The sequence below is a fragment of the Meles meles genome, chromosome 21, assembly GCF_922984935.1.
Source record: "Meles meles chromosome 21, mMelMel3.1 paternal haplotype, whole genome shotgun sequence".
Lineage (NCBI taxonomy): Eukaryota > Metazoa > Chordata > Mammalia > Carnivora > Mustelidae > Meles > Meles meles.
The window spans coordinates 24,271,351-24,395,926 of record NC_060086.1 but is presented as its reverse complement, the minus strand read 5'-3'; the positions used below and the strand labels follow the sequence as shown (position 1 = coordinate 24,395,926).

The 124,576-nt window shown below is 46.1% G+C and overlaps 1 protein-coding gene and 1 long non-coding RNA gene across 8 annotated transcripts; one reads left to right on the top strand and one right to left on the bottom strand.

Annotated features, from left to right (window-relative positions):
• Positions 1-23,447: 23,447 nt before the first annotated feature.
• LOC123933390 lies at positions 23,448-25,803 on the top strand. 2 transcript variants are annotated; one of them, XR_006816588.1, is made up of 4 exons: positions 23,448-23,505; positions 23,605-23,788; positions 25,328-25,469; positions 25,676-25,803. It is a non-coding gene; the product is annotated as an uncharacterized LOC123933390 (long non-coding RNA). The 2 variants fall into 2 exon arrangements; XR_006816587.1 differs by lacking the exons at positions 25,328-25,469; positions 25,676-25,803 and adding an exon at positions 24,984-25,231.
• A 14,925-nt stretch (positions 25,804-40,728) lies between these two features.
• On the bottom strand, positions 40,729-120,555 carry LOC123933382 (mitochondrial-processing peptidase subunit alpha-like). 6 transcript variants are annotated; one of them, XM_045992476.1, is made up of 10 exons: positions 120,490-120,555; positions 86,190-86,290; positions 75,378-75,498; positions 71,498-71,603; positions 68,748-68,896; positions 68,446-68,510; positions 66,477-66,533; positions 65,911-66,035; positions 45,061-45,208; positions 40,729-41,281 (listed from the first exon to the last, which is right to left on the bottom strand). In XM_045992476.1, the coding sequence occupies exons 2-10, from the start codon at positions 86,198-86,200 to the stop codon at positions 41,257-41,259; spliced, it is 807 nt and encodes a 268-aa protein (XP_045848432.1). In that variant the 5' UTR covers positions 86,201-86,290; positions 120,490-120,555; the 3' UTR covers positions 40,729-41,256. The 6 variants fall into 6 exon arrangements, with proteins under 6 accessions (XP_045848432.1, XP_045848431.1, XP_045848435.1 ...); XM_045992475.1 differs by lacking the exon at positions 120,490-120,555 and adding an exon at positions 90,790-90,934; XM_045992479.1 differs by lacking the exons at positions 75,378-75,498; positions 120,490-120,555.
• Positions 120,556-124,576: the final 4,021 nt, after the last annotated feature.

The window sequence follows — 124,576 nt, the reverse complement described above, 5'->3', positions numbered from 1 at the left end:
ATGACACAGTCCCTTTGCCCCAGACTCCGCCTCAATCCGGCCCCCGAGCCCCGGCACCTGTGGCTCCCCGCAAGTCTGTAGAGGAGATTGGGCCCTGTAGAGAAGAGTCTCCGTATCTGTTTGCCTTTCTGAAGAGACCTGGACTTCGAAGCCGGGCATGACTGCTTCTTGCGTGCTGAAGTCCTCACTAGATCATTAGCCTAATGAGGGTAGAGACCTTGACCAATGAACTCGCTGCTCTGACTCCCGGCACCCGCGGGAGACACACATGGATGAATCCTGAAGTCCCGGTAGTCCTCCCCGCTAAGGTCTCTGCTCTCGTGAAATGCATATTCTAGGCTGGGGCTACGTAGGAGACAAAAACCTAACTATAATTGTCATATGAGAAAAAAGGTTTTGAAGAGTAGGGGGTGTGTGCGGGGGTAACTTCTGAGCTGAAACCTGCCTATGGGGAGTCATGTCACTATCTGGAGGAGGAAAGTTCATTTTTTCCATGAGTATTAACTGTGAATTCGCCTTGTGTCAGACACAAGATTAAGGCGTGGTCTTTGTCCTTCAGGAACTTACAGTCTCCGCTACTGCAGCAAGGTTGGGAAACCAACAGCATCAATACCATTTGGAGTCAGAAATGCAGAATCTCCATACTGAGTTGAAATCTGCATTGTACAAGATTCATGGGCACATTAAAATTTCCGGAGCGCTGGTGATGCTGCAGACATTTACAAGGCATAGACAAACTTATGTCTAGCTCCTTGGCCTTTGGCTGATTTACTTCACTCCTACAACTGTCTAACAGGATTTCGGGTGACATCTAAGATCCGACCTGGCCATTGAGAATCTGTGCAAATCCAATTTCTGTGCCTTCAGGGGGCACCCGTCTCAGTCCATACCACACAGGAGAGTGACCCAAAGTGTGGCAGACTTAACACGAATGGTGCATAAGAAGCTTTTAAGTTGTTCATAAATGAACACTATTCCATTTCAATAGTTGTACACTGATTTTGAATAGTATGGCAAGCAATGCTGGTAATGAGTTTCCTCTTTAAGTACACTGGCAAAAAGAGTAAAAGTAGGTTTAAACAACATTGAGTAAACGATAGGTGATAGATATGGCACAAATCATGAAGGTGTTATACCAATGAGAGAGGCTGGGGAAACACTGCTCTGATCAAGTCGCCCACCTGCTTAAAATTTTTCAATGATTCTCCGTGTTTTTCAGGATAAAGTTCAAATTGATTAACATGGGACATAAACCTCTGTTTCCAGTACTTTTTAAGCATTACCCCCAAATTAGTTGTACCCCGTGAGTCCAGTCATTGGAACTACATCCAACAGTTCAGCGTAGATGGGATACACAAACACACACCCCTATTTAGAAGGTTCCCTAATTCTTCAATTATACCACCACTCACACCTCAAAACATAACTGTGACCCAAACGAAAAATTCTGTTCAAATGTGTCAGGAATTGAAATATAATTCACAACATCAGCTAGGTAAATAAAATTCTAAGTTTAAATGTATTTTGCACCACTGCAACATTTCCTATTAAGCTGTACACGCCAACGTAGGACTGCATCTTGTGGACAGACCTGACACTTTTTATCAGTGTCCTACCTACCATGGTGACTGCTGCTTAAATGAGGAGGAAGCTGTGTGTGTAGTTGAGAAGGGATGCCATTCTTTCTTTTTTTTCTCCAAATAGAGATCACAAGTAGGCAGAGAGGCAGGCAGAGAAAGGAGGAAGCAGGCTCCCTGCTGAGCAGAGAGCCCGATGCGGGGCTTGATCCCAGGACCCTGGGATCATGACCCGAGCCAAAGGCAGAGGCTTCAACCCACTGAGCCACCCAGGCGCCCCGGGGATGCCATTCTTAACATGTGTGGCATTGGTAGGTGTTGTACCTTTCCACGTTGTGCTTTTCTTCAGCTCCCAACCAGTCTTACAGCTAATTACATAATTATGGTGATAGAGGAGGCTGGATCCATGAGCTCCGATTCTCATCTTGTGTTGTCACTCCCTTTACCTTTTGAATAATTAATGCTTGGAGTAATAAGACCCCATAATGGAGGGAAGTAGTAAAAGAGCTGAGAATGGAAGACATGGAAGGAGAAAATGGGTGACCAAGAGGATACAAAACAAAGGAGAAAAGAGGACGGGAAGAAGAACATTCTCTAGATGAGGCTCCAAATTGCTTATATCTTCTTACTCATTACTGTTGCTTATTAAGTATATTTTAAAAAAACTCTTCCTCCTTTAGAATACCCATGACCCAGACTAGCATAAAACAAGAGGGTAGGTGACAGAAAACCTTGAAGTTTCTCTAGGCTGCCTTACCAGCTCATGGCATATTTCTGCCACAATGCTAGATGAGGTCCTTCAAACTGTTTCTGCACAGTAGACATTGCAAGCCCTGGGAGAGAAAATGAACAGTCAGGAAGACACTAGACACAGAAGACTAGAGGAATACATTGCTGGAAAGCTGTGTATTTTCATACTGTAGAGTCAAATCTGTCTCCATGGAGCCCAACTTCTTGCCTTGAGCTGCAGTTGGGTGGGTGTGGGGTTGTGAAGGTGGGTGGGGAGGAAAGTCAGAAGGAAGGAGACTTTAGTGGGGGCAAAACAGACTCCAGGAAAGTTTTTTTTTTTTTAATTGTATTCATTTATTTGAGAGAGAGAGAGCACAGGCAGGGTGAGTGGCAGGCAGAAGGAGAGGGAGATGCGGACTCCCCACTGAGCAAGGAGCTTGGGATCATGAACTAAGCCGAAGGCAGACACTTAACGACTGAACCACCAAGGTGCCCCAAGAATGTGGTTTGAACTTGGGAACATCACCTTGCCATGTTGGTGCCAGAGGCATTAATCCTGGCTCCTCCTAATCCATTGTTCCCATAGTCAGCATTTCCTTCCTTGTTCCTCTCAGAATCCATTTCAGGAAAATACCACTATTGTCTAGAGTTTTTTTCTCCCTTCTTGGAACTTGACTGTCTTTTACTGATAATTAATTTTTTAAGTCATGTTTTAGCTTCCTTAACATCCTTAACTAGATAAAAGAAAAAGCATTATTGGCATTTTCAGACAAACAGAAATTAAAGGTATAATATAATGGACTCCCATTTACCCAATGCCCAGTTTCAACCAGAATCAATATTTTACCTTTCTTTGATTTTAAGCTCCTTAGTGGAGAGAGGTATGATTTATAAATGTTTAAGATGGCTAGAATCATAATCGGGGGTGGCATGGTTATTTAAAATTTTTTTAAAATAAACACTTTACATTTCAAATCACTAATTTTTGAATTAGTGCACTAAATTGTGCACAGCCAGGCGCATGATTATTTTTGATACCTGACTTAAATGGTCAAAAATCTATAGTCAAAGCTGCTCTAGTTAATGTTTACTCTCCCATTATCTCTTGGATCTGTGCATTTTATTTTATTTTTTAAAGATTATTTATTTGTCAGAGAGAGACCACATGAACATAAATGGGGGGAGTAGCAGACAGAGGGAGAAGCAGGCTCCCTCCTGAGGAAGGAGCCTGATGTGGGACCCTGGGATCATGACCTGAGCCAAAGGCAGGCGCTTAACCAACTGAGCCCCTAGGTATCCCATGGATTTGTGCATTTTGTTAAACAGAAACACACATCCTTTTTGTCTTAAAAACTGCGTTTCACTTTTCTTTGAGGTGTGTGAGATCTGAGTTTGCTATGCACCTTTTTTGGTTGATATCAGATGAAAAGAGGGAGAACCCAAGGGACATCAGTTGGGTCATAGGATTGCAAAGACAAGAAAGGAAGAGACCTCGGGGATTAACACCTTCCTGAGAAAGTCTAGATGCCAGTGCTCTACGTCTGAGGACGTTCAGTTTAGACCTCATGATATCAATAAAAATCTGAAATTGTAGAAGCAAGTTAGGCTGATGTAGCTTCCTTTAAATTATTTTATGACACAAGTAGCCAAGAGAGTAAAAATGACTTCTTAGGTGTTAAAATTGCCTTAATTTGAGAACCCCCTGGAAGGCCTAGGCCATTTTTTGTTTCAAAGCCAAACGCATCAGAATCATGGGGAGTACTTGTTAGTGCAGATTCCTGGGTTCAACACTGCTCTGACTGAATCAGAATCTACTGGGTCTGGACTCCAGGAATCTTCATTTTAAAAACATGTCCCCCAGGTGAATCTAGTGCATAGTCATAAAGTCTGGGAACACCAGCCTAGCCTCTCCCCTATGTAATAATTAGGGTATAGCAGGAGTATATACCTTTACCTTTTTGTTGCTCAAACATAAAGCACAAAGGACAAAAAACTTATATTCATTTTTATACACAGAGGGCTGGTGGAGAGGTGTCAGATGCTAGTTGGAAACACCGTTCAATTAGACTTATAATTTGGGAGTTTTTTGTTTGTTTCTTTCTGTTTGGGCAGGGCCAGGAATTCTTGCTCCAGTGTGATCTAATGAAATAAAATATTTTTAAAGATTTTGTTTGGGGTGCCTGGGTGGCTCAGTCATTAAGCATCTGCCTTCAGCTCAGGTCCTGATCCCAGGGTCCTGGGATGGAGCCCTGCATCAGGCTCCCTGCTCCATGGGAAGCCTGCTTCTCCCTCTCCCACTCCCCCTGCTTGTATTCCTGCTCTCGCTCTCTCTCTCTCTGTCAAAGAAATAAATAAAATCTTTAAAAAAAAAGATTTTCTATGAAAGAGAGAGAGAGAATACAAATGGGGAGGAGCCGAGGGAGAGAGAGCAGACTCCCCACTGAGCAGGGAGCCTGACATGGGGCTGGATCCCAGGACTTCAGGATCATGACGCCAGCCAAAAGCAGACACTCAACCGACTGAGCCACCCAGCCGCCCCATGAAATAACTTTCTAATCCATATTCATCTTTGATTGACTTCTTATACCAAATACCTTCAAGGCAGCAGAAAAAATCACTGTTATTAAAGGCCCTCAGAGGGATAGGTGAGGGAAAATGATGGGTTGATTAGAAGGGGGAAATGGCTCTGTTCACTCCCACCTTTCATGGACCTGGAGACTCCCTAGAAAGCTAATGAATCCCAGTTAGGAAAAGTTTTGCCCTTCTACTTTTATTAATGCCAGCTTTCCAAGATACTGTGAATTTATAAACCTCACACCTGCTGAAACAGAACTCATCTATGCCCTCGAATTACCAGTAACTCCTAAGAAGGCAAAATAATTTAGGCTTAAGCCATGTTCTAGAAAACTACTATGGTATGAGCTGGAAAGAAACTATATTTGCTTTACACAGTACCCAAGAAAGGGAAAAATAGAAATGGTCTCTGACGGCCAGGTTTGTCTGAAATCTCTCAGATGCCTGAATTTCAATGCTTTATATTATCTACCAACTCTAAGGTCAAACGCTTCCTGTGGTTTTGGGAGGGCCTGGTACCACACTCACCTTTCTCTAGGTAACGTCCTTGCTAGGCATGTGGTAATGGACTGTCCCTTGGTGCTCATGCTCTAGGGAGCTGATAAAAGGGAAAGAGGCACTTTCTGTGAGGGATAACTTGAAACAACAGCCATTTCTGGGCACGTGTTTTTTTTGTTTGTTTGGTTTTTTTTGTTTGTTTTTTTAAACCAAAGCAAAGGCTAGACTCAATTCGAAGGAGGGAATAAATCAAAGCTCCTAATTAAAAAGAAACAGACATGCTGTTTGCAGATTTATTTTTCTAGTCACATGTGATGTTGCTGACTACATCCCCCTGTCCCTGTTCTATAAAAATGCACAGAAGTGGGAATAGGAAAACTGTAGCTGTACAGGTCAGTTTTGTGTCCCTGAATTTGCACCAGGGAGAAGTTTCAAGGCAAAAAGATGCTTCTCTCACTTTATTCTTCACTGTATTTTTTTTTCCCCTGCAATTAAAGATCTGCCCTTTAGGGATGCCTGGGTGGCTCAGTTGGTTGAGCTGCTGCCTTAAGCTCGGGTCGTGACCCCAGGGTCTTGGGAGCCTGCTTCTTTCTTCTGCTCTGCCTGATTGTGCCCTCCCCACACTCTGACAAATAAATAAAGAAAGAAATAAAATCTTTTTAAAAATTTTCCCTTATAGGGTGCCTGGGTGGCTCAGTGGGTTAAAGCCTCTGCCTTCGGCTCAGATCATGATCCCGGACTCTGGGATCGAGCCCCGCATCCCGCTCTCTGCTCAGCGGGGAGCCTGCTTCCTCCTCTCTCTGCCTGCTTCTCTGTGATCTCTGCCTGTCAAATAAATGGATGGACTCTTCTAAAAAATTTTTTTTCCCTTATATATTACGTATGGAGGAAATAATCCTCTCAGCAAGGAGTTAGAGTACTAGGGTCCTGACAATTCCATCACAATTAAAATAAAAACTTTTTGCTAAGATGCCCTTCAACGGACGAATGCATAAAGAAGATATGGTCCATATACACAATGGAATATTATGCCTCCATCAGAAAGGATGAACACCCAACATTTGTATCATCATGGATGGGACTGGAGGAGATTATGCTGAGTGAAATAAGTCAAGCAGAGAGAGTCAATTATCATATGGTTTCACTTACTTGTGGAGCATAAGGAATAACACGCAGGACATTGGGAGATGGAGAGAAGTGAGTTGGGGGAAATTGGAGGGGGAGAAAAACCACGGGAGACTGTGGACTCTGAGAAACAAACTGAGGGTTTTGGAGGGGAGAGGGTGGGGGGCTGGGTGAGCCTGATGGTGGGTATTATGGAGGGCACGTATTGCATGGAGCACTGGGTGTGGTGCATAAACGATGAAGTCTGGAACATGGAAAAGAAATAAAATAAAATTTTAAAAAAGAGATACAATTTTTAGAAGTATAAAAAATAAAAAATTTTTGGAGGGCAGAGGATTTTTTTCGTTATTGTTCATCTTGAAATCTCTGAATTTCATCTCAGGAAAGCCAGATAGGAGCCAGACACCTGAACTTTCTTTTTTTTTTTTATCCCCTCCGTGACCTAATTTGATTGGCCAAACCCTAACATACTTCCATACTGGGTCAGGTTCCAGTTTTCTTTCTACTCCAGGATATGGTCCTTGCCATAATGAAATTTGTAAGTGAGGAAGACAGCCAATTAGACCACTTACATAGAGTAAGGTAAAAAAAAAAAAAACTATGGTAAAACAAGTATGGGAACAGATAACCAAAACATATCACTAGTCTAAACTCTGAAGTTGAATTGGTCTTTCTTTCTTTTCTTTTTTTTTTTTTAAGATTTTATTTATTCACAAGTTCTTCTTTTATTGGGGAACAGACACAGGGTTTCTTTCTTTTTAAAAAAAATATTTTTTTTATTTATTTGACAGAGATCACAAGTAGGCAGAGAGGCAGGCAGAGAGAGGAGGAAGCAGGCTCCCCGTGGAGCAGAGAGCCCGATGTGGGGCTCGATCCCAGGACCCTGGAGGACCCTGGGATCATGACCTGAGCCAAAGGCAGAGGCCTTAACCCACTGAGCCACCCAGGCGCCCCTGAATTAATGCAAATCTTATGCAAATGCATAATCTTAATGCATTTGCATTAAGAAATGCCCCTTTCTTAATGCAAATCTGATTATGTCACCCTCTTGGCTTTCAGCAGAAGTTTACTGAATGCCTACTGTGTGCTTGGCACTGTGCAAAGTATGGGGATATGATTAACCACAGAGAGAAGACACAGGCATGGGGACATACAGGCTGGTTATCTCTGACTAACAGTGGCCTGTCATTTACATGGAGAGGACATCTGCACTGTGCACACGTTTGTTTGTTGGTTATGGATATAGTTACATCCCTCACACAAACCAATTCTACCTGAAAAATGAGAAGAGTGCTGTTAGTTAGCATTTTTTTAAAAGGTTTTATTTATTTATTTAACAGAGATCACAAGTAGGCAGAGGGGCAGGCAGAGAGGGGCGGGGGAAGCAGGCTCCCTGCCATGCAGAGAGCCCGATCCGGAGCTCGATCCCAGGACCCTGAGATTGTGACCTGAGCTGAAGGCAGAGGCTTAAGCCACTGAGTCACCCAGGAGCCACAGCATTTCTTTTTTAAACATTGTTAAAAACACATGTTTTGCTATAGTCTATGATAAATAAGTCAGCTGAGGGTCCATTCTGCCACAGATTGGTCTGAGAAGAGCCCCGTGCATTCAACTGATGAACATCTGCACGATGTCCCTTCTCTATCCCAGCCAGAGCACACGCCTTCCATGTTGTTCCTGTCCATTGATTGCTTCCAAATCCAGACAACCCTTATTTCCAATGTTAGCTCAAAACAGTTGGTTCAGGCGTTCCAGGATCTGCAACCCTGCCCTTGAATCCCAGGTCAGTCACGAGAGGCATAAAGTCCCAGCAGATGGCAGACTGGCTGCCCTCAAGGAGCTGCAGCTTCTGCTTGGCCTCATGTTGTGCCCTACTTGGTGTTTCTTGAACGTGCCTTGACTAAGGTATCCAGGAGAAATCTTAAATATTGGAATGGATAATTAGTACATAAGTTAATTACTTCGTAGCTAGGAAGAAGAATCTTGTAGAATGTCTTTAGAATCCCAGGGAGAAGAAAGCACTGTAATGGCATAATGACATAGAGGGGCCGAGGGCCTTACTAATGTCTACATCAATGGGATAAAAAGTTTGGAAACACCAGGGCTCAACAGAAGCTTCATTGAGAGGGTCATGCCTAAGGTTTAGTATCTGCAAAGTTGTTTCAATGAATATCTTCAGCTTTTGCACCTCTTTTACCGGCTTAGTTGTCTTGATTTTAGCCTGTAGAATACATGCACTTTCCATGCTTACTCTTCGGATCCTTGTCTGGATTGCCGAGGGTTCCCTTTCTCTGCATCCTCACCGAAATCTGTCATTTCCTGACTTGTTAATGTTAGCCACTCTGACTGGTGTGAGGTGGTGAGATCTTTTTTTGTGTACATCAGAATGATTGGCATACACAATCAATCTGAATCCTTCTAGTCCTTTTCTGATTTGAGTGGGACAAAATCTTCTCTGATGGTAAAATGTAATGAGGTGAGTCTAGGCAAGCTTGTCTACTAAAGGTTCTAAAGATGTGTGAAGATCATATCAAGGGCATGGTGGGTTTAAATGGCTTCCTAAAACAAGTCTGTGCACTTAAAAAGAGAATTCCCCCATTCTGCAAACATTTGTTAAATGTCTACAATGTGTCAGATACAATGCTTGGTCCTAGAGGTATAAAGACAATTAGATCTCTCAGACAGATGCTTTATTCTCTATTTAACACTTAATATATTTTGTTCCGAACCATTTAAACTTTATGTCCCCAAACAAAAAAATTATGTCCTTTGTCAAAACTGTTGGTTTTCAAAAACCGTTTAAAAAAAAAAAAAACCTAGAAAAAAACTAAAGGCTGCCAGATTCCTTAAAATCTTAAAGCATTTTAAAACTTCATTTTAGGTCGCCAGGTTGGCTCAGTCATTAAGCGTCTGCCTTCTGCCCAGTGTCCTGGAATCCAGTCCCCGCATGGGCTTCCTGCTGGGGCGGGGGTTGCCTGCTTCTCCCTTTCCCACTCCCCCTGCTCCTGTTCCCTCTCTTGCTCTCTCTCCTTCAAATAAATAATAAAAATCATTTTAAAAAATCCGTTTTAAATACAAGTTTTTGAAAATACGCTTACTTATTTTGTAGTTATTGCACGCACACACTATATTTTAACACTGAACATACACAGGACAATTTCAAGTAGAAATCAAATTAGATGACACTGAGTGACTTCAGTCCTGTACCCGGTAAAGGGGGGAAAAAGTCATTTCCAATTTTCCTCAGCATTTCAGGAATCCACCTAAATTTTCCAGAATTTTTACAAAGCTAGGGGACACTTTTGCATACCACTCTGGATCTCGGGGTTTCAGCAAGGTGGGGTGTGCCCCAAGGAGAAAAGGACGGGGTGGACAGGTGGGAAGGAGCTACAGGCAGGGAGCCTGCGGGCACTCACCTAACAGCTCCGGGTCTCCCGGCGGCGACCACCAGGGCTGCCTCACTCCAAGAACTGCAGGAGGCGCTCGCTCCTCTCTTGGTCCCACACCCGTCACCACCCCCACCTCCGAGCGGTGTGCTACGCTCCCCGCCGGCAGAGCCCCAGCCCACGGCAAACCCCACCCAAGACAGCACGCTCCCTCGGCTCCCGCGGCTCTCAAAACTCTCTGCGCCGCTTCTTTCCCCAAAAGGCGGGAGGGAACCAGACGCCCCTGCGCGTGCCCCGCGCGCTCTCACCCCCAGACCCCGCATCCCATTCACCCGCCTCTCTGCGCGTGCACCCCGCTCGCCCCAAGGGAGCGCCCCCTGCCTCGCCGCCGCGAGTGCGCCCGGCTCCTTCAGCCCCAGCGCGGGCATCCCGCTCCTCCGCCCCTCTGCGGTGCATTCCACCTTCTGAACCCCAGGCGCTCGCGCCCGCCTCTTCATGTCGGAGTGCTGGCGTCCGATCCTCTTCAGCTTCCCGCAGTGCTCCCAGTCCCCCTCAAACCCTGCCGATGCGCCTGGACCATTCGGCCTTTAGCCTATATACCCCCACCTCCTTCCGCTTTTCTGTAGCAAGTTCTATCCCTGTCCGTGCGCCCTACACCCTTGGTCTCCCGCCGTTTTAGTCTGCCTTTCTACTGACTTGTTCTCTATTTCCTACAACAGGTCCTCTTCTTGGGAGGCCCTCCTGCGCCATGCCCTCTTTATCCATTTACACGGGTTAGCACTACCCATCCTTGATTAATGTATGCCCTTAAGGTTATTACCTACCTATGCTTCAGAGATTGAATGCATTTCTGTGTCCCTGTCTGTATTTTTTTCTTTAGTTTAAACTTTGAGTCTTTGGATTCTGGAAGACCTGGTGTTTCTCTTCCCTAAAATGAATGGAATGAAAATAAACCTCTAATGAAAGAAAAAAAGGCAAGGGTCATGAGTGGATTAAGGATATCAAAGATCTGAAGAGGGAAACACAACGGTAGTGTGTTTTCAAAAAAAAGAAACTGGATACACTAGATCTGGGTACAGATTTTCTCAGTGGAGTCCTGGAGAGGCCCAGTGTTTGGAGATGGCATGTGATTTGGAGATCTTAAAAATATGGGGGAGGAGAATATAGAGAGAGTACCTATACATTACATTATATTACATTTATATATGTGCAATATACAATATGTATACACTATATATATGACATCATGTATGTATATGCTGATATATATGTATGACACCAGCATAAATATATACAATATTTACATTATATGTAAATTACCTATACTAGGGAAGGCAGGGAAGGCTCAGGTGCAGTCCCCCCCAGGGCGATGCGGGGCGGGGCCAGGACAGAGGGCGGCGGGAACCCACGCAGGGGGCGTCCCCGAGGGCCGACCCACCAAGGGGCTCCTCTGGGACTCAGGCGGCGCCCCGGAGCTGGGCTCCAGTCTGTGGCGTGGCGCAGTGCGGGGCCAGGACCCCCTGTGCCTGGTGCGTGGTGGCGGCAGGGGACGGGAGCACGCCCCCAAGAGAGCAGCCAGCCCTCCTGTTCCGACCCCGGACCGCACCCCGCGCAATCGCAGCGGCGGGAATGGGCACATTTCCCTGCCAGGGTCTGGTTGGTTAGCTGAGGCTTCAGCATGACGACGGCGGCGGGCAGCGGGGCTCCGGCGGGGCCGCTGCGGGAGCGGTTCCTAACCATCACCAGTGGACTAGCGCCAGGCCGGGACCCCGCGGGGCGGACTCGGGCCTCTGCCGCCCCACACCTGGGCCACTCTGTGCAGAGCGGAGGACCCCCGGACCAGGCACCTCCACCGTCCTGCGCAACCGCCTGCCTGGTCTAGGCGCACAACCTCGGGAAGCGACAGAGGCGCGGGGCAGGCAGCGGCCAGTGAGCCGCCAAACCAAGGTGCGGGCCAAGTTGTCCCTGCAGGACTGACGGGGCAAGGAGGGACAGGATACTCTGGAGTCTCTGGAGGCTGGAAATACCCAGTCTCCGTGAGGTCCGTTCTCTGCGCTGGTGTAGACATCTGTGAAATGCACAGACGATCCTCTCTCCTAGCTGGATGGTTGCCTGTGACTGTACTTTTCACCTCAATGAAAAAGACACTATTGCATGGGAAGCGCACCGCCAAGGGACTTTGTGTACTGGGATCCCACTTAGGTGGAAGTGGAGGGCCAGGTGCATTTTCTGGCGGCAGGCACCAGGGGGCAGTCAGGCAGGAGCATGCACTAGGGGCCCCCCAGGACAGCCAGCAAAGCAGGGGAAGGAGGGTAAGGGCACAGGCCTGGCGCGGGAAGTTGCAGGGAGGAGTGGTTGGGACCCAGACCAGTGGCCAGAGGACCTTAGCTGTTTGGAACTACCTGAGCAGCAGTGGCGTGTGGGAGCGCGGGAGCGCGGGAGCGCGGGAGCGCGCGCGAGGAGGGGTAAGGGAGGGGCACGCAGGCGCTGCCTGGAAACGCCAGTTGGCTTTGGATTCTTAGCCTCGCGCAGGCAGGGGTTCTGTGACACTTGGCGGGGTAGTCCGACTGGACTGGACGCTTTCCCACGGCGGACCAGGGCAGTTGTATGACCGTCAGATGTTCTCCTGGGCTGGTCGCCTGGGCTGTGTCCTAGGCCGTTCCCTAGGGGCCGTGGACAGCAGCCAGACCTCTTTGACCAGGGACATCTCTGATATTAACAGACATGTGCTGGGGAAAGGGACTTTCCCTGGGGACGCCATGGATTTGCCTGATGTCATCTCATCCCAGACCCAGATCAATAGACGCCTCCGTGAGATCGAAACACTGGAGGCTGAAGTGACTCATTGGATGACGTTGTGGCCGTGTTCCACCCAGGGACCCAATACCATGGACCCAGAAACGGTGTGGAAACTGAAGAGCCACATCAGAGACCTAGAGCAGCGGCTGATGCGGGAGATGGACGAACATCAGCTGGAAGTGGCGGTGTTGCAAAACGTCCACCAGCAGAAGCTAGCAGACCTCACTGACCGGCACCGCCAACAACTAACGGACTATCAACGACAGCTGGAAGACCTGCAGAACCGAGACGCTGCCAGGAACGTGAACGAGGACCTTCTTCAGAAAAGGGAAGTGGAGCTCAGAAGGTTAAAGCAACAACTTACACAAATGCAGCGAATGAACGACAGTTCGAACAACCTTGCTTCGGATCTCGGAGCAGAAAAGCAAAAGTTGGTTCTCGAGCTCCAAGATGCAAGACATCAGCTGGAGGAATCCGTTCTGCGCAACAACGAGGATTCTCTGAAGAACAACATTGCCGTGAGGGCTTTAGAAATAGAGAAAGAACAGTTAGTGGCAAAATTGTGTCGGGCCGAAAAGAAGCTGTTTGAAGAGAAGTCTGAGCGAAGTCTCAAAGACTGCTTACCAGTAGATAATTCACATTTCTCTCAACTCGGTCAAGAGAAAGACCTGGAGATACTACATCTCCGAAAGAGGATCGAGCAGATGGACGCTGACCATCAGGAAACGAAGGAACTGCTGTCCTTTGCTTTGGAGGAGCAGAAGCAGTTGACAGAATGCATCAGAGAACAAGACGAGTACATCAAAGAACTTAGAGAAAGGCCAGAACTTCAGGAGGAATTCGGTAAGTCGAACGAAACCTTGAGAAACCATGCCATTTTACCCCCATCCATGGAGGACAAAGACATGCGTCTCCCATCCATGACAGACCAACATCCTCATGTGGACCAAGACCTGGAGCGCCTAACACAACAGAGTCACGCTGTCCCTCTGGTTGACCCTAAAATCCTAGAGGAGATGGTAGAACTAGAAGGTGAGGTCTTCCAGCTCAACAGGTTAAAAGATGGTCTCGAGGAGGAAATAAAAGAACAACAGAAGATCATTCACAACCAGCAGCAGGGGAAGAGAGCACTGCTTCAGTCCTTACAGGAGCAGAAGGAGAAAGTGGACCGTCTCCAACACCGGCAGGAGGAGATGAACACTGAACACGCTCAGCTCCTTGCAGCGAAAGACGGGGTGATTCAGAATCTGCAAGTCACACTGGAAGAGCTGAAAGCCCAGTTGCCCGACAAAAGCCCACAAATTCCAAGAGAACCCTGTGAGGATGAGGAAGTGCGAGCGAGCCAGCCTCTCCCCAGAGAAAACGGAAGTGAAGAGCGTGATCCATCTAAAGCCGAAATTCAAAGATTAGTCCAAGGAATCAAAGAACAGGAACTGGAGATGAAGCTTCTCACTGAGCAGAACATCCGACTGACCGAGCAGGTGGATCGGCTCTCCAAAGAAGAGATCGGGAACCTCACTCGGATTATCCAGCAAAAGGATGTGGAGATTCAGGGTCTTTCCAGCAGCCTCTCTGCGGCTTCTCACAGCCAGAACAGGCACGTGGAACAACTTCAGCGGCAGTTGCAAGAGTGTGCTTTGAAAAGCGAACAGGTCTTGGCCATCCTAAATGAGAAGACAAGGGAGAAGAGCGATCTGAAAAGGGACTATCAGGAAATGACCCATCGACTTGCTGCCAAAGAAGCAGACCTCCAGAGGATGCAGGAAAAGGCAGCTGTGTGTCAACGGGAGAGAGATGAGGTGGTGTTGGCCCTGACACAGAAAGAAACGGAAACCTGTGCCCTCCAGAAGGAGGTTCACCAGTTACGTGAGCGAGAATTGCTCCTAAGCCAGGAGCTGGAGAGAGCGCGGCACCTCGCTGCAGAAGCTGAAGATTCTCGTCTCCGGGAAGCCTTGGCCTCAGAAGACCAAGTGGCTCAGCTAAGAGAGGAAGTGACGGTCTTGCAGGGAAAACTCCTTTTGTCTTCTGCTGCCATGGAAGAGGCCAGCCACAGAGCCAGTCTGCAGGCAGAGTCGCTGCGGGAGCAGTTGCACGTGGTCACCCAGCAGAAGGAGGAAGCTGAGCTGCGGCTTGCTGCCTCCCAGGAAGAGGGAAGGCGCTATGAGCGAAGACTAGCGAACCTGAAGCTGGAACTGGCCAAATGGATGGAAAAGGCAGACGCCCTCGAAGGAAAACTGAAGTCCTTACAGGGACGATTGCATCAAACAAATGCCGACTTGGAGGTGAAGGAAGACCAACTCCAAGAGTTCAAGAAACAGAATGAGGTCCAGCAGGAAATACTGGAGGACACACAGAAGAAACTGATGACCTTAGTAAGTCAGTCCGAAGGAATGGTGGACAAAACCCTCCTAAGGAGACTCTTCGTGGGATCGTTCCAGGCAGCTGATGCGGAACGGCAGGAAGCGTTGAGGTTGATGGCAAGCACGCTGGGGATCCGAGAAGACCAGCTGCGGCAGCTGCGCAGCCAGGAGCCCGTGGCTGTGCCCAGTAGGGTGACTGGGGGGCCTGGATCCCAAAGCGCCCCCAACACACCTGCGAAACCAAATCACCAAGCTGTGGCCAAACATTCCTTTTCAGAACTTTTTGTCCAGTTTCTAGAAGCAGAATCTCATTCAGCTTTTCCACCACCAAAATCCTCTGGTTGTGACGTGAAGCCCCCAGATTCAGGAGGAAGGGGAAAACTGGCTAAGAAAAAAGGCCCACCACGACTGAACGCTACCTTGGGATCCACACCCCCCAAAAAAGATGTCAAGACCCGCACCACAGCTGTGTCTCTTATTAACCCACCGGGACCGGAAATGGGTGGATTGGAGCACCTTCTTCTGAGTGCTGTCCCTGATGCTTTACCCACGTACACACCGCATGTCCTGTCACCAGCCAGGAAGGTTGGAAAGGCGGCCGAAGACCTCTCAACGAAATAGACGATTGTCAAGCCAGAGACGAGACCACGCTTTGAAGATCCCAAGTCACTCTGTGTGTCTACCTTATCCCCTAATGTCCTTTTTCAAAATTTCAAATGTTCACGGTTTTGCTTTCAGCTTAGGAAACATATTCTTTTTTGATTTAACAAAAAAGGGGTCTCTTAATGACTGCAGAAGTATTTGCCAAAGTGAAAACACTGGTGACTCCTTTTTTTTTTTTAAAGATTTTATTAAATTTTTTGATAGAAATTGAGGGCACACATACAGGGGGAGCATCAGAGGGAGAGAGACAAGCAGGCTCCCCATGGAGCAGGGATCCTGACCTGTGACCTGATCCTAGGACCCCGGGACCAGGACACGAGGCAAAGGCAGACAGTTAATAGACTGAGCCACCCAGATGCCACAACAGTGCTGACTTTTGTAGGAGAGTCGACACTGATGGGCCTGGAGGCTGTGGTCCAAGGATTCTTCCAACAATGTTTGTAATGCTTAAGGTTTTCACAAGGGCTAGGTGTCTAGGTATACCTTATGTAGAGAACACATCAACTTGTTTTAGTGTTCCCCAAATTTATCAGATACACGAGCACACACTCCTTATATGGGAAACGAGGTGAATAGCACGAAAGCACAAGATGAATATAAGGTAAAAAAAAAAAAAATGGAAGTTCGCCTTTCCCAGGTAAGTCTCATTTCTCTCCGTTTACTTTTTATTTTCTAATTTTTAAAAATCATTTCCTTTTCTGTTGTCTGCAAAAGCACACTATGCATAACCTGATTTCTCTCGGGCCTTATGTATGTTGGCCTGTGTAGGAGTATACTATTCTCTGACTTGCTTTCCCCCCACCCCCAAATCACTGTGTCATAGAGATCATTTGAAATGGGAATGAATTCCATCTTATTCTTTAAATGAAAACCCAGAAGCTTATGGTTCTACCCTAAATTATATAAGTAGCTCCTCTTGATCAGCCTTTAAGTGGTTTTTACCTGGAATGTCCATGGTCAGCTCCCTTCTTCATTTCTTTAAAAGCCCCTTCAAATCTTCATTTGTCCTTCAAGGTGAATTGCTCCATTTTACCTTGGAAAGGATCCATTCAGATCTCTTTAACGTCCTCATTCCATTAATTTTCCATTCTGCTGTCTCTTCAGCCTGCCAAATACGGTAATTCCTTCCCTGCCTTCCTGTTGTCAGTGCTCTGATTCACCCACTTCTGTCTCAGACTGGTGCAGTCAACTACCTACCGATCTTGCTGGTTCCACGCTTGGCCTCCCTTGAGTCCATTCTGCACACTGCTGTTAGGGTGGACTGAGATGACAATGTGATGTTCCTTCCCTGCTGTAATTACTGGAGGGTTCCCCCACTGCCTGGAGTTTGACATTTAAGAGACCATCCAAGCCCTTGCCTTCGCGGTCTTCCTTCCTCTTCATCATTCACATAAATAAAGGCTGCCCTTTAGCTCCAGCTGAATTCTTGCAAGCCCGCAATACATTACTATCCCAATCACTTCAAGCCCATGAGCCTCATCATTGTGCCTTGACAAAGGTACAAGTGAGAAAGATTTCTTTCTCTTCTTCACCTGTTGGTAAAGGGAGGGATTCCCACCCTACAGTTTTGGGATGTCCAGAGGCTGCACAGCTGAGCTCCACCGTAATTAATTCAGGGCCTATCATATGGTTATAGGAAAGGAGGGACACACACACCATGCAGGGCCACGGGGGATGTTGCATCTTGGAACGTAATGAACAAAGTCTGTGGGTGCAGACTATGTAGTACCAGGAGAGCAAAGATGAGCCCTACTTCCTGCAGGAGGGACTGATTGCCTTGCTGGATCATTGCACAGGCTGTCAGGGAACTGGAGCTTACTTGGGAAGAAACCGTACCTGGTTCCTGTGCTAAGAAGGGCTTGTTGGCCAGGGGATCTGATCTGTGGGAGCAGAGTGGGAAGGGAACATGGAGTGAGGCCATTTGAGGCCCTCCAAAGTTCCCGGATGCCAAGACAACACTTGCTATTGAATCTTCATCTCAGGCTTTCCATCACAGTGGACTCTGATGTATGGACATCACTTTCAACCTGAGAGTCTTAAGGCTTAGGACAGGAGCTTCTCTAGGACGTGAAGTTGTCACGTGAGCAGGAGGGAGATATGGTCATCAAGCCCCAAATGTAATAACTTCCATTGATGTTCACGCAGTTGATCCCAAGGGAATCCCTGGGTGGCCAAGGCGTAGAAGGAAGAGCTGATGTCCTCCAGCACCATGGAGTCAGGCAGTGACTGTGGACAGAAGCCGTCACCTCCACCTGCAGGTAGGATGTGCAGACTTTGGCTTCAGCCTGTAGCAAGTAGGCCTTGGTGACTCTATGGAGCTGGTGGGGGTGCCATGACCCAGAGAATAATAGACAGCTGGATAGGAAGGCTCAGAGTCTGTGGGAGACTGTGTTTCCAGGAGAGCGCAGTGCATGGCCAGCAATTGCTGCTTTCATGGTCTCTAACCAGGGCCAGGGAGGGCCGTTTCTTGCATTGGGTGCCCATGGACAATTGACAGATAGCATGGGTGGTCCAGGGACTCCAGGAAGCGAGATAGGCGGCTGCTACAGCTTTTTCACCTGGGCACGAACAGGTGGTTTTTTCGAAAGCTTTTATTTATGTAGTTAAGCGAGAGCTCTGGCTGGAAGAGGGGGTGAAAGGGAGAGGGAGAAGCAGGCTCCCCACCGAGCAGGGAACCCCCTGCCAGGCTCTATCTCAGGATCCCCAGATCAGGACCTGAGACAAAGGCAGACGTTTCATCAACTGAGCCACCCACTCACCCCCAACAGGTAATTTTACTTGCACAGATCCTAGAACCTTTTGTTGAGGGGAGACCCTCCCCACTCAACGTGGGCTCAGTGACAGGTAACAGCTGAAATGGGCTTCCGTAAAATTTGTAAACAAGGACTATGTTGCCTCCAGAACCCAAAAAGTACTGAAAGAGGTTGGACTTCTATATCCTGTTTTCTTTTTAAGGATTTTATTTAGTGACTTGATAGAACACGAGAGAGAGAGAAACAGAGAGAGAGAGAGTACTAAGGGCTGGTAGGGGCAGAGGCAGAGGGAGAAGCAGCCTTCCCGCTGATCAGGGAGTCTGATGCAGGGCTTCTTGCCAGCACCCTGAGATCAGGACCTGAGCCCAAGGCAGACACTTAACCGACAGAGCCACCCAGGAAGCCCCGCATTTGTAGGTCCTTAACAAGTTTGCCAAACAAATATCCTCACAGTAGGATGTCCTAAATGTGACGTCCCATCTATGTTCCTGGAGAAAGCTGGGTGCAGTAAGGTCCTGCCCACAGTTTGCCTGCGATAGCAGAGCGGCTTGGGTGCCCTGTGCATAACGAGGGAAATCCTGTCTCCTTCAAGGTCAAGGCACGTGTGACTGAGAGAATGTTGAAACAGGCACTGAACAGGACATATTAGCCAAATATATAATAGCAAAATATTCACCATCTTTAAATTGTTGGGCTGCCTCATGGTTTTTTATAATGACTTTGTTTCTTTATTTTAAGGAGAGAGAGAGAGATAGCAAGGAGCAGGGGCAGGGGTGGTGGTGGGGAAGGAAGGGCAGAGGGAGAGAAAATCCCAAGCGGACTCACCCTGAGCACATAGCAGGACATGGGACCCAATCCTATGACCCTGAGATCCTGACCTGAGCCAAAAGCTCAACCCGCTCAGCCTCCCAGGTGTCTCAAGTGTTTTAAGGGTACAGGGGCTTATTTAACCAGGTATGGTAAGACAAGCAGATATACAAGTAAATCTCACAATGCAAGAAGCATTTGTAGGCTCACTGATCCCGAGAAAGGAGGTCCTGAGAGCCATGGCGGGCCACCCAGGGAAGCACCAGTGTCGGTCAGGAGAAAGAGGGAGTGAAGGGACAGACAATACGGGCAAGACCCTTTATTGTGGTTTCCATGGCAAGGGGCAGGTGAGCCCAGGTAAGCATGTTTAAGACTGCCTAGTTTGTGTCATCTCAGGGGGTTCCGGGACACAGTGGTGTCTGTCTGGAGTAGTCTGTCCCTGGCCCTGGGGTGATCAGGGCAGGGGATAGTGGCCCAGAGTAAGAGTTTCTTACAAGAGGTGGTTGGGGGTAAAGGCTCTGAATTGGTTGGTTTACATGTGAAAGCTTTGCCAGTAGGCAAGCTGTTGACCATCTCTAGGAATTAAGTCAGCCTGCCAGGGACAGTCCCTCCAAAGTCAGCAAGGCCTGAGATGTCAAAGCATTAAATACAGAAGGTAGAATCTATGGTTATTATACTTGCTTTAAACAGATTTTGAATTAAGTCCGTGAAGGTTAGCCAACCGGTGCATCTTAGCAACATTAGAGTTCATTCAGAACCTATGTTGTAGAGGCACAGAAGGCAATCGGCCTCCTTTTAATTTTGCCAATTAAATTATTTTAGTAAATTTTGGATTTCCTTTTTATTTTTTATTTTTTAGAGATTTTATGTATTCATTTGAGAGAGAGAGAGAGAGAGAGAGAGAGAGAGCAAGCAAGTGTGACAGAGCAGGACCCAGGGGGAGCAGCAGGGAGAGGTAGAGGGAGAAGCAGACTGACTCCTTGCCCAGCAGGGAGCTTGACATGGGGCTCTATTCCAGGATCCCGGGATCAAGACCCGAGCTGAAGTCAGAAGACTAACCATGTGAGCCACCCAGGTGCCCTTGTAAATGCTGGATTTCCAATTGGGTCAAATTTCAACCTATGTTGAATTAGTCGGTTGGGGGGGGCAGGTTTTGCCTCCTGTATTCAGTTTTCTCTCTTCCACTCCTCCTTTGCTTGGGTTAGTGTCTTCCTGGATATACATGTGGGGTGGGAGGGTGTCTTTTTCCCTTGCTCCTCTTTCTCGGTTTTTTCTTCCAGAGAGTCTCAAATCAGCATCATCAGCCTTGGAGCTTCTGTCGTGGTGATGGTTGTATGGTTTCAAGTGGCATAAGTCAAGGTGGGAATTGATCCCCTCACTATGCCACAGGGGTCCCCCATATATTACCCCCCCAACCCTGAGGATCAGGATCTTGTGCCAAACAGGTTCAGGCAGTGGAGTGGTCAGTGGAAGTGCACGGGACCCACAGCCTATTTGCTGATGAAGCAAAACCATCTTCTGCTACAGCCCTACCTTCTCTCAGTGTGGACTGTTTGCCCTGCCGCCTTTTCCCCCTCTACAGATTCCCTCAGGATAGGTTTTCATTTCTAGCCACGTCAAGTCACGAGTTTTTGTTTCTGTCCCCATCTAATCACTCAGGGTGCACACGCTCTGGGTGTTTATGGGGAAGGGGACTGCGTAGGTCAGCCCACAGATGGCTGTCCTCTTCCTGTGGGAATGCCAGTCCATCTCCCCAGTGTTGGAGTCCACAGCCAGCAAAATCCTTCTGCCCATGGCCAGAGTCAGAGCCTCAAGCCCCTGGATCACAAGAGGAGTCTATCGACGAGCTGGGGACCAATAACACTACGAGAAAGGCAAGTGTGCTGGGGAGGGGTTTGGCTCTGGGAGAGAAATGGAACACCAAACGCCCCCCTCCACTCTTCTGTTTTTCATCAGCTTGTGGGCCCTGGACTGCCATGGATGCGCTCCTCAAAACCCTGAGGGTTCAGGAAGACCCATGGTAACCGGGAGAGGAGCGGCAGCTCGGGAGCCGGGCAAGGCCACTCCCATTGCCTGAACCACAGTGACTCGAGGCAGCCAGGGAGCCATTCTTACATTTCCCTGGGGTTGGGGCCTCCCTCCTTTGCACCCACAACACAGAGGGTCACCCCCAGGACTGTGCTTGGGGTGTGCTTTCCCCCATAGGATCTGTTCATCAGCATCAAGCACTGGCCCAACACCCAGTCCCTGGAACTCAAGCACACCAGGCAGCATGTCCTTCGGTTGCCAACCTCAGGGGGGAGCCTTGGAGACCAATACAGGCCACATGCAGGTCACATAGGTGACACCTCCCTCCTAGATACAGTCAATTCTCATTCATTCTCACCTTGTTGGCAAGGATGGGACATTAGTTTGAAATGGATGGCGACCTCCGTGTGAGATAACAGAACACGCAGAACACGAGCCAACACACAAGCTGGCCAGCGATGGCCAGTTCCCTCTCAGTTCATGAATTCTCACCTCTGAAGGCAGTTAGTTAGTGAAGGAGTAGGTCAAGCTGACCTCCGTGTCCTCATTTAACATAGGGACATCGTGTTTGTGATACCACTTCTTCTAATCACCTTCTGAGGAGAGAGAGAGATTCCTGCTCCAGACTTGTGGGGATCCTCTGACACCCGACACATGTGATTGACAACAGTTTACTAGTCACATATACTCACACTTCAGGGCAGGAGGATACCACACACCACGCAGGACTGCACAGAGATCACACTTGAGAACTGAGAGAACCAGCAGGCCTTGGAAGGTAAGACTTGCTTGAAACAAGAGGGTGTGGCAAGTCCTGGTTGCCATGGGAAGGTGTGAGTGCCTTGCTTGAGGAATTCAGTGGGTTTCTAGGGAACTGAACGCTGCTCCCCCAAAACCAATAGGCACGATGTCTAGTGCCTGTGATGAGAAGAGTTTTTGGTTAAGAGACCTCCCCTGTGAGGGAAGAGGGAGAGGAGAACATGCATGATGCCATTTGAGTCGCTCCTTGATCTTGCAGGTGTCAAGACAGCCCTTAATACAGAATCTGAATTTCAGGCCTTATGCCACAAGAGGGTATGACAATTCTTCTTAGAACTAGTAATGGAATTTCACTGTGAAACAGTATACAGGATAAACATGTAAAGGTAAATTGTATTGCTCTATGTTAGCGATGAATATGTAGGCTCCACAATCAAACACACATTCACAATTACTCGTTTAAAGAAATTACTACAGGATAAATCTAGCACTACCTGTCCTGGCATCACATGCTGAAAGCTATTTAGCACTGATATAGCAAATGAAAGATATAAATAAATGGAGAGATACACCGTGTTCGTAATTTGGAAGACTAAGTGTTGTAAAGATGTCATTTGTTCCAGATTGCTGGAGAGATTTAATGCCATTCCTATCAAAATCCTGTCAGCTTCATTCGTTTTTGCAGAGATAGTAAAAAATATTCTAAAATATTCTAAAATGAAAGACAAAGGAATTAGAGTAGTTTTAAAAAGAATTTTGAAAATAATACTAAGGTGGGAACACAGTCTACGGAGTTTCAGAATTTATTAGTAGTTATAATCAGGAAGACTGTGTGGTATTTGCAGCAGGACAGACACATAGAACAGAACAGAGCAAAGAACCCAGAAATAGTCCCCACAAATATGCGCATCTGAGTTTTGAAAAGGGTGCTAAAGAAATTCCATGGGAGAAAGCTGGGTTTTGTACTGACTCCAACCATCTAAAGCTTGTGATGAACTCAGAGAGGCCAAACTCAGAAAACAGCAGCAGCAGAGAAGGAGGACGGTGATGGGACTGAGGGCCTACCAGGTGGGAATGGGAAAGGAGAGAGCGTGTGCGCCCAGGGTTGTGTGGGCGGGGCCCAAAGAGCTGTCCAATGATGCTTTCCGAAGGCCGAGGGAGCGGGGAAATTGTCCAATCAGCGTGTGGGCATAGCACCAATGAGCGGGAAGGATAGCTGACGTGGGCGGGTCACTGAGACCAACTGCCATTTTGCAGCCTTCTGTGAGCCTTGCCTGGCACCTCTGGATCCTGCTTCCTTGGCCCTATGGGCGCAGCACCTCAGAACCTCCAGACCCATGGCCACTGGATGAGGACGCCCTCTTTCATCTCCCGTACTTCCTCCTCAAGGTCGACACAGAGGAGGAGGGAGTGAGCGGCCCTTGGGAAGATGCTTCTCTGCACGGAGGTACCTGTAGGGCCTGGTGTCAGGGCCCTGTGTCCCCGGGGGCTGGGGCCTCGCTGGGAGGTGGCCCTGTGTCTCAGGAATACACTGGTTTGCCAAAAGGTCGCTGTCAGCTTGTGCGCCCCTCATTTCACAGCTGTGAAGAGCCCAGAACGGGGACTCATTTACGGAGCTGCTAATTATGTGTGCGGCCTGGAGACAGCGAGAGTGGAAATGCGGCCGAACCAGGCAGATGAGGTTCAGCCTTGTTTGGCTCAAGTCCTGCTACAAGACCGACTTGAAGCCAGTAAGTGTAGTGTTGATGGGGGAGAAGTTCCGTTCTCCTTCTTGAGTAGGTTACATTCCACTATGGGGTGTCAGGATCCCCACCGTGCACCGAGATCAGGCCAGTCAGGGGGTGTGTGTGTGTGTGTGTGTGTGTGTGTGTGTGTGTGTGTGTGTGTGTAGGGGGAATGGCCTTCCTTTTGGGTGGGTTGTGGGTATCAGTGATTGGAATACATGATAAATAGGACTGACAGGATGTGTGAGGGACTCACCACCTGGCGGGAAAAGACAGGAAGGAAATAATGACCTGTGATATTCGTCATTACTGTTTTGCATTGAGTGCTGAGAAGTACAGGGTGCATCAGAGTTTGTAATTTCCTGAGTAATCTTTAAGCTGAGACCAGGAGGCTAAGAAATCAAGGCAGATGTGGGAAGGTGTTAAGTTAGAGCCGAGAAGGATGTGGACTGTTCAAGGAATTGAGAGAACGTCCTTGAAGCTGGGGCCACGTGGGGACTGTAGGACGGGGAAAATCAAGGTTTGGGATGAAGACTTGGACTTTTTGTAGGGTCTTGGAAACTAATCATAGTGACTGAAAACATGGGGTCCAGACCCAAGCAGATCCTAGCTCTGCCTCTTCTGAGCCGTGTTGCTAAAGCATTGTACGTCTCAGTTTCCTGATGGGAGAAATGGGGATGATGATAATCCCACTTCATAGATGATCGTGAAGATGAAGTGATATTTAACATGAATAAAACACTTAGCGCCATGTCTGACAGGTAGTAGGTGTCAGTGGTGGTTGGTTCCAGAAATAAATAAACACATGGATAAGTTTTGAAGACTCGGAGGCAGTCCGCGGTGACATTTGTGAAAAGCTTTCAGGTGCTGCTGACCACGTGTGTCACACTGTTGAACTAGAAATAATTTTTTCTCAAATGGACAGTTATTTGCCCAGAGAATCTGCAGTGCCATTGAAATGATGAGAGGGAAATAAAATGCTTTTCAGAACCATGTCCCAATTAGGTGTCCTTAAAATTTCCTGATAAATTGATTTATTATTTGTTGGTAACCATTTGTGCAAACTTGCTTACTTAAAGTAAATTGACTGTAGAGTAACTGAAGCACAGAATAAGGACAGAGAAGTAGTATAACTAGAGCTTGGCTTTTCTTGACTCTCTATGGGATAGGTTTTTTCTTCCGGTTTTCTTTTTGTTTTCAGGTAGGAAACATCTTTATTATTGACTTTGATTCATTCATCATATAGTGTCCAACGTGGGTTCCGGATCCAGACAATCTGCCTGGCGCATTGCTACACTGGCCCCTCTAGTCCAAACGGCAGGTCGTTCCCCAAGGGAAGCCAACCCCACCGGCACCAAAAGTTCATGCTTGGGGTGCTGAGTTCCAGGCTGTCCCAGGAATGGGCCCCTCAGTCCCTGGCCCTCTATTCTGGCCAGGAGTTCTGGGGAGGCCAAGGCTGGAGCCCGACACTCTCTTTTGTATCGTGCTTATTAAAAAAAAAAAAAACCAGAGGAGACAAATGTTTCACAGTCTTTTAAAAAATAGGAGTCTGAGGAGAGAAGCCAAGGTCCTCCGTTTGGGAGCCCTGTGGGAGGCCGAAGCATCCGTGTCCCTTGAGGTGTGCTGACCCAGCTGTGGTGTGTCCAGCAAGCGATGTCACTGGCCAGAGCCGTAGGGCCAATTGAAGGTACTTGCTGACAGCAGCATGTCTCGGATCAGCATCTCGGTGGGCGTCTTGCCCACCAGGCGCATGAAGAACAGCTGGGAGTTGAGGGAGGCTTGGAGGGCGCGCGGGGCCGGGAGCTGCAGCAGCGGACTCCCGAGGTGCTGGGGCTGGGATGGGGACTGGGCCCGCACATGCTCCGTGAGGGCCACCTGCGCCTTCTCCTGCAGGCGTTCCGCATGCGCTGGGTCGGAGAGGCCACAGGAGTCAGGCGTGAAGAGCGGGATGGCTTTGAAGCAACCAAGTGCACCTGCAGGTGCTCCAGCTTGTCCACCTGCTCCTGGAAGGCGCGCACCTGGTCTGTGAAGGGCGCAGCATGCAGGGGGGCGGCCCTCAGGCAGGGCCCCAGATGGCTAGCTGCCGCCACAGCCACCCACCCTGGGATCTGGCCTCGCGCTGCAGTCGGTTTTCTCTGGGAGTTTTTATAATTTCTCTGTTCTTCTCTGTCTCAGTTTCCAATGCCTTCCTGTGTCTGCAGCCCAAACATTGTAGGGGAAGTCTGGGTTTGGAAATGCAGAGACTAAATAGTTGTACCCAACCCAGTGCAAATCAGCAAAGCATGAAGGACTTTTTTTTTTTTGTCTTTTTTTTTTTTTTAAAGAGTTTGTTCATTTGACGGTGAGAGATCACAAGTAGGCAGAGGCAGGCAGAGAGAGGGGGAAGCAGGCTCCCTGCTGAGCAGAGAGCCAGATGCAGTGTTGGATCCCAGGACCCTGAGACCATGACCCCAGCAGAAAGCAGAGGCCTTAACCCACTGAGCCACCCAAGCGCCCCCTGTGGGGATTTTTTAAAGAAATGACATTTGCTTGGGTCCTACTCTAGACTCACGGAGTCAGTACAAGGACCAAGCATGTTTACCATCTAGATGCGTTTCATGACAGCTCTTTTGGCACTGGGCTTTCCATTATCTGAAAAAACATTCAGCGAGATTGGGAGAACCCATAAACTAATGTTCGATGACATGTAGCAGGGCTGTGCCCTTCAGGGTCTGGGATATCGTGATCTGCATGTTTGGTGTAATGTCTGACACCCTTAGCTCTTGTCAGAAAGTTATGGATTGGGGTGCCTGGGTGACTCAGTGGGTTAAAGCCTCTGCCTTCAGCTCAGATCATGGTCCCAAGGTCCTTGGATCCAGCCAGGCATCGAGCTCTCTGCTCAGCAGGGAGCCTGCTTCCTCTTCTCTCTGCCTGCCTCCCTGCCTACTTGTGATCTCTCTCTGTCAAATAAATAAATTTTTAAAAAATAAAATAAAATTAATTTAAATTAATTTAAAAAAAGTTATGGACTGTTTTTTCTTTTGTTTTGTTTTGTTTGTAAATTTTATGCATTTAACAGAGAACGAGCTGGAGAGCTTAAGCAGGGGGAACAGCAGAGAGAAAGGGAGAAGCAGGCGGGTGGTGGGAGGAGGGGAGGGAGGGAGAGAATCCCCAGCAGACACCACGCTGAGCACAGAGCCCATCGTGGGTCTCGATCTCTCAACCATGAAGTCATGGTCCGAGCTGAAAACAAGAGTGGGAAGCTTACCGAAGTGAACCACCCAGGTGCTCCTGTTCTAAGAAATTTAAATAGTTGTTTATTGAATGCTCACATCCATCCTATGAATTTGGTGCTCTTATTATCTTATTCCCATTATATAGATGAGGAAATTAAATCAGAGAAGGTTGACGTGACTTGAATAAGCAGGTTTTCTCTTGAATCCACACTTTTTTTTAAAGATACATTTGTATGGAGAATGACTAGGTGGGAGGAGGTTTAGATGGAGACACCCTGCTGAGCGTGGAGTCCAACACAGGGCTTGATCCTACCACCCTGAGTTCATGACCTGAGTTGAAACCAAGAGTGAGATGCTTCACCAACTGAGTCAGTCAGGAACTCCATTGAACACATACTTTTAACTAGTAGGCTTCATGAATGTCTCCATTGATAGGGGTCACATAACAGACATAGTGTTATCTGGGGAAGGAGGAAACATGGAAATTAGGAAAAAGAAGAAAATCTCCATAGTTTATGGGTTGTTAGGATCCTAGGTCACTTTATACCACTTGTGTAGAATGGAAGAAAGAATTTAAAGTCAGTTGGAGAAAATCTCCCATGTAGAGGTTGTGACCCTGTGCCCTACTCATTCTGGAGAAAAAATCCATCTCTGTGTTGGTGTCTGCCTCCTATTCCATGCGTGGGATTTGTCTAAATTATTTGCGCTGGTCTTCCCACCATGTTTAGAGTGTTCTGAGGGAGTGTGTCCAGTCTCCTGGTCTTGCTTGAGGTTTTCTTCTTTGATTTATAGTCCTTCCTATTTTCCTTAATGATTTGATTTATTTGTCAGAGAGAGAGCGCGCACGTGCACACACACAAGCAGGGAGAGGGAGAGGTGGGCTCCCTGCTGAGCAAGGAGCCCGATGTGGGACTCTATCCCAGGACCCTGGGGTCATGACCTGAGGCGAAGGTAGCCGCTGAAATGACAGAGGCACCCAGGCGTCCCTACATCCTTCCTATTTAAAGCCTCCAATGCCCATTTCCCTTTGGGTCTGTTGAAAAAACCCAACCTCCCTCCCCGCACTTCTCCGTCAGCTGTAGGCACGGTCTTTGAACAACTCTCTAAGCAAGGCTTGATGACTTCCATTCTCCAAGGGCCTTGTTGCATCTGTTTGTCTCTATTTTTCCATCTTCAGCTCTATCTCAGGGTTTAGGTGAATTCAGGGAATGATGATTGCTGAATGGGAAATTTAGCCAACTGGCTTTTAGGGAATTGCTTGTTCAATTGGTGTTTGGTCTACTGGTTTGTCTGGGTATTGGCCTGATTGTGTATCTCTTAGCTCTTCAACTCTTTTTTTTTTTTTAAAGATTTTATTTATTTATTTGACAGAGAGAGATCACAAGTAGGCAGAGAAGCAGGCAGAGAGAGTGAGAGGGAAGCAGGCTCCCTGCCGAGCAGAGAGCCCGATGCGGGACTCGATCCCAGGACCCTGAGATCATGACCTGAGCCGAAGGCAGCGGCTTAAACCACTGAGCCACCCAGGCGCCCAGCTCTTCAACTCTTGATCTTTCTCCTTTGGAAGGAAAGAAAGAAGAAAAGAAAGGACGAAGAACCAAAAGAAAAGAGGGAAGAAAGGAAGGAAAGAAGTAGGGAGAAAGGAAGGACCATCATCCCTGAGGTAAAACTAATTAACTGACTTAGCTGAGCTAGACATAAAAGGGTGTCATATGGACGTAGACCATTCCTGACACATCAAACATTTTGGCGTTTGTTCTCAGGAGAACCTTTTCTCCCAGTTCATTCTTCCTTTCTCCTTTGCTTTGCCACTGTCCATATCCAACCGCCAGACCAAAATGTGCTTCTGAACGTTCTGAGTCTCTGAGAAAAACTGGGTGGATGTATCTACTTAGAGTTTTTCCTTCAGCACACGCCAAGAAATCAAGGGTCTGCAAAATGCTTCCCAAACAATTAGAATGGGAAGGGCTCAGTGATGACGACGATGGTGGTGGTGGTGTCAACATCAAATGATATTAAACAACTCTGTATAGACCGCCAGTCATGAACCAGACTGTATGCTCAGCCCTGTGGGTCCAGAATTGTGTTAGAACAACTACTATTTATTTTTAGATGTATTATTTGACAGAGAACATGGTGTCACTTTAAGGTGACTTGATACTTTTGTATTGCAATACAGTTGACATTGTACTGTTAGCTAACACTTCTATCATGTTACATAATTCTTATTTCCTTTTTTTTAAAGATTTTATTTATTTATTTATTTATTTATTTGACAGACTGAGATCACAAGTAGGCAGAGAGGCAGGCAGAGAGAGAGGAAGGGAAGCAGGCTCCCTGCTGAGTTGAGAGCCTGACGTGGGGCTTGATCCCAGGACCCTGAGACTATGACCTGAGCCAAAGGCAGAGGCTTAACCCACTAAGCCACCCAGGCACCCCCATAATTCTTATTTCTTCTTGTGTTCAGAACAATTAAGATCTAGTCTCTCAGCAAGTTTAATGTTTCTGATACCATTGTGGACTGTAATCACCATACTGTGTATTAGGTCTCTGGGACTTATTTATCCTTCAGGTACACTACGTGCCTTCAAAAACACCTCTCCCATTTCCCCGCCCCAGCCCTTGGTAATCACAACTTCACTCTGTTTTTACAGGTTTGTTTTTGTTTTTGTTTTTAGATGCCACATAGAGGGGTACCATTCAGGGGCACCTGGGTGGCTCAGTCGGTTAGGGTTCTAACTCTTGATTTCAGCTCAGGCCATGATCTTAGGGTTCTGAGATGAAGCCCTGCATTGGGCTCCAAGCTCAGTGTGGAATCTGCTTGAGATTTTTTCTCTCCCTCTCTCTTTCTCCTCTCTCCCTCTCTCTCTTTCTGTCTCTAAATAAGTAAATAAAGTCTTAAAAATAGAGCTACCATACAGTATTTGTCTTTGTCTGTCTGACTTATCTTAGCACGATGTCCTCAAGATCTTCCTTGTTGTTGTAAATGGCAGACTTTCCCTGGCTGAATCATAGTCCATTGTAGCTCTCTACTACATCTTTATTCACTCATCCATTGATGGACACTTGGCTGGTTTCCTTGGCTCTTGTGAACAATACTGCCACAACCATGGGAGTACATGTGTGTCTGGTCTTTCACTGAGTACTTAGTACTGGAAGGACAGTTTTACAAACTGTACCTGGATTAAGTCACTTGATTTCCCAAGCATGCCAGCAGGAGCCACTATGATCATCCCCCCAGAGCATGAGGCCAAGAGCAGCCCAGTAGCTGCGCACAGCTAGCAAGTAGGAGAGCAGTTTTGCAAAACCAGAGCCAGTCTCCTGAGCACCGCCCTGTCCTGCCCCTTCTCTGCTCCTCCAGGGCCTGCGTTCTACCCTGGGGTGGCAGTTTGGGTGGCCAGGCTGAGTGGTGAGGAGTGTGAGGAGCCACAGTGAAGGGGGACTGTCTAAATCCTTCTCTCAGAATCACCATGTCTAAGCACGATCTTGCGACATCACTAGACTGAATCGGGTCTCCCCAGATTCCACTTGCTTAGCCTCCACCCAGGATGGTACCAGCCAGACAGCCGAGCCATGAAGGAGGGGCTTGTGGTCTCTGCGGGACCATCGGTTTGTCTCCATTAGGCTTCACGGGTCTTCCTGGAAAACTCCAGCAAAAGGTCATGAGGGTGGAGCCCTTATGAATGGGATTAGTGCTCTTAGAAAAGAGAGCCCAGAGATCTACCTAGCCCCTTTGATCCTGTGAGAATACAAGGAGAAGTCTGTGCCTCTGAAGATGGCCCTGACTTGACCATACCTGCCCCCTGATCTTGGACATCCGGTTTCCAGAACTGGGAGAAGTAGATTTCTGTTGTTTCTAAGTCACCAAGTCTGTGGTATTTTGTTACAAGAGCTCAAATGGACTAAGACACCCTGCTAAGCAGTTTGTACTTCTTATTTATAGTACTGAGATAACGACTAATTATTATTATTATTATTTTTGAAGATTTTATTTGTTTGAGAGAGAGAGTGAGAGAGCACAAGCAGGGGGGAGGGTCAGAGGGAGAGGGAGAAGCAGGTTCCCCCTGAGCAGGGTGCCCCTGCAGGGCTCAGTCCCAGGACCCTGGGATCATGACCTGAGCCGAAGGCAGACACTTAACCAACCGAGTCCCGCAGGCACCCCGGTAGTGACTACTTAGTGTGCACGTAGTGATTGAGGATGTCTGCCATCCAGCTAGACCGCAGCCCTCCTAAGCGCAGCACCCTTCTCTGGTGATGCACTGCCATCTCTCTCTCTCTCATGCCTGGCCCAGTGCCTGCCAGAGAGTAGATACTGAATAAATATGTAGTGAATGGATGTTGAAGACGAGGCTCAGTTATTTCAAAACCTCTTGATTTTCAAACCCTCTGGGGAGAGTTGGGAAGGAATTTAAACAACCTTCCTCAGAGAAGGACAGGTTGTGGAAAGCCGTGCAGACAAGCCACTGAGATCATGGGTTTGGAGAGTTTTGCTTTCCACCTGGGAATTCTGAGGGGATGGGTGCTTTCCCCTAAGCTGGTCATGTTTGAGACCACTCAGTCCCACTGGAAGCCCACTGTCATCTCTTCCTCCACTCTGGCCCTGATGGTAAGCTCTCGAGGCTCAGGCAGCTGTTAATTTAAGGTAGCAATTAAGTGCAACCAAACTGCTCTTTAAGTACCATAAAAGAGTCAACAGGAGAGCTTTCCTCTGCCAAACGGAATGAATCCCCAAAGCTGGACGAATGCTCCGAGCTTGACCCAAAGAGAGTGGATCTCAGAATCAACTGTGAGCCTACCCACAGCCCTTGGAAGTGATGAAGAAGGCCGTGAACTCAAAGGGTCTGTGGGGTACCTCGCCTGTGTTTCTTGTCCCTGAAGCTCTTGGAAGTCTCCTGCGGTCCCAGTGGTGCCATCAAATCTGTGAAACAGGAAGATTCACCCGAGTCCATTTAAACATCAAAGTGGCTTTACTCAGCAATTCAGGAGACAGGCAGCATCCCCTCTAGCAAGTAGAAAGGAACTCTGCTGAGCTGTGGGAAAGGAAAGGTTTTTAAAGGTGGAAAGGGAGTGGAAAAAGGAAATGATTACCAAAGAATGCCTTGTCTTAGAGGAGGTCACCTTCTTATGGGGAACAGAAGGAGTCAAATGGGTGAATCATCTCTTTAGTGCTGACCTTCTAATTCCATGGTGACTGGTTAAAGTTTGCATTCCTGGGGGGTTGAAATGGTGGTTAGTTTAGGTGTTCGATCTTGGTTTGCTGATGTTGGGGTTTAGTACAAGTGACCCCCTTTGGGGCATGCTGTCTCTTTTTAAACACAGTGTACAAGCCTTTCACCTTCTTGGTTAAGTTTATTCCTAAATATTTTATTCTTTTTCATGTTATTGTAAGTGGAATTGTTTCTGAATTTCTTTTTCAGGTTGTTCATTGGTAGTGCAAGGGAATGCAAGTGATTTTTGAATGTTGATTGTGTATCCTACAACTTGGATGAATTAATTAAGTCTAATATGTTAATTGTGTGTGTGTGTGCATGTGTACTGGAATCTTTAGGGCATTCTACGTATAAGAATGCAAGCAGGAATGATTTTTCTTCTTCCTTTCCAGTCTGGATGCCGTTTATTTCTTTTTCCTCCCTAATAGGTCTGGCTAGAATTTTCCGATTCTGTGGTGAGTAGAAGTGGTAAAAGTGGGGATCTTTGCCTTGTTTCTGATCTTAAGGAAAAGGCATTTTCTCTTTCATCACTGAGTATCATGTTCATCATCACTTTTTCAAAGATGGCCTTTATCGGGGCGCCTGGATGGCTCAGTGGGTTGGGCCGCTGCTCGGCTCAGGTCATGATCTTAGGGGTCCTGGGATCAAGTCGCACATTGGGCTCTCTGCTCGGCAGGGAGCCTGCTTCCCTCTCTCTCTCTCTGCCTGCCTCTCTGCCTACTTGTGATCTCTCTCTCTCTCTCTCTCTCGCTGTCAAATAAATAAATAAATAAATAAACAAATAAATAAATAAAATCTTAAAAAAAAAAAAGATGGCCTTTATCCTGGTGAGGTAACCAGTGGACTTTGTATTGCTATGACTGTCTCTAATGTGGGGTTGGATGTAGAGACTTATAGCTGGTGCTGTTTGAATATTTTGTTTTCATTGGCATAAAAAAATTCCTAGAGAGTGGGGCATGTCCAGTCATGGTATGTGAGGTGATTTGAGAGGGTGCATTCTAGCAGCATTTAAAGAACACCAAGTCCCCCTCTTCCATGGGCAGGATTTTATTTCTCACACAAAGTTCTTTTCCAGTTCCTCTGATGATTTGATAGCATCGAGGGCGTCTCAGTCTGGGCTCCTGCATCTTTAACACTTTTCTAACACTAAGTGATTTTTTATTTTTTTTCACTTTTTAAAAAATTTCTTTTCAGCGTAACAGTATTCATTGTTTTTGAACCACACCCTGTGCTCTATGCAATATGTGCCCTCCCTATTACCTACCACCTGGTTCCCCAACCTCCCACCCCCCGCCCATTCAAAACCCTCAGGTTGTTTTTCAGAGTCCATAGTCTCTCATGGTTCATCTCCCCTTCCAATTTCCCCTCAACTCCCTTCTCCTCTCCATCTCCCCATGTCCTCCATGTTATTTGTTATGCTCCACAAATAAGTGAAACCATATGATACTTGACTATGATGATGATGAGTATGAGTGATGAGAGTATGATACATACTCTCTCTGCTTATTTCACTCAGCATAATCTCTTCCAGTCATGTCCATGTTGCTACAAAAGTTGGGTATTCATCCTTTCTGATGGAGGCATAATACTCCAACGTGTATATGGACCACATCTTCCTTATCCATTCATCCGTTGAAGGGCATCTTGGTTCTTTCCACAGTTTGGCGACCGTGGCCATTGCTGCTATAGACATTGGGGTACAGATGGCTCTTCTTTTCACTACATCTGTATCTTTGGGGTAAATACCTAGTAGTGCAATTGCAGGGTCATAGGGAAGTTCTATTTTTAATTTCTTGAGGAATCTCCACACTGTCCTCCAAAGTGGCTGCACCAAGATGCATTCCCACCAACAGTGTAAGAGGGTTCCCCTTTCTCCACAACCTCTCCAACACATGTTGTTTCCTGTCTTGCTAATTTTGGTCATTCTAACTGGTGTCAGGTGGTATCTCAATGTGGTTTTAATTTGAATCTCCCTGATAGCTAGTGATGATGAGCATTTTTTCATGTGTCTGATAGCCATTTGTATGTCTTCATTGGAGAAGTGTCTGTTCATATCTTCTGCCCATTTTTTGGATATGATTATCTGTTTTGTGTGTGTTGAGTTTGAGGAGTTCTTTATAGATCCTGGATATCAACCTTTTGTCTATACCGTCATTTGCAATGAGGGAGCAGATTTCGGTTTCAGTGCCTTTAGCAAACAACAGTATGCCTTGACAGTTTAAGGGTGTTATATTATTTGTATTTTTTTGCCTTCTCTTTCTGGCAAGTGATACAGATTTCCAATTACTTAGAGCTATGAAAGAATTATAGATTAGAGGGAGAACGTTGTATTTTAAAAATACATGTATTCAAGTAATATCCAAGAGAGTTGACCTTTAAAAGGTCATGTCAGTGCGTCAGTTTGATTAAGGACTACCTTTCTGGGGCGCCTGGGTGGCTCAGTGGGTTAAAGCCTCTGCCTTCGGCTCAGGTCGTGATCCCAGGGTCCTGGGATCGAGTCCCGTATCGGGCTCTCTGCTCAGCAGGGAGCCTGCTTCCCTTCCTCTCTCTCTCTGCCTGCCTGTCTCCCTACTTGTGATCTCTGTCTGTCAAATAAATAAATAAAATCTTAAAAAAAAAAAAAAAAGGACTACCTTTCTGGTACCCACAGAGGAGTTGGAGGCAGGTTCTCTTCTTACCAAGCAGATGGGCTTTGTGCAGTGACTGCGGATGTGTAAGGTGTAGATTAAATATACATGAACTTTAACGATACCCCAAGTTCCCTAAACCCAGTGAGGAAGAAGATCCCTATCAATGAGGGGAGTAGAGAGCTATAATTTTCTGATCTTCAGACTGACCATTTTAACTTTTTGAGACCCCAAGGAAGCTTGAGATTTCTCTGTGTCCAGTCAGTGAAGATCAGACTTTGTATCAGTGGGCCTCAGTGTGAGAGAACACTGTGTAGTAGTGGAAAGAACTGGGTGGGCATCCCAGTGTTTCTGGCTGCCCTGGAGTACTGGCCATCAGAGTGTACCTAACCTTAATTAATGGTGACTATGGTTACCAGAGTGGGGCTGGCCGGGCTTAGAAAAAGAGGAATCTTCGGGGCACCTGGGTGGCTCAGTTGGTTAAGAGACTGTTTTCAGCTCAGGTCATGGTCCTGGAGTCCCTGGCTGCAGTCCCTCATCGGGCTCCCTGCTCAGTGGGAAGTCTGCTTCTCCCTCTGACCGGCCTCCCTCTCATGCTCTCTTTCTCAAATAAATAATAAAAATAAAAATCTTTAAAAAAAAAAAAGCAATCCTGAACATTACATAATTACATAATTACATAATTAAGCACCCGCTTACATCTCAACACACAACTGTATCTCCCCTCGAGCATCATACCATTAAAATAACTTGCATAGTCAGTTTTAGATTTAAGGAAGACCTTTAAGCTTCAACTGTGTTAGCAACTATCTGGTGACAAGTGAAAAAAACCACTTGAGAGAAAGAAGTATTAGTGTGGAGGCTCCTAGCCTCACCCCCAAAGGGATTGTCCAGGACCCCTGTACGGAGCTAGTCAGCAATAGTACCAGTGGGTGTAGCACAGAGTCACAGAAGTGTCCCCGAGTGAGGCGGAAGCAGTATGAGGCCAGGCCATCTGTTCCTCTAAGATGGATGCGTCAGTCCATCTTCTCTTGGTGCTGCTGAGACTCGATTCACCCAAGTCCTGCAGCTCCAAGTGGCTGATTGTCACGTGTCCTTTGAATGTTACGTGGCTGGTGACAGGGAGAGAAAGTGCTGTTTGTGTGGAGTTAGAGGATCCTAACCCATATGATGAGGATTTTGCACTGAAACCCTATTTAATGAACTTTTTGGCTGTAAACATTCATCTTGAGAACTTGAGTCATGTGAACGTGCAACTGAAAAAAGGTCCCTTGATAGTAAAATCAGGGATTCCGTGTGCAAAGCTGAGGCTGATCTGGGGACTGCAGGGTCAGTGTTGAGGTGACCCCTGGCTTATGGCGGGCCTCTAGAGGGAGCAGCTGGGATTAACATGTCCCCATGGAGAAGCTCTTGGAAGGAGCAGCTGGATCCCGGGCCAATGGAGGGAGTCCGTTGTGCCGTCCAGCGTGTCCTTTAAGGAATTGCTCATGTGTCCTAGTCCCTCTCTTCCAGAAAACAAATAATGAATTCAGTAGAAGGAATGATGAATATGTAATGATGGAGAATAGTTCTGTGATTCTGGCAGACTGAAGAAGGTAATCAGTTCCGCTAGGGTGGAAATTGATTCATCTGGCTTTCTTCGGTTCTAGATAATTTTCTATTTGTAATACAGAGGTTGCGTTAAACAACCTTCAAGGCATTCCTGTCCTCCACTCTGCCTACTCCAAGCCTCCCCTCCTCTCTTCTTTGTCTTCCTCTGACTTCCACAGGTATTTACTGAGTACCTGCTTTGTGTCATCTCTTGTGCTGGGGCAAAGGATGAACCCTGCAGGTAGCCACTAGCCTCTTGGATCTCACAGCCCCGGGGGAAAGGGCTTATAGATACAAGTTAGTAGTCCTACGACTCGTTGCCAGTGTTTATTGAACAAGTTCTGCATCCCACCTGCTATTCCAAATGCTTCCCATGAATGAACTCACTTAGCCCTCACAAGAACAGTACAACAAAGGGGTTCTTAGTATTATTGTACAGATGAGGAAACCAAAGTGCAGAGAGGTTAGGGAACTTGCCTGGTGTCACACAGCTGGTAAACGGAGAATCGGGAATTGGCATCCAGCAGTCTGGTTCTTGAACCCACATTCTTCCACACGTGGCATATACAGCATGAGAAGGAGTGTAAGAGAAGAAATGCAAGGGTGCCGGGGGCTCCTGGAAGAGAGGCACTGGGTGTTGTAATGGAGGTGACGTTGGTGTGTTTGGAGGAGAGGAAGCCAGATGTTGTGAGTAAACGATACAGTATCTTATGGAAGGAGAAAAATTCTGTACAGGATGTGTAGCTCCCAGGTTCTCATGAAGGCACCCAGCTGCCAATGATACTGTCCGAGCAGAGACTGGATCCCCTCAGGTCCTCAAGGAAACTTCCTTTGGTCCTCACCATGGACAACCTGATCCCTCTTCACATGTTGGGAGAAGCTGACCCTTTGGCTGCCTGCCCACCCAGGATGGCTCCCCGGCGACACCTAGCACATTCTTCTGTGTTGACAGGGGGTGAGGTGAACCAAAGGGCAGTTTTCCCAGGACTGTCATCGCCCGAGAGGACCAAGCCTCATGCCTGCGTGGAGATTCTTCTTGTAGCCCCTAATCCAGTCTTCCTGCATGCTGGGGAGGTTGGGAGGGGGTTCTGGAGAAGATGAGCAGGAATTTGTAAGTGCCAGTAGTTGTGAGGAAGGGAAGAGAGAGTGGGGACATGTGGGGGAACTGCATGTCGTGCAGGAATGAGGGAAGATGCCAGAAGCAAGAGGCATGGCTGCAGGGACGGAGCATCAGAGACCACAGTGTACGGGGTCATGCACAGATGCTCCTGAGTTTGGGCTGTGTCCAATGAGCAACAGAACATCTAGGTACTTCTGGAAAGGCCTTGTGTAACTCTTCCCACTCAGATTACTAAACATTTCCTACACACCAGTGACTGCACGAACTGCATGCTTTGACTTCTTTGTTCCTCACAGTAACCGATAGTATGGGCTCCGTCGTTCACCCCATTTCACAGAGGGGGAAACTGAGGAACAGCGAGATGAAGTTTGCTCCACTCATCTAGCAAGTGATGGAGCTGGGTTTGAACCTGGGGATTCTGCCTCCAGAGTCTGCACGTTTGCCCCGTGTGCTGCGTGTCTGAAGTGGTCAGGGCGTGCCAGGCCGTTGGCAGCTCAGAGCCCCTGACTTCTAATGGGCAGACTTCTGCCCGCTTGTCCAGGTCTCCCTCACCTTCATGTCGACCGGGTGAACAACTGAAAATTCCACCCCTGCAATATGGTTTCAGAGCGTGTATGACTGAGCCGAGATGGAGTTTCATCTTGCATGCCGCACGAACTCACAGAGGTGTCTCAGAGATTCTCCTGCTTCTGTTGGTGACATAGTGTGTGGGGCTTATTTCCACTGACAGGCAGTTTTATCATTATTTTTAAAGCAGGGACTGGTCTCGAATAGTTCAGGCAGTGTCCATGGCAGAGAGAAGAAAGCTTATAGAATAAAATGTCAGTGCAGGAAAGGAGCTAAACATCAGTTAGTCCTACGCAAGGGTGGTCAACCCAGGGGTGAGAAGTGGCTGGGAGCTCTTTTTGAGGACACACCTGTGGACTTCGTGAGGGTGGGGCTGTCAGCTGTCCCTCCAAGCCTCCTGGTCCCTGAGAAATAGGTCACCAAGACGTGTGCTATGGGCTCTTGCTCCGGAGCGGAATCCTTCATTTAATCTGATTCTCACAACCTAAGGTAGGGCGTCTTTTCCCCATTTAAGTAAACAGAAAGGAAAGCTCAGAGCAGTGACATGACTGGCCCAGGGTCCCTCAGATACTGACTCCAAGAGTTGGCATTCTAAATCAAACCAAATTCTCTTTTACCATCTTAGCTGTCAAAGAGACAAAAGGAGTTGCCACCTATGAGGGTTCAGAAAATGAGGCTATTCTGTGGCTTCCTCCATGACCATGACCATCAGCTGACCTTCAGGGAGCACTTAGACAGACACTGCACAGAGCCAAGCACTTCACGTGCGTCATTTCCTTTCATCCTCAGTCACCCTTCCAAAGGTGTTATTTTTCCTGTTCGACATCTGAGGAAGCCGACGCTCCACATGGTGAGGCAACAAAGCCAGGTCTGTCTGGATGCTTTACACCGTGTCCTACCCACTGCTTATTTCCCTGTGGGTTGGAAACTGTTGTGCCTGGGAAGCGTCTCAGCACAGGCAAGGGCCCTGGACTATCCCACAGAACAGCAGTTTTCACAGCATGCTTCCTGGGGCTCTGTGGGTCCAGGGTGGTGTCTTAGGAGTCAAGGTCGGGGGAAGCAGTGCAGGATACCTCTGGGATCTTGAATCAGAGCGGCCAGAGCTCCTTCTCCCTACTGTTCCATAAACCAGGCCTCCACAGCGCACTGCACTCGGGGGAAGCATTGTACAGTGCGGCATGATTGGAAGCAAGTCAGATGGCCCTGGTTCAGATCCTTGCTCTCCATTTGGTGTCTTGAGCAAGTGATCTTGGGCAAGGTACTCCATCTCTCTGTGGCTCAGGTTTATCCAGTCTGAAATGCAGAAGATAATAATAGAAGCTGCTCACAGATGTCTTTTGAGAATTCAGTGTGAGGGCACACGCACACGTTCAGTGTGGAATAAATACCAATGAATGCTGGTTCCTCTCCCTCCCCAGGCCTTACTTTACTTAACCCCAAATGTTGCTTGGAGGAAACACTCACTTTTGAAAATGGATGGAGAAGAATCAGAATCACTTACTCCTCTATCCAGTCAGCCATCGCACTGGCTTTTTATAGTTTGAGGATCCACGTTACGCTGAATGCTGTGCCGGGGGTTGAGTTCCAGGAGTGACAGTGGGGACAGGGTACAGAATTTTCCATGGTACATGCCCATGCATCTCTTCACCCATTTCTCCATCCATCCAACAAGTACACACCGAGTACCTGTGTGTCAGGCAATGTGCAGTGACCTGCCTGGGTATTTGACCCTATCTCAGACTTGCTTCTACGTTTTCTGCCTTTCACATACCACTTGGCTTCACGGTCTTCTTAATCCTGGCTCTGTCGCCTTCGGTGTGGTCCTAGAGGGCTGTGCAGCCCCCAGCGTGCCGCGGGCAGACTGCTGAGAGATGGCGTGCGATGTCAGCGCCCCTAGTGCTTATGGATGTGGACTCTGCTGTGGTCCTCTTCAGAGGCGCTTGCATGATATCGCATTTCGTTGACACTTTGTTGCATTGTACAGCCCTGATCTTGTTCTAAATGTCTTTCTGAATACAGAAAAAAGAGTGTGTTTGAAACACAGAACAAGGGGCCTCTCCAAGGAGTGGGGACGTAGGAAGACTGGGATGTGATCCCCAGGACATGGCAGAGCAGAATGACAGAATGACAGGTTTTGCGGCCTCCCTCTCTCCGTGTGGATATGCGTGTGCAGATGTACGTGAGTGACACAGCCACACTGGTATGTGGGCTTGGTAAGTATCGACATGGATGACACACATGTGCATAATTCTGGTAAAGGCAATTTCTTCTCTGTAGGGTTGGAATGTCTCCAGTTCGATATCTGCATGTTCTCCAGCTCGAAAGACTCTGCCTGGCATGTTGCAAATTGTGTGGTTTATTTGGAAAGGGAAAGATGTGAGGTTGACAGTGTTGAGGAGCCAGCTGCCATGACATCTGAGATGTCCAGGAGATGGAAAAAGAGGTGCCTTCTAGTTAGAGACCTGACCACCAGTGTCTGACCTTGACCAAGTCCGCCCTGCCCACTTCCCACCTAGGCTGTACTTTCTTCCCGCTCGAATGAAGCAGTTGGACTATTATCCCTATAAATCCTATCCTGTTCAGAGGTTTAGAATTGGTGGCTTTTGTATTATTAGTTCTCTTGGCTTCTGGCCCCTGGAAATTCTTAGTATGTTCTCAAGAAGACATATGCAAATGGGAAGCCTATGGGTCATGGTGCTTCAGGGTGGAGGCTATGGGAGTGAAGACCTGGAGGCAGCCGTATGCAGAAAAGCCCACAGACCTTGTGCTTTAGATGCTCTGAATGTTTGAGGACTTGGGCTGTCCTGCTGACTCAGCCACAGATTATGTGTGACTCAGGCATGAATTTGCTTCACAGTATTATGGTGCAGAAAACTTCACACTTCTTCATTTTCCTAAGTGAAATGAAATCTGGCTCTGAGCCCCGCTCCCATGAGTTGTGGGATGGGCAGTGTCTGTCATCATTGGGCCGCCTGTCCCACAGTTAGACGGTATCAAATCCTAGAGCTTCTGTTGGTGCCAGCAGGGGTGTGGTCCTCGGGTGTCTGTTTTGGGAAGTGCTCCCTGCAGTGACCAAGAGGATCTGTGGATCAGATAAGGACCTCCGCAGGGCCTTCAAAGTCTTGTTCTCGGTCATGACCCCTAGGACTCAAGTGTCATCCCATCCAAGGACACTGCAAGGGAGAAGAGCACAAGTCTGAAGCACTTCAGGTCTGGCTTGCTGTGCCCTCTTGGTCCTGGAACTCCAGTTCTCAGCCAGGGTGACGCTCTCCTGTCCTCCATTCTCCCACCCGCTCTTCTCTCCTTGCTCCTCTGCGGTGACCCCCACTTAATTCTGTGCTCAGTCTGACCTGCCCACTATGGACAGGAGGGACTCCTGGGATTCAGAGAAGCTCTGACCATTCCCCTCCCTCTACGCCTAGACTGGCTTAGACCTTCAACTGACCCTGCCTCAGAGAAATATAATTTGAGCCACATGTGTAATTTAAAATTTTCCTGTGCCACCTGTAAACAGTATAATAAAATGGATGAAATTTATTATTTATTATTATTATTTTCATTCTTGTTTATTTATGTTTTAAAGATTTTATTTATGTATTTGACACAGAGAGAGATCACAAGTAGGCAGAGAGGTGGCAGAGAGCGAGCGGGAAGCAGGCTTCCGATGAGCAGAAATCCTGATGATCCTGAGATCATGACCTGAGCCGAAGGCAGAGTCTTAACCCACTGAACCACCCAGGCACCCCTATTTATTTGTATTTACTATTGTTTTCTTTAACTCAGTTTATTCACAATATTGCCTTTTGAACATGTAATCAGTGTGAAAGTATTAATGAGATACTTTGCATCGGTTGGTCATACTACGCCATTGAACTCCAGCGTGTATTTTACATTGATGCCATGTCTCGGCTTGGACGAACCACATGTGGAGCGCTCGGCAGCCCCATGTGCTCGTGGCTCCCACACTGGACCGTGCAGTCTTAGTACACTACAGCAGCAGCAAAATGTGGCTGGGAGGATGGGTGATACAGCGGAAGGGGATTAAGAGGACACTAACGGTGGGCAGCACCGAGTGATGTTCAGAACTGCTGAATCCCTGTGCTGTACACCCGGAACTAATAGAGGGCTGCATGTTCACTACACCGGAACGAAAGGTAATTAATGAAAAAATAAAGTGACTAATGCAGTGGCATTTAGTACATTCACAGGGTTGTGTGACCATCACCTCTAACTAGCTCCAGAACATTGTTGGCCAGAAACCCTGTGCTCATTAAGCAGTTTCCTCCCCGTGTGGCCTCCCTCCAGTCCCCGTCAACTCATCATCTACTTTCTGTCTCTGTGGATTACCTATTTGGGATATTTCAGATAACTGAAATCGCTTGATATGTGACCTTTTTGTGACTGGTTTCTTTCACCTAGTGTCGTGTTTTCCCAATTCATCCGTGTTGTGACACCTCTCAGTACTTCGTTCCTCAGCTGGGGTTCCATTGTATGGATATGCCCCATCTGTCTGTCCATTTCTCTTTCGATGGGTACCCATCGTCTCTTAATCAGTTTGAAGTTTGGAGGGGCGCCTGGGCGGCCCAGTGGGTGACGTATCCAACTCTTGACTTTGGCTCAGGTCATGATCTCGGGGTCATGGGAGAGAGCTCCACGTTGGCCCCATGCACAGTGGGGAGTCTGCTTGGGATTCCCTTTCTCTCTCTCTCCTCTGCCTTTTCCCATGTTCATGCTGCCTCTCTGTAAAGAAATAGATAAAATCTTAAAAGAAACAAACAAACAAAAAAACCCAAGACGTTTGGACACAAACTAACAAAATGGTGGCTTGAATACCCGGGTTCATAGTGGCATTATTCTCCATAGACAAAAGGTGGAAGCACCCCGCGTGTCCATCAGGGGACGAACGGATCCACAGAGGTAGCATACCTCTGTTAGGGAGGATTCTATAGTCTTAAAAAGGAAGGAAATGCTGACCCATGGTACCACATGGATGGACCTTGAGGACGCTACACAAAGTGAAATAAGCCAATTAGCAAAGAGCAAATACTGTCTGATTCCATTCATGAAATGCCTTGAGTAATCTAGGTAAGAGAGATAGAAAGTAGCAAGGTGCTTACTGGGGACCAGAAGGAGGAGAGAACGAGGCATTGTTTCATGAGGACAAGAGTTTCAGTTTGGGAAGATGGGAAAATTGTGGAGATGTACAGTGTTGATGGCTGCAGAATGATAGTGTCCTTAGTACCATTTAACTGTATGCTGAGAAATGAAACGTGTTGGTATGTGTGTCTTAAAAACTGTTGTCTTGACTCCTAGGTTGATTTTAAAGAACTGGCTGTTGGCTAAAGGAATTAGGAAAAAGCAGGTCTGTTTTCTCCACTCTCGCAAAGGAGCTATTCCTGGATCACATCTGAGGTAATTAAATCTTCTTTGTTCATTGTTAAATTCTTTTTTTTTTTTTTTTTTGGACTAATGCTAAGCCTTATTTATCAACACATAGGTGATAACATAATACTTTACACCCTTGGTTTCACTAAAACACAGCTGTGCTCAGAATGGGCACTCCTTGAAGGACGAATAATGAAGGGTTATAAAAGAAAATATAAGTTGTCAATCTGCGCCATCTGTTTCTGCCCCAGGCCCACCTGGCTTACTCCTCTCTTTTCTCACACAGTATCTGGGTGATGGTAGAAACGGAAAACTGGAAGAAGCCAGAGAGCGGACACCGAATAGGGAAATGAGAGAAAGACCGCTAGGGTTTGATTTATGAGCGAGTCTTAGGGGCTATGGAATGACGAGAACAGAGACAGCCTGGGGAGAGGGGTTTTGAGTTTTGCTGTGCACTAAGGCGGTCTTTTTCCCTTGGCATTTTTAGCAATCGCTGCAGCAGAGCTGTAAATCGCCTTTTGATTAGTATTTCTTTGAATGTCATAAGGAGATTAAGTGAGGCACAAGGTGCCAGGGTCGCCTTTGGGTTCCATTCGCATCCCCAGGACCTGGGAAACTGTCCAGTAGTTGTGACCAGTCGGCGGTATTTGACGGAGGAGTTGCTCCTCTGCGTGGTCATTGGGAGCTCGTCCTTCTCAGCGCCCTCGTTTCTCTTGCGTTCTGCCCAACACCTTGTGAAGGGCCCTTCTGAAGGGATCCACTGAAAGAAGCAAGAGCGGTTCCCTGTGTCGTGGGAATATGACAGCCGTTGTCACTTAATGTCATCCCGATATTCTGGGAACGAGCCGAAGCCAGAGAGGAGAGTGGTAGTGACAGAAAGTATGTGGAGAATAGCTGTACATCACTTCATGTAGTGCGGGGGTCAGCATATTCAGAAACGTGCATTCGGTCTGAAAGCCAGTAACTTAAGTCATTCAAACTCCATCTCTTTGGGGCATATAGCTGCTGGCAGTATTTCGAATAAAGGACTCTGTAGAAGGATGAATTCTGTTTACTGAATTGAAAGTCAAGTAATAACCCTGCCCCCTACTCTTTGTTTCCTGGCCTTCCCAGCCTACGAATTTGGATGCATTACAAAAAGTCCTATGGCAGCGTGATCACTTAAAAAAAAGCTATCCGGGTAATAACACAAACACCGTTAAACTGGAGAAAAACTTATTTGCCTTTGAGGTTTGATCATTCTTGATTTTCTCACTGGTCTGATTGCCTTCCTTGGGAAAAACGTTCAGAGTTACACCTTTTTGTTCAAGGCTCCAGGTGTTCCTTGGAATCTACCACTCTATTCTGTAAAGGACTCACTCTTGGGGGCGCCTGAGTGGCTCAGTTGGTTAAAGCCTCTGCCTTCGGCTCAGGTCATGATCCCAGGGTCCTGGGATCGAGCCCCACATCGGGCTCTCTGCTCAGCAGGGAGCCTGCTTCTTCCTCTCTCTCTGTCTGCCTCTCTGCCTAGTTGTGGTTTCTCTCTGTCAAATAAATAAAATATTAAAAAAAAAAAAAAAGGACTCACTCTTGGATGCTTTTGGTGGGATGTCTTCCACCTCGACCTTCTGAACTTGGCTTTTCGCAGTCAAGCCTGGTGCTGTCCTGGTCCAAGCGAGGGCCTCTTCCATACAGAAAAGATGCAGGGAGCTTGGCTAGGGAGCATCCACGACTGTCTGAAATATAAAACAACACATTCTTAGAATCCCACCTAACTGCTTCAGTCTTTCTTTCCTAATTTTGATTGTCTGCATTGCCTTTTCTGAAGACTTAGCTGAAGTATCCTTTCCCTTAGGGAGCTCTTGTCTGATTTATTTCCAGGCTAGATTATGTTATGGGTCTTTCCCATAGGCTTTTTATAGTGAGAATTTGTTGCAAGTTTGGATTCTCAGGATCTTTGATCTCCCTGTGTTTGGAGAATCCCTTCCTTCCTCTCTTCCTCTCTTCCTCCCTTCATGTGTTTGAGTGTTTATTGAGAGCCTACTCTGTTCCTGGCATTGGGGACACAGCCGTGAATAAAGCAGACACGCATCCTTCTTTCTGGAGCTCACATTTGGGTAAGGAGAGATAGATGAGCATATAAATAATGAGATGGTGGGAAGAGCCATGGGGGTGGGGGAATATAGCATAGAAAGGTGATGACATGTGCTAAGGGAAGGAGGCGTTAGAGTTTTAAATAGAGTGGTCTCACGGAGAAGGTGACTTTTGAGCAAAACCTGGAAAGAGGGCTTCCCCTTACTGTAAACGTTTTGGTGGTGGGAGACAACGTGGGTCTCCAACTGTAGAACCTCACCAGGTGAGATGCTCAGCTTCCGAGTATGCCTTACAGCTAGACTGAGGGTGAGTGATCTAGAATAACTGAATCTTTGGACCCCGGGAAACAAACTGAGGGTTTGGGATCGGAGTTGGGTGGGGAGATGGGGTAACGGGATGATGGGTACTAAGGGGGACATGTGTTGTGATGAGCACTAGGTGGTTGTTTTTTTTCCCCAGTGTTCCAAGATTCATTGTTCTTGCACAACACCCAGTGCTCCATGCAATACGTGCCCTCCTTAATACCCACCACCAGGCCCTCCTAACCCCCTCCCCATCTCCCCTCCAAAACCCTCAAATGGTTTCTCAGAGTCCACAGTTGCTCATGGTTCTTCTCCCCCTCTGATTTCCCCCAGCCCACTTGGGCTGTCCTTCACCCAATGTCCTTTGTTATTGCTTATGCTCCACAAGTAAGTGAAACCATGTGATAATTGACTCTCTCTGCTTGACTTATTTCACTCGGCATAATCTCCTCCAGCCCCGTCCATGTTGATACAAATGTTGGGTGTTCATCCTTTCTGATGGAGGCATAATACTCCATTGTATGTATGGAGCATATCTTCTTTATCCGTTCATCTGTTGAAGGGCATCTGGGCTCTTTCCACAGTTTGGCGACTGTGGCCATTGCTGCTGTGAGCACTGGGGTACATATGGCCCTTCTTTTCCCTACCTCTGTATCTTTGGGGTAAATACCCAGCAGTGCAATTGCAGGGTCATAGGGAAGCTCTATTATTAGTTTCTTAAGGAATCTCCACACTGTTTTCTACTGTGGGTGCACCAGGTTGCATTCCCACCAACAGTGTACAAGGGTTCCCCTTTCTCTACATCCTCTTCAACACATGTTGTTTACTGTCTTGTCAATTTTGGCCATTCTAACTGGTGTCAGGTGGTATCTCAATGTGGTTTTGATTTGAATCTCCCTGATGGCTAGTGATGATGTACATTTTTTCATGTGTCTGTTAGCCATTTGTATGTCTTCTTTGGAGAAGTATCTGTTGATGTCTTCTGCACATTTTAAAATCTGATTATCTGTTTATTGAGTGTTGAGTTTGAGGAGTTCTTTTATACATCTTGGAGATCAGTCTGTTGTCTGTAGTGTCATTTGTGAAGATATTCTCCCATTCCGTGGGTCGCCTCTTTGTCTTTCCATGTTATTATTTTTTTAAGATTTTATTTATTTATTTGACAGACAGATATCACAAGTAGGCAGAGAGGCAGGCAGAGAGAAAGGGGGAAGCAGGCTCCTGGCTGAGCAGAGAGCCTGATGCGGGGCTCGATCCCAGGACCCTGAGATCATGACCCGAGCCAAAGGCAGAGGCCCCAACCCACTGAGCCACCAAGGCATCCCGTCTTTCCATGTTTTTAAATTGACCCTGGAAAGAGGGTAAAAGTAGCAACTGGGCAGTGCAGTCCCCTTTTTGGAAACAGTCTGGAGCTGCAGTAGTTATTGTCACTGAAATTTCACTGGTATAATCCGAATCAATAATGCCGGTGTGGACTAATACTCCCTTTGAGGTGAGGCTAGACTGTCCCAAAAGTAACCCAGTGGTTCCCTTAGGTAAAGGGCCAAAAATTATTTGGAATTTTAGTGGGAAGCTCAGCAGGCATTAAGAGATGATCTTTTGGAATGGAGATATCTAATCCAGCACTACATAAATTTAAAATGGTACATTTGTCTGAAATCTCGGTGCTAAGGGAGAATGGCCCCCTTGTTTTGGGGGGGTTGAAGGCTTGCCCCAAAGTAAGTTTCCCTGAAGGCGGGATCCATCCTTGTGGAATTTGGAATGACATTGATTTGCGCAATGAATTCCTTCTTTACATTTAGGACAGAGACCTGGTGGCTCATGTCTCGCATTTCGCAGGGAGAATTTTCCTTGTTGCCTATGTTGAGCTTTAGGATGCCCTGTCTGCCCACAGTTGAAACACTGTCCTTTAAATTTTCCTGTGGTCAGAGCAGCCACTGCTTGAGCTAACAAATCAGCTTTATAGGTCTCTGTCCCCACTCCTTGGCATAGCTTTATATGGTCTGTTAATGTTTCCTTGCCTTTAAAGGGTGCAATCAGTTTTTTACAATCAGCCTTGGCATTTTCATATGCCAGTAGCTGAAGAATTGTATTAGCAGCTTCAAGATTAATTTACCTTTTAATAGCTTCTTGTAATCCTGCAATAAAATCAGTATAGGGTTCTTTAGGACACTGTACCACCTTTTGAAAAGAAGAGCACTTCTCTCCTTGGCATTCTGTTCTCTCCCAGGCTCTCAAACAACAACGTCGAAGCTGCTCAATAGCTTCATCATTCATTAGTACTTGATCTTGCACCAGGCCCATGGCCCAATGCCCGTGAGCTGCTCCATGGAAACAGGAACAGTATTAGCTGTGTTACGGGCAGCTGCTGTTTCTGCATGATCTTTCCCCATGTTAAATTGTAAAAACTCACTTGAGGATGACTGTTTTTGCTAGTAATAACCCATCAATCGGAGTAAGTCGATTGTCTTCTCAGATGCCTTGAATGATTCCCGTTGTATATGGGGAATTAACTCCATAGTTTTGTACTGCCTGTTGTAATTCCTTGAATAACTTGAAGGGAAATGGCTCATGCATGGCCTCATAGATACCATGAGGGTTGTTGGGATCATATCCTGGAGTAACATGTTCTCTAACAGTAACTGGGAAATTAAAATGTAAGGCATCTAAGTCTCCTGCTCGCTTTGCTTCACTGAGGCCTTTTTGAATGGCTGATGGCATGACTTTTCATCCTTTTCACTAAATGGCGCCTTCTCATAGGAAGGTGGAGCCGATGGTGACGGCGCCACTTGCCCTGGCACAGTAGCAATTCTTCCCTCCTTTTGTTCTGTTACTGGAGTGGGGGGAGGACATTCTTCCTTTATATATTCCTTATGATGACTTTAGTAATCTCCCTCCACGATGGCATGTTCAGGTTCCTCTTTTTTAGTTTCTCGTGAATCTCATTATCGCTATCCGAATCAGGAGTTTATAAAGGCTCCAGGCTCTCTGATCCTGGGAACTCAGACCTAGTGGGGTGATACCTCACACACACAAGCACACACCCTGCACACACATATGCACACACAGGCACACGTGCGCGCACACACACACACACACACACACACACACACTGCCCCTTTCAGCTTACTCTTCAAGCAAAGGGAAATGAGGTCATGTGCTCCAGGTAATACCTAAGATGTTTCTGGGTCTAACTCCAGTTAGTTTATTAACTACATTGATCTTCTGACATGGATGGGTAGCAACTCTTTGTTTGAAAAGCACTACTTTAGACAACGGAATCCTGTTTACTCTTTTAAAGCTTTGTGGGTCAGCTTTCCTTGGACAATCTGGGCTTGTAGGTAATTTTGTCCCTTAGTGTCTTTCTGTGTTGAGTTGCTGCCTTGAGTCACCAATGGTATGTGCTTTTTTACAGGTGTCTGCTGATGTGGAGACATGGACGCGGTGGGGGGACATGTTCGTACAGCATTAGCACCGACTGCAGTCAAGGCAGCAGTAAGCTTTGTCAGTGGATATGAAGAGAAGATAAGATATCTGTCTGCTTCTGTGAGCTCAGAACTGAGCTGGGTGACATCACACACACACACACACACACACACACCCTCCTGCTTTGAGCTTACTCATCAAGGAAATGGAAATGAGTTAATACACTTAGAATATCACTTAGGCTGTTTCAGGGTGTAAGTAACAGAAGACCAACTCCATTTGGTTTATTTTTGAGAGAGAGAGTGGGGGAGTGGGGCAGAGGTAGAGAGAATCCTGGAACAGCCCCTTGCTGAGAAGGAGCCTGATGTAGAGCTCAATCCCAGGACCCCGAGCTCATGACCTGAGCCAAAACCAAGAGTTGGTCTCTCAAATGATGAGCCTACCAGGTGCCCCTCCATTTGGTTTAAATGTAAAGACATTTATTAACTCACAAGATACTCATTGAGAGGTAGAGCAGACTCCAGTGCCCACAGTGTCTTGGCATGGCCTTGGGATTTAAGCTCCTTCCACTCCTTCTCGTTCTCGTAAAGCTAGTTCCACTTCTAGTTGCTTTAATTGATATATTTCTGAACCCACACTGATGTTTCCTGTAGGTGTGCATTCAGTGACTTCTTAATCCTTGATCACTTTATTTATTTATTTGACAGACAAAGATCACAAGCAGGCAGAGAGGCAGGCAGAGAGAGAGGAAGGGAAGCAGGCTCCCCAATGAGCAGAGAGCCCGATGCGGGGCTAGATCCCAGGACCCCGATATCATGACCTGAGCCGAAGGCAGAGGCTTAACCCACTGAGCCACCCAGGCACCCTAAACTTCTTCCTCTTCTTAATAATAAATCATGGTTTTTTACTTCCATTCTCTCTAGTAAGAGGCCGACTTATCACTTCAGCATCATCACGATGTTCTGTTGGAATGTGTAGGCTTTTGTCAGGCAATTGGGATTTCATCTGTTCTGTCATATCTTGCAAATTCTGAATCTGCTTGTCTTTCGCTGCAAGGAGCTGAGCGTGTTCAGTGTTCATCTGCTCCTGCCGGTGTTGAAGACGGTCCACTTTCTCCTTCTGCTCCTGTAAAGACTGAAGCAGTGCTACCTTCCCCTGCTGCTGGTTGTCAATGATCTGTTGCTCTTTTATTTCCCCCCAAGGTCCTCTTTTAACTCCTTGAGTTGAAAGACCTCACACTCTAGTTCTACAGTCTCATCTAGGATTTTAGGTCAACCACAGGGACAGTGTGACTCTGTTGTTTCAGGCTCTCCAGGTCTTTGTTCATAGGAGGATTTTTGTCAGGGAACCAGGCTTTCATCTGTTCTATCGTATCTTGCAAATTCTGAATCTGCTTGTCTTTTACTGAAGGGAGCTGAGCATGCTTAACATTCATCTCCTGTCGGTAGGAAGATGGTCTACTTTCTGCTTCTGCTCCTGTAAAGATTGCAGCAGTCCTACCTTCCCCTGCTGCTGGTTGTCAGTGATCTTCGGTTGTCCTTTTCCTTCCTCCTTGAGGTCCTCTTCTTTAAAATTTTACTTATTTGACAAAGAGAGAGAGAGAATAAGCAGGGGGAGTAGCAGGCAGAGAGAGAGGGAGAAGCAGGGTCCTTGCTGAGCAGGGACCCTGACACGGGGCTTGATCCCAGAACCCTGGGATCGCAACCTGAACCAACGGCGTTGCTTAACCTACTGAGCCACCGAGGCACCCCAAGATCATGTTTTAACTCCTTGAGTTGAAATACCTCATACTCAAGTTCAACAATCTCGTCTAGGATTTTAGGGTCAACTACGGGGACAGTGAGACTCTGTTGTCTTAGCCACTCCAGGTCTGCATTCACATGGGGATTTTTGTCTGTCCTGGATGGGGGACACATGTCTTTGTCCTGCATGGATGGCTGTAAAATGTCATGGCTTCTTAAGATTCCCGTCGACTTACCCAATTCCTCCTGAAGCTCTGGCCTTTCTCTAAGCTCTTCAATGTACACGTCTTGCTCTCTGACATATTGTGTCAATTGCTTCTGCTCCTCTAAAGCAGAGGACAGCAGTTTCTTCATTTCTTGATGGCCGGCGTCCGTTGCTCCATCCTCTTTTGGAGGTGTAGTATTTCCAGGTCTTTCTCTTGACCAAGTTGAATGAAATGTGCATGCTCTACCGGTGACCATTCTTTGAGACTTTGCCCAGACTTGTTTGTCTCTTCCAACAGCTTCTTTTTAGCCCCACACAATTTTGCTAGTAACTCTCCTTTCCCTATTTTTAAAGCCCTCACAGCGATCTTGTTTTCCAGAGAATCCTCGTTGTTCCACAGAATAGATTCTTCCAGCTGGTGTCTTACATCGTGGAGCTCCGAAAGCAACTTTTGGTGTTTTGCTCTGCGATCAGAAGCAACATTGTTTCAACTCTCATTCAGCTGCTGCATCTCTGCAAGTTGTTGCTTCAACCTTCTGAGCTCAGTTTCCGTTCTTGAAGGAAGTCATCTTTCACGTTCCCAGCACAGTCTTGATCTTGCAGGTCTTCCATCTGTTTTTGATACTCAGTTAGTTGCTCGCAGTGCCTCTCATCGACGACTGCCAGTTTCCCCTGATGGGCAATCTGCAATGGCGCCACGCCAAGCTGATTGTCATCCATCCCCCTCATCCAGTGCTGTTCATCCCTGGTGCTCTTCAGTTTCCAGACTGGATTTGAGTCTAACCTCTTCGGTCGCTGGCATGAAGACTGGGACGAGTTCTTCTAGTATGTCACTTCTGCCTCCAGTGTTCGGATCTCATCTGGAGAGTCTGTCGATGTCTCGCTCTGCCCAGTTGACATCAGCAAAGTCCATGTCATTGCCATGGAAAGTTCCTTTCCTCAGCACATCTCTGGTGAAATTGAAGGTGTGGCCCAGGAAAGAAGACTCACTGCCATCCACTCCCCCAGCAAATGGCCTAGGCCAAAGCCCTGGCCACCAACCCAGACAGAAATCTTTGCAGGTCATAAAACTGACCTGGTCCACTGTGGAAGAGCATCTAGCTTTTTCTTGTAGGAGCTTCAGGCCATTTGGTCCTTGTTCTGCCATGAACTGGATCCGTCTCCTTTCCTGTGAGCATAGTTATACCTGTTCTTACTTGTTAACAGCGGGTGAGGCATCAAATCAGGGAATCGCTACAAAAGGCCTTTGTGTCATATCACTATCACCCAGCCTTGCACATCTCTAAACTGTACGGAAGACACTGTCACGATGACGATAAAATCTTCATGATCATCAATACGGCAGACACAGGGTAACTAGGGCTCACGATCCCACTGGCAGGGTCTTCCACACATGCAGAGGACAGTCTACAAGGGTTTTTTGTTTTTATTTCTGTTTTGTCAGAACCCCTGTTTGTAACAGCCAAGGATGAGAAGCCAGGCACCCATCCTTCACCAGGGCCCTGGTGACATCAAGTACGTGGCTGACAGCGGCAGCAGGCGCAGCTGCTGGGGACAGGGGCACGAGACAGGCAGTCAGTGCATTCCCTCTGAACATATTTTTAACATTTTGAACCAGGCAGGCACTTTCACAAATGAAACAATTCGGGAAGGAAGAGGGTGAATGTTCATTTACCTTTAATCTCCAGAAGGTGGTCTCCATCCCAGCCCTAAATTTAGAACGTTACGATGACATTCTGTCTTTGGTAGAAATGCCTTTATCAGTTACCTGACAGAACGGACTTGAGGAAAATATTCTGAGAGACACACACAGAGACAAGCTATCGCTCAGTGAAGGCGGAAAGCATCCCTGCAGAACCCACCGCAGGAGAAGAGCAAATGCGGATTCTGCTGCTCTTCTTTGGGGTCAGCGATTGATGTGTGGACTCATGGGAGAAATAGGGACTTTCACATTCTCTTCCCTTTTTTTTCCTTTTCTTTCTTTTGAATTTAAAGCTGTTGCAACCAAAGTAAATAGAATCTATTTAATGATTTAATGGTAGAATTAATGATTTTACAAATGAAACACCCTGTGGAGCACCTGGGTTGCTCAGTCAGTGAAGCTCTGCCTTTGGCTCAGGTCAGGAACTCAGGGACCTGAGATCAAGCCCTGCATTGGGCTCCCTGCTCAGCTGGGAGCCTGTTTTTCCCTCTCCCTCTGCCCCTCCCGCTCATGCTCTCCCTCAGAATAAATAAATAAAATCTTTAAAGTGTCCCATGATTGGTACATAGGAAAGACAAGTATTTTACATCAAAACATCAGATCTTAATATTCTTCTTCGAAATATGCTTTTTCGTGGCCACGTACAAACTACTTAAGGACTCAGATAAAACTCAAAATGCGAGATCATGATGAAATAGTATTTTCAAATCACAAAACGGGGCCAATAAATGTCGAAGCAAATAAATAAATCAAGGCTATTACATCTGACCCTGTTTCTTTCATCTCCATCCTGTGTGGGTAAAAGCCTCTAGGGTTATAAAATGGCCTCACAGACCGTCTGCAGGAGGGGAAGGCACAAGCAAAAGTTGCTGACGAAATGGACTTGTTCAGCTCCAGGGTGGGGAGCTGGGCTAAAGGAGACAGAAATAAAAGAGGGGGAAAGGGAGATAACATCTGTGTTCTAAAGTCTTGTTAAAGTAGAACTATCTTAAGAACAAAATTTGAGTAGCATTTAGAAACGTACTGCAATGTGATACAGGAGTTCTAGGTCTATTGATTCTCCTAACAAATAGTTTGAGCTTGTAGTTCACAGGTTATCTTGCATTTTATGTTTCTAGGAAATCATTTTTATTGTATGTTATAGAATATCATCCACAACAGACTGGATATTGAAACAAAACCTTAAAAGATGCTCACCACACCCTATTTGGCCTGCAGTGTGGAGATGCCAGCCCAGCAGAGGAAGAAGGAAGGCAGGCCACTGACACACTGCCTGGGGCTCCCGGGTCTCCAAGGTGGGTCCCTGCCTCTGGTTAGGAAAGCTGCCTCAGGAGCCCGGGGCAGAGGCTTCAGGCCTCTTAGACAGGCCTCGCTGCATCTTCCTAAAGCCTGGGGTCACCCTCAGCTCAATGTAAGGTCCATGTCCTTATTGCCAGAGACCACCACGTTAAACTTTCTTTGCATTTCCTACAGAATCTACCCATAGGCTCCATCTTTAGGGCCAGGATTCCCTGCATGCCCAAGCACTTGGGGTCAATTGGCTAATTTCTCAATCTGATTGGGAATGAGTCACCCTCCCATCTCAAATCCTTTCACTGCTTGCTAGAAGCTACAGAGCTTAATAGTGTTACTATCATTTTACTAAGGTCAAGAAAATAATTCCTTACTTAGCAGACAGTTCACAGTAAAACATAAATGGCTCTTAAACATATAAAATGATTTTGAACTTTACCCCCCAAATTAGAGGAATATATAATAAAGTTACCATAAGATAACATTTTTCACATATCAGATTAACAACACTGAAAAGGCTGCTAATACACTGTGTTGGTGAGGATGTTGGGAAATGAGCACTTTCATATGCCACTGGAGAGAGTGAACACTGGAACTCTCTCTTTTGAAGAAAGAATCCCTAAAACCTTGGGCCTCTGGGATGATGAGGGGAGATTGAGAGGGAGGGGGTTACTTGTGCCTGTGAATTTCAGTTGTCTTCCTCTCCCTCTCCTTAGACAGTCTTACAAAATGCTGGATGGAATGGTCCTGCCAGTATCCAAGGCTTAACAGACTGGAAAGGGAGGAAAGGAGGCAGGGGAGGTGAGGTCAATAGGTTCTGGCCCAGTTCTCAGGAACCAGGTCAAGGAGGACAATCAGCTACCTCCAATGGTCAACAGAGGCACATTTTGTGCTCCATTTCAAATCTCAGCAGACTCAGCCATCTGTCTTGGTGCTCACATACACAGCCCCTCATCCACCGCCTTCCCCACCCCAGCGGCCATTTCTTTCTTTTTTTAATAAAGATTTTATTTATTTATTTGACAGAGAGAGAGAGAGAGATCACAAGTAGGCAGAGAGGCAGGCAGAGAGAGGTGGGGGTCAGGGAAGCAGGCTCCCTGCTGAGCCTGATGTGGGGCTCGATCCCACGACCCTGAGATCATGACCTGAGCTGAAGGCAGAGGCTTAACCCACTGAGCCACCCAGGTGCCCCCCCCCCCAGCGGCCATTTCTTCTCTCTCTTTGCTCATGTGCCTAACTCCCTTCCCAGGACTCCACAGAGCACAGAACCTCACCTCATACCTCTCCTGGAAGACCTGCCACCATGTATTCCCTCAGCGAACTCACTGGCAAGAGCCAGTCAGACAACTCTGCTCGGCCACAAGTTCTGTGTCCATAGAAAAGGAGATCCAGGATTCTTTGCTAATAATTATTCCTAAAACTCACGAATGAGTAAGCATTTCCCCTGGCTCTATATTGGGTACCAGTCCTTCCACATCCCTTAAGCAGGTCATAGTGGGAAAACCAGGAACCAATACATACAACAGCTACAACCTAGAAAACACTGCAGTAGCCTGAACTCTAGTCTACACAACCCAGAAAATGCTGTGGTAGCCTAAACTCTCCCCAGTCTACTGTACAAGAAACCAACGTTTGAGTGTTCTAAACCAGGGAACTGAAGCCCAGATTAACACTGAAGGGCTTCTGGCAGCTAGGAGTGGACCCAGCCTCAGGATAAGGAGAAATAGCAGAAGGAAGCTGGATCCCTACAAGCATGCCAAGGCACTGTGGGCCTGGAGCCTGCTCTGCCCCTCATCGGATATCTTGTGAATTAATAAATGTCTTTAACATTTAAACCAAATGGAGGGGCACCTGGGTGGCTCAGTCTGCCAACTCTTCGTTTAGGTCCAGGTCATGATCTCAGGATCCTGGAAATGAGCTCCATGTCAGACCCAGCTTAGTGAAGTCTGTGTCAGGATTCTCTCTCTCCCTCTGGCCCTTCCCCCCACCCCCGTTCACTCTCTAAATAAATCTTTTAAAACAAAGTAATAAACTGAGGGGGGAAGGCAAGATGGTGCACCGGTAGAGGACCTCGTTTCATCTGGTCCCTTGAATTTAGCTAGATAACTATCAAATCATTCTGAACACCTATGAATTCAACCTGGACATAAGGAAAGAATCGTTGGAATTCTACAGATAGAAAAGTGACCACTTTTTGCAATGTAGGCGGTGCAGAGAAATGAATCTGCAGGGATATATGGGAAGATCCTCTGTGCAGAGAGGGAGCCTGTGTAAGCTGGCCACAGGAAAGTGAGGTAGCCCTAAAGCATAAAACCAGAACCTTTAGAAATCTGCTCCAGTGAGAGCTGTCCTTGCCCAGGTGGTGAGGTGGGGCAGAATCCAAGGTGGGACAGTGTGGTCTCAGGACCCCTGGGGTCACAGGAAGCACGGGGTGTCTGAGCCAGCAGAGTTCCCAGGCATTGGAGTGGGGAAATTGGATAGGGTCGGGGAGCAGAGGAGGGGGTTCTGGACTGAGTTTGCCATAATCCGCAAACCGTGGCTAGGTTGGGCAGTAGCTGATGTGTGGGGGCCCTGCATAGGACAGAAAGAGCGATGACCTCTGCCTTCTCCCAGGAGGACTGGGGCAGGCATGAACCACAGGAGACTGCAAAGTCTGGCACGCACAAAAGTGAAGGCTGCTTATCCCTGATAGTTTACTGAAAAGAGTGGACCGAGATCTTCCAGCTCTAGGGCTGGAAATCAGGGCGCAGGCATTTTTATTTTCATCCTCTAAAGTGGCCCACAAAGCCTTCAGGGAACAAGAGTGGCACAGAGCAACCAGAAGCAGTTTACACTGAGCCCTGGCAAGGGGTGGCACAACTCGCCGCAGGCAGAGATACCTGAGAATCAGCACAGCAGGCCCTTTCCCCAGAAAACACCTGGAAGGACAGGTGAACACCCACGTTTAGGAGCACACGGGAGTGCAAAATCCCAACACTAGGGGAAAACAGTAAATAGAATTCAAAGGTTTTTTCATGATTTATCTTTCAGTCTAAAATTTTTTCCTTTTTGTTTTTTCTTTTCTCCATTCCAATTAGTTTCTTATTTTATCAACTCTTCTTTTTTAAGTCTTATTAAATTTTCATTTTCTATATTTACATTTTTTAGATATATTCTTCATTTTTGGCTTCCTTTCACTGTATTCAGTGTTATGTTTGTGTATATGTAACTTTGGTGATTTTACACTTTTGGGATTTGGTGGTTTGGGTTTTTGTGGGGTTTTTTTGGTCAGAGAGAGAGAGAGAGAGAGAGAGAGAGAGAGAATGCATGCACAAGCGGAGAGAGAAGCAGGTGCCCTGCAGAGCAAGAAGCCTGACTGGAACTCGATCCCAGGATCCTCGGATCATGGCCTGAGCCGAAGGCAGCAGCTTAACTGACTGAGCCACCCAGCCCTCTCAGGTTTGGTGTCTTTTAACAACCCAGTACCTCCTGGAGGTTTGACCACCTGGGAGATTATATTCTCTTTTTGCCCTGCCTCCCCGTCCCCACATTTCTTTTTTCATTAGTTTTTGGTTTCTGGCCTCTTTGAAGTTCACTAGTGTGTATTTTGCTTGGGTCATGGTTGATATTTTTTTATTTTACTCTCTTGTTCATCCATTCTTCTCTGGGCAAAATGAATAGGAGGAGGAATTCACAACAAAAGAAAGAACCAGAGGACATACTCTCTGCCACAGATCTAATCCATAGGGGTGTAAGTAAAATGTCAAAGCTGGAATTTGGAATAATGATTATAAGGTTACTAGCTGGGCTTGAAAAAAGCATAAAAGACACTAGAAAATCTCTCAGTGCAGAAATAACATGTAATCAGGCTGAAATTCAAAATGCTTTAACTGAGATGCAGTCTAAATTGGGTGCTCTAACAGCTGCAGTACGTGAGGCAGATGAGAGAGGAAATGACAGAGAAGACAAGTGGATGGAAAGGAAGGAAGCTGAGGAAAAGAGAGAAAAGCAACTCATGGACCATGCCGGGAGGCCTCAAGAAATCAGCAAAACCAAACGTGAAACAATATTAGAATTGTTGTGGTCCCTGAGGAGACAGAGAGAGAGACACACACACAGAATATATTTAAACAAATCATAGCTGGAAACTTCCCTCATCTGGGGAAGGATGCAGGCATACAGGTTCAAGACCTAGAGAGGACCCCTTTCAAAATCAATAAAAACAGATCAACACCGCAACAGATAGTAGTGAAGCCTGCAAATTTCCAGAGACAAAGAGAAAATCCTGAAAGCATCTCAAGACAAAAGGTTCCTAACTTACAGGCGTGGGTACATTAGTCTGGCCGCAGACCTATCCACAGAGACCTGGGAAGCCAGAAAGCACTGGCAGATATCTTTGGGTACTAAATGAGAAAAACATACAGCGAAGAATACTCTATCCGGCAAGGCTGTCATTCAGAACGGAAAGAGAGATAAAGGGCTTTCTGGACAAAGAGAAACTGAAAGCCAGCCCTGTAAAAAAATATTAGAGGGGATCTTCGAGGTGAGGAGAGAGCCCAAAAGTGACAGAGACTGGAAAGAAACAGTCTACAGAAACACGGACTTTAGAGGTAATACAATGGCACTCCATTCATCTCTCTCAGTAGTTACTCTGAATGTAAATGGGGTAAATGTCCAGGGTGGGACACCTGGGGGGCTCAGTGGGTTAAGCTGCCGCCTTCAGCTCGGGTCATGATCCCACGATCCTGGGATCAAGTCCCCATCAGGCTCCTTGCTTGGCAGGAAGCCTACTCCTCTCTGCCTCTGCCTGCCACTCTGCCTGTTGCGCACGCTCTCTCTGAGAAATAAATAAATACAATATTAAAAAAAAGAAATAGGGTATTAGACTCGATGTGCTATCTATAAGAGACTCATTTTAGACCTAAAGACACCTCCAGATTGAAAGTGAGGGGGTAGAGATCTATTTGTCACGCTAATGAACCTCAAAAGAAAGCTGGGGTAGCAATCCTCATATCAGACAAGTTAGATTTTTTTTTTTAAGATTTTTTATTTATTTATTTGACAGAGAGAGAGATCACAAGTAGGCAGAGAGGCAGGCAGAGAGAGAGGAGGAAGCAGGCTCCCTGACGAGCAGAGAGCCCGATGCGGGGCTCAATCCCAGGACCCTGAGATCATGACCTGAGCCGAAGGCAGCGGCTTAATCCACTGAGCCACCCAGGCGCCCGGACAAGTTAGATTTTAAACTAAAGACTGTAGTAAGGGATGAAGAAGGATGCTATAGCATGCTTAAAGGGTCTATACCCAACAAGAAGGTCTAAGAATTACAAATATTTATGCTCCTACCTTGGGAGTAGCCAATTATATAAGCCAATTAATAACCAAATTACAGAAACACTTTGATAATCATACAATAATCATAGGGGTCTTCAACACCCCACTCACAGAGTGGACAGATCATCTAAGCAGAGGGCCGACAAGGAAACAAGGGCTCTGAATGACAAACTGGATCAGAGGGACTTAAGGAATATATACTTACAGAATATTCTATCCTAAAGCAACAGAATACACAGTCTTCTCCAGTGCACATGGAACATTCTCCAGAATAGATCACATACTGAGTCCTAAATCAGGTCTCAAGTGATACCAAAGACTTGAATTATTCCCTGCATATTTTCAGACCACAATGCTGTGAAACTGGAATTTGATCCCAAGACGACATTTGGAAGAAACTCAAAGACTTGGAGACTAAAGAGCATCCCACTGAAGAATGAACGGGTCAGGGGCGCCTGGGTGGCTCAATGGGTTAAAGCCTCTGCCTTCAGCTCAGGTCATGATCCCAGGGCCCTAGGATTGAGCCCCACATCGGGCGCTCTGCTCAGCAGGGAGCCTGCTTCCTCCTCTCTCTCTCTGCCTGTTTCTCTGCCTACTTGTGATCTCTGTCAAATAAATGAATAAAATTTAAAAGAAAAATGGGTCAGCTAGGAATTTAAAGAAGAATTTTAAAAATTCATGGAAATGAATGAAAATGAAAACACAGACACCAAAACCTTTGGGATATAGCAAAGGTGGTCCCAAGAGCAAAGTACATAGCAATGCAAAATTTTATCAAAAAATAAGAAAACTGGGGCGCCTGGGTGGCTCAGTGGGTTAAAGCCTCTGCCTTCAGCTCAGGTCATGATCCCAGGGTCCTGGGATCGAGCCCCACATCGGGCTCTCTGCTTGGCGGTGAGCCTGCTTCCTCCTCTCTCCCTCTCTGCCTGACTCTCTGCCCACTTGTGATCTCTGTCTGTCAAATAAACAAATAAATAAAATCTTTAAAACAAATAAGAAAAGTCTCAAATACACAAGCTAGCCTAACACCTAAAGGAGCTGGGAAAAGAGGAGCAAATAAAGCCTAAACCAAGCAGGAGAGAGAAATCGCAAAAATTAGAGCAGAAATCAATGAAATAGAAACCAGAAAAACAGCAGAACAGATCAATGAAACTAGGAGCTGGTTTTGAAATTATTAAGATTGAAGAACCCCTAGCCAGACTTATCCAAAAGAAAGGGGAAAGGACCCAGAATAATATCATGAATGAAAGAGGAGAGGTCATGACCAACACCAAGGAAATACATACAATTTTAAGAACATATTATGAGCAACTACATGACAACAAATTAGATAATCCAGAAGAAACGGATGCATACCCAGCTTACCCAGAATTGTTCACCAAAAAGACTCCCCTCTCCCCCACTGAACGGATCTGACTTGACACTCTGGGCAAACATCAGTACTTGTTGTGACTGCTCTATTTTCGGACTCTATTCTGTTTCACGAGCTATCATTACCCCGAAGATTTTGATTACTATGGCTTTACTGTAAGTCTTAAAAGTAAGTGGGAATAAGCAGTGTAAGTTCTTCAAATGTGTTCTTTTAAAGACTTTTTGGGCCATCCTAGACCCTTTGCATTTCCATATAAATTTTAGAATCAACTTGTTCATATCTTCTAGGAAAAAGAAAAAGATGGCTAGGTTCCTGAGGCTTCTTCCTGGGGGAGGCAGGGCAGGGGGAGGAGGGCCTGCTTCTCCCTCACCTTCTGCTTCTGCTCTCGGTCCCTATCCCTTTCTCTCTCTCTCAAATAAAATCTTTAAAAAATAATAAAAATAAAAATTTTATTTATTTATTTATTTTTAAAAAATATTTTATTTGACAGGGAGAGATCACAAGTAGGCAGAGAGGCAGGCAGAGAGAGAGGAGGAAGCAGGCTCCCTGCAGAACAGAGAGCCCGATGTGGGGCTCGATCCCAGGACCCTGGGATCATGACCTGAGCCGAAGGCAGAGGCTTTAACCAACTGAGCCACCCAGGCGCCCCTAAAAATAAAAATTTTAAAAGGTGGTTAGGATTTTGACTGGGATTGCATTGCTTGCATGAATCAAGTCGTGGGAAACAGCAATCTCAATGACATCAAATCTTCCGAGGCATGAACAAAGCATATCTCCCAATTATTTCGTGTCTTCTTGAATTCCTCTCAACAATGTTTTATAGTTTTCTGTGTAAAGCTCTTTCATATCTTCCATGAGATTTATTCACAGTCAGTGTGCTTTTTTTTGGTTTGTTTCTTTGTTTTTGTAAGTAGGCTCCACACCCAGCATGAAGCCCAGTGCAGGGATTGAACTCACAAGCCTGAGTCCAAGACCTGAGATCAAAAGTCAGATGAGCATCCACTGAGCCACCCAGTCACCCCAACCAGTTTATGTTTTAGATGCTCCTGTAAAATATTTTACATTTTCATTCTCCTTTCCACGTACGTTTATCATGCATCTGTCTGACAAAGAATTCCCACCCAGAATACACAATAAACTCCCAACAAATCAAAACCAAAACAACATTAACAACGACAACGGGCAAAAGACTTGGACAGACGGTCCCCAAAAGATGCAGGAATGCCCACTAAACACACGAAAAGGTGCCTAACTCAGATCCTTCATCACTAGGGAAATGCAATGTGAAACCAGAAGGAGATGCTATTTCATCCTCACAGACAACACAGAATGTTAACGAGGATGCTGAGCAACTGGAGTGTCACTATATTGCTGGTGGGAAGTGTAAACTGATCAACCACTTTGGAAACTAGGCTAGCACTTCGATACATCCCCACCCTGTGACTAACCAATCCACTAAGCAAGTTCAGGAGAAATTTAAGACTCCTGTAAGAATGTTTATTGTAGCCTATTCACAATGACCGAAAACTTGGATACAATGAAATGTCTAATCATCAGGTGAACAGATGAGTAAATCCTGGTACATGGGCACTACATACGAAGGAACAAACTATCTTTACACTGACAAAGACTTTCTCCTTGACCAAACTGTAGCCAGTGTCCTCTGAGCCCTCTTCTCAACTAGGCCTCAACCTTGACTTACCACACACAGACTTCACCAAACACTAACATAGTTTCTAACAGCTCAAGTCCCCTCACCGAGGATGACGCCAGTCCCCCTGAGTGCCTGCCTCAGAAAACTCAAGGTAGCTACTGTTTCTTCAGCCAACACTGAAAAATCAGGCCCCTGCCTCCCAGTGAGCAAATCCTGGAGGTTTCACATGGACAAAGACCTTTCCCACTTTTTGTCATCTTTTCCTTCCCTGACTTTATTCAGCCCCAACCTTACTCTCTCATTCTCTCCTTAGAAAGCCCTCTGGACAAATCCAGGTTGAGTTTCATGCATGCAGGACTCTTTTCCTGATTGCAGTAGTTATTAGATTAAAATCTGTCCTCACCACTTGCACTACGATCTGCTGCTGTTTACCTTTGATACGTGCACACAACATGGATAACCCTCAAAGAACACGCTGAGTAAAAGAAGACCAAAGAATACATGCTGCATGCTTCCGTTTATACGATGTTCCAGAACAGGCAAATCGCATCTACCATAGATCCGAAATCAGAAAATGACCAGCGGGGGGTGAGGAGACCAACTAGAAAGAGATACAAGAGTCACTTCTGCAGTTGCAGATACACTTTATGTCTTGCGCTTGGGGGCTGGTACCTAGATACACAGCTGACCCTTCAACAATGCAATGGCTATGGGTACCCATTCTTGTGCAGTCAAAAATTTGCATATAAATTTCACATCCCCCAAAACGTCACTACTAATTGCCTACAGCTGACCAGAAGCCCTACTGATAATAGGAACAGTTGATTAACACATTTTGTATGGTAAATGAATTATACATTGTATTCCCTCACTAAAGGACACTAAAGAAAATATTCAGAAAATCACGAAGAAAAGACATTTGCATTACTGTACTATATGTATCGAAAAATCCACCTATCAGTGGACCCATGCAATTCAAACCCATGTTGTTCAAGAGTCAACTGTGTACATTTGTCAGTGCTCACAGACTAAACACTGAACACCTGAATATTTTATCTTATAAATTATCTCCTTCTCACTCCTGCCCTCTCTCTGCCTGCCTCTCGGCCTGCTTGTGATCTCTCTCTGTCTAAGAAATAATAAAATCTAAAACAAAAGAAAGAAATTTAAAAGTCGGCCTGCTGAGTGTGCTGAGAAAGGTAAGAAATTATATAACAGCAGCTTCTACATACCAGGGCTGGCCTGACCACTTCTCTAACGTGAATCGACCTGCTATCATCTGGAAAGTACAATGGCCTGGGTTTCAGCCAGGAGTCTGACTCCAGTTACAGTTCTGCCACCGATGTACCATGTGACCTTGGGAAAGTCATTTACCTCGAAGTTCCTCCAACGGTCTCTAAGTCATGAGGAGGTGTCAGGTTAAGAAGAAATATGGAGGGAGCGCCTGGGTGGCTCAGTGGATTAAGCCGCTGCCTTCAGCTCAGGTCATGATCTCAGGGTCCTGGGATCGAGCCCCGCATCGGGCTCTCTGCTCCGCAGGGAGCCTGCTTCCTCCTCTCTCTCTGCCTGCCTCTCTGCCTACTTGTGATCTCTCTCTGTCAAATAAATAAATAAAAAAAATCTAAAAAAAAAAAAAAAAAAAAGAAGAAATATGGAAGTGCCAGGGATCAGTCCGATCGCTAGCTTGCGGGGGTCAGAGTGTACTCCTCGCTGGAGCACGGACACTGTCCCTGCTTCCCGCTTCGGTCAGTGCCTTTGCTCATTCCTGGGGCAACTCCCTGCGCCAGAACTGTTAGGTGCTGGAAATACAGAGACGAGTAAGACAAAATCAATGCCTGCCCTCAATATGTTGAGAGGGAAAATGGTGAAATTAGGCATGATGGGTGTGACGTCAGCACTAGAGCAAAAGAGCCGCAGGGGTGCAAGGGAAGGGCGGTGGGAATTGGAAAGAAGCAACCGAAGTAAAATCTGGAATGAGTCTTACAGAACGGGTAGGGGGTTACTAGGGGAGTGATTAGGGAGTGGCCTTTCAGGCAGAGAAAACAGACAAAGGCATAAAGAATGACAATGGATTCTGTGGGAAATTGCAGCTGGGAAGGGAAGAAGGTAGAGCAGAGGCAAGAGAGGTGGGCGGGGGCCAGACTGTGGAAGTTAACATCATGCTAAGTTGAAGAGTTTGAACTTTATCCCACAGACAGGAAGAAACCTTTTAAGGATTTTCACATCAGAAGGATTGCTGTAAGGGCAACGCGGTAGATGGACTGAAGATGCGGACTTGGGGGCAGAGAGCAGCCAGGAGATGGCAGTAACTATCCAGGCAGAAAGGCTGAGGGCTGGAGCCTCATTGCTAACAGCAGGGAAGAAGCCACTATTGACACATAAGTCGTCTTTTCTACAATTCTGTATTTCCTGGGTGGATGTCCAGAGTAAGGAAGATCATACTCCCTTGTAAAACAAAGTATCACCGGGAAATAATATTAGGTAACATCAACCAAGCTCTCACTTTGCTCCAGACACTTGACAGGCTTGCACTCTGAGTGAGGCCCATCCCACGCAGGGTCCCTGCAGCTGGTCACCTGTTTATACCCGAGTGGCCCACCTGCAAACCTCGGCTCCTACTGAAGTTGTAGGACTTCTAAGAGCCAGGGGTGCTTATTTACTAACTTGTTTTGCTAGGCACACTTGTCAAGATTTTATATTTAACATTATATAAACCCAGAATATGAACACCAAAAAAGGTCTTGTTTTTTAAAAAATGAGTGTTTGCTTTGGAAAGATCCACTAAAGGTAAGTGGCTAAACAGTAATACCAGCAGCAACCATGAACTGTTGCTGGGTTTGGTATCAACAAACTGTTGAAAAAACACCATATTCTAAATTCTGAAACAGGGATACTTACATCCTCTCAAAGATGAAAAGCAATCAACAACATGAATGTTTAGAAACACTGGAATTACATAGTTAAGAAACTAGACCAGTTTTTGGAAAAGGCAGTTTTAAACACAAGCAGAGAAAAAATTCCATGGCAATTTCTTCCCTCTACAAATTGATCTTCTCAAAATCCCAATTATCTTTTTTTATTTTTTTAAACAAGATTTCATTTATTTATTTGGCAGAGAGAGAGAGTGAGAGAGCACGTGCACAAGCAGGGGAAGCAGCAGAGGGAGAGGGAGAAGCACTCTCCCTGCTGAGCAGGAAGCTCCATGTGGGGCTCGACCCCAGGACCCCAGGATCATGACCCAAGCCGAAGGCAGACGTGCAACCGACTGAGCCACCCAGGTGCCCTTCAAAAACCCAGTATCTTAGAAGCAACCAAACAGGATCTGAAAACGTACTTACGAGCCTGTGGATTCTGAAAAGCTACAGCTTTGTCAGTCCTGAGCTGAGACTGAAGGGCAGCCACTTCCCCACGACGAAATTCTGGTGATGTGGTGACATTGAGCAGGAACTCCATTAGAATATCACTACAGAAGACATCAGGATGAGAGCTTCGGGTCAAAAATGTAAAACCAATGTCCATGCTACGTAAATGTAATGTTCTCGGTATTAAGTTGTAGGCCCTGTGGTAAGCACAAAGTTCTACGTTTTCAAGCAAAAACCCAAAACCAAAATCAGAGGTCATAAGGCAACATTCAAAAAGGCAACACCTGGGGCACCTGGGTGGCTCCGTGGGTTAAAGCCTCTGCCTTCGGCCCAGGTCATGAATCCAGGGTCCTGGGATCAAGCCCCGCATCGGGCTCTCTGCTCCGAAGGGAGCCTGCTTCCTCCTCTCTCTCTGCCTGCCTCTCTGCCTAGTTGTGATTTCTCTCTGTCAAATAAATAAAATATTTTTTAAAAAAAGGCAACACCTGAGCAGTTACGTGTTTCTTTAAAAGCAGGTGTCCTCAACCCATGCAGGTACTTACACGTGGTCCCGCAGGCATTCCACAGTGTAGGCCATGCTTTCCCTTGTTGAAGTCACACTGCATCAAAAACAAATTACAGTGAATTATCTAAATCAGAATAAGTTTTCCTTACATCTTTGTTAACTCAACCAATTCCTCTGGAAAAATTATTTTGAAGTATGAAAATACACATACGCATCGACTAAAACATACAATATTTAAGAACTATTTTAAGGAAGGCAATCTTGACATGTTACACGTGGATGCACCTTGAAGACATGATGCTAAGTGAAATAGGTCAGTCTTGGAAGAACAAATAACATGATTCCACTTTCAGGAGGAACCTAGAGAAGTCAAAATCATAGAACATAGAACGGTCACTGTAGGGGGTTGCAGGAAGAGAGTGGGGAGTTTCTGTTTAATAGCTGGAGTTTCAGTTGGGGTACATAAAAAACTTCTTAGAGATGGATGGTAGTGATGGTTTCTTTTTAAAATTTTTTTTAACATTTTATTTATTTATTTGACAAGACAGAGATCACAGGAGGACAGAGAGGCAGGAAGCAGGCTCCCTTGCTGAGCAGGGAGCCTGGTATGGAGCTTGATCCCACGACCCTAGGATCATGACCTGAGCCGATGGCAGAGGCTTTAACCCTGAGCCACGGAGGCACTCCAGTAATGATGGTTTCTTTCTTTCTTTTTTCTTTTTTAAGATTTTATTTATTTATTTCACAAACAGATCACAAGTAGGCAGAGAGGCAGGCAGAGAGAGAGAGAGGAGGAAGCAGGCTCCCTACTGAGCAGAAAGCCCGATGTGAGGCTCAATCCCAGGGCCCTGAGATCATGACCCGAGCCGAAGGCAGAGGCTTTAACCCACTGAGCCATCCAGGCACCCCGTAGTGATGGTTTCTTAATGCCACTTCACGCCAAAGGCCTGTACACTTAAAGCAGTAAATTTCATGTACGAACTTAAAAAAATGGCAATTAAAGCTGAAAATGTCTTTGTACTCTTTTCCGACTGAACTTACTCCCTCCTTCCCACTCTAGAGACAAGCATAATCGTAAGCAGTACTCTTTTTTTTTTTTTTTTAAGATTTTATTTACTTATTTGAGAGAGAGTAAGAGAAGGAACCCAAGCAGGAGGAGAAGGATGAAGGAGAAGCAGGTTTCTGGCCAAGCAAGGAGCCCGATGTGGGGCTTGATCCCAGGACGCTAGGATCACGACCTGAGCATCCCAGGCATCACCAGCTTTTTTTAAAGATAGCACTACATATTATTATATTTTTTAAAACTCATACCATAAAAACATCTTGTTTTTCCACAAAACATTTAACTGGAATAATCTAGTTCATCCCTTAACTGCTGTGTACTAGTCTCATCACATCACTAGATCACACTTTACTTATCCCATTTCCCTGCACATGGCATTTAAAGTATTTCCAGGCTTTACAAAAATAAAGAGTATCTTTGCCCAGATGGATTAAAACTTAATTTGCAACATATGCTCCTTTTCAATATGACGGGATTTTCCTTGATTCTTTTCTACATAGTTGTATCAATTTATTCCACTAATCGTAGAAAAGATTCTCCCTCTTAACACCGCCAACACGATACATAAGTCTGTCGGGTAATAGCATCACATTGTGATTCCAACTAAAGATCAGTGTTTCTGGCTTCTGCCTCTGGGAATAGACTGTTCCTACCCTTTGTCCATCGATTTCCTATTTGCTTGTCTTCTAATTTGTAATTCTTTATATTTTCCAAATACTCTTCTCCATGTTCTGTATGTTGCAAATCTTACTGCCAGTTACTTGAATTTTCACTTTAAGGCATAAAGATGTTTTACATTTTCATGTAGTTAAATTCAGTAGCCTTCTTCTTGTGTCTGTTTAATAAATCCTTAACTGCCTTGATAAAACAGAAAAGTTCCCTTATAATCAAATATTTTCTGGTGTTTTCACTCGTCATTTACTGTTACTTATTTTTAACAAACCTTAATTTACCACCAACTCCTTCGATTCCACGGGTTATCTTGAAAGATGAAGCTCCTTTAGTAGTCTGGAAAAAGAAAGAACAACTGTATTTTTAGGAATTTATCAATGCCAAGTTGGCAAACATCACACTACATCACAATCTAATGTCTATCGGTCATTAGATTCAAAAAGGACTTTACCTACACAGCGGATCCTTTTTTAGTTTAAGTATTATAAAACAAAACACACAATAGCTTTTCTTTTCTGTAGGATCGAGATACCGAAGCATTCCTGAACAGAGTGAGACAGTAAAGATGCTTACCAAACTGGATGCAAGACGAAGCACATGAGAGGTTCCTAAGTTGCTGGAGTCCTCAGATCTGCTGCCGGCTTTAATGAACAAACTTTTCTTCATGCAGGAGCGTAGTTTTCCAGAGAAGCCATCACTAAGCCGTTTGGTAATTTGGTAAACTGTATTTAAAATAAAGTGAGAAGTGATCAACGCTTTTATATTACCAAAGACAGACAGGCCGTGTGTGGGTTCCAGTGAGCCACTCAGTGGGCCGACCTCAAGGTCCTGAGGCTGTGAAGGCACTCCTGCAGGGGCGGCCGCGGCTGTCACTTTGGGAGCAACTGTCAGGGAGTAAAATCTCTAAACACAAAAAAGACAGGTTACACACATTTCTCTCAAGAAAAGTGTCTTGTATTCTGGTGTGCCCACGCAACAGAAGGGGTTCAGGGATAAAATAACTTCATGGGAGTGGGAGTATTTACCTAACTTATTACTTCCCAGCCACTCTTAAATCTCTACTTATTTGTGATTTGTAGAATGCGAAGAAATACCTAACCCTACATGCTCATTTTTTTAGAATGGAAAAAACCACTGTATTTTCTTTTCCCTGTTAACTATCTTATTAAAGCTTCAGGTGGTTCTTTCTGCCTCTAATGCTTTGGAATTTTTTTGAAAAATTGTAGGACTGCCACATCCGTACCCTTTCATGCATTTTAGCATTACTAGTTTCCTTATCTGCCCAGAGTCTCATTTTAGTTTACTTCCCAAGTGAAATGACTTCATCTCTATAATCATTTTAGTGACCTTTAAAAAAGACAAAGTATACCAAGGAAAATTCCTCTCAGACCTCAATGTTTCGCACAGTATCTTCACTCTCTTGGGTGCTAGAGTAAGACCACACAACCAAGGCTTTTATTTCTCTGACTAATACACATGTATATCACCCGGAGATTAACAACAGCTTCAGCTACAGCAGATTCTCAGTTCATTACATGCAGCCACTGAAAACGTAAAGTGTCCTCTTAAATGCAGGAAAATGGACCCAAAATGCCTAACTTTATTGGTTTTTTTTGTTTTTTGTTTTTAAAGATTTTATTTATTTATTTGACAGAGAGAGATCACAAGTAGACAGAGAGGCAGGCAGAGAGAGAGAGAGGGAAGCAGGCTCCCCGCTGAGCGGAGAGCCTGATGTGGGACTCGATCCCAGGACCCTGAGATCATGACCTGAGCCGAAGGCAGCGGCTTAACCCACTGAGCCACCCAGGCGCCCCCTAACTTTATTGTTTTTTGGGTAAATGATACACAATGGTATAGAATTCATTCTAAGTTTCATGAGGTTATTAGACGAGATGTCATCCCCGAAACAAACGAACGTGCTGCTGGAGTTCCGGAGGACTCCCACCAGAGGCTGCGATGCCCCTGCTCGGTGGAGTCCTAAAGAGCCGTTTGTAATACAGTCTCCATCAGTGCTGCACTGAGTTGGGTCCCAGTTTTCACTTGCTATTAGTACCTTTTAGTTACAATCAGCTTTGTTTTACCATCCGTTTCATTTGCTGGGTGTGGTATACTTAACCCTAGTGGTGATTTTACCTTTTGAATCTCTAAAAAGTAAAATTTAAGACATGTGAGCACAGCTGTTCAATATGAATCATCTACAGGTCCATTGCCAAGGCTGAGGTGTTTCACCTCAAGAAGCAGTGAAACTTGGGCGCCTGGGTGGCTCAGTGGTTTGGGCCACTGCCTTCGGCTCAGGTCATGATCTCAGGGTCCTGGGATCGAGTCCCACATCGGGCTCTCTGCTGAGCGGGGAGCCTGCTTCCCTCTCACTCTCTCTGCCTGCCTCTCTGCCTACTTGTGATCTCTCTCTCTGTCAAATAAATAAATAAATAAAATCTTTAAAAAACAAAAACAAAAACAGTGAAACTTTATGTACTGCCTATAATTTGTCCCGTTCCCATCAGCTGCAAAGATTTGTCCTTGTAATTATCAATTACTGCGTAACTTTAAAAACAAAAAATATATAATAAATTTATCTGTTTATAAAATAAGTGATATAATTAGAAACATTCAGTGCTTTCAAGTTTACTACAATTTGTTTACATTGGTCCTCTCCAACTGTTACTTTTGAGTTCTTTTATCTACTGGGAAGTTGGGATGGATGGAATGGAGGAGATCTGGGGTCACTCTAGGCTGCTCTCAGCATTGTTCATCACTGCTTTGTCAAGGTGTGCCAATAAGGGTAATTTAGGCTAAAATTAAATTACCACCATTTGCAAAAATCCACAGTATATCTATTTCAACATTAAGCACAGGGTAACTCCATTCCCTGCACCTCTGTCTAGCAGGTTACTGGTTATCCAGTAACCCAGATTATATTAGCATTTTGGGCTAGGTGATTTTTTTTTTTTTAAGATTTTATTTTTTTTATTTGACAGACAAAGATCACAAGTAGGCAGAGAGGCAGGCAGAGAGAGAGGGGGAAGCAGGCTCCCTGCTTAGCCGAGAATCGGATGTGGGGCTTGATCCCAGAACCCTGGGATCATGACCTGAGCTGAAGGCAGAGGCTTAATCCACTGAGCCACCCAGGCGCCCCAGGCTATGTAATTTTTTGCTGTGGGGAGGGATATGCTTGTGCACTGCAAGATACTTAACAGCTTTTCTGGTCTCTAGAGGCCAGTTGCACTCCCTTACAGGTTGTTCCAACCAAAAATGTACTCAGATATTGCCAACTGTCCCCTGGGGAAACGGGCCCAGCTGAGATTCTTAAAAGTGCTCCTCACCTCCCCTCTTGATAACCATCGCTCCACTGTGGTGGTACTGTGGTAGCACCCTGACATCTGGGGAGTTCTCGATCATGGTCTGTCCAAACCAGTCATCCATGTTCACCTGGGAAGGGAAAGAGGAGAGTGGATCAGCCAGAAAGGTTTCTGTGCTTCTCGAATATGCAAAGTAAGACATCAGCACCCTATTTCTAACCAGTCAAGGCCGACATTTGTTGATACCCAGGGCAGGTCACAGAGTTGGGTGCAGGCACGGCATGCAGAGGTGACAAGGGGTACACTGCGACAGCCTCTAGAAGGGCAACTGGATGGGCGGCGCTTGGCCTGGGAGGCGGCCACGCCACTGCCAGCAGGCTGTTCTGCTGGTTTACTCTTGTGTGCTCGCAAGGGCGCAAGAATGTTGACGGCAGCATTTCGTGTAACAGGAAGGACCCGGGAAGGATTTAAATGCCCCTCACTTGGGGTCAAAGAAATTCTAACCTGGCCATTTAATGGAATATTGCATTGCCGTGAAAACAGAAAAAAAGAGGAAGTACATGAAGATACAGACAGACACAGATATGGAATGATTTCTTAGGTAACAAACTCTTGAAAGGTAAGGTACAGACGAATGTGTAGAATGTGTTCCTATCCACCTTTAAGAAAAAAAAACACCTCTGTCTACATTTATATATGCACAACATAGTTCTGGAATCTGGCCATGCCGCTTCCCACATTAGAGGGCAAAAGTCCAGGGTAGGAGAGAGGCTTGCCTTTCTCTGTCCATCCTTTTGTCCTATTTGATTGTTTTAAAAAATTTTGCATGTAGTGTTACCTCTTTTTTTTTTTTTTTTAAATTTTAATGTTTATTTATTTGTCAGGAGAGAGAGAGAGCGAGCGAGCGAGCGAGCACAGGTAGACAGAGTGGCAGAGGGAGAAGCAGGCTTCCTGCGGAGCAAAGAACCCGATGTGGGACTCGATCCCAGGACGCTGGGATCATGACCTGAGCTGAAGGCAGCTGCTTAACCAACTGAGCCACCCAGGCGTCCCTGTAGCGTTCCTTCTTAAGAACCATTTGAAACCAGTTTAAAAGACTATTAATGTGTATATACACACAAATGCCACAAAACAATACAGTGTACATTACCATAAGGTATGTGCTATTACCCTGTCACAAATCAAGTATCTAAACTTCATCGCTTTAATATACAGAATGATTCCCAGAGTTCCGTGACAACGTTGTCAGACAAGAACCACTATTACTCTCTTTTGGCGGATGTGTGAGGGTTATGGGGCACTAATGGTCACACTGTCCACGAATTTTTCAGGATCGAAGGGGGTCTGTGAGCACACGCTTCGTCCATTCACTCCCTGGGTTGGAATCCTGGCCTGACACTTTCTAGTTGTGAGGCTGGGTGGCTGCGGGCAAGCTGTCTAATTCTCTGTGCTTCGGCCCCCTGACCCACAAAACCTGGGGGGCTATTGTGATAATCAGGTAAGTTAACACACGCAAAACTTGTGGGATGTGCCTGCTATCTAGTCAGCAAATTCTACAAAGTTGCTATCCTCCTTGTATCAGTATTAACATGCTCATCATTTATGTGGTTTTTGTCATTTTAAACTACTGATCAGAAAGTCATGGAAGGTTTGGGAATATTTAATACACGTGAGTATGCCGATGACTTTGTATTTGTTAGAAAATCAAGTTAAATGTTTATTATTCACAAAATGAGGATGGGAGGTGGGAACCGCGTCAGTTTAGGGATGGCTTGGACAATGGAGTGAAAGCTGGCACCTCCCCAGGCCTGCCCAAAGTGACAGGGTCTGTGGTCAAAATTCACATTCATACCCTGTTGAATAACAGAAAACACAAGTGAGGGGCGCCTGGGTGGCTCAGTGGGTTAAAGCCTCTGCCTTTGGCTCATGATCCCAGGGTCTTGGGATCGAGCCCCGCACTGGGCTCTCTGCTCAGCGGGGAGCCCGCTTCCTCCCCTTCCCTGCCTGCTTCTCTGCTACTTGTGATCTCTGTCTGTCAAATAAATAAATAAAATCTTGAAAAAAAAAAAAGAGAGAAAACATGAATGAAACAAGGTGGACAAACCCAGGTGAACACTCACAATGTGTGTCAACAGAAAGCAGAATTCATTTTCCCCAGGCATACTATTCTGCGAGCAAAGACAGATTCCCAGGATCTACAGAAACTCAACCAAGAAATACCTATATAAGAACCTGGCCTATATAAGAACCTGGCACAGATGGCAAAAAAGTCAACCAGGTCTAGCCTTAGATCTGTCCGTAGGTATGTTGCAGCGGGCAAGGCCTTTACTGCTCTTGTCTGTAATAAAATTTAAAAATAAAATGAGACTAACAAAAAAAAAAGTATAATCAGTAAAAGCAAAATAAAAGAAGCAATAAAAATAGCTACTGTGGGGGCGCCTGGGTGGCTCAGTGGGTTAAAGCCTCTGCCATTGCCTCAGGTCATGATCCCAGGGTCCTGGGATCGAGCCCCACATCAGGCTCTCTGCTGAGCGGGGAGTCTGCTTCCTCCTCTCTCTCTCTCTCTGCCTGCCTCTCTGCCTACTTGTGATCTGTCTGTCAAATAAATAAATAAAATCTTAAAAAAAAAAATTAGCTACCGTGTATTCAGTGCTTGTCATATGCCCACTGCTACACATCATCTTATGAGTTCCCTTAATAATCCAGAGAAGTTTTCCCTTTAAAACAAAGACCCGGGGGATGACTGGGTGGCCACGTGGGTTAAGCTGCTGCCATCAACTCAGGTCATGATCCCAGGGTCCAGGGATCGAATCCCACATCGGGTTCCATGCTCAGCAGAGAGCCTGCTTCTCTCTCTGCCTCTGCCTGCCACAATGCCTGCTTGTGCTCTCAATCTCTCTCTCTCTCTCTCTGACAAATAAATAAATAAATAAAATCTCTAAAACAACAACAACAACAAGGACCTGAGGCTCTAAGAGATCCAAAGAACAGCTCAGGCCTGCCTGACAGCCAGACAGCGCCATAAATGCCCCTGTACAAATTAACTCACTTACTCCTCACTACAACCCTATGAGGTCAGGACTGTTATTATTCCCATTTTTCAGATAAGGAGACAGGCACAGAGAGGTTATGAAACTTGTCCAGGTCACACAGCTAAGGAGTCTACCTCCAGAGCATGGACTCCCAACCACCATGCAATTCTGCTGAAGGTCACTGAGCCAGGCATAAGAGCGAGAGCCAGGGTTCAGACCCAAGCTGAGTAATTTTAAACCTCAAAAGCATCATCCTTTCCACTAGGTCAGAAGAGAAAAACAGGCAGCCAGTGGTCCAAACTCGGTGATCTCAGAAATCAGGAAATTTTCTTTTCAAGTAAAACCAAGACTGCTCTCAGACCAAGGTCCTGAAAAATTGGGAGTTCTCAACTCTAACTCACACACCCACACAGTAACAACCAACTGGCACTGAGCAGGGACCGTCCCATCAGATGGGACATGGACACTCTGATTCACCATAGTCCTCACCACTCCTGCCTGCCTTACACTGGCCAACGTGATCCATTTGCATCACTCCTGCCTCTGAAGGAATCGGAGTTTGCTACCCCTCCACGCATAGGACAGCCAAAATCCCCTTCACCAAGGTCTGACTCTACAGGAAATACAATGATAAAAGAACTCAAAAAACTTCGGTTAAGGCCAAGATAGAAGTTTCAAAGACTCTGGCCATAAGTTCGCTGGAAATCAAGAAATCAAGGATGCTGGGGATTGCCAGAATCAATGAAAAAGGAGGTATGTGAGTGGCCAGAGGCAGAAGGAAAAGAGTAAGTGGGAAAACATACTGAGGTTGCTCAGAGAGTGCTAAGCCGCCACGGAAGGGCAGAATGCAACTGTCTCATGCTCCCATTTACCTGTTCGTAGTTTGTGAACATGGCAGTGTCGAAACTGCTGGCTGCCCACATGAGAAGGTTGGCCGACTGCTCCGGAGTCATATAAACCAGCACGCATTCGGTGAGCAGGAGTGTTGGCCATCTTAAGAGAAGAAAACAGGCACGTCCACATGTATTCATCAAACGGACTCTCTAGGGATGACTAGGCAGCTCAGTTGGGTAAGCACCGGCTCAGGTAATGATCTAGGGGTAGTGAGATCAAGCCCACTCGGTGGGGAGTCTGCTGGAAATCCTCCCCCTCCGACTCCCTATGCTCCTCCCCCTGCACGTATGCTCTCTCTCTCTCCCCCCTAAAATAAATAAATAAATTAAGAAATGAATGAATAAAGTTGTCACGTATACATTAACAAAAGTGGGACTCTCTAATGGCACACATGTGGCAGTACCGGTGGGGCAGTAAAAGCCTGTTTTTCACACCCCAGGAAAACAAGACGCACTGAGCAAGCACATCAACAATCAATGTCGTCATAGATGTAGAACACCATCGTGACCCAAAGTTTCAGACTGTAACAAGGGGAGCAATGAGCAAGGATTTGTGTCGCTTGTGAAACAGTGTTAAAGGCACGTGGTGTTGTGTGGACACAGCTACAAATCCCCCCCCCCCACCGACCCCAGACAGACCAAAATGGTGGAGGAGTAGGAGACCTTGTTTTAGTCCGGTCCCAGGAATTCAGTCAGACAACTGTCACATCACTCTGAACACCCGCAAACGCAACCAGAGATCGAAGAATAGCTGCAACTCTACAAATAGAAAAGGGACCACGTTCTGCAAGGTAGGAGGTGCAGAGAAGTGAATCCGAGGCCATATACCCGAGGATAAACCGCGGGGTTGGGGGAGCCTCCATAAACCGGCACCAGAAAGTGACAGAGCAGCAGAGCACAAAATCGGAACTTTCAGACGTCTGTCCTGGTGAGGGATGTCCCTGCCTGAACGGTGCTCAGGTGGCAAAGCAGGGCAGAATCCTGGGTGGGAGAGTGTAGTCTCAGGATCATAGGGTCCCAGAAAGACCGGGGTGCCTGAGTGTGGCAGAGATCCCGGGCATTGGAGCAGGGAAGCCGGCTGCAGTCAGAGAGCCCACGAGGGGGTTCTCAGCTTGGGGTTTCTATAAGCTGCGAACCGAGGCACGGTCAGCTGACTGCTCCCGGACTAGGGGCCCAGTAAGCAGCAGAACCACCACAAGATCCCCCTTCCTCCCCTTCCTCCCCTGGGTGCACACTGCAGGAGTCGGCACAGTTTGCGGACTTGAAAGGGATCATGTGCCTGAGATAGAAATGCTCGGTCCCAGGCTGCATGAGGATGGAGTGTGGGTGGAGGCCAGGGAGACAGGAGTGATTGACTGCTTTCCTCTGAGGGCTCACTGATATCAGATTGGACAAAAAAGCAAGACCACTGATATGCTTTCTGCAAGAGACTCATCTTGGACTCAAAGACACCTTCACATTCAAAGTGAGGGGGTGGAAAACCATTTATCATGCTAACGGACATCAAAAGAAAGCTAAGATAGCAATCCCTAGATCAGACCAATAGATTTGAAACCAAAGACTATAATAATAGATGATGAAGGACACTATATCATAAAGGGTCTATCCAACAAGAAGATCTAACAATCGTAAATATTTATGCTCCTAACTTGAGATCAGCCAATTATATAAACCAGTTAATAACAAAATTAAAGAAACACATTGGTGATAATACAAGAATCGTCAGGGACTTTAACACCCCCTCACTGCAAAGGACAGATCGTCTAAGCAGAAGATCAACAAGGAAACAAGGGCTCTGGGTGACACACTGCACCAGATGGACTTCACAGACATAGTCAGAGCATTCCACCCTACAGCAAGAGAATAAACATTCTTCTCGTGAGGCACCTGGGTGGCTCAGTGGGTTAAAGCCTCTGCCTTCAGCTCAGGTCATGATCTCAGTGTCCTGGGATCAAGCCCCACATCGGGCTCTCTGCTCAGTGGGGAGCCTGCTTCCCTTCCCCTCTCTCTCTGCCTACTTGTGATCTCTGTCAAATAAATAAAAATCTTTAAAAACAAACAAACAAACAAACAAAAACATTCTTCTCAAGTGCACATGGAACATTCTCCAGAATAGATCACCTACTGGTACATAAATCAGGTCCCAACTGGTACCAAACGACTGGGATCATTCCCTGCATATTTTCAGACCACAATGATTTGAAACTGGAACTCAATCCAAGAGGAAAGTTGGAAAGAACTCAAATACATGGAAGCTAAAGAAGAATTTTAAAATTCATGGAAACCAACGAAAATGAAAGCATAACTGTTCAAAATTTGGGGATGCAGCAAAGAGAGGGAAGTATATAGTAATACAAGCCTTTCTCAAAACAATACAGATCTGAAATACACAACCAAACCTTACACCTAAAGAACTGGAGAAAGAACAGCAAATAAAGCCTATACTAAAGATTAGAGCAGAAATCAATAAAATAAAACCAAAAGGACAGTAGAACAGATCAATGAAACTAGGAGCTTGTTCTTTGAAAGAATTAATAAGATCGATAATCCCCGGGGCACCTGGGTGGCTCAGTGGGTTAAAGCCTCTGCCTTCGGATCAGGTCATGATCCCGGGGTCCTGGGATCGAGCCCCGCATCGGGCTCTTTGCTCCGCAGGGAGCCTGCTTCCTCCTCTCTCTCTGCCTGCTTCTCTGCCTAGTTGTGATTTCTCTCTGTCACATAAGTAAAATAAATAAACAAATTTATAAAGATCGATAATCCCCTGGCCAGATTTATCAAAATGAAAAGAGAAAGGACCCAAATAAATAAAATCATGAATGAAAGAGGAGACAAACACACCAAAGAAATACAAACAACTGTAACAACATATTACGAGCAACTATGTTTCAACAAATTAGGCAATCCGGAAGAAACAGATGCATTCCTGAGATATATACACTACCAAAAATGAAACAGGAAGAAACAGAAAACCTAAACAGACCCATAACCAGCAAAGAAATTGAAGCAGTAATCAAAAATCTCCCAACAAACCAAAGTCCAGGGCCAGATGTCTTCCCAGGGGAATTCTACCAAACAGCTAAAGAAGAATTAATCCCTAATCTTCTGAAGCTGTTTCAAAAACCAGAAATGGGAGGAAAACTTACAAACTCTTTCTATGAGGCCAGCATTTCCTTGATCCCCAAACTGGACAAAGACCTCACCAAAAAGGAGAATTACAGACCAATATCCCTGATGAACATGGATGCAAAAATTCTCACCAAAATACTACCTAATAGGATCCAACAGTACATGAAAAGCATTATTCAGCACGACCAGTGGAATTTAATTCCTGGGATGCAAGGGTGGTTCAATACCCGCAAATCAATCCATAATGATTTCCTACATAAATGAAGGAAAGGACAAGAACCACATGATCCTCTCAACAGAGGCAAAAAAAGCATATGACAAACTACAGCATCCTTTCCTGACCAAAATTTCACAGTGTAGCGAGAGAGGGAATGTACCTCAACATCATAAAAGCCATATATGAAAAGCCCACAGGGAGTATCATTCTCAATGGGGAAAAAGAGAACCTTTCCCTTTTCCCCTAAGGTCAGGAACACAACAGGGATGTCCACTATCACCACTGCTGTTCAACACAGTACTAGAAGTCCGAGCCTCAGCAATCAGACAACAGAAAGAAATAAAAGGCAGGGGTGCCTACATGGCTCCGTTGGTTAATTGCTTTCAACTCAGGGTCCTCGGATTGAGTCCTGAAGACGCACTCTGCTCAGCAGGGAACCTGCTTCTCCCTCTTCCTCTGTCTGATGCTCTGCTTACTTGTGATTTCTCTATCAAATAAATAAAATTTTATAAAAAGTAAGAAAGAAAGAAAGAAAGAAAGGCATCCAAATCAGCAAAGAGGAAGTCAAACTCTCACTCTTTGGAGAGGACATGATACTCTATGCAGAAAACCCAAAAGACTCCACCCCAGCAAAGTTGCAGGATAGAAAATCAATGCACAGAAATCAGTGGCATTTCTATACACTAACAAGGAGAAAGAAAAAAACAGAAATTAAGGAGTCGATCCCATTTGCAATTGCACCCAAAACCATAAGACACCTAGGAATAAACCTAACCAAAGAGGTAAAGGATCTGTACTCCAAAAACTACAGAACACTTATGAAAGAAACTGAGGAAGACACAAAGAAATGGAAAAATGTTCCATGCTCATGGATTGGTAGAACAAATACTGTTAAAATGTCTATGCTACCGAGAGCAATCTACATAGTCAAGGCAATCCTCATCAAAATACCATCAACTTTTTTTCACAGAGATGGAACAAATAATCCTAAAATGTGTATGGAACTGGAAAAGACCCCAAACAGTCAAAGGAGTGCTGATGGCATCACAATCTGGTGATGGCACCACAAAGCTTGTGGCATCACAATCCCAATCTTAAGCTCTGTTCCAAAGCTGTAATCATTAAGAGAGTATGTATGTACCGGCACAAAAACAGACAAATGGACCAATGAAACAGAATACAGAATCTGGAAACAGACCCTCAACTCTATGGTCAACTAACCTTTGACAAAGCAGGAAAGAATATCCAATGGAAAAAAGACAGTCTCTTCAACAAATGGTATTGGGAATATTGGACAGCTACCTGCAGAAGAATGAAACTATACTATTTCCTTACACCATACACAAACATAGACTCCAAATGGATGAAAGACCTACACATGAGACAGGAATCCATCAAAATTGTAGAGAACACAGGCAGCAAGTTCTGTGACCTCAGCGGCAGCAACTTCTTGTTAGACACATCTCCAAAGCCAAGGGAACGAAAGGCAAAAAAATGAACTATTGGGACTTCACCAAGATAAAAAGATTTTGCACAGCAAAGGGAATAGTCGACAAAACCAAAAGACAACTGGCAGAATGGGAGAAGATATTTGCAAAAGACATGTCAGATAAAGGGATAGTATCCAAAATCTATAGAGAACTTACCAAACTCAACACCCAAAGAATAATCCGATCAAGAAATAGGCAGAAGACATGAACAGACATTTCTGCAAAGAAGACATTCAAATGGCCAACAGACACATGAAAAAATGCTCCATATCACTCGGCATCAGGGAAATACAAAGCAAAACCACAAAGAGATACCATCTCACGCTGGTCAGAAAGGCTAAAATTAACCACTCAGGAAACGACAGATGTTGGCAAGGATGTAGAGAAAGGGGAACCCTCCTACCCTCTTAGTGGGAATGCAAGCTGGTGCAGGCACTCTGGAAAACAGTATGGAGGTTCCTCAGAAAGTTGAAAGTAGAGCTACCCTACAACCCAGGAATTGCACTACTAGGGATTTACCCCAGAGATACAAATGCAGTGATCAACTGGGCACCTGCACCCCAATGTTTATAGCAGCAATGTCCACAATAGCCGAACTATGGAAAGAGCTCAGATGTGCACCGCCAGATGAATGGATAAAGAAGATGTCATGTATACACAGACACACACAGAGACATACACACCTATTACTCAGCCACCAAAAAATGAAATCTTGCTATTTGCAATAATGTGGTTGGAACTAGAGGGCATTTAAAAAATAATTTATTTATTTGAGAGGCAGAGAAAACAGAAGCAGGGGGACAGAGAGGCAGAGGGAGAAGCAGACTCCCCCTTGAGCAGGGATCCCAAGGCAGGGCTGAAGGCAGATGCTGAACAGACTATGCCATCCACGTGCCCTGGAATTAGTGGGTACTATGCTAAGCGAACTATACCAATCAGAGAAAGACAATTACCATATGATCTCACTCACATGTGGAATTTAAGAAACAAAGGATCATACAGGAAGAGAGGAAGAAAGGATCATGAGGATCATAGAGGAAGAGAGGAAAACATAAAGTAAGATGAAACCAGAGAGGGAGACAAACCGAAAGAGACTCTTAATCATAGGAAACAAACTGAGGGTTGCAGGAGGTCATGGAGGTCGGGCGAGGCGATAACTGGGGAATGGACCTCAAGGAAGGCGTGGGACGTAATAAGCACTGGGTGTTATAGAAGACTGATGAATCACTGACCTCTATCTCTGAGACTAGTAACACATTATAGGTTAATTAACTTAAATTTAAATAAAAATAAAGTTCTCCCCTGCCACACTTGCACGTGGTGACAAGGTGACACAGCAGACTCCCCCATTCCAGATGCAGAGACTCTTCCTTCCCCTGGTATGGGGGGAGGGGTTAGTTGTAGAACTCGCTTTAGCCAAGGGAACAGTAGCAAACGTAACGCAAGCAGAAGCTTGAAGATCACTTGCACACGGGCCCTCGCTCTCTCGCCTGGAAACCTAAACCACCATGGGAATGAACCCAAGCTAGCTTGCAACTGGAGGGGAGGCCCTGTGCAATAAAATGAGGCATCCTATCCTCCTGCTGTCCACATATAGTGAACCTGAGGGGATATCAGCTATACCTGGCCCCAGCAGAAGTTCCAACCAGCTACACCCAGCCCAATCTCTCCACTCACAGAATCTTGAGCAACTTGTGTGTCTAGATTGTGAGCTGTTCTAAAGTGGAAGTTTTCCAAAGCACTGAGTTGGAGAGACTCTGTTACACATTAAAAACTGACTGACAAACACAGAAATGGTGATACTTGTTTAACCAAATATAATTCTCATATGTCTTTACCATCAAGAATTGACAAGAACATGAACAATCTTCAGGAAATTACATTGGTTAGTATGCACTCTGATTCAACAGACCCGAAGTAATGAACAAATTATGAAATAAGCAATAAACTCCTGGAAAAATCTCTAAAACCCTTAATTCTTAAAAGGGAACACAGCCTCAAACTATGTGAGCTCCGCTGGTTTATTCCTGGATCCTTTATTGCTCCTTCTCTCACTCCTTTACTGTATCCTCTTTCTTTCTCTGTCCCTAAATATGGCTATTCCTCATGGCTTATTGTTATTTTTCACACAAAGCAAGTGGTTTTATTTTATTTTATTTATTTACTCAACAGAGAGAGATCACAAGTAGGCAGAGAGGCAGGCAGCGGTGGTGCGGGGGGGGGGGGGGGAAGCAGGCTCTCCGCTGAGCAGAGACTGCTACCCCCCAATGTGGGGCTTGATCCCAGGACCCTGGGATCATGACCTGAGCTGAAGGCAGAGGCTTTAACCCACTGAGCCATCCAGGAGCCCCTAAAAAATTTTTTTTAACGACTTATTTCTTTATTTTAGAGAGTAAGCATGTACACAGAGGATGGGGGAGGGACAGAAGGAGAAGGAGAGACAGCATCTCAAGCAGGCTCCCGCTGAGTACAGAGCCCACCATGGGGCTTGATCCTATGACCCTGAGATCATGACTTGAGCCATAATCAAGAGTCAGATGCTCGGGGTGCCTGGGTGACTCAATCGTTGGGTGTCTGCCTTCAGCTCAGGTCATGATCCCAGGTCTCCGGGATCCAGCCCCACATCGAGCACCCTGCTCCGTGGGAAGCCTGCTTCTCCCTCTCCCACTCCCCCTGCTTGTGTTCCCTCTCTCACTGTCTCTCTCTCTCTGTCAAATCAATGAATAAAATCTTAAAAAAGAAAAAAAAAGAGTCAGATGCTGAACCAACTGAGCCACCCAGGCATGCCGCAGGAGGGTTATATTTGTCTATTTTTACTGGTGGCGGTTCTCAAAACAAATAAGTTGTCTGAACTCGAATACCTAAGAAAGCAGTTGAAAAGCACATGGTATATGTTACTGTCAGAATGGAAGCTGTACACCTGGGCTCAGGGTGTAGACTCTTTATCACTAGAAAGGCTCCCCACGAAAAAAGTGCCATCTCTGACCTAATCACAGAACAAACTATCCATCATTACTGTTCTTTGGTTTTCTTCTTTCCTTTTTTTTTTTTGACCATGAAATGGTATATAATTCAAGTTATTTGAGAATATATATCCAAGTGCTCTCTGTACCCAACTGGATCACAGTATAAAGAAACCGAGGGCACTAAATCCAGAGGAAAGTCAACGAAGTCTGAGTTGCAAACAAAGTTGAAAATCAGAAAGAAAAATATTCAAAATAATTTTTTAAAATTGGCAACAACCTAAGTTTTAAAACCCCAGATTATATCAACAGAAATGATTAGAAAAAGCAAATGAGTGGGGAGAAAGTTCTAAGACCCCAATTAACAGGTTGATATTAGAGAACTATAGCTCCAATAACCGTTTTAATGCAAAAGTGTCCTTAAGACACTATCACGTGGGGAAGCCAGGTAAAGAAGGCTATGTGGGAATTTTTTGTATGATTTTTGCAACGTTCTTGTAGATTTGAATTATTTGAAAATGAAAAGTTTAACATATTTCAGTGTAGTTTTAGGAGGTAGCCATTGGCAATATTAAAAATCGGATTAATACTTTTCAAAATACAAGTGAAAGCAAAGCAAAGACAGTCATAAAGGAAAATACGGAGCACAAACAAAGCCCCGGAGAATTATATACCTAATTCTAATACTTGTCCCAGCAACTGCTCTTCATCCATTTTGTAGATGTCCAAAGGTGAGGCAAACTCCCCTCAAGCTCTTCCCAAGAGCTAGCCTGATTTGTCACTGATATTTCCTATTCTTTTGGCAGATTTGCTCCCGTGGTGGGTCACTACAGTGGCAGTAGGTGGCAGCTGGTTACCATGGTGACCGCAGTAATCTACAGGAGACTGTAGTCTATTTGTCAATTCTGTTCAACCACTTTCGCAGCAGACTTAACTTAATCTTCAGGACCATCTTGTGGAGTAGTTTTTACCCCAGTTGATAAATGAAATTAAGGCTCAAAGAGGCTTTTCTGGGGGGTTGTTTGTTTCAGAAAAAAACTGCCCCTACTAAATACTTGTAAGCAGGAGAGGTCACTTGGAGCCCAGGATGAGATTCCGACACTCGGGCTTGCTTCATTCTGAGAGGGCTCCAGGTTGAGCACCGTCAGCTGGAAGCAGCCTACTGATCACTCATTAATATGCCCCCAAGAAAACCAGTGGTGTCCTTGAACACTGAGACTTCCCTTTCGCTGAAAGAACGCTCTGCTCGCTACCATCTGGAAACCATCTAAAGGGTTCCACAAAGGAAAAAAGAGGCATATTATGTACAGTGCATTGGCCCTGCTCTCTGAACACTCAGTGAGACAGACAAACAGACGATAAGCACCAGGTGTGTGAGCGCCATCCCCAACATCTGCAACTGTGGAAATACACATCTCGACAACGACAACCTGGTTTTCGATTCTAGGCTAAACACGTAAACAAGAACTTCAAAGCCCAGAGGTGACAGCCATCACCACTTTAACAAAAGATGGACCCGGAAGGTCAAGCTTCAACTCCCTACACTCCCTCCCCTGCATCAGCCCAAACTCACCTGTATTTCCACCTGTCCTCACCCGCCTTCCTCTCTTCTCGGAAGAAGGACAGCTCTCCCTTCCCTCCAAGGCTCTGGTCCTCTGTCCACTCTACAGCCTCTTCTCTACCAGTGATTTCCCGAACAGCTACTCTCTGATCACTGGCCACTGATTCTTTGCCTTCAATTTATTTTTTAATTAACTATCTGTTTCTCCTACCTTCCCCACTGGCCACTGATTCTTTGCCTTCAATTTATTTTTTAAGTAACTGTTTCTCCTACCTTCCCCTCAAACCTCTCTCTTGAGTTACTTACCTCCATTATTGTTGAAAGTGTCATCCTCACTAACAGTAAGATTTCTAGACACGTCTTTACCCTCCACTACTGTTAAATTCCAGTCTCATTTTGACCAGTATCAGTGTGCTAAAACCACATATCTCACTCTCCTCCACTGTTCCCAAAATGTACCTGCTCCCAAGAATTTGATGTGAACCCTTCCGGTCCATTTTTAAAATACTTCTGTGATACACAGATGTAATCATGGAAGTACTGTATTTTGAGGGTTTGATACACATTTGGTATCATCACACTGTACATATTATTCTGCAACTTGACTTTTTTATTTTCATGCAACATTTTGTTTTTGACCTCTCTCCATGCTGATCTAGGTCATGCCTTTTACATACTGCTCACTCACTCTTCTCCTGATGGATAGTTAGAATGGTTCCATTTTTCTGTTACTGAAAACAGTGCCCATGATGAACATCCTCCTTGCACAGGCAGACCTTTCTGAGGTGCACACAACCAAAGTGGAATGAATTACTATACAACATGGCACACAAGCTTGCAATTTTAGTAGATACTTCCAGACTGTTGCTCATAATGACTGTCCCAAATTCACTTGCATCAGTTGTGCAGGACCGTCTTGTTCTCATATAACCTTCCAGCACCTGATAATGTCAGACTTTTATATTTGTGCTGACGTGGCTGGAGTAAAATAGAGTTCCATCTGATTGATTACTACTGAGGTTCAGTAACTTTTCATATAATATTCACTTCCTTCTTTGAGGTGCCTTGTCATCTGTCTTTTGCCTGTTTTCCTATGGGACTTACCTTTTTCAGTAGTAGCTTTTCTTTATATATTCCACATTCTAATCCTTTGTATATTGCAATTACACGTTTCTATGCATATAATTATCTTCTCTCAAGCTTTATGATGTTAGGCATCACTATGTTACAAAAGCAATGCACATTATTCTGATGGGAAAACGGGCTTGATTGAGAACTTTGCTTCTAAAAATACTACAGAAAACCACTCTCAGTAGCAATGAGATAATATCTCAGAATAAAAAATGGACAGAAGTATCATGCTGCAATTTCAACTGGCCTTATCTCCTATTAGCAAGAAGTCACAAATGCATAAGAGGTTAAAAAAAATCTCACTGTGGATTCATGTTACGTTTCTTTAGTTTCTCTTCCAGTTCAGGTAAATCTCGGAGATCTGCTCCAATAACAGCATATCTCTTTGAATCCAAGGTGTCCACCTGCAAATCCAAGAAGAGATGATCAGTTCAACAAAAATTCATCAAGAAATTATAATTTCAACGGATATGATTTTTTTCAAAATTAAAGTAAATTTATTGTTTTTCTCCATTATAAAAATACATACTGCGGGGCGCCTGGGTGGCTCAGTGGATTAAGCCACTGCCTTTGGCTCAGGTCATGATCTCAGGGTCCTAGGATCGAGTCCCACTTGGGCTCTCTGCTCAGCAGGGAGCCTGCTTCCCCCTCTCTCTCTGCCTGCCTCTCTGCCTACTTGTGATCTCCCTCTCTGTCAAATAAATAAAATCTTAAAAAAAAAATATATATATATACACACTCCATTGTGGGGGGGAAAATCAGGAATGAAGAGGGTAGAAATGAACTAAAACCACATCTTCCAGAGATAACTATTAGTATTTTTGTGTAGAACATCCTGGTCCTTTTTCCTATGTGCCTAAACTCACATATACAACATAAACACATTCTCACACAAACATACATACACACCTCACACAGAAAAAACAAACAGGGCCAATTCTTCTTTTGAAAACTGCTTTCCTTATTTAACGGTAATATCAATGACATCATTCTCTGCAATGATTTCCTAGCATTCCAGAGTGGATAAAATAACTTACTCAACTAATCTCTCACTATCAGACATATGGTATTTTCAAGTTTTCTCCATCTGAGGCACTGCAGTGAACATCTTTATATAAACATTATGAAGCAACTGTCAAGTAGGTCTGTATGAGTGGAATGAGGAGTTCAAAGGATAAGCCTATGGAAACAATGGTACCAATTGGCTGGCTGCTTCTAAACGTTGTGCCAATCTGTGAGATATTGTGATTAAAGGAATACTGTTTCCATACCGAAGTAAAACAAAATGATAACATTTGCTTTAAAATACTCCAGCAACGGGGCACCTGGTGGCTCAGTGGGTTAAAGCCTCTGCCTTCAGCTCAGGTCATGATCCCAGGGTCCTGGGATGGAGCCCCGCATTGGGCTCTCTGCTCAGCGGGTAGCCTGCTTCCCCTTCTCTCTCTGCCTGCCTCTCTGCCTAACAAATAAATAAAATCTTGAAATAAAATAAAATAGTCCAGCAGAGATCAGATGAAATGGTCTATATAGTGGTTCTCAAGCTTTGGCAGCCATCAGTATCACCTGGAGGGCTTGTTAAAACAGACTGACGGACTCTACCCCCCTGAGTTTCTAATTCAGCAGTTCATTCAAAAGTAGAAATTTTTTCAAATTCTTTCAAAAGTTAGAAACCTGTATCTCAGGGTGCCTGGGTTGCTCAGTGGGTTAAAGCCTCTGCCTTTGGCTTAGGTCGTGATCCCAGGGTTTTGGGATCGAGCCCGGCATTGGGCTCCCTGCTCGGCGGGGAGCCTGCTTCCTCCTCTCTCTCTGCCTACTTGTGATCTCTGTCTGTCAAATAAATAAACAAAATCTTAAAAAAAAAAAAAAGAAAGAAAGAAATGGGTATCTCTGACAAGTGCTTAGGTTGTGCTGATGCCTCTAGTCTAGGACTACACTTTTAGAACCACTGGTACAGGAAGTTGGTCATAGTTAAAGTTAGGTGTTGCATACATAGAGATTCACAGGTTTATTTTTATGTACGCCTAAAAACATCATCAATTAAAAGTTTTAAGTGGAACAGAATAGAGAGCCCAGAAATCGATCCTCAACTCTATGGTCAACTAATCTTCGACAAAGCAGGAAAGAATGTCCAATGGAAAAAAGACAGCCTCTTCAATAAATGGTGCTGGGAAAATTGGACAGCCACATGCAGAAAAATGAAATTGGACCACTTCCTTACACCACACACGAAAATAGACTCCAAATGGATGAAGGACCTCAATGTGAGAAAGGAATCCATCAAAATCCTTGAGGAGAATGCAGGCAGCAACCTCTTCGACCTCAGCCGTAGCAACATCTTCCTAGGAACAACGGCAAAGGCAAGGGAAGCAAGGGCAAAAATGAACTATTGGGATTTCATCAAGATCAAAAGCTTTTGCACAGCAAAGGAAACAGTTAACAAAACCAAAAGACAACTGACAGAATGGGAGAAGATATTTGCAAACGACATATCAGATAAAGGGCTAGTATCCAAAATCTATAAGGAACTTAGCAAACTCAACACCCAAAGAACAAACAATCCAATCAAGAAATGGGCAGAGGACATGAACAGACATTTCTGCAAAGAAGACATCCAGATGGCCAACAGACACATGAAAAAGTGCTCCACGTCACTCGGCATCAGGGAAATACAAATCAAAACCACAATGAGATATCACCTCACACCAGTCAGAATGCCTAAAATTAACAAGTCAGGAAATGACAGATGCTGGCGAGGATGTGGAGAAAGGGGAACCCTCCTCCACTGTTGGTGGGAATGCAAGCTGGTGCAACCACTCTGGAAAACAGCATGGAGGTTCCTCAAAATGTTGAAAATAGAACTACCCTATGACCCAGCAATTGCACTACTGGGTATTTACACTAAAGATACAAACATAGTGATCCGAAGGGGCACGTGTACCCGAATGTTTATAGCAGCAATGTCTACAATAGCCAGACTATGGAAAGAACCTAGATGTCCATCAACAGATGAGTGGATAAAGAAGATGTGGTATATATACACAATGGAATACTATGCAGCCATCAAAAGAAATGAAATCTTGCCATTTGCGACGACGTGGATGGAACTAGAGCGTATCATGCTTAGTGAAATAAGTCAATCGGAGAAAGACAACTATCATATGATCTCCCTGATATGAGGACATGGAGAAGCAACATGGGGGGGTAGGGGGATAGGAGAAGAATAAATGAAACAAGATGGAATTGGGAGGGAGACAAACCATAAATGACTCTTAATCTCACAAAACAAACTGGGGGTTGCTGGGGGGAGGTGGGATTGGGAGAGGGGGAGCGGGCTATGGACATTGGGGAGGGGAGGCGAACCATAAGAGACTATGGACTCTGAAAAACAACCTGAGGGTTTTGAAGGGTCAGGGGTGGGAGGTTGGGGCAACCTGAGGGTTTTGAAGGGTCAGGGGTGGGAGGTTGGGGGAACAGGTGGTGGGTAATGGGGAGGGCACGTTTTGCATGGAGCACTGGGTGTTGTGCAAAAAGAATGAATACTGTTACGATGAAAAAATAAATAAAATGGGGAAAAAAAAAGTTTTAAAAATGGATTGCAATTTAAAAAAAAAAAGCAAACTGCTTGGTGGTATACCCGAAGCACTGCTTGCTCAGCTTCCTCAAGGGTACAGACCATGGAAGGAACTGGAATATCCAACAGCCATCCTATACTGTTGCCAATAGCTCAGGTTCTCTCGGCTCTGAGCGGTCACAGTAGAAAAAGGGAAAGAGGCTAAACCATAGTGCGTCTGAACACCCTCATGATGCAGATAACCCCATTTAGCTGACTCAAATACACTGAGCCACACACCACGAGCTAAAAGACATACCTCCTAGGAGCCTGCTAGGTATCACGGAAGCAGGGAAACCCAAAGTCAGAGCTCCAGGTGCTACAATCCCCAAGTGAGAAAAGGAATATATAGACTCTGAAGGCACATCTGCCCTATTATGAGATCAAATGATTCCCAAACACTTGTGCACCTTCTTGCAAATAATGTACATGTTGCTAAAAGGCGTGCATGGAGTGAGTGATTCCCTCATTCGAAAAAAAAAAAAAAGAGTTGAGATGTACTACAAAAATACCAACACATTCGTTTGTTTGGCCATTCAGGTGTGTATTTATTCAATCAACAATCTCTGCATGCCAGGCACTGTTCCACGTGCTGGGGACACAGTGATGAACAGGAGACAGACAGGTCACTACCTCTCATGAGGCTTACCTGCCCCAGAGAAGGGAGAGAGACAATGAATCATTAAAGAAGGGAAGAATTAAGAGAATATCAGAGTGTTAAGTGCTATGAAGCAAATAAAAGGTGATGAAAAACAAAAAGAGTAGGAGGGACAGGGTTCAGTCTTTCACCTGGTGGTCATGGAGAGCTTCTCAGGGGAGGAAGCAGCTAAGCTAAGACAGAGGTGATCAAAAGGAGACTGGCAAGCAAAATTAGGGGAAAAGAGTTCCAGGCCATGGTAGAAGGAAGTGGAAGATCCGAAGGTGACGGTAAGCGTGGCATGGTCAGGCTGCGGCACGACAATGTGGCCAGCTCAGAATGACTGCAGTCAAGAGTCAAGTCAGGAGGCAGACAGAGACCTGCTTAACCGTGTGGATCCCAACCAGCAGGAGGATTTAAGGAGCAGAGTAAGAGAACCTGATTTACTCCTTCTGATTTTTCACTGTGTGCCTATTTATATACTTGGAATTTTCCACCCCATGCATAATTCAGCTTAACAAAAGTGTCAATTCCAAGATGCATATATTTTTCTGCTTTAACATTCCCGAAATCAGGATGCATCGAACAGTCAAGCACATGCCAGTTTACCAACACTTTGCCTTTCCTAATCATAAAGAAATAGTGGAGGATCTTACAGTCACATCCTCATGGGTCAGATGATGCAGGGTAGTATTTCGATGACATTTGTGCCAGCTTTATGATCACCTATGATTTTTCTCAGGTCTTCACTCATATTTATATGTCCCTTATTTTTACTCGAATTCTCCTTTCTCCGTATGGCGGCAAGATCAAAACCTACAAAGCAAAGGACGAGAAAATGTGTCTACATGAGACACAAACACACAGTTCAAAAGCAAGCAGAAGACTAAGAAAAAAATCTGCCCAAAAAAGGCTGATGAGGGACTTTGATCAAAGAATATATCTTTGGGGCACCTGGGTGACTCAGTGGGTTAAAGCCTCTGCCTTCGGCTCAGGTCATGATCCGAGGGTCCTGGAATCGAGCCCTGAACCCAGCTCTCTACTTCAGCAGGGAACCTGCTTCCCCCCTCCCCAACCCTCTCTCTGTCTGCCTCTCTGCCTAATTGTGATCTCTGTGTGTCAAATAAATAAATAAAATCTTAAAAAAAAAGAATATATCCTAATGTTCTAAAGGATTCCCAGAAACTGAAAAGAAAATGAAACTGCAACATTTCCAATGGACATTTACAAAGAAATCCAGCAGGCCAGTAAAAGGAAGGAAGGATACTCCATCTCATCAGCACAAAGTTCTTTAAAATTTTTTAACTTAATAGGTTTGGCAGTTCGGCAGAATTTTTTAAATGATAACAGCCAGCATTACGGTGTACGGAAAGGGAACCCTCATCTACTCTCATGAAAATACAAATCAGTAAAGAGGGTCTCGAAGAACGATTTGGCAGTAGCTGTTAGAATTCACCAGGGACAATTCCTTGAGCCAGCAATTGCTGTACATACCCACGTGTACCTGTGCTTTCTACAGCACCGCTTAAGAGAACACCATAAAACACGCAGCTGTCTAAAGGACGATCGGTACTGAGTACATTAAGGAAAATGGAATTTGCATGCTGAGGAGAACTAGAAAGCCATCAGAAATGAGGCAGACCTATATATGACGACACGAAGATAGTCATGGGTCACTAAGTTGCAGAAAGAGCGAGCTAGCTACAAAGCAGGACGTATAAATGATTCACTTTATTAAAAGGACACCTGAATTTACGGATTTTGAGAAATACAGATTCACTCATTCAACAGATATATACTGAACTACAACCTACATATTCATTCAATGTGTATATATGGTCTCTCAACAAAAATTTATGGAACGCTCTACGTGCCAGGCACTGGATTATCTTTCTGTGTGTTTTCTCATGTGTGATATTTTCCATCTCTAGGTGTGCTCTTCATCCACAGGAGGAAACACCCTGAACGCTGCTTCTCTTGGTGGGGGGAGAGATGATGGAGCGTGTTTACTTTCTACTTCATACATTTCTGCACTGATGGATCAAAGCTAATGCAAGGTGGTAACTTTTTTGTTATCAGTAATCCTCCTGACCCAAGTATTCACCCAATATGAAGAGAACTGTGACAGCTACAGTGTGGAGAAAACAACTACGCCAGGAAACGGCAAAGCCTGCAGAGGATCTACTTACAATTCGTAGGAGGGAAACAAGGGATGGGGGAGATGTTCTTTTCTGGGGGAGTTTCTTCACTAGGAGCAAGAGTATGGCACTGTGGTTGCATAGAGGCCTGTCTGGTTGTCTGACGGTTCCTGTGTCATCTGTGTCCACCAACCACAAAGGCCATCCTCGCTGGGCATGGCTCCTGACAGCAATTATTAAGAAATACCTTGAACTGGGCACCTGGGTGGCTCAGTGGGTTAAGCCTCTGCCTTCAGCTCAGGTCATGATCTTGGGGTTCTGGGATCGAGCCCCGCATCGGGCTCTCTGCTCAGCAGTGAGCCTGCTTCCCCTCTCTCTCTGCCTGTCTCTCTACCTACTTGTGATCTCTCTCTCTCTGTCAATAAATAAATAAAATCTTAAAAAAAAAAAAAAAAGAAGTCCCTTGAACTACTCCCTCAGACACAGACTGAAAATGATGGAACATTCTGGAAGAGGTTTCCCTGGGTTCAAAAGGCTTAGAGGTGAGCAGAGTGTTGCTGGCAACACTCATAATTCAAACGTGAGAGCGAAAACCCAAGCAGAGGGAACAAGGAGGAGACATCACGGGCAGCGCAGGTCAGGTACAGACAGCGGGGAGCGGTGGGGGTGGGACTGAGGGTCTGATGCTACCGGAATGGATGCTCCCCAGGAAAGCTGGAAATGGAGATTTTCACGAAAAAATCTATTTTGGCATCTTTTGCAAATCACTGAGAAACATTCTGTAAAGATTGAAGAACAGGGACCTATGCACATCTGTTTTAAATTCCGTCACTGTGTAAATGTATCACAGAAGTATACACCTGGGACATCATGGGTGCACACACGCAGGCTCAGACCCAGACACACAAACACACACACACACACACACACTTTTAAAAGGAAAAGGGGAAAGAAAGCAAAGAGAGTTCTATAGCCCATACTGTAACACGTAGGTGAAAGGTACTTGCCGATTTGAAGTGGGTCCTCTGAATGTCATTCTATGATGGGTTGCGATAAGAAAGGCTTGACTCTGTGGAAAGATGGGAAAGACAGAAATGAGGCAAGGAGCTCAGATTCAGCAAAACTGCAAACACAGTTCGCAGATTCTCCAGAAAAGGCAAACACATCCTGCTCCTCTTCAAAGCAAGGGCCACTGAATGCACAGGGCCTTCTGCTCCGTGGCATCTGGCCCTGGGCACATGCAGTCACACTTTGGCAGATCGGGGTCAGGGGAGGTCACTAACAGGACACTCCGAATCGGATGTCCACTCTCAATCTCATCAGGAAATACTCAACACTCAGAAATCACTCAGTACTTACCCGATGTTCCAGTGTTTTCCAAGTTCTCTCTAGTTTCCTGCCTCTTCTCCAACAAAATGTATAACCCAGTCCTTACTGCTCACAGTTATCTGGAAAACGGACTCCTATACAGACCTGAAGTCAGTAACACTTATGTGACGAGTCCTCTCCTCCAGGATATGCCAAAAATCAGACCTGAGAGACCTGAATCCTCTACCACAACAACCACACACAAAGGCCAATGCCTTTTCCAGCCTAGAAGCCACCTCTGGGCTTAAGGGAGAGCCCACGTACTCTTATTTCACGTGGGGTTCTACCAAGCCGGATCCTCCTCTGCAGATACACAGTCTCAGATGCCAGGCGGCAACTAAAAAGCATATTTACTGTAACAGAATCTTGCATTTGGAAAGAGTGAAAACCTTGTTCCGTAGAATAAACTAAAACAGTCTCATACTTGAAAACTATTTCCAAACGATGAGAACTAGACATCTTTGAAAGACAAGCTGAAACTTTCAGGGTTAATTCAAAATTTTTTTAAAATATAAGACTTGGCATTTTATTTAAATCGCTGAGAAAGAAAGAAGGGAGCACAAGTTAAAACCACCAGGAAGCCCTGACCTTCGGCTTGAGGCCAGGGTTTAAATCTCAGCTCCACCCCTTCCTCCACGGGTGCCCTGAGGGAAATTCACTTCACTGCTTTGAGCCTTGGTTTCCCCACTGGGATTCACGAGTCTGCTCTGAGCACTGAATGGTCCCATTCAGTGACCCCTGATCCATTTCGCATGGTGCCACAAAAACTCCGAGCACAGACAACTGGGTGACTCAGTTGGTTAAGCGACTGACTTCAACTCAGGTCATGATCCCGGGGTCCTGGGAATGAGTCCTGCCTTGGGCTCCTGCTCAGCAGGAAGCCTGCTTCTCCATCTTCCACTCTCCCTGCTTCTGCTCTGTCAAATACAGTATTTTTTTTAAAAAAAAAAAAAAAGCTCCCAGAAGAGAGTCACTGACTCGTCCTCGACAGTTCTGCAAACTTCTTAAAACCTGGCCTCAGGCTGGTACCCAGAATATCTCACATGCAGTAAATGCCTAAGTTTAGTCTCCTCGTCACTCACTCGAACAATATTTACTATGCATCCCTCTAGGCCGGGCACCTCTCTATGCCCTGGAGGTAACAAAGAAGACACAACACACAGAAAATTCAGAGGATCAAACTACTGTAGGTCATTTCTTTTCAAGGTTCAGACAAATGACGCTCACGGACAGAACTGTCGCCAACGGAGGGTGACTGCATTTGGAAGACTGCTCCACAGGTTGGAATGAGGATGCCGGGGCCAGCAAGAAAGTGGGCAGGGGGTCCAAGAGAAGAGCCCCTAAAATGAGGTCCCCAGCATGCAGACCGGCCCCCTACTAACTGCTGCCTCTGAATCTACCCGGCTCAGTTGTCTGGTCCAAGCCACACTTACTTGATGCTGTGTAGCTTTCTCGTGACTATGACCGGAAAGTCAACCTCAAAATATTTCCTTGGGAGATCTTCATCCTGAGGAAAAATACACAGTAAGTTTCCTAATTCTATATTCCCTCATACATTTACTGACCGTCTTCATGCACCGACTACTAAGCCCCAAATGGCAACAGAGTATTTCAGGGCGCAAATCAGGAACGATATGGGGAAAAATGCAAGTTTCAGGTGGCTTTGGTCTCCACGTGGAGAACGGACAGAGGATGAAAGTTAGGAGGCGCTCACAGCCATCCAGGAAGAAGGTCCAGGGAGGAAGTCGTGGGGAGCCGGAACTGGGGGAACAGCCACTGGGATGGAGACAGGGAGGCACTGAGAGGCCCTGGGGATGTAGGACCTAACAGACTTTGCCAAAAAGCAGACTGACATAGATTAGAGAGGGTCAGGAAACCGATGTGGGGGTGGGGCCAGCATGTGGGGGATCAAACAGGATACAACAGCAAACATCACAAAGCACCCGCCACGGTGAGGGCAAGCACTGTTTTGTGCTACATTTACTTTTTCCCGTGAGGGGAGAGTGTGGTGGGGGGAAAGGGCAGGCACTCTGGAGCCGGGGAATGGGGTTCAGATCCCAGCTCAGCCACTTGTCTGCTACGAGGTGCTGGGAAGTCACTCAACTCCCTGGGCCAAGCTTTCCACATCCACACAGTAGAGAAGGGACAGCACCTCACAGGGCTGTGAGGACTCCTGTAGAAAGAAATACTCCGGCAACACTCACAGCAGAACCTGCCAGAGTAAGCGGCATGGGTGAGACTTTATGATGTCTACTGTGGGCTGCAGTAAAGCAAGTGTGAAAGCCACACACACAGACAAACGGAAACACACAAACACATACACTGAGTCAAAGAAACACATCTACACAGACCCACACACAGGGACATGCAGAGACACACAGACCCCACACAGAGACACACAGAGACAAAGACACTGGGAAACACATGCAAAGACACACAGACACACACATGGAGGTACACACACCCACACAGAGACACAGACACACACACTCACGGCCCCGCTCCCCCATCTGTGTCCCAGCCTGGTCACGCCCCGGCCATCTTAGCACTTTCTCTCCATGTCTGCCATGTCCAGTCACAGCCCTGATGACTATTCTTGAACGCGTTCTCTCCTCAACCCCAGCTGCACAGACACCCCTTTCTGGCCTCTTCCAACCACACCCTGTCTGTCGCCTGCAGCAGCTCCTCACGACCCTACGGCCTAGCAAGAAACAAGGTCTCCGTGCCTGCTGACTTGCTTGGCATCGCCCCCCGCCCATGTATTCTTGGAACACCGTGTCCACCCGTACTTCTATTCCAGAAATACAGAGCCAGTTTGTTCAAGGGGAAAAGACAAAAGGAAAGACAGGTGCCGGTATCCAGAATCTGGTCGCGGTGTCGCTATTGCAGGCTGGGATGACACCCACGTTTCTGACGTGAGCCACTGCACAGGCAAGAACACTGTGTATGCAGATAGTCACCCGCGATGGGAAGCCGAGACTGCGGGGTCGCCAACCCCGGGGTCAGCATGATGGGGACAGAAATCATGAGCAAGCGTTTCCTGATAGGAGGGGGCTCCGAACAGTGAGTGTCAGAACTGTAGGTCCAGCTACCGCCCACCCTTGTGGAAAATCTCAGGGGGTCTGGTTTGCGGAAGAGGCAGGGAGAGAGAGAGGGAGACAGGAGGACAGAGAAAAAGACCGCTTCCTGGGATATCAGAAGACACAGGCTCAGCCATCCCAACTGTTCACACTCACAGCTGCCACGCATGCCTGGTTTTGTGCAGAACGCCGCGATGGGCGAACCGGCTAAGGCTACCGGGAGGAAATGTTTAGGGAAGATGAGGACATAACTTCCGCTAGGATACCCCACCACACCCTTCCAGAATGTTACTCCCACAATAGGAAAGGTTAAGGCGAGTCTAAAATTCCAAGACAAGGGTGCCTGGGTGGCTCAGTGGATTAAGCCTCTGCCTTCTGCTCGGGTCGTGGTCTCAGGATCCTGAGGTCGAGCCCCGTGTGGGACTCTCTGCTCAGCGGGGAGTGTGCTTCTCACTCTCTCTCTGCCTGCCTCTCTACCTACTTGTGATCTCTTTCTATGTCAAATAAATAAATAATAAAATCTTTAAAAAATAAAATAAAATTCCAAGACAAATGAGTATGATTGAAAGCAAATGAAGGACAGCATACACTCCTATGCCTTGTGTTGGACTTCTTACTTTATGACAAGGAGCTTTCCCTCGGGGTGTCTGGGTGGCTCAGTCGAGCCAGTGGCCAACTCTTGATTTCGGTTCAGGTCATGATCTCAGGGTCATGGGTTCGAGTCACGTATCAGGTCCCCAGGCATCAGATACTTGACCCTCAGGAGAATTCTGAGTAAGGGATCACTGTGGAGGGGAAGCTATCCAGAGGCACACCTGGAGCCTCTAAGGAACAGACATCTACTTTCTGGGCTTTGGGAAAGGAACAAAATGGCTGCGGCACATGACACTTCCAGTTTGGGTTCTGGGATCCCTAAGTGCTTCTGACACCTATTTGTCAGGAGTTGGCATGTCACAGGAGGTGTGGAGGACACCCAGGATGGGGCTTTGGTCCCAGACACCTCCAGGGAGAGCCGTGAGGAAGGACAGCCCTCGGATTTAAAGGGGATCCCACAGGGCCGACCGCAGCACAGGTTGCCCAAGGTGACACCCATCCCCTGGGTCCTTGATCCTTGGGTTGTGTGGAAATAGAAGTTGGGAGACACAGAGAAGCCAAGGTTCCTTAAAGGGATTCACTACCCCATGACTCTTTATCTGTGGTGGTACTGCCTTCCCTGGGCCCTATTGCTGCTCGCTGCCGGACAGCGGGAGCCTTCAACTGTCCCCACAGTCTTGGGTCTGAGATCATACAGAACGATCTCCCACCGTGGTGGAAGCAGAAAGCCTGTGACCCACTGCTAAGCCTCTGCTGGTGCAGCCGGGGGACCATCCCGGGTGGAAGGTGCATGAGACCATGAGACTGGCAGACAAAATTTGCTCCACACTGTCTAGAAGCACAGATCTCTCCATTCAAGAATTAGCAAACTTGCTGCCAATGACCAGGAAGTATTTTAGCCTTGGCAGGCCAGACGGCCTCTCCTCCAAGTACTCAACTCCGCAGTTGTGCTGGTAAATCAGCCATAGAGAAGACTTAAGTAAATGGGAGTGGCCGTGTTGCAATGAAACTGTATTTACAAAGACAGGTGGGTAGGCAAAATCGGGCCCTTTCCGCCTAGGCTCCGAAGCACAAACAAGCATTACTTTTTTAAAGAAACTTAGATTAAAAAGAAAAAAAAAAAACCCTTTGAGCAATACGATTATCAAACGAAACACCTCCACAGTATCTTTCCTACCCTGTGCTATTTGCTTTCCTCACTCCTGACAGATAGCCATTTTCTTGGAAGGGGTACCTAAGTCTCAAGTACCTTGACAGGAAAGAAAAACGTCAGATCTATTCGTTATTAACCCATTATTGACAGGGGGAGAAACCAAACCTCAGAACCAATTCAAAAGGGTATGGGGCCGCAAGGAGGCATTTCTCCAGTGGCTTCTGCTCACATGACACGTTCTGCCCCTGCATTCTGTTCCAGCTCCTTCCACCACACCACGTCACTGAGGTAGTGATGCACCACCGACTGGCGGACCGCAAAGACACCCTGAGCAAGCACAAGGCTCTGGACAGAGAACAGGGAAGCAACCGGGGCTTGCGGGACCTGCAGTCTATGCGCTCCTGGATCTGCCACTAACCGGACCCGTCTCGTTTCCTGTGAGAGGAGTTATACCTGTGCTTGCTCGTTAACAGAGCAGGTGAGGGATCACATCAGGGAATCGCTATGAAAGGCCTTTGTGTCCTATCACTATCACCCAGCCTTGCACATCTCTAAACTGTACGGTAGACACTCACGATGACGATAAAATCTTCGTGATCATCAATATGGCAGACACACGGGCTCTGGGGCTCACGATCCTACTGGCAGGTCTTCCACACATGCAGAGGACTCGTCTACAAGGGTTTTTATCAGAAGCTCTGTTTGTAACAGGAAAGGAGGAGAAGCCAGGCACCCATCCTTCACCAGAGCCCCGGTGACATCAAGTACGTGTCTAAAGGCGGCAGCAGGCGCAAACAGCTGGGGACAGGGGTGCGAGACAGACAGTCACTGCGTTCCCTCTGAATATATTTTAACATTTTGAAGCGGGCGGGCATCTTCACAAATGAAACAATTCGGGAAAGAAGAGGGCGAATGTTCATTTACCTTTAATCTCCAGAAGGCGGTCTCCATCCCAGCCCCAAGATTTACAATTGGACAATGACATTCTGTCTTCCGCAGAAATGCCTTTATCAGCTGACTGACACCATGCACTCGAGAAAAATATCCTGAGAGAGAGAGACACAGAGACAAGCTATCACTCAGTGAGATGCAGGAAAGCATCCCTGCAGAGCCCGCCCCAGAAGAAGAGCAAAGGAGGATTCTGCTGCTCTTCTTTGGGGTCAGTGATTTTTATGTGGACTCATGGGAGAAATCAGGACTTTCACATTCTCTCTTTTTTTTAAATTTAAAGTGGCGAGAATCAAAGTAAGTACAATCTATTTAATGGTGTCATTAACGATCTTAAAAATAAAATGTCCCTTAAATTTACGTATGAGAGACAACCGTATTACATCAAAACATTGGATATGGGAAATGTGCTTTTTTGCAGCTAGGTGAAAGCCACTCAAGAGTTTGCAAAATGTCAAAATTCCAAGATCGTGATGAATATAATATTTGAGGACAGGAAACGGGACGGACAAATGACAGAGGAAAAAGAAAAAAGTCTTATTTCTTACCATGTCTCCGCAATCTCCATCCTGTGTGGGTAGAGCCTCTGTTTAGAGAATGGCCTCACAGGGGTACCTGGGTGGCTCAGTCAGTTAACAGTCTGTCCTCAGCTCAGGTCATGATCCCAGGGTACTGGGATAGAGCCCCCCTTGGGCTCCTTGCTCAGTGCGGAGTCTGCTTCTCCTGCTCCCTCTGCCTGCCGTTCCCCCTGCTTTGCAACTCTCTCTCTCTCTCTCTCAAATAAATAAGATCTTTAAAACAAATAACAAAAATAAATAAAACAGCCTGACAGACCACTTGGGAGAGGGGAAAGCACAAGTAAATGTTGCCAAATAAACAGACTTGTTCAGCTACAGAGTGGTGAGCTGGAGGAAAGGCAGTGAGAAATAAAAGAGGGGGAAAGGAAGATAAAATCTGTGTTCTAAAACCCTGCCGCTTAAGTGTATATATTTTAAGAACAAAATTTGAGTAGCATTTAGAAATGTTCCACAATGTTAAAAAATAATATTGGGGAGCCTGGGTGGCTCAGTGGGTTAAAGCCTCTGCCTTCGGCTCAGGTCATGATCTCAGGGTCCTGGGATCGAGCCCCACGTCAGGCTCTCTGCTTGGCGGGGAGCCTGCTTCCTCCCTCTCTCTCTGCCTGCCTCTCTGCCTACTTGTGAGCTCTTCTGTCAAATAAATAAATAAAATCTTAAAAAAAAAAGAAAGAAAGAAAGAAATGTTCCACAATGTGATACAGGAATTCTAGGTCCATTGATTCTCTCAATAAATAATTTGAGCTTGTATTTTAGGTGTCTCTTGTATCTTATGTTTCTAGGAAATCATTTTTAATGGATGTTATAGAGTATCATCCACAACAGACTGGATATTGAAACAAAAACTTTAAAAATGCTCACCACATCCTATTTGGGCCACAGTGTGGAGATGCCAGCCCAGGCAGAGGAAGAAGGAACGCAGGCCACTGACATGCTGCCTGGGGCACCCAGCTCCCGGGGCTCCAAGATGAGTCCCTGCCTCTGGTTGGGAAAGCTGCCTCAGGAGCCCGGGAGGAAGGCTTCTGGCCTCTTAGGCAGGCCTGGCCCCATCTTCCTAAAGCCTGGGTTCACCCTCAGCTCAGAATAAGGTCCATGTCCATATTGTCAGGGACCACCACTTTAAACTTTCTTTGCATTTCCTACAGAATCTACCCACAGGCTCCATCTTTAGGGCCAGGATTCCCTGCATGCCCGAGCACTTGGGGTCATTTGGCTAATTTCTCAATCTGACTGGGAATGAGTCACCCTCCCCTCTCAAATCCTTTCACTGCCTTGAGAGAAAGGGCTTACAGAGCCTAATAGTGTTACTATCACTTTCATAAGGACAAGAAAGTATTTCCTTACTTGAACAGAAAGTCCATAGTAAAAGGTAACGTAAATGGCCTGAGACATATAAAAATGATTTCAACATCACTCCTAAAATAAGAGGAATATAAAATAAAACTACTTAAGATACCATTTTTCATGAATCAGATTTTCACGAATCAATGAAAAGGTTCCTAATACACTGTGCTGGTGAGGATGTTGGGAAATGAGCACTTTCATATGCCCCTGGAGAGAGTGAACACTGGAACCCTCGATTTTGAAGAATGAATCCCTAAAACCTCAGGCCTCTGGGCTGATGAGGGGACGTTGGGAGGGAGGGGGTCACTTGCCTCTGTTAATTTCGGGGCCGTCCTCTCCTTAGACAGTCTTAGAAAGTGCTGAATATATGGATCATGCCAGTAGCCAAGGCTTACTGCAAACCTAGAAGGGAGGAAAGGAGGCAAGTGAGTCGACGTCAGTAGGTTCTAGCCCAATTCTCAAGAACCAGGTCAAGGACAATCAGCTACCTCCAAAGACCAACACAGGTACGTTTCATGCTCCATTACAAATCTCAGCAGACTCAGCCATCTGTCTTGGTGCTCACATACACGGCCCCTCATTTCCCCACCCCTCCCCAGTGGCCATTTCTTCTCTCTCTTTGCTCATGTACGTAACTCCTTTCAAAGGACCCTACAGAGCACAGAACCTCACCTCATACCTCACCTAGAAGACCTGCCACCATTTATTCCCTCAGCAAACTCCCTGGCAAGAGCCCGTCAGACAACTCTGCTTGACCACAAGGTCTGTGTCCGTAGGAAAGGAGATCCAGGATTGTTTCCTAAAACTCACGAATGACTACCTAAGCCTTTCCCCCAGCTCTGTATTAGGTACCAGTCCTTCCACATCCCTCAGGCAGGTCATAGCGGGGAAACTAGGAACCAATCAACACAACAGCTACAACCTAGAAAATGGTGCACTCGCCTGAACTCTGGTCTACACAACCTGGAAAATGCTATAGTAGCCTAAACTCTCCCCAGTCTACACTACAAGGAAGCAAAGGTTTAGTGTTCTAAACCAGGAGCTAAAGCCCACATTACCGGTGGAGGTCTTCTACCAACTGTAAGGAACCAGCCTTAGGAAAACAAGAAGTAGTGGAAGGAGCCTGGATCCCTAAGGCCATGTGAAGCCATTTTGGCCCTTGCCCTCAATGGATTCCTCAATGGGAATTAATAAGTGTCTTTATCACTGAAACTAAATGGAGGGGCTCCTGTGTGGCTCAGCCAGTTGAGCGGCCAACTCTGGGTTTTGGCTCAAGTCATGTCTCGGGGTCCTGGCATCGAGCCCAGCATCAGACTCCATCCTCAGTGGAGATTCTGCTTCAGGATTCTCTCTCCGTCTGCCCAATACTCTCTCTATCAAATAAATAAATCTTTTCTTAAATGTAATCAATAGATCAAATGCAATTGGCCTTCTGTTACTTACAGCCTCAAACATCCTAAGTGCTATCCTGAGCACATTACCTCGTTTCCATTTGCTTGATGAGTAAGATGAAAGAGGTAGGGTGTGTGTGCAGGTGTGTGTGTGTGTGTGTGTGTATGTGTGTGTTTTCACACAACTAGGTTCTGAGTTCCCAGAAGCAGATAGACATCATATGTTCTCATCATATACACTGACAAGGGTTACTCCTGCCCTGACTATGGTCTGTGCTAATCCTGTACATGTCCCCACCAGTCTCCCACAGATGGCCATGTGCCCACTGCAGCAAATACCCATAGGAAGCACGTACCTTCAGCTACACAAAGCAGCAACTCAACACAGAAACACACCAAGTATGCACGAAGGGACACAATTACCTTACAAGCCCAGACTGTCAAAATAAACTGACCCACAGAATTTTACAGGGGTGAACACACTCCGTTGTCTGAAACAGTGCTTTTCAAACAATGGATTGTGACCCACCTATGTCATAAAATCAATGTAAGAGTCTGCGAATCCCAGGCTTCGAAAATGCAGATGACAAGAGTTAAACAGAAAGTATCAGTATGCATTAAGAGTTAAAGATTGGGGGCGACTGGGTGGCTCAGGGGGTTAAAGCCTCTGCCTTCAGCTCAGGTCATGATCCCAGGGTCCTGGGATCGAGCCCCACATCGGGCTGTCTGCTCAGCAGGGAGCCTGCTTCCTCCCTTCTCTCTCTCTGCCTGTCTCTCTGCCTACTTGTGATCTGTCAAATAAATAAATAAAATCTTAAAAAAAAAAAAGTTAAAGATTGTTCTGTGAAGCTGCTGTTGGAATATGTGTTCACGGTATAAGTGCCATGAAAATCTGTTCTCCAACCAAACAAAACAAAACAGACTCTTCAACACACAAAGCAAACTGGAGATTGCTAGAGGGAAAGTGGGGGGAGCGAAATTGGTGATGGGGAATAAGAGGTACATATTTCTGCTTATGTAAATAACTCACAAAGATGAAAAGCATGTTAGGAATATCGTCAGCAATATTGTAATAACACTGTACTGTGACAGACGGTGACTATATGTAATCATAGTGAGCGCTGAGTAACGTATAGACATGTCAAATCACTCTGCTGCACACCTGAAACTGACAAAATGTTGTACAGATAAACCATACTTCAATAATTAAAAGAGAAAAAATGGTGTTCTCACTGTTGGTGGTTTGAGAGCACTCTCTCAAAGGCATCATCTAGTGCCCTCTCGTGGTAAGAGCCATATCTGCAGTTGAGAAAGACCCATAGACCAATGAGGAGAATAGTCCTCAAACATGGCTGTGAAGGGGCCTTCCAAATGACCTGGTCAACCCTGACACCCAGGGCAAGAACCCTTCAACAACACCAAGCCACCGCCTGAGCACGCCCTACAAAGAAAGCACTCGCTCCACCGCTGAGCAAACTCTACCTGCTGAAAAGCTGACCAAGCTGCCTTCCACTAGGAGCTCCTCCCTGGAATTCCTACTGCCCTCTGCTGGATGACACGGAGCAGCTTCTGTATTCGCCCTCAGCTAACACTATTGATCCAGACAAGCAATACTTGTTGAGTGTCTGCAAAGTCCCAGGCATTGGGAATACAGTGGTGAACCCCGGGAAGAGACAGAGACAAAGAGAAGTAAGAGCTTATGGCAGATGAAGGACAACAGCATGGGGGATGAAGGACCTGCGTCAGACAAGGTTAAAGGGCAGGCCTCTTTGGAAAGGGGAGGGCTGGGTGGAGTCCCACAGAATTGGAGAAAGCTGTGCAAAAGGCACTCTGGACGGGACGAGAAGCAGATAGAAATGCTCTGGGCAGGAAGCGCCTTGGAAGTACCAGTAGCAGAAGGTAGGCAGGGAGGCTGAAGAACAGCAGAGAAATAGGAGAAGCCTCAGAGATATCGTGTGTGTGTGTGTGTGTGTGCGTGTGTTTTAACTTGCTTGAAAATTTTTCTACACTACCCATATGCTACATTTCATTCTAAGACACCATCAGTTGTAAGACTGAAAAAAGAAACACTACCAATTTGTTAATGTTTTTCTGATTTCTTAGAATTTTAGTTTTCTGCATATGAAAAAGCTGTTTTAGACTTATTTGAAAAGAATAAAAGGCTTCAGATGATTGGTAAGAGTTGGTTAAATCCTCCCTTTCCGTTGGTTTAAGTCTTTCCCTTTCAACATGATTGATAAGAGTTGGTGAAGCCTTCCCTTTCCACACAACATTGACCTTCATGCTGCCAAGGGCACTGGCCAGGCAGCAGTTTCTCAAGAGATGGCTATCATCGCCTCTGAGATTTCTTCCCACGCTCCGGAGCCACCAGACGTAGGCTGTGGTACTGAGTCTTTCTTGATCTCATCAGAAGGTACCAATGGATGGTTCTCGAATTGCAATCAGGATTTGTGCTCCTTCTTCAAATGGCCCATAAATGTACGTGGACTGAACCAGCCAGGGGCTGCAGGTGCAGTGGTCCAGCCACACCACAAGGAAGAAATCCCAAAGAACCCAAAATCTCAGATTTATAAAAGACCTTTCTAAGTCTTCATTGAATCAACTATTGCTTTTGAAATGTTCATGACGTTCACAAACCACCTGCTCCATTTAACATTCCTTTTGTAACTCACTCTCTATGCAATATTTTCTTCTAACACACCCTGTAATAAATACCTTCTAAAACGTAAAACATCTATCTGGGTGCCACCTAAAGTCATCTCACATTCCTCCCGTGGGAAGCACTGATCCGCTCCAGCCACCTGTCCACTCAAGCAGCGCTGCCTGACGTTCCCCTATTGGCAGGAGTGTCACCTGCAACAGTGGGAACTTGCCAGGAAACCTGTGACCTGTCCTCCACCGGTATTTCTTCATCGGAGGAAAGGAGAAAGGGCCCTCCTCGCTCTCCCAGCCAGTGAGGGTCGAGGTGGGGGCTCCTTCATTTCACTTCTAAGTAGCACTCATATGTGCTGGCTACAACGCAGGCATTATTCCACATGCTGGACAAACGGGAACATGTACCACCCTCAGAAGCTCCCATATGGAAGGCACCGCTTTACAGAGGTCAAGGTCATTTCCTCAAGCTGTGCAACCTTGGATGAAACTTAATTCTATTGCCTTTGAAGCGAATTTACCCACTTGGACTGTGATCCCTCCCCCAACACTTCAGTTGCTGAAATGATGTCTGTGTGTATGCATGTGTGTATAATCAATGTATGTACATACACATGTACCTACAATATTTACATCTTCAAGTACAAACATCAATCCAATAGTCTTAACATCAGTTACTGAGTTTGGAATATGAACTGCAAGCTGCATACTGGCCTTTGAGATATTGCTCTACCTCTCATTTTTAATTTTATCTTTGTTCTTTTGCACGGATTAGTCTCATTTTTTGGTGTCTATTTCCCATTGGTTTTACTCTTGGTTATAAATGGGAGGCAGGAAGCAAAGTCTTAAGTCTTAACCTGCACAGACTTTGAGTCTGTTTCCCTTCTTATGAGCTCTGCTGCTTTCCTCAGCAGATCTGCAAGGCCTTAAGTGTTTAGTCACTTAAGGAAAACAAAACAAACCCCATGAAAAACAGGGGCGCCTGGGTGGCTCAGGCATTTAAGTGTCTGACTCTTGATTTGACTCAGGTCATGATCTCAGGGTCCTGAGACAGAGCCCTGCATTCAGGCTCCACGCTCAGCGCAGAGTCTGCTTCCTCCTCTCCCTCTGCCCTCCCCTCCTCTCGCTCTCACTCTCTTAAATAAATAAATAAATAAAATATTTTTAAAACCAAAAAGCAACAGTGGGCCTCAATGAACTAAGACCCATGAGCTATCATCTCCTCTCAAAGGAAGCTACTGGTATTGTCTTCCAGCTTCATCTAACAGCCAAGTACTTCACAAGGATTAATAGGATCTAAGATCTCTGTTGCAAGGAGCCCCTGAAACGTCTGGGCAAGACCTTAACTGAAAAGGAGTCAACATTTACAACAGAGTGAATAAGGAGGAGAAGCCAATCAGAGATTTCCTGCGGTATACTGTCGCGTATCTGACTTAAACAAAAAATAAAAAAAAAGTTAACATAGGAAAGAATAATGGGATGCCATGGATATGAATAATGCTAACATACTTTAGAAAAAAGTAAACCTTTAAGAACATGTATTCTCAATATTTTCTCCCAGTCTGCCTTGCCTGTTAATTTTCTTAGGTTATCTATTTTTCTGTTGTAATTAGTGCGTCTGGTGTTCTGTATACAAAAGATTTACCTAACCCCAAGGTTGTCAAGATATTCTCCCATGGTTTCATACAAATGCCTTCCGGTTCTAGCTTTTTTCCTTTTTAAATATTTATTTGGGGGGAGAGAGCACACAGGGGGAGGGGTCCAGGGAAAGAATCTCAAGCAGACACCCTGCTGAGCATGGAGCCCGACACAGGGCATGACACTGGCCTTGATCTCATGACCCTGATCTCACGACCTGAGCCCAAAATCGAGAGTTGGACTCTTAAGAGACTGGGTCACCCAGCTGCCCCTGGTTGTAGTTTTTATAGTTAGGTTTATAATCCATCCCAAATTAAGGTGTGTGCTCAGTGCTCAGAATCAGGTAGGGGTCAAGGTCCGTATTGTTTCTGCCTGAATATCCAGTTCATGCAGAATTATTCATTAAAAAGACTTCCCTTTCCCCCACTTAACTGACTTAACACTCTGGGCAAACATCAATTGACAGTACTTGCTGTGCTTGCTCTATTTTGGACTCTATTCTGTTTCACTGATCTAACTTTATGCCAAAGACTTTGATTACTGTGACTTTACCATCAGTCTTAAAATTCCGCAAGAATAAGCAGTGTAAGTTCTTCAATTATGTTCCTTTTGGAAGAATTTTTTGGCTATTCCAGACCCTTTGCCTTTCCATACACATTTCAGAATCTTCTTCATTTCTTCTAAGAAAAAAAAAAAAAAAAGGCCAGGATTTTGACTGGGATTGCATTGTTTGCATGAATCAAGCCGTGAAAAACAAATCTCGACAACATCAAATCTTCTGATGCATGAACAAAGCATATCTCCCAATTATTTCGGTCTTCATGAATTCCTCTCAACAATATTTTAGACTTTTCTGTATAGAGGTGTTTCTTGTCTTCCACGAGATTCATTCCTAGCTAGTTTCCTTATTTTTTGTTTTTTGTTTTGTATGTAGGCTCCACACCCAGCATGGAGCCCAAAAAGGGGCTTGAACTTATGACCTTGAGTTCCACACCCGAGATGAAATCAAAACTCAGATGCTTCAACAAATGGGTCACCCAGTCACCCCAACCAGTTTATGTCTTAGATGCTACTGTAAAATATTTTAAATTTTCGTTTTCCTATCCATATATATTTACAATGCATCTACCTGACAAAGAATTCCTATCCAGAATATATAACAAACTCCAGTAAGTCAAAACCAAAAACATTAACAACAAAAATGGCCAAAAGACATCAACAGTTTACAAGAGATGTGGGAATGCCCAAAAAACACATGAAAAGGCAACTAAGATCATTCATGACCACACTATGTCATCCTCACAGACAACACACAATGTTAACGAGGATGCTGAGCAACTGGAGTGTTACTATATTGCTGGTGGGAAGTGTAAACTGATCAACCACTTTGGAAACTAGGCTAGCACTTCAATATATCCCCACCCTGTGACTAAGGAATCCCACTCACAATTTTCTTTTTTAAATGATTTTTATTTATTTATTTATTTGACAGAGAGAGAGAGAGGGATCACAAGTAGGCAGAGAGGCAGGCGGGGGTGGGAGGGGAAAGCAGACTCCCTGCTGAGGAGAGAGCCCTGTGCGGGGCTCGATCCCAGGACCCTGAGATCATGACCTGAGCCAAAGGCAGAGGCTTAACCCACTGAGCCACCCAGGCGCCCCACCCCACTAACAATTTCATGAGAAATTTAAGACTTCTATAAGAATATTTATTGTAGCCTATTCACAATGACCAAACACTCAGATACAACGAAATGTCTAATCATCAGATGAACAGATGAACCAATCGTGGTACATGCACACTACATACAAAGGAGGAAACTACTTTACACTGACGAAGACTCTTTCCTTGACCAAACTCTAGCCAGACCGCTCTGAGCCCTCTTCTCAAACCTGGCTTATCATACACAAACTCAAACAGACATTAACATAGTTTCTAACAGCTCCAGGTCCCAACCAGGCGACAACACCAGGTCCCCCTTAGTGCCTGCCTGAGGAAATTCAAGGCATCTACTGTTTGTTCAATCAACACTGAAATGTCAGGCCCTTGTCTCCCAGTGAGCAAATATGGATCAATACCTATTCTACTTTTTGTCATCTGTTCCTCCTCTGTCTTTACTCATCCCTGGCCTTCCTTCTTCATCTTTCCTTAAAACGCACTCTGGACAAACCGAGGTGGAGTTTCACTCATGCAGGACTCTTTTCCTGATTGATGCAGTTATTACTGATTAAAATCTGTCTCTAAACTTTAACCAAGACCAGGCTTTCTTTATCTTTGATAAGTACACACAACATGAATAAATCTCAAAGAACGTACTGAGTGAAAGAAGACAAAGGAATTACATACGGCAAGATTCCATTCACACCTTGTTCAAGACCAGGCAAATCTAACCTACCATAGATCCTGAAATCAGAACATGACCAGCGGCGCTAAGGAGACGAACTACAAAGAGCTACGAGGGTAACTTCTGGAGCTTCAGATACACTTTATGTCTTGTGTTTAGGGCTGGGACACAGATACATAGTTGACCCTGCAACAACACAGTGGCGAGGGGTACCCATGCCCGTGCAGTCCAAAATCTGCATGTAAATTTCATCTTCCCCCAAAATTTCACTATTACTTGCCTCCTGTTGACCAGAAGCACTGCTGGTAATAAAAACAGTTGATTAAAGGTATTTTGTATGGTATATCTATTATACATTGTATTCCCTCACTAAACTATGCTAAAGAAAATATTCAGAAAATCATGAAGAAAATACATTTACATTACTGTACAATATATACCAGAAAATCTGAGCTGAGGTCTAGACTCACACGCATATAAGTGGACTCATGCAATTCAAACCCATGTTGTTCAAGAGCCAACTGTGTACATTTCTTAAAGCTCATCAAACTGACCACGAAAGACTGAGCATTTTCTTTTATACATTATCTCCTCTCCCCTGCTCTCCCACCTCCAGTCTCTTTCTTCCTTCCCCTCCCCTCTGTCTCTTAGACTACCTGGGAAATTCTTATTTTCTTTTTTTCCTCTTAAGAAGGTATGTGCCCACATGGAAAGCAACATGGGATTTGAACTCACAACCCTGAGATTCTGACCTAAGCTGAGATCAAGACTCACCCGCTCAACCTGACTACGTCACCCAGGCACCCCTACCTGGGGAAATTCTAAAGGAGGGAAAAAAAAAAAAAAAGATGAGAGATGTGGCTGACCCTCCAAGTTCCCCTTTCAATACCCACCTACCTGTACTTCCTTAGTAAGAGGACCTCAATTTTTACGAGGTACCAATCTGCCCTGTGAGAAATTCTCCCCTCCCACATGTTCCGGCAGCTAGCGGTAGGGCCACATGCCTAGCTCTGGCCAATGACACGTATGTGGAAGTTTACACGATAGGGTTTCCTGAAAAGCTACTGCTCTAACAGACTTAGACAAGGGCCTTTTGTCAGGGTCCCTTTCTTTTCTTTCTTCCTAAAGTACAGCGGCTCAAATGACCTAAGAAAACAGTTCCCTGGCACAAACCAATTCTTACTCTGAGAAGCAAGCTATGGGACCTCTCAATCAATTCACAGCTAAGTTACATCACAAGTCAAAAGGTTGAGGCATCAAAATGAAAAAAAGCAAATCCAACTGGAAGTGAAGAAGGATAACACATGGCTGTGTTAAAATATATGTAAGAATTTGGTATCTAAGTGATGTTTCAAATCCATGGGGGATATAGACCATCACTGGATGGTGTAGGGACAAAAACAGCTACTTATATCATACAAAATAATAAGGGTAGATAAAATGGTCTAAGCAATAGAAGCCAAAACCATAAAAGTGCCAAAAGAAAATGCAGTACTGGTTGAAAAAGATCTTTTAAAGCATCGTCTAAAAGAAACAAACCATGAAGTTAAACTTTCAGATTTGGCAATATAAGCATTCAGAATGAAATGTATCATGATAGTGATCCGAAGGGGCACGTGCACCCGAATGTTTATAGCATGTTTATAGCATATAACATATGAACGTATGTTATAAACATATAAACATATAACATATAAACATATAGAATGTTTATAGCAGCAATGTCCACAATAGCCAAACTAAGGAAAGAACCAAGATGTCCATCAACAGATGAATGGATAAGGAATATATATATATATATACATACACACACACAATGGAATACTATGCAGCCATCAAAAGAAATGAAATCTTGCCATTTGCGACGATGTGGATGGAACTAGAGAGTATTACGCTTAGTGAAATAAGTCAATCAGATCTTATGATCTCCCTGATATGAGGAAGTCGAATAGCAACATGAGGGGTTTGGAAGGTAGGAAAAGAATAAATGAAACAAGATGGGATTGGGAGGGAGACAATCCATAAGAGACTCTTTTTTTTTTTTAAAGATTTTATTTTTATTTATTTATTTGACAGAGAGAGATCACAAGTAGGCAGAGAGGCAGGCAGAGAGAGAGAGGAGGAAGCAGGCTCCCTGCTGAGCAGAGAGCCCGATGTGGGACTTGATCCCAGGAACCTGAGATCATGACCTGAGCTGAAGTCAGCAGCCTAAACCACTGAGCCACCCAGGCGCCCCCCATAAGAGACTCTTAATCTCACAATACAAACTGAGGGTTGCTGGGGGGAGGGGGAGAGGGAGAGGGTGGTGGGGTTATGGACATTGGGGAGGGTATGTGCTATGAAGTGTGTAAACCTGGCGATTCACAGACCTGTACCCCTGGGGCTAATAGTACATTATATGTTAATTTAAAAAAAAAGAAATGTATCATGAAATGTTTGGTACAAGCGAAACTCAAAGACAAGAACAGTTTGGGACAAAATACTGCACCAAGTCCAGAGGCAAAGGACCACCATCCTACATATACAAAGTTCTTACAAATCAATAAAAGGGGCACCTGGGTGGCTCAGTCTTTGGCTCAGGTCATGATCCCAGGGTCCTGGGATCCAGTCTTACTTCGGGCTCCCTGCTCTGGGAGAAGCCTGCTTCTCCCTCTCCCTCTGCCTGTCACTCTGTCTACTTGTCCTCTCTCTCTCTCTCTCTCTCTCTCGGCCACTCCCCTTGCTTGTATCCATGTGCTCTCTCTCTGTCAAATAAATCAATTAAACCTTCAGGGAAAAAAAAAGCCCCCCCCCAAAAAAAACAAGTCAATAATAAAAATATAAATAACCAAAAAGACAACCCAGTGGGAAAATGCTAAGGAGAGAGGGTTCATATAAAAAACGATCAGTCTGTGAAGTGTGTAAACCTGGCGATTCACAGACCTGTACCCCTGGGGATAAAAATACATTATATGTTTACTAAAAAAAAAAAATTTTTGGAAGGGGAGGCGAACCATAAGAGACTATGGACTCTGAAAAACAACCTGAGGGTTTTGACGGGTCAGGGGTGGGAGGTTGGGGAAACAGGTGGTGGGTAATGGGGAGGGCACGTTTTGCATGGAGCACTGGGTGTTGTGCAAAAACAATGAATACTGTTACACTGAAAAAATAAATAAAATGGAAAAAAAAAGTAAAAAAAAAAAAAAGATCAGTGACAGAGACCAACTAAAAATACTCAGTCTTACTACTGATTATAAAAATATAAACTTAAGGGGCACCTTGGTGGCTCAACAGGGTGAGCATCTGACTCTTGATTTTGGCTCAGGTCATGGTCTCAGGGTTGTGGGATCTGGCCCCACACAGGCTCTGTACTCAGCAGGGACAGATTCTCTCTCTCCCTCTCCTTCTGCCCCTTCCCCATTCTGCCCCTCTCTCAAAATACAAAGAAATCTTTTTCTACCTGCCAGCTGACAATTTAAGAGACTAAGATGATTCTGAGAACATCTCACTTACCATGGGTGAGAACAGAAACTGATGTAACCTTTTGAGGACCATTTTGTAGAAGCTTCCTCCCTGAAATCCATCTCACTGGGAAATTCAAACACACATGCAAAAATGTTCATCACAGCCCGAATAGCCACCCAAATGATGAACACAAATGTCATCACATAAGTACAACCACACTGTGGAATACCACTCAGCCAATTAACAAAAAAAAAAAAAAAAAAAAAAAAGGAGGCAAGAACTTATATGCCCCCTTTATTTAAATTAGGTTACTGGGTGGGGGAAATGTATTCACTTTTCTCATTGAAAAAGTTAATCCTGAAGGGGCACCTTGCTGGCTAGTTGGAAGAGCAGGTGATTCCTGATCTGGGGGTTTGGGGACAGAGATTCCTTAAAAATGAATTCTTAAAAAATAAAATCTTTTAAAAAATTAACTGTAAGAGGAAAGTAATTAGTATTCTAGATGTGAGACCATTGCTTTTCACGATTTTTTCCCAAAATTTAATTAATTACCTTTTGGAAAAAATGGGGGGAAGGTGGTTAAAAATCCAGAAAAGCCATGATTTATTCAATTTTCTTGATGGGCAAGTTTGGCAGCTAATTGACCCTCACCAGAATATCCTCATTCTAGAGTGACCTGTCTTCTCTGGGGAGGGAAAGCAGCCGCCCCCACCTTCAGAATGTGTCACGTCAAAATCTCAACCCTGCTCTCCGGGCTGAGCTGTGTAGATGTCAACACCGTGCTGGGAAGGAAGGCCTAGGCCTCCAGAAAATGCTGCCTCTGCCAAGATGTGATCCTGTGACCCACTTGCACATCAACAGTGACATTTTTCAATGCGGTTGACATCAGATTAACTTCTGGAATTCTCACAACAGAATTTCAGTCTTACAGCCCCTGGCCTGCTTTCAAAAACACACAGACCACTAAAAACCAGTGAAAGAGAACATGACAATTTGGAGACCTCATCAGGAAATAGAACCTGAGCATCTACATTCAGTTCCTCTCACTCTGCTGGCTGAGAAGTACTTACTGGGGTCTACAGGGCACGAGGCACTGAGACACACAGAGTACCTCTGGGCACCATTATTCCCACAGGGTAGACAATCATTAAACAAGATGTCTGCGTTGCAGCGGGACTGACTGCCACATGCACAGAGAAGAGATAGTGGGCTGGACCGTGTCTGCAGGTGTCAGGGGCCTCTGGAGGGAGCCGCATCTGACATGAGCTGGAACAGCCAGAAGGCAGGGCACCTTCTTGACTCATGGGCCTCACCCACATCCAATCTGTCAGCACATCCCATCAGCTCCTCCTTCAACATGTACCCAGACTCGGGTCGATTAGCAGCACTTCCACCCCAATCCAATCCGACAGCATCTCTTCTCTTGGAATATTCCAGGAGCCTCCTAAGTGATCTTCCTGCTTCCACCCCCCCAACCCCCCACTGTTCTCAGCAGAGAAGCTGAAGTGATCCCAATAAAACCCAAGTCAGGTCACCTCATTCTTTGCTTCAAAATCCCCCGTGACAGTTGCGCCCACCCCAGGTCCCTAACATCTCCTTCTCCCTCATTCTGGCCTTGTCATTCCTGGAACAAGTCAGCCCAGCTCTCTCCACGGAGGCCTTCCTACTCCCCCTTCCCTCTGCCAGGGACACTGTGCCCACAGACATGCACAGGGCTCACTCCCTCACCTCTTGCAAGGCTCTCCCCACCTTTGTCCTCAGGGAGCCTTCCCTGGCCATCCCAGCTAAGATGACAGCCCCTTCCAACCCTCCTACAGCATCCAGCACCCCCTGGCACAGACATTCAACAGAGAATGTGGAGTCACTGCATTCATCTGAGGGGAGATGAGAGCTCATGAGGGTTGGGGAGAACCTAGGAGGAGGCAAGACTGAAGAGGGAGGACGGAGCAGCTGTGCAGACACAGAAGGAACGTTTGCGGCCAGCTCCAATGGCAACAAGAAGCCATGATCCTAGGCAGGGTGTGAATGAATAGGGCTTCCACCAATCTCTGGATTCCCAGGGAGATGTCCTTGGGGGAGGCAGGAGCACCAGGAAGCTCACCGATCACACTAGCACCATGGCTCAGACCCCAAATGACCATAAATTGGGCTGAGAGGGCAGACGGAGAGGTGGAGAAAAGGAGGTAGATCCCAGAAATATTTAGCAGATAAAATCACAGATCTGCGTGAATGATCGCAGAAGAGGGAAAGGAAGTAAAAGCAGAGTTCCAAGATAACTCTGCCCTTTTGCACGTGGGAGAAGGACACAGTGGTCCCATTCACCGAGTTCGGAGGGGGTGGTGGTGAAAGGGATCTCGAGTATAGTTTTGGAAAAATTGGATTTGGGATAACTCTGAGGCATCCAAATGCAGATCACCAGTCCGCAGCAGGAGACCCAGGGTACCGTGGGAGGATCACGAAAAGCAAAGGGAGTCATACCACGCAGTGCAGATTCCACCTTGGCGCTGATGGGGAATCAAAAGGTTTCCAGTAACACAGTAACAAGAGAAGATGTGGGATTCCAAAAAGATCACCCTGGCCAGAGCAGGAGCATGTGGTTGGGAGAGGGAGCTGGACAAGAAGCAGATAGGATGAGGTAGACATGTTGCAACAGAGCAGGCAGGAGAAGGGACCTGAGCCGGGGGTGTGGCCACAGGGAAGGAAAAGGGAACAGACTTGCCCTTTGTCACCAGTGCAGCTCCCACACGGCTCCTGGGGATGGTTGAAAACCCAGAGCACGTCAACTCCCCAACTTGAAACCTCTCGGTCCTCCCGCATTTCACTCTCTGACAGCCTCTCCAGAACGCTCTCTTGCTACCCGCTCCCCGACACAAGGTCAGGTGCCGCTGACACAGCCCCGGGCTTCAGTGTCCAGGCTCGTTTCCCCTGTCTGGCAAACACCTGTTTGTCTTTTGAAGACTTCCCTCCTCCACTGGGCAAGAAGGAAGAGCAGGGCTGACATCGAGGAGGCGGCCTGGCACCATGAGCAAGGCTGCACGGCTGGGAGGAGCGGGCCCGGCACGTGCAGAGAGGCCATGTGGTTCTACCGTTTGACACAAACGACCTCGCAGAACAGCAGCACGAGGTGACCTGGCCGTGGTGAAGAAGGGAGACCAAATAGGCCCACTTCCTCTCTTGTCCAAACACACAAAACCAGGTTGTCGTGCCTACCACAAAATACCAATCATCCTCCTTCCCGGCTCATACTAGGGAGTGCCTTCCTTCAGAATGACACTGTTCATCACGCTACTCACACTCCTTCTAGAAAAGACTGATAGAGCTACCTAATCCCAGAACTATCTCGCCTCCTGTCAGCACTCAGTCCAGAGCGCAGCCCTGCTTCCTTGAACACTCCCAAAAACACCCACCCAAAGCCCAAATCCTGTACGTTCTTTCGAACACCCCTTTCTCACTGATCAGCCCCACAGTTCCCAATATGTGGGTTCTCCCCCACGATGAGTAACGAACCCACTGTGTTTAAGGACGGGTGTGCTCCCAGTGGCCTCTGGGAAGGACGCTGACCACAGTCACGGGAGGAAAGGATGGTTCCCTTTCTTGCACGGATGTTCATGGAGTTCCAATCTGAAGGTTCCCATCTTCTCTGTGAAGCACTACCCATCCCAATGCCCATGGTACACAGAGAATGAAAGAGGAGGGCGGCATCAATCACAGGGTTGAGGAGAGTGGGACAAGTCTGCTGGAAGGATTCCGGAGAGTGGGAAAGGGAGCTGCCCAGAGAACCACAGAATGGGGGAGCTCCATGAGGACACCGGTGAGGCTGGTTGGCAAGACCTCACAGTCGTTGCGAGCTGCCCTGCTGTGTGATTCCCACCATCAGGATTCAAGGTGACCATGGATGCTTTGGTTTGCCCAGGGTTTGGGGTTTACTCGGACGAAAGGCAAGGGCGGTAGAAGCATTGCCAGGACAACCGCTGAATCATGGGCTGGGAGCTTCAAGCTCAGCTGAGAGATGAGAGCCTCCAGGGAGAATAAAGGACAGAAAAATCCAAGGAGGTCCTCAGGAAGAGCACACAGATGGCAGAGCAGAAATGACAGAAGGAACACGCTGGAAAGAAGAGATCGGGGTTGAAAGGAGCCGCACTGCTCACGTGCGAGGTGGTGCAGCACCAATGTGCAAATCCAGGGCACCACGCTGGGAGTGGTGGCGGAAGTGATCACGCCAAAGTAGGCATTTGAGAAAATGAGTTTGAGAAAATGAGTGCCCTGTGTGGAAGCTGGGTCCTCCATGTGCACATGGAGGCCACCTAGTCCTGTAGCAGGATTGGAAGACTGTGGGCCCAGCACCCAAGTCTTCCATGAATTAGTTTAATAACTGCAGGGGGTTGGGAGAAAACAGTAATGATGAGGAGGCCAGAGTGCTCTCCCTAGGGACCACAGATCTCAAAGAAATGGCATGGGGGCAAAGAAGAAGGAGGACACCAATCTCGACCCCCCCAATCCTGAATAATGCAGGGTATGAGAACTCAGAGAACACCCTATGGGTCATCAAGAGTGAATGTCCCCCCCAGAAGGATCGAAGGAAAGAGTAGGATGAAGTGGCTACGGAGAGGTTGAGGAAACAGAGGTGGCTGGTGATTAGGGACTTCTAATTTCCCAGGACATGGGGAGGCAGGTTGGGGGTGGGGGTCACAGAAAAAAGAAAGAGGGAATAGCCTTAGGGGAATAGGAGGATGGGGAAGATAAGGAGAGGGGAGATGAAGAACATGGAATGGAATTATTAGACATAGTAACATATAAGCCCAATATGTCCAATGAGAAGTGTTCTACCTGTAGGATTGGAGGAATGAGAGCATCATGAGAGTTCATGATGAAGGTGACATGGTGCTGACACTATCAGTCTTGAACACCTGCTGTGTGCCAGGCACTGGGGGGAGCCCCTCACATTCTTCCCAGCGGCCGTCTCAGACAGTTTACAACACTGTTAGTCTCAGGAGGCCTCTGTATTGAAGGAGGTAACACACCAAAACTGCAGCACCCTAGGTCTCCTGGGATTTTATTTTATTTTAGGGATTTTTTTGCCATAATCTACTGAGGCAGGAACCAGCGTGACCCACAGTGAGGACAGAGTCAGTAACTTCATCCCAATGATATTTAGATGGAGGGAAGTCAAGGGGCGCAGATGGCCCAGTTGCTTGAGCATCTGACTGTTCATTTTGGCTCAGGTCATGATCTGAGGGTCACGACATCAAGCCCCATGTTGGGCACCACACTCAGTGTGCATTTTGCCTGAGAGTCCTTCCCCCTCCCTCATCACATGCATGACGTCAATCTCTTAAAGAAAGAATACAATCAGGAAAAAAATGGAGGGAAATCAAAAATAGTAATAATAATTTGTGGAAGGCTTCACTCTGTGCTAGATCCTGTGCTCACTGCCTTGGATCTATTTCTCATTGAATCCTTCCATCCCAAAGGCCGGTTACCATTCTTATCCCCATTCCAAAGACAGGACTGGGGCAGAAAGGGATTGGACCATGATTCATGCAAGGAATCCCTCTGTTACCAATAACATGACTTTCCGACAAGGTTTAAGGATTTAACACACCACGGTGACGATGCCGATCACGAAATCACGGAACTTGAAGGACAGAGCCCTGCAAAATGGTTTCAAACATGAACTTGTGGATGCTCCCAACCTTCTTGCGTGTTGTTCCAATGAAGGAAAGCCCCGTGCCAAAAAAGCTGTCATGAAACGCATCCACATGGCAAACAACCTGGTCTTTACAGCCCGGGATCTATCCCAGAAGATTCTGACTCAGTCAGTCTAGAGGAGGATCTGAGAATCCTCCTCGTTTTTCTTTAAAAAGCCCCACAGGCTCTGCTGATGTGCCCTTTGGCCTGGGTACGACTGCCGTAGAGTCTCTGCAATTCCAAACCCAAACTTGCCCTACAATGTGTAGCTGCTGGCAGACACAGGGGGGCATTGGAAACTGAGGCAGAGAGGAACAGAGAAATTATAAAAACCTTCCCCCAGAGAGTCACGAATAGGCAAGCTCTACTTACACTACTTCTCTCTCCTTTTGCTGTATCTGAGTTACTCCACAGTTGATTAACTTCTTTTTAAGTAATCAAGTTTACACAAAGTGTTACCAACAAATATTAAATGAATCTATATTAACAATCTTTCAAGAAACATAATTGAAATATGCTACTGAAAAGTATTTTCTTTCTCTCTGATCACTTCGGTGGCACATCAGATTCCCTTAGCAAATAATAGTCAATAAGAGAAAAATGATTTCTGATTCAACAGTGCTACACATGGGGTCAACAGCACCTACAAACTGGAGAAGAAATGAAGTTGGGTCGAAGCCATTTCAGTTCAAAAATACACCACAGATAGCCTAAAGTCTTCAGTCCTGATGAATGTATTTATTTATTTATTGAATCAAACACCACTAACACCTACTACACGACAGACATGGCTCCAAGTGTTTTATTAATGTTCAATGTCATTTCATCTTTACAATCATCTAGGAAGTGGGATTATCATCATCCCCATTTCTCCCATCCGGAAACTGAGATGAAAACTGCTTTAGTAACACAGCTCCTGAGTGGCAGCGCTAGGATCAACTTGGCTCTGGACTCCCTGTTTTAAATCAGTATTCTTAGTCTCCAAGCACCTACAAAACCTACAAGTCTTAACACCAAACCTTGGTTTTCCCCACCCTACATTCCCCACCTGGCCCCAATCCCAAGAACATTCCCTCAATTCCTTTAACAGAGCACACTCCTTCCCTGCTCTAACTGAAACCAGCACACTCCCCCCGCCCCAATCTGTGTTTTGTTCTTAGGCCTCTGTTGTCAGGTTAAACATCATTCCCTGAATTACAAACTCTAATGCACGGTTGTCCTTCTCAGCACTCAAGGCAAAAAGGTAACAAAGTATTTCACAGGTAATTACTTGCTTCCTGTCTCGTCCAAACAGGTGGTGAGTTCCTCAGACACCTCAGTCCTAATTACCATGTGTTCTCAATCACTGAATACTCACCACCCACCCAAAAGGGCCCACCACAAAGTACACTCTCAACAATTTCTGCTGAGCGAGCTACACTCCAGCCTCGTGCTTGCCAATATGTGGCACACATCTGTGCTCACAACGCTGCCCCCACTTCACCCCTGAGAGTGTAGACTCCCGGGACTTCCACCCAAGAGCTCTGGAAAGTACGGGCTCTGTGCACCAGTATTACCCGGTCCTCGGCCCGCATCCCTCCGACCCCCCGGCCTTGATTGGCCTGATCGAAGCTGCACAACGGGGATCCTGACAACCCCCAGTGGGATGTAATCTACTCAACAGGGAGAACACAAACTTCTCCCCCGTCAACACGACACTTACTCCCTTCACGCCGGTCTTCCACCAAGACCTTAGCCCCAAGAAGGCCGACACCCCGTCTGCCTGGTTCCGGCCGCACCCCCAGTCCCGCTATCTCCAGGCGCGGCTCACAGCACGGGTGAGATAATTAGCCGCTCCAGAAATGAAGCCCCGCTCCGGGCTCTTCACAGGTGGAAACGAGGGGCGCACGAGGTGACGGCCACCTTTTGGCGAACGAGCGTGTTCCTGAGACACAGGCCCGCCTCCCACCAAGGCCCCAACCCGCGGGGACACCGGCCCCTGACCCCGCGCCCCGCAGGTACCTCTTGCACATAGAAGCATCTTCACAAGTGCCGCGCACTCCCTCGTCGTCTGTGTCTGTCGAGGCCGAAGAAATGAGGTGAAAGCGGACGTCCTCAAGCTAGTGGCCATGGGCGTGGAGGTTCCGGGATGCTGTGTCCACCGGGAACATGGAAGCGGAGGTCCACTGACGCGGAGGGAACCGGCCAAACGCCGAAAAGACGGGAGAAATGGGCTGGCTTCCCCCGCTCTCAGCCGGCGCGGCTCAATGACGTCACTGACGTCAGACTCCCCGAGAAACCTTCCTGCTCATTGGCGCGTCAATCCAGACGCTACTGGCCAGGGTTTTTTGGGCCTCCTTGTCCCGGCTTTCGAGTCTTTGGATAATTCTTTCGTTCCCAGCCACACAACACGGACGCTCGCTCAGGCCGGAGGGGAAATTATCCAGTCAGCGACTCAGCAATCGCGCCAATGAGCGGGAAGGCTGTTAGCGGAGCTGACGGCAGCGGCGTCCCTGAGTCCGCGGAGCCAGCCCTTCTGCCCTGCGTCTCCGAGGCTGGCGGTTCCCCTCGGTATTTGTGGACCCGCTTGCGTCTCTCCGCGGGGCACAGCATTCCGGAACCCCCGCGTCCAAGGACAGTGGCCTGAGGACGCCCGCTTTCGCTTCCTGCCTTTCTCCTCGATACAGACGACGAGGGAGTGCGCGGCGCTTGTGAAGATGCTTCTTTGCTCAGAGGTACCTGCGGGGTGAGGGCTCAGGGGCCGGCGTCCTCTGGGGGCTGGGGCCTCGGTGGCAGGCGGGCCCGTATCTCAGGAACACGCTCGTTCGCCAAAAGGTAGCCGTCACCTCGTGCGCCCCTGCTTTCGCAGCCCTGAAGAGCCCGGAGCGGGGCTTCATGTAAGGAGCGGCTAATTATCTCACCCCTGCTGTGCGCCTGACCTGGGGATAGCGGGATTGGGGACGCGGCCCGAACCAGGCAGACGGGGTGTCAGTCTTCTTGGGCCTGAGGCCTTGCTGGAAGACCGGCGTGAAAGGAGTTAAGTGTCCTGTTGACGGGGGAAATGTTCGGATTCTCCCTCTTGAGTAAGTTGCATCCCACTGGGGGTTGTCTGGATCCCCATTGTGAACCTGAGGTCAGGCCAATGAAGGCGGGAAGGGGGTGGTTCGGAGGGATGCGGGCCCAGGACCGCGTAGTATTCGTGCACAGAGCCAGTACTTTCCAGAGCTCTTGGGTGGAGGCCCCTGGAGTCTACATTCTCAGGGTTGTAGTGGGGCCCTTTGTGGTGGGCCCTTCCTTTTGGGTGGGTAGTGGGTGGTGATTGCAGACACACGATCAATAGGTCTGACGGGTGTCTGAGGTACTCACCACCTGTTTGGACAAGACAGAAACAAATAATTACCCGTGAAACACATAATTACAGTTTTTCCTTGAGTGCTGAGAAATACAGGGTGTGTTTGAGTTGGTAATTTGGAAATCATGATTCAGCTGAGACCGGCAGTCTAAGACAAATGGTAGATGTGGGAGGGTGTTCCATTAGAACAGGGCAGGAGTGTGAACTGTTCAAAGAATTGAATGTCCTTGAGGCTGGAGCCACGTGGGGACTGTATTGTGGGGAAAACCAAGGTTTGGGGTGAAGACTTGCGCTTTTGTAGGTACTTGGAGACTTAGCAGAGTGATTTAAACCAGCGCCAAGCTGATCTTAGCTTCGCCACTTAAGAGCTGTGTTACCGAAGCACTCTTTATCCCAGTTTCCTGGTGGGAGAAATGCGGATGATAATCATCCTGCTTCATAGCTGATTGTAAAGACGAAATCGTATTTAACATTAATAAAAGACTTAGAGCCATGAATGACATGTAATAGGTATTAGTAGTGGTTGATTCAGTAAATAGATAAATACAGAAGTTTTGAAGACTTGGGGACAGTCTGTGGTGATATATGTGAATTTAAATGGCTTCTCCCCAACTTCATTTCTTCTCCAGTTTGTAGGTGCTGTTGACCACATGTGTAGCACTGTTGAATCAGAAATCATTTTTCTCTTATTGACTATTATTTGCTAAGGGAATCTGATGTGCCACTGAAATGATCAGAGAGAAAGAAAATACTTTTCAGTAGCATATTACAATTATGTTTCTTGAAAAGTTGTTAATATGGATTTATTTAATATTTGTTGGTAACACTTTGTGCAAACTTGCTTACTTTAAAAAGTAAATCAGGGATGCCTAGGTGGCTCAGTGGGTTCAGCTGCTGCCTTTGGCTCAGGTCATGATCTCAGAGTCCTGGGATCGAGTCCCACATCGGGCTCTCTGCTCAGCGGGGAGACTGCTTCTCTCTCCACCTCTGCCTGCCACTCTGCCTACTTGTGATATCTCTCTCTCTCTCTGACAAATAAATAAATAAAATCTTAAAAAAAAAAAGGAAATCAACTGTGGAGTAACTCAGATACAGCAAAAGGGGAGAGAAATAGTGTAAGTAGAGCTTGCCTATTCGTGACTCTCTGTGGGAAGGTTTTTATAATTTCTCTGTTCCTCTCTGCCTCAGTTTCCAGTGCCCCCTGTGTCTGCAGACAGCTACACATTGTAGGGCAAGATTGGGTTTGGAATTGCAGAGACTCTAAGGCAGTCGTACCCAGGCCAACGGGCACATCAGCAGAGCCTGTGGGCTTCTTAAATAATAAAAAAAGAGGATTCTTAGATCCTCCTCTAGACTGACTGAGTCAGAATCTTCTGGGATAGGTCCCGGGCTGTAAAGACCAGGTTGTTTGCCATGTGGATGCGTTTCATGACAGCTTTTTTGGCACGGGGCTTTCCTTCATTGGAAACATGCAAGAAGGTTGGGAGAATCCACAAGTTCATGTTTGAAACCATTTTGCCCGGCTCTGTCCTTCAAGTTCCGTGCTTTCGTGATCGGCATCTTCACCGTGGTGTGTTAAATCCTTAAACCTTGTCGGAAAGTCATGTTATTGGTAACATAGGGATTCCTTGCATGAATCATGGTCCAATCCCTTTCTGCCCCAGTCCTGTCTTTGGAGTGGGGATAAGAATGGTAACCGGCCTTTGGGATGGAAGGATTCAATGAGAAATAGATCCAAGGCAGTGAGCACAGGATCTAGCACAGAGTGAAGCCTTCCACAAATTATTATTACTACTGTGGTTTCCCTCCATTCTTTTTTTCCTTTGTAGATATGATTTATTCATTTATTTTAGAGAAGGAGTGCTGGCCCCTGTGGCAGGGGTGGGCAGGGCTTGTGGGGAGAGGAGGAGGGGAGGGGAAAGAATCTCAAGCAGGAATCCACAGTGGCTGTGAGACTGATGTGACGATGGATGTCACGACCCTCAGGTCATGACCTGAACCGAAATGAAGATTCGGACGCTCAACGAAAAAGGCTCCCCATGAACCCCTTGATACCCTCATCTGAATATTACTTGGTTGCAGTTACTATGTCCTACCGTGCATGAGGCTGGTTCCTACCTCCCCGGGTTACCGCCAGGTTAAGAAAGCCAGTTAGCCTCCCAAGAGTCCTAGGATGCCTCTGTTGTGATGTTCCCGCCTTCAGTGCAGAGTCCTCGTGGGGATAGCCATGCAACGATTTTTGCCTGAGAAGACCACGGGGAGGACCAGATATGGAGTGTTCCCCCCCGAGCCGGGCACACAGCAGGTGTTCAAGACTGGCCGTGAGTGTCAGCACCATGTCACCGTCATCAGTGTCATGACCTTCATCGTGGACTGGTGCTCTCACTCCTACCATCCTGCAGTTAGAACTCTCCTGTTGGACCTGTCGGGCTTATATGTTATTATATCCTAATAATTCCATTTGATTCCATAGGAATCTTTCGAGCACTTACCGTGATCACCAACTCTCCTGACTCCCGATCCCTCTCTCGTTATCTTCCCATCCTGCTGTTCCCTTAAGGCAGTTCCCCTTTTTTTTCCTGGGGCGCCCCCACCCCCAACCCTTCCCTGTATCCTGGGAAATTAGTAGTCCATTAGCCATTTCCTCCCTCTCTTTGTTTGACCCTGGCCCTTCTTGGGGGGACATCCGTTCCTGAAACCCCCTGAGGTGCTGTCTGTGTTCTCATACCCCGCATTATTCAGGATCGGGGGGTTCAA

Bases quoted from the DNA above. Each gene is read 5' to 3' on its own strand.
- LOC123933382 (XM_045992474.1), bottom strand. From the start codon at position 75,536: ATGAATACATGTGGACGTGCCTGTTTTCTTCTCTTAAGATGGCCAACA. The intron at 71,604-75,377 runs GTAAATGGGAGC...TTCCCTTCCCAG, and splicing joins TGTTCACAAACTACGAACAG to GTGAACATGGATGACTGGTT. The intron at 45,209-65,910 runs GTAAGTACGTTT...TTTATATTTCAG, and splicing joins TTTTCAGAATCCACAGGCTC to ACAGTCGTGGATGCTCCCTA.